Genomic DNA, 121,896 nt, shown 5'->3' with positions numbered 1-121,896 from the left:
TGTGGGATCTTCCCGGACCAGGGCATGAACCTGCGTCCCCTGCATCGGCAGGCATTCTCTCAACCACTGCGCCACCAGGGAAGCCTGACATGTGGATTCTTAACCACTGCACCACCAGGGAAGCCCGACTGAGACATTTTAATGGTCTATCATAGTGAATGTTCTTGTGCACTAACAAAAAAATACATGTATTCTGCTCCATTTGGTTGGAGTATTCTATAACAGTTTACCCTATTTCTGTCTTTCTATTTAAAGTGGATTTCTTGTAGGCAGCATATATTTGGGTCTTGCTTTTTTTACACAATATGACAATCTCTGCCTTTAATTGGGTTGTTCAGACCATTTACATTTTAGGTGGTTATTGAGATTGTTGATTTTCAAACAACACTCTTACTATTCTTCTATCATTTGTTCTTTGCTCTCCTTTCCCCTTTTTCTTTGTTTTGGATTATTTTTTAGGATTCCATTTTTTTTCACTGATAACAATTTATTATAATCCATTGGCAGCACACAGATAGATATTAATGAAACCAGAACTATGTCTACATAGAAGTGGGCAATGATATGTAGCCATTTTATGGGGAACTGTGTGTACTTAATCATCATCACATTTTATTAATTTCTTGATCCCTTGCTTGTGCTGCTCAGTATCTTTCCACAGGGGCTAAATCTCCTTTATGTGATGAGTGATCTCATCTTCATGGTGTTTCTTCAAAGTTGTCAATTGTTCTCTAGTCTGTGCTTGGAGTTATCCTTCCTCTTCAGCCTGTTCTCTCTTTCCAAAGGCCCCAAGGGTCTCCTGGATGGCATCTGCACCAGGATGGAAATTTTCTGACCCTTTGGGGCTGAGACCATTGAGAGTTGAAGCCTAGGGCTTGCATAGTTCTGACGTTCCACATGCCAAGCAGCATCTGCGTCCATATCGCCATGACTGACCTTGTTGTCAGCGCAGCCCCTCTCCAGTCACGCTATGATTTCGTTTTTATGTCCTTTGTTTTGTTTTGTTTCTTGGCGGTTGCTTTAGGGCTTACAGTATACAACTTTAACTTATCGTGTACTTCTTTCATATATTATACTGATTCACGATAGTATAAGAATCTTCCTTCCATTTCTTCTCTCTCAGCCTTTGTGCTATTGTTGTCATACATTTTACTTCTACATATTTTATACACCCCACAATTCATTGTTATAAAATTGTAAAGAGATTTAAAGAATAAGAAAAACAACCTTTCAAATTTACCCACATAGTTACCATTTCTAGTGCTCTTCACTTTCCCTTCCTTGTACAGCTAATGGAATTTGTATTTCTGTACTGCAGGTTTGCTGGTGATAAGTTCTTTCAGATTGTGCATGTTTGAGAAAAGTCTCTATTTTGCCTTTGTTTTGAAAGGTATTTTCACCAGGTATAGAATTCTAGGTTGACAGTTTTTTCCTCAGTACTCTAAAGCTATCACTCCACTGTCTTCAGGATTGTATTGTTATCAAAGAGAATTCTGCTGTAATTCTTATCCTTGTTCATCTGTATAGAATATGGTCTCTTCCCTCTGCTTGTTTTGAAGGTTTTCTCTTTATCACTGATTTTGAACAATTTGATTATGATATTCCTTGGTGTACTTTCCTTCGTGTTTCCTGTGCTTGGCGTTCTCATTTTCATGAAATTTGGAAAAATTTGGCCATTATTTGTTCAAATATTTTCCTTCAGGGACTTCAGTTATATTATGTGACTTGAATTTGTCCCAAAGCTCACTGATGTTCTGTTCACTGTTAAAAATCTTTATGTTCTATGTTTCATTATGAATGGTTTTTATTGGTATTTTTTCAACTATTCCTTCCATACTGTGTAATCTGCTATTAATACCATCCAATGTTTTTTTCCATCTCAGATAGTGTGCTTTTCATTTCTAGAAGTTTGAGCTATGTCTTTGCTTTATCTTTCATGTCTCAAATTAACAAACTCAATCTTTCCTCTATCTCCTTGAACATAAGGAATACAGTTATAATAGCTGTTTTAATATAACTATATACTAATTCTACTATTATGTCATTTTTTGTTAGTTTTCAATTGATTGCTTTTTCTCCTATTTATGGGCCCAATTTTTCTGCTTCTTTGTGTGCCTGGTAATTTTTGATTAGATGCTAGATATTGTGATTTGAACTTTTTTTAATAGAATTTTTTAAAAATTTTATTTATTTTTGGCTGTGTTGGGTCTTCGTTGCTGTGCGGGCTTTCTCTAGCTGTGGCAAGTGGGGGCTGCTCTTCGTTGCGGTGTGTACTCTTCTCATCACGGTGGCTTCTCTTGTTGTGGAGCACAGGCCCTAGGCGTGTGGGCTTCAGTAGGTGTGGCTTGCAGGCTCTAGCGCACAGGCTCAGTGGTTGTGGCACATGGGCTTAGTTGCTCCTCGGTATGTGGGATCTTCCTGGACTAGGGCTTGAACCTGTTTCCCCTGCATTGGCAGGTGATTCTTAACCACTGTGCCACCAGGGAAATCCCTTTTTATTTTTTTTTGTAGCCATGCTGTGTGGCATGTGGAACCTTATTTCCCTGACCAGGGATCGAACCCATGCTCCTTGTAGTGGAAGCATGGAGTCTTAACCACCGGACCACCAGGGAATTCCCTGATTTTAGCTTTTTGGGTACAGATATTTTTGTTTTCCTATACAAATTCTTGAGCTTTGTTCTGGGATGCAGTCATTTGCAAATAGTTTGACCCTTTTTAGTTTTTCTTTTAAACTATTTTTTTAAGGTGGGAGCAGAGCTGCACTTAGGCTAATTTTGGCCCACGATAGAGACAAAGCCTTCCGAATGAATACTCTATCCCGTGTTCTGTGAATTATGAGAACTGTCATTCTGGTTAGTGAGAATGAAAACTACACATAGTCCCAGGAGAGCTCTGAGTATTGTTCCCTCTAATCCTTTCAGGTGGCTCTCATTGGCTTTTGGGCATTTCCTCACATGCATATGTTGATTAGGACTTAGTTGAAGACCCCAGAGGAATCCTTTGAGGATCTCAGGACCTCTCTCTCATTGCATCTCCCTTGTCTACAATACTCTTCTCTTCCAACTCTCAGCTTTATCTCCTGTACTTAGGGAGATTGCCAGGCCTACCTTGGTTCCCCTTTCACTGCTGGGTCAATCATAGGACTCACTTCATTTGTTTTCCATCTCTATCCTTTGTTGCCTGATGTCCAATCTCTTGAAAATTGTTGTTTAATATATTCTGCTCAGTGTTTAGTTGTTTTAGATGGGAGAACAAATCCAGTCCCTATTATTCCATCTTGGTCAGAAGCAGAATTCTCTAAAATTTTAAAAAACATATCTTTTGATTCCCTACTCTAATCTTTGTATTTATGATGCATTTATAATTGTGTATACTGCATTATTGAATATTTTCCTGACAAGAGAGAAATTTTGTTTTGACTAGCATTGATGAGAAATTAATTGCCCACTTATAGTTTTACATATCTAATAATTGGAAGAATCTTCTAGAGACCAGCTTCTGGCTTCATACATTTAAAACATTGTTTGTCCTCCATTTCCCATTTTACTTTTAGGGCCAGGTTCTATAAGGTATATTTATATCAATACAACCTTTGGTGCTTCTCCTTCACATTATTATGCAAGGTGAGGCAGCACAACGCTCGATAGGACCACTCCTGGAAGGCATTTCTACACTGGGATGGCTAGTAAAAACTCAACTATACACGAAAGTGACTGCAAACCACATAAGTATATTTTACTCAAAAAATAACCCCTTATTCAATTTACCTTTAGCTAAATTCCCAAAATGCTGTGGCCACCACTCCAAGGTCACCCAACATGGGGGAAAGTGTGATATAGATGCCACCGTGAAAAGAGACAGCCGTCTTAACTGACTACAGTTAAAATACTTACTTTTGCAAATTTTATAAAAACATATGACCATATGAACACATTGCTTGGGCCCTTCATGTTTGGAAGGGGCTGTGCCAATCATGGTCCTTGAAGCTTAACTTCATGGTAAATCTGCCTCTGCTCATGATGCCTCTTTGGTTCAGGCTCCCAGTGATCCACCAAATAGAGTCCAAATTCTTCTCCTGGGCAGACTGGGTCCTTTTCTGAACCCATTTACTTCTCCAGATCCACACTCCCACCCAGACTTCTCACTATGCTGGTTGGCAACTCGGTGCATTGCATACATTTTTCTCATTACCTGGAATACCCTTCATTGCCTTCTTTTCCTGGGAGCATCTACCCCTCCTTCGAGAGCAGGTTGAGTGTCATTTCCTCTGTGAGACCATTCCTGACTCCACTGGGGATTGTGTCACCACAGCTTATTCCTATTTTTATCTTTTTGATTTTTCACTCTTTTCAGAAGCAGAGGAAAGCTTCATTGTTTGATCAAAGAATGGAGAGGTGTGAGTTAGTGCTCCTGAGTACAAGATCTCCCTGAAAGGCCTTCAGCGGGGCTGTTTTATAAGGATCTTGCCAGAGGCAGGAGGATGGAATTCTGGCCAGTCTGGCACGCTGCCCCTGGCACTCACTCCAGATCACAGTGCCAGGTGTGTGTCCCTGCACACAGCCTGCCGCCGCCATCTTGAATCATAGTGTGTGCGGGGCATCTCTGCACACGACCTGCCGAGCTGAAGTGTCGGGCACAGCCATTTTGCTGAAGTGCTGGGGGACAAGGCCTCTGCACTTGGCACCCTATGAGCAAGTGAAACTGGTGTCAGGACTTACTGAAGCTTGGGTTCTTTATGTCTCATGAAGAAGGAATTCGGTGAGAGGTAAGAAGTAGATTTACTAAGGGGACACACACTCCATAGAGTGTAGGCCATCTCAGAAGGCAAGAGGCCCTGGGAGATACACATTCCATAGAATGTGGTCTGTCTCAAAAGGCTTGAGAGCGGCCTCCTATTTTTATTATAGTACGCATAATACCGTGTTTCGCATTGTCTCTCCCACCAGCATTTAAAGCCCCTAAGGCCCTGTAACTTATTTATTTCTCTATCCCGGTGCCTAAGTCAGTGAGTTGCACCTAGTAGGAGCTAATGTATGCATGTTTGAACGAATGAAATCTCTTTGTTTTCCTCCCACAGAGTGCTGGCTCTTGCTCACTTATTTGTCTTCTTAAGGTTTTTGTTTGTTTCAGCATAAACAGTATAGGAGGAGCAAGACATTTTTGAAGCATACTTAAATGAACGAATGAATATATAAATAAATGTTGATAGAGTCATCCTGACCACTGTGTGACAAATAGTTATGGATCACCTACTATTAGGAGCTACATAATACTAGTAGCTGCCGCTTTCTGAGTGCTTACTTATGCCCTAACTAGTTTGGAGTCTTAGATTTGCTCAGTTAAGGGTCACAATACTATGAAGCGGTTTCTGGTATGCTCTGCCCTTCTACTAGTTTGGGCTTCCATCCGTGCCTAAGGCAGGGACTGTGGCTGAGCTCCCCACTAGGCCATCAGGGAGGTGGCAGAGCGCGGATGTGGGGAGGGGACGCACCCCGCCCGCGCCAGCCGGTCTGAAGCGGGTCCATTCCAGACCGCTGACCCGTCCTTTTCTAAGGAGGTGGGTGTGCGGCCACACCTCGGTGTAGAGAGAATCTTAGCGACTGAAACACCAGGGGGCGCTAGCAATTCAGCTTTCCGATGAAGGGCGGGGCTGCCCGTGGCAACCTCTCAGCTTCCCCTCCGGACTCTCAGCCCTGGAGCCGCCCTTTCGCCCGCTGCTTCTTTTCACAAAGGCTGCACATCTGCAGACTACTCACCCTGTCCTACGTACTTGCCTGCTTTATCTCATTTAATTCTCACAAAACCCTAAGAGGAAGGTTCTCATATCTTCATTACATTGATGCTGAAATGAAGGCTAGCGAGGTTAATTGACTTGCTCAAGGTTACACAGAGGATGGCAGAGCCCTTGTTCTGAACTTTTCTTGCTCCTCCTACTTTTGCATCCCCACGTCCTACATACATAGATTATACACATACCCCTATCAACGCAAACCACGATCCTTCTCCCTTCTGTTTATTTAAATCCGATGTCTCTAGACCCACAGATTTCCCTGCTCTACTGAACTTCATAGGCACTTGGGGCCTCATCACCCACTTGGGGCACCTGCTGCCCAGCACTGCCCTGAGATGTCACATCTGCAAGGCTTGTTCCCCCATCAGTGTGTAAATTCCAGTCTTTAGCATGAGGCTTCACACAGAGTCAGTGCTTAATAAACATAACCTGAATACGTGACAGGCAGGCACAGCAAATGTGTGTGTGTGTATGTGTGTCCTTCTCAGTACAGCTCAGGGTCTGCAAAGAGACAGCAACAACAAACACCAGTTGAAAATATGTGAATGAGGATTTAATAGTTTAACACGACTGTTTTGCTCTACCTCCTTTATGTTTGTATCCAGCTGGGACTGAAAACTCCCAGAAGGTAAGGATGAGGAACGTTGGCAGGCACGCGCGCGCGCGCGCGCGCGTGTGTGTGTGTAGGGGGGATACTGGCAGGGAGCAGAGCTTTCCCATGGTGAGAATAAGGCTCACATAGAGTATGTGTGTGTGTGTGTGTGTGTGTGTGAGAGAGAGATGCCAAGATCTGAGTTAGAGCAGAAGGAAAATGAGCCCTGAATAGGAGCCTTGTGTGTGGCCCTGTGGTGCTGACTCACCAAGACTCAGGAGAGAAAAACACACTAGGGATGAAGAAGGGCCCTGTATGTTGTGGCCACCACCGTACCACCCTGAGGACACCCTGTCTGCTCTGAGGCCCAAATGGTCTTGAAAGGCTTTGATTTGGGTTAGGTGGGCTGGGAGTGGGGAGTGGGCACTACAGAGAACAGAGATGGGTAAGTCTTTTGAGAATGCAAAAGACCCTTCCTGGGAGAGCTATGGGTTTGCGTTCAGGTGGAAAAGGAGAAGCATGATGAGGGGGTGTCTCTCCCCATGTATTCAGTCGCCCTCTCCTACACAGGCAGGTGTGGCAGGTCAGATTCACAAGCGGGGAGGGATAGATGCTCATGGCTTCAGTGGCTTCTTGTCTGCACCTGAGGGACAAGACATGCCTTATGAGTGCTTCCCAGAGCTGATGCTACAGATGGAGGCATGGCCTGGGAGAAGAAGCTCCACAATCCTCCCCACTCCCAGCCTCACCTCAGCTGTCAAACTGGTTGAGAGACAGGAGGACAGGATTTTTGTGGCAACCAGGATGGCAAGCAGCCCTAGGCCAGAAGGCAGAGGACAAAGCCCAGGTGAACAGGATCAATGGTCAGACATTGTAGAGCAACAGGTGAGAGGAGGAAGGAGTGCCCGAGGGAGCAACTAGGGCTGGGCTAGGAATTCTGATCCCAGGTCTGCTAGGGAAGGAGTGGGTAGCTGAAGCAGAAAGAGGGAGCCAGACTGACTTTTCAACCCAGGCCTCGTTCTCCTCATCTGTAGTACGAGGGAGCTAGAATCAAGGGTCTCTAAGCTTCCTTCTCGCTCTAACATTTGATGACTCCATGTGTGTAGGCGATCATCCCCCTTTCTCCCTACCAAAGCCCCCACTCCTTCAGTGTCCTCGCTCAAAGTCTCCAAAGAAAGCTAGTGAACCAGTGGATTCATACTTAGGTGTATGACTGACCATAAGCTAATATTCTGAACTCCCCAAATGTATTACATAGTTTTCACTATAGTATGGCCACTGGAAGGAGAGTGGACTTGAAGGCCAAATGGGTGAAGGTTTGAATCCCAGCTGTGCCGCTGAGTCTCAGCCCTGCTCTGCTGTAGGACCTTGAACAATGTACTGTGCCTCAGTAGGTATTCATTACTTTATGGGTCAAGCAGGGATAACCTGCCTCTTTTAGTAGTTGAGTTGATTAAATGAAGTAACATATGTAATATACCTGATTGAGAGCTTGGCACCAAATAAAATACTCAGAAAATGTGTCCACCCACCTTTAGAGGACTTAACCATGGCTAGAGAGAACAGAGTCTGAGAGATTAAGGTGCAAGAGGCTTACCAGAGAGAACCCTTGGGATCCACAGGAAGAGAGGGGAGGGGAGGAAAATGAAGGGGCAGGAAAGTTGAGCTGCAACACAGTCTCAGTGGAGGGTTCAGCCAACCCTACAGGGGGTTTTGAAGCTGAGATGTCCCTTCAGAGCTCCCTTGATTTGGGACAAGGAGGCCAGGTCTTTATATTCCATATCAAACAATCTTTAGATATGAACTGCCCATGGATGGAGATGTGACCTTGGTCAAATTGCTTTCTTTCAGTTAAGGCAATTCCTATAAGGGGCTTATAGCCAAGGGCTGTTTCCTGTCAGCATTTTCTGCAGCTAGGAAAATAAATCTTTCATTCCTGAAGGGAGACCTGAGTGTCTGCCATGTTGAATTAGTGAGCAGGACTCTTGTTGGGGATAAGGCCTGTTGCAACACTTCCCAGTAATTTCTCCAAGCCAACCATTTCACAGTGGTGTGCAGAGCCACGAGACCTTCCCTGTGCCCCTCCAGTCTAACAGCAGCACAAGTAGTCACACCATTGGGAGAAAAGGAAAAGTTGCTTTCACATCCCTCCAAGGGAATCACTTGTAGGTGTCCCAGAAGTACCCATTGGATTCTTCTCGAAGCTCATCTTTTCCCTTTTGCTTATAGAGATTTAGAAGGTAGGAGGGGGATATTTATGTGTAACGCAGCAAGGTCCTTTCTCAACTTGCCTTTTGCCTGTTCCTAGGTCTTCCCTACAAGTTATTTGAGAATGTTTTGCAGAGTGCTGTGGCCTGGGAGGTCCTTCTTATACCAGCCCAAGCCCTTGCAGAGAGCACACCACATTGCTGTCTCCCTGAAACAGGACTCAGCTCTTGGGGCCCTCTTGTGCCTCTCTCTGACCTCATCCTAAGACCAAGACAAGCCAACTGAAACAATGCAAACACAGGGAGACAGTGCAGAACTCCAGGTAAGTAATGCTTTGGTGAGAGAAAAGACATTTGCTTCTTTTCTAGTTAACTTTTTCCTGCCCACAAAGATCTGTTTTTGCTAGGACCGCCTTTAATGACCCTATATGGCATTTAAACCCCACTTGCATTATTCAGTTGTCTCTGGTAACTTTTTGTATTGTTGTGCAACCCGCAACCAGAGCGTGAGTACCTTGAGGTTTTCTACGGTAGCTACTTTGGTTTCTGTCTCATCTTAAATATCGAAGAAACATGAGTTGCTTGAGGGGAATTAAGACGTTGTTTTTGTTCCATTTACTTGACCTGATAAAGGTCTCTAGGTTAGGGTGGTGGAGGAGTAGCATGGTGTCCTGCAAGGTTTAAACCTGCCTCATGCTAAGAAGCAGCCCAGACACTTAACCTTGAGCTCCACCTTGGTCTACTCATCAGAATCTCCAGGGGGAAGGGTCTGGAACTGGCGTTAAGAGTGACTCAGGAGATTCTCATTTGGGAAACAGGTAGTGGAAAGAGCAAAGTACTGGGTTTTCAATTCAGGCCCTGTCACTTACTAAGGTCTCTAGTACAAATCTCTGGTCTTCAACTACCTCATGTGCACACTGGGGATGATAACACCTCACAGCACCCTTGGGCAAATTAGTAAGGGAATATGTGTGTGGAATCATTAACATGGTGCTTAGAATCCAAGTAGGCACTTGACTCCGAGTATCATTGACATTCTAGCAAAACAGATTCCAGAGCTCAAGACATCTCCTTAGGTTAGAGGCAAGTAAGTTCTTGTGAAAGAACAGGTATGGGCTATGAGGCACTATTTCTCAAAATGTGATCCTCAGATCACCTGCATCACCTGGCCCCTAGGCCCAATCCCCAGGAATCCTTATTGTTAGCAGGATTCCCTTAAGCACAATAAAGTTTGAGAATCACTACCCCAGTCTCCTTTCTCCTTCTTTACTTGCACCAATGAACTGGCCACTGATATGTGAGCATATGGGTGGACAGGCTCTCAAGTTTTCTCAACTAGTTTTACAGCAATTAAATTAAAATTACTCCTGTGGAACAAACAATGCTCATTGCCTACCTCTGACACATTATGAAAACACAAACTATTTTGAAGCAGCATTTCTCAAAAGACATTTGAAGTTGTTTCAAGGGCTAAGCATCAGAAGCGCTCTTTATAAATTACACACAAACACACACACACACACACACACACAAATCGACAAGGCAGCATTGCTGAAGTGAGGCTGTTATGAAAAAATGGATATACCCTGTGTTTGTTGTAATGATCATTAATTGGCTTAAATGCTGGGAACTTAGATATGTAAACATCCACACTGTTTGAACATCTTTTGTACATCAAAGGATTTTCAAGTGCTTTTGTCTGGCTACACTAGCATTTGCTAACGGTGTAGCGGCAACAGCACTGGACTAGGAGACGAGAGATGCATTAGTCATTTGTAAAATGAGAGGGCTGGAAAAGATGAGGCATTCTTTTTTTTTTTTGCGGTACGCGGGCCTCTCACTGCCGTGGCCTCTCCCGTTGCGCAGCACAGGCTCCGGACGCGCAGGCTCAGCGGCCATGGCTCACGGGCCCAGCCGCTCCGCGGCATGTGGGATCTTCCTGGACCGGGGCATGAACCCGTGTCCCCTGCATCAGCAAGCGGACTCTCAACCACTGCGCCACCAGGGAAGCCCAAGATCAGGCATTTTTAGAGTACATGACTCATGGATGGCTTCAGGGTCTCTGGATACCGTGAAGCCATCAACCAAATTTTGCACATAAGCATATACATTTTTCTGGGGATAGGTCTAGTCTAGCTATTTTTAGATTCTCAAAAGGTCCAGAATCCCCAGATGGTTTAAAAATTACAGACTGGATTATTGTGAAGACTTCTCCCAGCTCTAAGATTCTAAGGAAAACAAATGTCCCAGCTCCTTTTGGGGTCTAACCTGGATGGGTCACTGGCTTTGTTTTTTTAAAGCCAGGAGTGAGTGCTCCCTCTTCACCAATCTGCTCCTTCCCCAACAAAATCGGCCCTGTTGTGCAACATTCTTCATTTCGTACAAACAAGACTATTTTTTTGCCCAGACAGTAGGATTTAACTTGTTTTAATGAAGTCTGCTATAAAAACAGGTGAAGACTTCTGCATGGTACATTTGGCTTTACACATGTTAAGGACTAGTTAATGCTTGTGCTATGCACTGCACAGCATTATCATCTGTTGACCAGTAACATAGCTTTTGCAACATGGGTTAAGACCAAAATTGTGAATCACAGAACTTTTACTTAGCACACACACAATCTACAGCAAACTTAAATACTAATCTATAATACCTAACTGGATTATTGGATCCATTGCAGTATTGTGCTTATTTATCTCAGAAGATAGGCAACTAGCAAAAATACACATTTCTTTTGCATTTCCCCACCCCCATATTACACTGTAAAAGAAATACATTATTCAGTGCACTTCCTAAGAAATAAACTTCCTTATAGTATCTCTCTCTATATATATCTATGCCAAAACAAAAGAAGAGCACAATGCAATTTGTAAGATTACCATTTAAAGCAAGAGGTAATAACACTCTGGGAGTATAGCCCCCTCTTCTGCTTAGAAAGTTCAGCTATTTTATCATCCAGTTCATATGACTATGCACGGGAATAAAATTTAATGCATGATTGCTCTGGGAAGTTTAAGATAACCCCTTTATCATTTGGTAGACATGATGGGGCATTAATAGTATTTTAATTTTTTGATGTATTGTCTTTAGTCAAACCATAAGCTGTGCAGACACCAATATACTCCATAGTGATTTATCTTGATTTCCATCAGTTGCTTTTCCCCCATCAACTCATGTTGGATTAAGAGGAAATAGATTTAAATTATAGCAGGTCAGTGGCTGCTGGATAGATGTTGGCTAGAAAAATGTATGTGAGGACACCAAGGCCTCTTCATCCTTGTGGACACAAAACCATGTACCCACCATGTCTGAGCTGGGCTGCAGACAGTCCTGTTTGGAAGAGGAGAATAGTCATTATACTCTGCGGAGTTTGTTGGCTGTGCTAGCCAACAGGTTGGAAAGTCTGGAGGCTTCTGTCCTCACAAACTTGCTGTGACGGAAATGACCGAAGTTTCTAGAATGAAAGAGGCTGCAGCTTGGCAGCTTGCGGGCTAAATCCAGCTGCAGAAGTGTGTAACTAGCAGTATTTAAATATTTTTGGATCAGTTCTTGATATTTAAAAATGAGAATGTTTCTCATGAAAATTTGGATTTCATAAAAATTTTAGGAGCTGGTAACCCGGGTCTAGCATTCCTGCATGGCAACAAGCAGCTGAAACTGAACAGGGGGTGCCCTTTGTAACGGTGCTTGGGCACTTCAGTTTGCTACAGCTCCCACTGCTCCCAGCTGTCATACATCACTTGAGTGACCGACCTGTTTCACTCATTTATATGACCAGTTGAGTTTTGTGACACTGGGTTCGTCTGGCCTTGTCTTCTTATGATGCTAAAGACCTGATTTCATTTGAAATTTTCCCCTCCTGGTGGACAAGAGTCCTCCTGTGATTGACTGGGTCCCAGCTATATCTAGTTGCTTTGGTAGGTAATCTTAACATGCATTTCTACTCGTCCTTTATGCTATATTGCAAACTCCAAAGATATAATCACACTATTATTTATGTGTTTAAGTGTGTGTATGTTAAACACGTAAAAGGGGTGTTTCTCTATACAGATATATGTATACTTCCATTTAGGCAAAAGTTAATTTGGTTCCACAGATAGACACAGAATGCTGGCAGCTTGGAGAAACGTGTAACAATTTGCTAAAACCTGTATAATTCTGACTTATAATATTACAAAGACAGTGAACTTTAAGTTATTGCTTTTTCATTACAGAATAAAGATCTCATTCTGTTTCAAAACTTTTATACAGAATGAGTAACCATTTCCTATTCAAGTAACAGCAATCGGAATCAGAAGTTCCTTACACAACAGTAGACGCCTGTAGATATTTTTGAAGGAGATGTGATTTCACTGTATTCAAAAACTTACGCAGGAAACTGGGAGCGATGTAATCTTTCAAAAGTACAAGAAAATCAGCACCCCAACTGCTTAATGTTCAGGAGGGTTTCTCAATGGCTCTATAAAGCTCAGCTTTGTGGCGAGTTCACACCCACCTTTAGGATTCCCATTCTACTTATGCAGCCTTGTTTCTGAACACAAAGCTTGTATTAAAAAACAGTAAAAGAGGATTAAAAGCAGTGTTGGTTTTTAACATTCAGAATTCACAGAGGATCTCATTTTTTGCAGTTAGACGATCCATTTTGTGTTACTGCTGCAGAATCACATTCATATGGCAGTCTAATTTCAGGCACTTTTAAAACATGTTCATCTGGAATAAAAAGTCTGCATGAGCCACTTCCACATAATTCAAAATGAGTGTTGAGTGATTCTAGTCCCCAGATAGACAGGAAATCACCACCTGGTACTCAATTAGCTTTCTCCATCATAACACGATGGTGACTGCAAAGCTTAGACATCTTTGAGGTGCCCTTCTAGCTTTAGCACAAAGATGTGAATCATAAAAACCTAAACTACTTAGTTTCTACCTAAAAAATACAAAAAGGTGAAATACACTAAATGTATTATACAGATAGTTTTAGCTACTATCAAAATAAATAACATGATCTGACTCAATGGTTTGACTCTGAGCTCTTGGATGAAATCTGATGGAATGTCAAATGTGGAGACTCCCTCCTAGGGACTAGCTACTGGTAGGCAAAAGTATCTCAACGTCCTTGCCATTGGCTACAACAGCATTAGAAGAGCAGCTGCTGGCAAGGTCTTCTGTGGTGGTCAAAGAGGATGCCTGGGGATGAGGTTTGGTCAGTGGAGTGGCAGCAGATGGAGAAGGAGTGAGGCCAGGTTTCTTGGGTGGAATGGGCGGAGGGTTTCCTCTCTCAGCTCTGGGGATGGTAGGGGACTTGATCCCTGGAGACAGGGGGCTCAGAGGACCAGACACTTTCCCTGGAGTAGGTGAATGGCTGGTGTCACCTCTTGGGCTGGCAGTGTTGGCCAGATTTCGATAGTCTGTGCCAAAGGGAGAGCTGTTGGGAGACACGGGCTTGATTGGTCCTTGCTGGCTAGTGAATCTGGAGAGCACCTGGGTGACTGTGTTTCGGGCCAGCTGCTTGGCGGCAGAGTTGTCTATGAGGGTTGGGGACAGATCCCTGGATGGAGGGCTCTGTAGACCACTAGCTTGTTGGTCCTGATCTGCTTGGGACTGAAATTTGTGCCGAGCTGCATGGAACCGCTGGTTGACCCCTACTTGGTAGGATGACTGGTAGCCAGGGCTGCTAGCTGATGACCCCAATAAGCGCTTAGTTAGCACTGGTGAAGAGCAAGGAGAGGATGTGAGAGAGGAAGAGGCAGTGCTGCTGGGAGACAGTGAGCTCCCACCGGAAGGGAGGTGACCAGGCGCTGAGACTGGAGTCTCTATTCCCACAGGACACCCACCATTCTCTACTGCTTTCTCTTGGGCCAATCCCACAGGCTTCTCTTGTGGAGGCGCTTGGTTTTCTACACTGCTGCCTGTAATCAGCTCCTTGGTAGTTTGCATTTCTGGGTCAAAATGTCCATTGGTTTTTGCATAAGAGTAAGCAGGAGTGGTGGGACCAGGCAGCCCTGTGGCTGTTACCTTGGCTGTGCTGCTCCCATGGGTTCTTTCTGCCTGAAAACTCTCCGTTTGGCAAAATACGGACACTAGAATGGGTGGCTCAGTTGCCGTGCCTTTAGACAGGGTTACTGGTTTCTTCACTTGCTCGCTAGGGCTACTTTGCTGGTGCAAAGCCTCTAGGTCCTTCACTATCTTCTTCAAACTCTCCATCTCTTCTTTCAGAGTTCTGGTCCGGTTCTCTTCTCGGTTCAGCTTTGCTCTCAGTTGTTCCCTTTCAATGTCAAACTCAGACAACTGTTTCTCCACCTGGGCCTCCGTCTGCAAGCCCCGCTTCCTCTCAGCAGCGAGCTCTTCCTCCAGCTTGCTCACCCGGCTCTTCTCCTTCTCTAGTTTCAGGCTCAGCTCTCCTGCCTTCTGGCCCTCCTCGGCGGCCTTGTTGGTGGCCTTCTTGCACTCGCGCACCAGCATGGAGGAGAGCTGCTTGTGGCGGGAGCGCTCCTCTTCCAGCTGACTGGAGAGCTTCTTCTGCTCTTTTTCAAACTTTTTCACTTGGGACTTTTCAAATTCCAACTACAAAAGAATGCCACCACACATCTTGGTTAGAGTAAGGAAACAAAGAGATACTGAAAAACTGTTATCAAGTAGAGTGTATCAAGCTAGCTGTTCTCTGGCACATGGGATTACCATGTATGCCATGTGCTTACCTCAAATATTTAAGTATCATAACACCTAACATAAAAATGTACACACTACGACTTAATCTTTCTTTGATGATTCAGGAGGCACTTCTAGTTCTTATTGTCTCAGAGTTATTAGTGGGAATCTGAATCATCGTGTTTTATGTTATGGAAAGTTCAGGGGATTAAAGCCAATCAAAACAGCAGAAAGCCATATCAACCAGATTTTGTGATGAATGCTGCTGAAAACTTTTAAAGCTTCAGTAATAATTCTTTCTGGTCTTAAAAACAAACAAACGTAAGTAGTTGCATTTGAATCATTCTTTTTATACAAATGCCATCTGCTTTAATCATCATCCCAACCTTATTTAAGGCACAGAGTGAGAGGGAAAGGGTTGAAGGAACCCTTTTAGTCAGTGTTTTTCAAACTCTGAGACATATTCATGGACGGCAAAACCATTTAGTGAGCCGCGATCAGAAATAAAAAAAGACGAAATAGAAGCGAAAATATCAATGTGTATTATAAGCAGTAAGGGTTATGTATGATTTCATGAGATTTTTGTTTCAGGCATATGTATATATGTGTATACATACTGGGTTGTGATGTAAAATGTATTTCTTACTAGGAGTCCTAAGTCAAAAAAAGTTGGAGAGTTCAAAGTTAGTGTTCCCCAAAGTGTGTTCTATGGAACGACAGTCCCATAGTGAATGATCTATGTTAAAAGATTTTATGAAAACATAAATTTGCTAAACACAGAACACCCTATCTTCTTGAAGACTCACAGCGTGCTTCTGCATACTAAAGGGTCTAACAAATTGAAGTTAGAAACCTCTTTAACTTTGTTTAATCCAGTAATTCCCAGACTTATTTGACCACAAAACCCCCCTTTTTTGAGCAACACCAATTTACACCCTGCAGAATAATCTTCAAGAAATGCTACTCTAGGCAAATGCTGCTCTGAGCCCCTCCACCTTAATTACCTGTTGAGTCAGCCGCTCTCTTTCCTTCTCCAGCATATAGGTGACATCATCTCCTTCAGCTGTGTCCTGTGCATGCCTTTGCCTTTCTTCCTCAAGGTCTAGGATTACCTTTAAGGAATTAAAAAAAAATAATAATTTTCAAATATCAAGGAGTCACACTTAGAGTACAATTAAATACTAAGTGTCTTTCTAAGCACCCAAGATCATTCCATAGATAAATAAATAAGTAAATCCCAGTCAGGGCCATCAAGGAGCGCACTGTCTAGAAGGGTGAAAGATATGCAAGCTATGTGCTAGCAAACAATACAGTACATACTTATCCGAGGTAACACGAAGTGGCATGTAAATAGAAGAGGGCAACTCATTAGCTGTAGGGGCTGAGAAGGTTTCAGAGAATTAATAAAAGTTTGGTGGGACTAGGGGACAGTTGTAGGTGATGAAGCAAGGCAGGACCATGGAAAGCTGAAAGCTGAAAGCTGAGGCTCTCCCTTGATGTTCAAATCACTGGAGGTACCAGGGAGTGAAGCCTAAAATTAAACATTTCAAATAGGTGACATCCTAACTGTGCCTTGCTTAATTAATATATGCATTTCATGTACAGTAGATAAGAGGTGAAAGGACTCTCTTAACTTTATCCTGCATATGAAAAGGCTCAATTATTGAGATCTTAAGTGGAGATTTTTCACAAGGCATTTTTTTTTTTTTTGCGGTACGCGGGCCTTTCACTGTTGTGGCCTCTCCCGTTGCGGAGCACAGGCTCCGGATGCGCAGGCTCAGCGGCCATGGCTCACGGGCCCAGCCGCTCCACAGCATGTGGGATCTTCCCAGACCAGGGCACGAACCCGTGTCCCCTGCATCGGCAGGTGGACTCTCAACCACTGCACCACCAGGGAAGCCCCACAAGGCTTTTTAATTAACCTGCCTACCCCATTCCACTTATCCTTGTGCCAAGGGATTAAGCCCAATTTTAAGAATACAAATTTAAAGGGACATTTCCCCACATAATCCTGCCTACAACTGCATAATATTCCAGTGGCTATGGATTTCTTCGTAGCTTCTGCTCATGCTTCAGAGATGCCTTGGCCTAGACCTCCCTAGGCCAGAGCACTGTCATCCCAATGGCCATTTCCTATTGTTTCTCCTCACTAACAACTGTTATTAAAGGAGAGAGAAAACTTTCTGGGACTCCTTTTTAAATACAAAAATGAAAACATTTTGGTGTATTTCCTTCTGGTTAAAAAAAAAAGAAAACTTTTGCAGCTTAATAGAAAGAACAGCTTTTGGCTAAAGGTGGTAGATCATCTCCTCTCCCTTCGGAGAGCTGTCTAAAATGATAGAAATGGGATGAAAAGAATAAAAACCCACAAAGTCAAGAAGAGAGACTCTGGCAGACAAGAAATTTTAACAACATTCTGAAGAAAGAAAGTGGCTGGAGCAGTGGTAACTACTTTGGTATGGGGGAGGACGCTGCTTTGTGCTGCAGGACCCCAAGGACCTATGGAACCTGCAGGTGGCAGACACTGCACCGGAGAGGTGAGATGTAGGAGAGAAGACAAGGGCACTGGCTCCAAGTTTGTATTTTCAGAAGAGTTATTCGTCCCTGCAACCTGATTCCTGTACACAGAATGCTAAGCCAGGCATCTACTGCCCAGGAATACACCAGATGTTTATCCTCTGAAGAAACAGAATGTGACAGGCTCCAGATCTAGTAATAACAGATATGACAGAGAATGAGGGTGAGGAAAGGGTATTATGTTTGTTTTGGGAAGATGGCAGGGGTGGAGAGAAGGGAGGTGGGGTGTAAGATAATGAAATCCACATCTATAATAAAAGAAAGTAAATATGTGTCTAAAATTGATAAAGCAAGAGAGAGCAGTGTATCAGTTAGAAATATGGAAGTTAGCTGCCAAAACAAACAGTTAAAAGAAAAAAGTGGTTGTCTCTAATATTGAGGAGGAGAGAGAATGGGAAGGGGTGGACTAGGGAACCCTATTTTTTGTAATAAGCGGAGTAACCACATAATTGACTGTTCAAACCACTAACATGTCTGAGAGCCAAAGCGGGTATTGTTAACAACTATGCCAAGGCAACAGGCTTAAACTGGAATTCTCTCAGGCAAACTGGGACTATATGCACCCTAATTATAAGCCTCTAGTTTGATGTCTAACAAAGTCAGTGTTCTACTTTGATAAAACACATAAGATCAGATAGGCAGCTGTTTTAAAATATTTAATACTATCTTACATTGAAATACAGTGTTAGGGAATTTTGAATTTTTTAACTCTTCCTCTCCCCAATCACCTATAACCATAAATTATCCCAACACTACACCTTCAAAGGGCATGACAGCCAGCCAGCCCTTCAGTACAACTCAGTTACTTCATGTATGAAATAGAAAACAGGCCTGCCTATCAAACAAGGATGTTGTGAAGATTTTCTTATAATATTATGGAAAAGCCCCCAAATTTAGGCAACTACCTCAAACTCATTGACACCTTTTAAATTGGGGCATAAATGTCTTCAGATTACTTCAGTCTAGTCCAGAGGTTAAACTTTTCTGGGTCTTGGAGATACCTCTGAGAATTCAAGTAAGGATATGGGGAAAAAATTCATTTTCTACAAAATGCATAAACTTTTGGCATTCTGTATATTTTCTGGGGGATCATGGAACATCTGAGACCCATTTGTGGTTAAGAACCCCCACTGTGGCCTTTTGTTTGGACTCTGTGAAGGGAAAGAAAAATCATGGGCAAGACCTAAGCCCTTAAGCACTTTGTCAGATGCATTTTAAGCAGATGGCTCTCTAAAGCAGGTAACCATAAAAGTAAACGAAGGTCCATCAAACTGCAGCTGCTAACCCAATTTTTTCAGAATAAAATGCTTCCTAGTAAATGCACTGATGTCCCCCCTTGTTGATATAAATCTACACCAATAGTTCTTAAAAATGCAGACTCTAGCCAAGCATTTTTTCCAGGCCAAATCTGAGCCATAAATGATAAGTCGTGGAATGAAATCACAAGCACTAGAAGAATTCCAAGGAGATGAGGTAGAGGAAAGCACAGGTTTGCCGAGGAAAGCACAGGTTTGCCTTCCTATCTCAGGGGCTGTAAGACCCAGAGAAAACACACACACACAGACACACAGACACAGACACACACACACACAGACACAGACACACACAGACACACAGACACACACAGACACAGACACACACACACACACACACACACACACACTCTTTCCTAACAGGGTAGAACAGCTTTAAGGTAAACAACCCTAGGGACTGTTTATGGTTTCATGAGAAGTAAAATGCAATGAAACTCAAAACTAGAAATAAATGAAAATAATCTATTGGCTTGTATGTTTATAGTCAGGTAAATTCTCTAATCCTTTCTCTCTCTCTGATATAGCATTCCCCAAATACCTGTTAATCTTTCTATTTATCACTTAAGTAAGCAAATAGGGAACACTCCGTTCAGCTACAAGGCTTGGTCAAGCCCCAGTTTGTTGCCAAAGTTAGGATGACCAAGAGTTGAAAAAACATACCAAGTGTTTTGGAGTGTCATATCAAGAAGAAATGCCATCTGAAATAATGCGTCTGGCACACTGCCTAAATTTAACATTTGGAATAACCTGCATTTTCTATCTCCTGGCTCTTAGGTAAGCTCAGGGGCTTTTTTACACCTGTGAGACTTCCCAGTTAAGTTACTGTGAGAGCTGGCAGCTGACAAGAAAGTGTCAGGCATTTCAGGAGTTTACAGGCGCATGTCAGCGGTGAACCCACCTTGCGGTGCCTGCTCTCAGCGGCAGCCAGCTGCGATAGCATGCGCTCCTGCATGTTCTTGCACTGCTTCATCACCACCTTAAGAATCGAGAGCGGGTTTGTGCAGACTGGCTGCTTCTCGCCATCGTTCTTCTCCTTCAGTGTTTCAAAGTCTCTCTGGAGTGCCATTAAAGGATCACTGATGTTATATTTTCCATAGCGTTCTTCAATGAAAGTATCTCTGTGTTGGGCCTGGGAAAGAAAGGAAAATAAGCATTTTGCTTTCAAACACTGCTGAGCAGGGGATCTGCTAGTAGTTAGACATCAAAGGTAGTGGTGTGAGTATGAAGTAACCTTTTGACTACAAATCAGACAGGGTCATCTAAGTATAGAAACAACATCAGAAGAGGGGCATAGCATATTAATGGGAACAAATACTTATGTAAAGCTAAGTACCAGTCAGACATTGATCTAAGTGTTTAGGTTCAGGTTATTTAAATTTTACAACCCTATAGGTAGTGCTATCATCTCCATTTTGCAGATGAGAAAATTACCACGGAGAGGTCAAGTGACTTGTTTCAGGTTACTCATCTAGCAAGCTGTCAGAATTGGGATTTAAACCCAGGCAGCCTGGCTCTAGAGTCTCTGACCTTAACCACCACACTTACTGCCTCAGCTTATGAATGCTTCTATTACCAACAGGTATATCTTATCTTTTCTGTGTTATGGCATTTACATTTTTAAAATACGGTAAGCATAATACCTTTAAGAGTTTATATGTTTAGAGACCTAACCAGCTGGCTGTAGACAGGTAAAGGACGCTAAAGATATTTTTACATTATAATCGAGGACTGTTTCTGATTTGTCCGCATAGAACTTCACTCAATTTTTGGCCGGTCAAGAGGGTGGTGGAGGCACTCACCACTAGAGGTGCAGACAAAGTCCTTCTACCTGCTGCCAAATTCCACTCCCCTCTTCTAACCTCTGTTCAGCTGTCTTCCATCCTCCTTTCTGTCCCCTTCAGGGCTTGGTGAGCTTTGGGGATGAAAGGGAACTTGAGCAGGGAATGTGGGCTGGTGCTTGGAGTCTGGCCTACGGCTTTGGGCCTGGGCGCCAAGTCAGGTCGAATGATCAGGAAGGGAGTGAAAGGAGATTCTTAGGCTTCCCTCTTATATCTGCTAGGAAAGACTTGAAGTACTATTTCATATAAGCATCATATATTACGGGCAGGTGAACAGAGTGAAATTAACAATTACTTTACTAAACAGACATTTAAATGTTTCCTGAGACATTTTACAAAAAAAAAAAATGAAGTGTTAATAGAGGGTTGAGGAAACTTTCTCAAAAATCATAGCAAAGTACTATATAATTTAAGCTTTCAAACGAAATCTAGTTACGAAAACTACTGTTATTTCTCAATTTTTAAAAATTATTTCATCAGGAGCTACCACCACCCACAAATGGGAACCCATTTGAAAAGAAAAATACACAATTCAGTGACCATGCTTAAAAAACAAAAACCCTCAAGAAAATAAAGCAAACATGGGGTTTCTCTGACATGTTTCAGTGCTGAAAATTTGATGCCTCCTTCTTCATTAGAGACTGTCCAAGTTCAAGACTCAGGAATCAGCCTTGTGTTACAAATTTGTGTTGACAAATTTGTGTTGGTATCAGTTGGCAGATGTTCAAAGCAGAGTTAGAAGCCCTGGTGGTTTTACTTCTGGCTGGACTACAACTGTCTTAAGTGATGACATTATTGGAGTATTTGGATAACATTTGTACACTAAATATTTGAAGAGTGAAATTCGTTTGTTCCTTTAAGTTACTGATAACCATCCTCCTAACCTTATTACAAGTGTGCGTGTGTGTGTGGGTGTGCACATGTGAGCATGTGAATTGAAGGGGGGAGGGATTTGAAAGACAGAATCCTATTTTTTTTTTAGGTCCAAATTAAAAGGAGATTTTCAAAATAATCTTGTCTATTTAGGATAGAGGAAGACAAGACCAATTCCAAAATTGGCTATTTTTATTACTGTTTTTTAAGAATCATGGCAAGAATAGACAAAAAAGCTAATTTTTAGTTACATATTTAAGAGCATTAATGTCAAAGAACATGGGACTCATCAATGTTTTCTTTTCATTAAGAACATCTCTTTCTTTAAGTTCAGGTATAAAAACACAAGACTGATAACCCAGGATTCACTGAAAGTATCTATCTGTAGCTATTAATGTCCTAAGGCAAATCCGCGTTTAGAAAAACACAGACAAAGGAAGCAAGAGAAAAAAAAAACTCTTTAAGAAGTTGAAATTCCACTTTTCTGTCACATCTTTTATTCATGATTACTGTTTCTGTATGATTAGCTATGGAAAAGAAACAATTATTGGTACTAAAAGTGGTTTAGTAGGGCAAAAAGGAAAAAGTGAACCTGAGTACTTTTATGACCTTTTCCTTTTCAGAACACCATGGAGAAAGTGGGATGGGAGAGCAGAGCTGGGAGTACAATTCATGATCTTGATGATGCTAAGAAGCTGCATCTGCTAAGAAGCTCTCTCTCTTAACTAATCCTTAAAAATATGACTTTTTAAAACCCACACTGTTATTATCCTGTAGAATTAATAAGCATCACAGAGTTACAAGTAATGGATGAGGAGCTTCTTTGGTGAGGTCTCAGACTTCTCTGAGAATAGTTGTTAAGCTGTCTGTTTTCTCTTGAAGTATTTCACAGTAATTCTATAATCACTTGCATAGTAATTACAAGTTATACAAAATTGGTAGCTTCACACATAAATGATAAGAATCTGTGGAATAATCTAAAAAAGGCTCCTTGTAACAAAACAATTATTTTAAGTACATTCTAATATGGGACCCGAACATGGGAAAAGTGAGTTCTGTATTTATTACACCAAACACTGGATTGGAAAATGGGAGATGGAATACAGTATTTTCCATCCAACTTAACGCTTCAGTCAGGTGAATTGTACGTATTACACATTTAACGGCACAAATAATAACAACAATTACTAAAAATAGATGTTAAGATTTGACAAATGAAAGAAGAGCTTTAGTGGAGGTGTGCACTGGTTATCTATTCCTGCATAACAAATTACTCCCAAATTTAAATGCTTAGTAAACATTTTTTATCTCATACAGTTACTGAGGGTCAAGAATCTGGGAGGGGCTGAGGGCTGAGCTGGGTGCTTCTGGCTCAGTGTCTCATGAGGTTGCGGTCAAGCTGCTGGCCAAGGATGCAGCCATCTGAAGGCACGACTAGGGCTGGAGGATCCATTTCCAAGCTTAGTTGTTGGGCTAGGCCTTGGTTCCTTGCACGTACTGGCTTCCAACAGAGCAAGTGATGTGAGAGAGTGAGAGACAGACAGACATAGACACATCCAGATGGAAGTCCCACTGTCTTGTAACCTAATCTCAGAAGTGACTTACCATCATTTCTGGTGTATTCTAGCAATCACACAGACCAACCCTGGTAAATGCGGGTTGGGGGGGACTACTTAAGGGTGTGAATATCAGGAGGGAGGACAACTGGGGGCCATCGTGGAGGCTGGTTATCAACGTGAATGACTAGACATGCTACCACTACCGTTTATGTTTCAGGTCAAAATTTAGAGGCTAAGTACCTATACTAAAAACTATCAAGGCTGAGTTTTAATATTTTAATGAAATTCCAGCTATTTTATAAGAACTTTAAAATGATCTGGATTTCACTTTGGGGGAGAGGGGTTCAGGAGTACAGCTAAGATCAATCAATTTCTTGCAATTTCATTATTTTTACTTCAATGACAACATATATTTTAACTGAACAGAAATTCCTACATTGTCAGAAAACACAATGATCTTTATTTCAGACAACAGTAAAGTAACTGGCTGGTTAGACAGATTCAATGATAGAAGATATTACTATAGCAGACAAAACATACGAGTCATCTATTACTCATTTATTTTTACTGTTACAGGCTGAATGAAACACACCACTACTGAAAGCTTAAAATAAAACCACATAATATCCTTGGATATGCCATGTTTGCTCTCCAAAAATTTCAGCTTTGCTATGATAAACTACAAAAAGAAATATGAAGCAATCACCATCTCTCTATAATAAATAGTTTATTAATTATAATAAATAACATACATATATATCATATATACATAAATAATAGTTCAATAATATTATATGTAGATAATAGTGTATATATATATATATATATTTTTTTTTTTTGACTGCATTGGGTCTTCGTTGCTGTGTGCGGGCTTTCTGTAGTTGCAGCAAGCCGGGGCTACTCTTTTTTTTTTTTTTTTTTTTTTTTGCGGTACGCGGGCCTCTCACCGCTGCGGCCCCTCCCGCTGCAGAGCACAGGCTCCAGACGCGCAGGCCCAGCCGCTCCGCAGCACGCGGGACCCTCCCGGACCGGGGCACGAACCCACGCCCCCCGCATTGGCAGGCAGACCCCCAACCACTGCGCCACCAGGGGAGCCCCCCGGGGCTACTCTTCATTGTGGTGCTCGGCCTTCTCATTGCAGTGGCTTCACTTGTTGCAGAGCCTGGGCTCTGGCGCCCGGGCTTCAGTAGTTGTGGTGCATGGGCTCAGCAGTTGTGGCGCACGGGCTTAGTTGCTCCGCGGCATGTGGGATCTTCCCGGACAAGGGATCGAACCTATGTCCCCTGCATTGGCAGGCAGATTCTTAACCACTGTGCCACCATGGAAGTCCCAATAATGGTATAAATTATATATATATTTCAATCTTAAAATAGGAAATCAATCTCTTGATTCTTTGGATGATAATCACCAACATGAAAGGTGGTTCCAAATGTAAAGGTGAAGAATTTGGCCCATTTAAATGGGGGCTTATATTTAAGTACAAGGTTTTATTTTCAAGACTCAGGCTGATACCAGAACTGTATTAGGATATGCAATTTTGCATTTATTGCCAATTCTGAAGTGATGCTTATAAAAGTAAACAGCAATATAAACATTATGCCTTAAAAAATATCTAAATACTTCTATGTCAGGGATCAGAAAGACAAAAAACATGATTCCAAAATGGTTTTTATTAATGTTACCAAAAGCATGTTAAAAGGAATCCTTTTTACACACAATTTAAATCTATTAATCTTCAAATCACTTATACTCTGGAGTCCCTAATAAACTATAAATAGCTGCCTGAACAACTGGAAATAAAGCAACCATTCTGGATAAAGATGATAACAACATTACAAGTATAACCTTTGTTCTGGAAGTTCCTTTTCACTTGCTGAAAGAAAACCAGATTTTACTGTTTGATAATATTGATAAAAGAGGATTTAGCCTCATTGGAATTAAACTAATTTCTGGAAAATGGCACAAAATTTATCATGGGAGGGCTTCCCTGGTGGCGCAGTGGTTGAGAGTCTGCCTGCCGATGCAGGGGACACGGGTTCGAGCCCCGGTCCGGGAAGATCCCACATGCCGCGGAGTGGCTGGGCCTGTGAGCCATGGCCACTGAGCCTGCGCATCCGGAGCCTGTGCTCCGCAATGGGAGAGGCCACAACAGTGAGAGGTTCACGTACCGCAAAAAAAAAAAAAAAAAAAAATTAACATGGGAGCAAAAAGAGAAAATTTTCATCATTTAAAAAATATGTCTAATATATTATTGAAAACCGAGTGCTCCTTCCACTTAGCCATAAATGCTGTATTCTCAAATCTGGTCTTTTCTATATGTTTATTTTCTTTAATACTTTTGGGCCCTAGAGTCTAACAGAACTGGGATTATATCCTGTCACTACCACTTTCTGTATTACCTTTAGTAACAACCTTAACTTCTCTGTGCCTCAGATTCCTCATCTGTAGAATAAGAGTAACAATCTACCTATAGGTTTGTTATAAAAATTAAATGAGTAATGTAAAATGCTTCCTATAGTACCTGACACAAAGTACTATAAATATGAATTAATTTTTTCAATAACCAAATTTAGAATATAGATTTTCCTGTTTTAGAGTCAATGACTTAAACTCAACCCTACAGACTTAAGATTCTGTAAAACTGGATCAGGCTAGTAAATCTCCATTAAAAGCAAAACGAAATTCACCAATCCCAGATAACTTAGAAGTAACACATCACTAAAAATGTATCAGGAACCTGGATAACCAATAACATTCTATTTACTTAGCAATCAATCCTGAACTGGCATGTGACATATTATATAATGTGGTCAATTGATATTTATCTCTTGCATTGTTATTAAACACTTCTCACTTTTCTGTCTTTTCTTTCAACCTACTTAGATTGCAAGTGATCTGAAGGAAAAAGCACTTAATACATCTTTCTTCTTCCTATATCCTATATTTTGCCTTAAGCCCAAGACATGTAACAGATATTTATTTTCCAGCCTCTTTCCTGATGTCTTAGCCTCTCCTTACTCTCATCATTTTAGTGAGGTCAATATTTTATTTTGCTGTTAGTAAAATCTAGGATTTACTTAGTATAATCACTTAAGGTAATATCGATATATATATTTAGCAAACTGACTTTGAAGCAGATGAGCTTCAAAGATTCCCCTTGTATTTTTAATAAAACGTTCATCATCCTGGTTTAAAAAAAAAAGATTCCCCTTGGGGTCAGTTTGCAACCACATATATTTATAAAAGCAATTATTTACATAAGTTCAGAGGATCATGTTACAATATTATTTGACTACAGTGTAATAAATTCTTTTGAAGACTAAAAATGGTAAGTTTAGTACAAATAGCTACAAGTGTAGTACTTCTAGCTAGTCGACTGCTTATTGATAGAATAAGAATATGGGTAAACAGAACAATGTAGCTGCTTCAACATTCAGATTTGAGAGAGTCCTGAGAAAACTCCTAATGAAATTGAAATAGGTGTGTTGAGTTTTTTTTGTCTTTGTTCTGTTTTATTATTTTAGTCTATGTATGTGATTGAAACAAGTTACATATACATTTTGGACTGGGTCTAAATAAAAAACTTTTTGAGGTGGAGAAGAAAATGTGTAAGGGATTCTATAAGACCTGAACAAATTAATGCTCTGAATATAAATTAAGAATTTGAAAGTATAATTTTTTTTTTTTTTGAGAAAGAGCACACTTTATTGGGAAGAGAGCACTGCACGTGACAAACATATGAAGAGAGCCAGATGGGCGTCCTACACATCATGCTCAAAAGGTACTCAGGATGCTGTGCTAAAGAAGATCAGCTGGAACATGGACTCCTGGGAAACTTCCCCAGCCTCACACCTCTGAGGGATCGACACACTTCCAACCTTTTCCTGGAAGGCAACTGTGGTCCAATAGAGATAGAGTCCCTCGGGGGTGCCTTGTTGTTTTTTATAAAGAACATTTTCTTTAAACTTTTTTTTTTGAAGTCTTCATTTGTTACTTTTATTCTACGTTCTCTCAAGGCCATCAGACCAGCTTCTGTACAGATTGCCTTGATGTTGGCATCAGAGAGGTCATCTTTAGCCATGATCAAGTCATCCAGGGTTAGTGTCATCCTGCTCGTGTGGATGTGAAAGATGCGCTTCTTCGTCTTTTCATCTGGCAAGGGGAACTCGATCTTCCTGTCAATGCGGCCTGGTCTGATAAGTGCTGGGTCCAAAGTATCTATTTGGTTTGTGGCCCTGATAACTTTCATGTCTCCCCTTGAATCAAACCCATTCAACTGGTTCAACAGCTCCAACACTGTTTGCTGAATTTCTCTCTCACCACCAGAATTTGAGTCATACCTTTCCGACCCAATAGCATCAATTTCATCAATAAACACGATGGATGGTGTGTGTTCTTCAGCAACTCAGAGCAGCTCCTGAACAAGTTTGGGCCCATCACCTAGATACTTCTAAATAAGTTCAGAGCAAACCACTCTCAAGAAAGTGGCCGAGTTTTGGTTTGCTACTGCTTTGGCTAGGAAGGTTTACCTGTGCCAGGTGGACCATACAGAATGACCCCCTTAGGGGGCTTTATACCCATCTCTTCATAATATTTAGGATGAGTGAGTGGAAGTTCCACAGATTCCTTAATTTCCTGGATTTGGTTGTCCAATGCTCCAATATCAGCATACGTCTCCTGGAGGGCCTTTTCCACCTTCATCACTGTGATCAAGGGATCCGTGTCATCCATCAGCACCCCATCACAGCATGCACCTGTGGCTGAGCAGGACCAAGCAGGACTGAGCAGCCCGGTTCCAGCAGATCCTTGTCTACAAATGAAAGAATGCTGACGTAGTGTTCTGAGCCCACAGACGTAGACACGATGGCATGATTGTCATCAATGATCTCTTCCAAGGTTCCTACCGACACTGGGGTGCCCCTCAGATCAGCCATCTTTGATCTTTCCTCCTCTTGCTTTTCTTCTAAAGGCCTCATTTGTTCCTGATTTCTAATGAATTCTTCCTCCATGAGAAGACAGTCTTCAATTCTCTCTAACTTCAATAATATTAACCAGCACTGAGTGTGAGATGTCACCAGGGGCAGTATGCTGGCAGCATCTGGTCCCTTTGTTTTCTTCTTCTTTTGCCCCACTCTAGCTGGCATAGGAGATTCATAGTTCTTTTTCTTATCCTTGTCATCCTTCTTCCCACCTCCAGGACCATGACCACCACTCTGACTTTGACGCATCTTGCTTCGGCCACTCGAGCCGCTGCTGCCACAAGTCGAAAGTATAATTTTTAATGCTGTATTAGATCTTAATCTCTTTTATTCAGGAGACCATACATCTCTTAAAATATGAGAGGGAGGACTGTCAAAATGGTGGAGGAGTAAGACGTGGAGATCAACTTGCTCCCCACAAATACACCAAAAATACATCTACATGTGGAACAACTCCTACAGAACACCTACTGAACATTGGCAGAAGACCTCAGACTTCCCCAAAGTCAAGAAACTCCCCATGTACCTGGCTGTGTGGCTGACAGGATCTTGGTGCTCTGGCCGGGTGTCAGGCCTGAGCCTCTGAGTGGGAGAGCCAAGTTCAGGGCACTGGACCACCAGAGACCTCCTGGCCCCATATAATATCAATCAGCGAGAGCTCTGCCAGAGATCTCTGTCTCAGCGCTAAGACCCAGCTCCATTCAACGACCAGCAAGCTCCAGTGCTGGATACCCCATGTCAAACAAATAGCACGACAGGAACACAACCCCACCCATTAGCAGAGAGGCTGCCTAAAATCATACTAAGTTCACAGACACGCCAAAACATACCACTAGATGTAGTCCTGCTCACGAGAAAGACAAGATCCAGCCTCATCCAAAAACAACGGGAACTATGAACCTGCAGCATGTGAAAAGGAGACCCCCAAAAGTAAGTTAATCAAAATGAGAAGACAGAGAAATATACAGCAGATGAAGAAGCAAGGTAAAAACCCACCAGACCAAACAAATGAAGAGTAAATAGGCAGTCTACCTGAAAAAGAATTCAGAATAATGATAGTAAAGATATCCAAAATCTTGGAAATAGAATGGAGAAAATATAAGAAACGTTTAACAAGAACCTAGAAGAACTAAAGAGCAAACAAACAATGATGCAAAACACAATAAATGAAATTAAAAATTCTCTAGGAGGAATCAATAGCAGAATAACCGAGGCAGAAGAACGGATAAGTGACCTGGAAGATAAAATAGGGAAAAAACTACCACAGAGCAGAATAAAAAAAAAATAATGATAAGAATTAAGGACAGTCTCAGAGACCTCTGGGACAACATTAAACGCACAAACATTCGAATTATAGGGGTCCCAGAAGAAGAAGAGAAAAAGAAAGGGACTGAGAAAATACTGGGAGAGATTATAGTTGAAAACTTCCCTAACATGGGAAAGGAAAAAGTCAAGTCCAGGAAGCGCAGAGAGTCCCATACAGGATAAATCCAAGGAGAAACATGCCAAGACACATACTATCAAAAAATAAATACAAAGTAAAAATATTAAAAGCAGCAAGGGAAAAGCAACAAATAACATACAAGGGAATCCCCATAAGGTTAACAGCTAATCTTTCAGCAGAAACTCTGCAAGCCAGAAGGAAGTGACAGGACATATTTAAAGGGATGAAGGAGAAAAACCTACAACTAAGATTACTCTACCCAGCAAGGATCTCAATCAGATTCAACAGAGAAACTAAAACCTTTACAGACAAGCAAAAGCTGTGAGAATTCAGGACCACCAAACCACCTTTACAACAAATGCTAAAGGAACTTCTCTAGGCAGGAAACATAAGAGAAGGAAAAGACCTACAATAACAAACCCCAAACAAGAAAATGGTAATAGGAACATACATAGCGATGACTCACTTAAATGAAAATGGATTAAATGCTCCAACCAGAAGACAAAGACTGGCTGAATGGATACAAAAAGAAGACCCGTATATATGCCATCTACAAGAGATCAACTTCAGACCTAGGGATACAGACAGACTGAAAGTGAGGGGATGAAAAACATATTCCATGCAATGGAAATCAAAAGAAAGTTGGAGTAGCAATTCTCACATCAGACAAAATAGACTTTAAAATAAAGACTCTTACAAGAGACAAAGAAGGACACTACATAATGATCAAGGGATAAATCCAAGAAGAAAATATAACAATTGGAAATATTTATGCACCCAACATAGGAGTACCTCAATACATAAGGCAAATGTAACAGCCATAAATGGGGAAATCGACAGTTAACACAATCACAGTAGGGGACTTTAACACCCCACTTTCACCAATGGACAGATCATCCAAAATGAAAATAAATAAGGAAACACAAACTTTAAATGATACATTAAACAAGATGGACTTAATTGATATTTATAGGACATTCCATCCAAAACCAACAGAATACACTTTCTTCTCAAGTGCCCATGGAACATTCTCCAGGATAGATCATATCTTGGGCCACAAATCAAGGCTTGGTAAATTTAAGAAAATTGAAATCATATCAAGTATCTTTTCCGACCACTATGTTATGAGACTAGATATCAATTACAGGAACAAATCTGTAAAAAATACAAATGCACGGAGGCTAAACAATATGCTACTAAATCACCAAGAGATCACTGAAGAAATCAAAGAGGAAATCAAAAAATACCTAGAGACAAATGACAATGAAAACACGACAACCCCAAACCTATGGGATACAGCAAAAGCAGTTCTAAGAGGGAAGTTTATAGCAATACAATCCTACCTCATGAAACAAGAAACACCTCAAATCAACAACCTAACCTTACACCTAAAGCAATTAGAGAAAGAGGAACAAAAAACCTCAACGTTAGCAGAAGGAAAGAAATCATAAAGATCAGATCAGAAATAAATGAAAAAGAAATGAAGGAAATGACAGCAAAGATCAATAAAACTAAAAGCTGGTTCTTTGAGAAGATAAACAAAATAGATAAACCACTAGCCAGACTCATCAAGAAAAAAACGGAGAAGACTCAAATCAACAGAAGTAGAAATGAAAAAGGAGAAGTAACAACTGACACTGCAGAAATACAAGGATCATGAGAGATTACTACAAGCAGGTATATGCCAATAAAATGGACAACCTGGAAGAAATGGAAAAACTCTTAGAAAAGCACAACCTTCCAAGACTGAACCAGGAAGAAATAGAAAATATAAACAGACCAATCACAAGTACTGAAATTGAAACTGTGATTAAAAATCTTCCAACAAACAAAAGCCCAGGACCAGATATGGCTTCACAGGCGAATTCTATCAAAGATTTAGAGAAGAGCTAACACCTATCCTCCTCAAACTCTTCCAAAATATAGCAGAGGGAGGAACACTCCCAAACTCATTCTAGGAGGCCACCATCACCCTGCTACCAAAACCAGACAAAGATGTCACAAAGAAAGAAAACTACAGGCCAATATCACTGATGAACATAGATGCAAAAATCCTCAACAAAATACTAGCAAACACAATCCAGCAGCACATTAAAAGGATCATACACCATGATCAAGTGGGTTTTATCCCAGGAATGCAAGAATTCTTCAATGTATGCAAATCAATCAATGTGATACACCATATTAAAAAATTGAAGGAAAGAAACCATATGATCATCTCAATAGATGCAGAAAAAGCTTTTGACAAAATTCAACCTATATTTATGATAAAAACTCTCCAGAAAGTAGGCATAGAGGGAACTTAACTCAACATAATAAAGGCCATATATGACAAACCCACAGCCAACATCATTCTCAATGGTGAAAAACGGAAACCATTTCCACTAAGATCAGGAACAAGACAAGGTCGCCCACTCTCACCACTACTATTCAACATAGTTTTGGAAGTTTTAGCCTCAGGAATCAGAGATTAAAAAGAAATATAAGGAATCCAAATTGAAAATGAAGTAAAACTGTCACTGTTTGCAGATGACGTGACACTATACATAGAGAATCCTGAAGATGCTACTAGAAAACTACTAGAGCTAATCAATGAATTTGGTAAAGTATCAGGATACAAGATCAATGCACAAATATCTCTTGCATTCCTATACACTAATGATGAAAAATCTGAAAGAGAAATTAAGGAAACACTCCCATTTACCATTGCAACAAAAAGAATAAAATACTTAGGAATATACCTACCTAGGTTTGTAGGAGACAAAAGACCTACATGCAGAAAGCTGTAAGACACTGATGAAAGAAATTAAAGATGATACAAACAGATGGAGAGATATACCATGTTCTTGGATTGTAAGAATCAACATTGTGAAAATGACTACACTACCCAAAGCAATCTACAGATTCAGTGCAATCCCTATTAAACCACCAATGGCACTTTTCACAGAACTAGAACACAAAGGTTCACAATTTGTATGGAAACAAAAAAGACCCCGAATAGCCAAAGCAATCTTGAGAAAGAAAAACGGAGCTGGAGGAATCTGGCTCCTTGACTTCAGACTATACTACAAAGCTACAGTAATCAAGGCAGTATGGTACTGGCACAAAAACAGAAATATAGATCAATGGAACAGGATAAAAGCCAGAGATAAACCCATGCACATATGGTCACCTTTTCTTTTTCTTTTTTTGGTCACCTTATCTTTGATAAAGGAGGCAAGAATATACAATGGAGAAAAGACAGCCTCTTCAATAAGTGGTGGTGGGAAAACTGGACAGCTACATGTAAAAGAATGAAATTAGAACACTCCCTAACACCACACACAAAAATAAACTCAAAATGAATTAAAGATCTAAACGTAAGACCAGACACTATAAATCTCTTAGAGGAAAACAAAGGCAAAATACTCTGTGACATAAATCACAGCAAGATCCTTTTTGACCCACCTCCTAGAGAAATGGAAATAAAAACAAAAATAAACAGATGGGACCTAGTGAAACTTAAAAGCTTTTGCACAGCAAAGGAAACCATAAACAAGATGAAAAGACAACCCTCAGAATGGGAGAAAACATTTGCAAACATAGCAACTGACAAAGGATTAATCTCCAAAATTTACAAGCAGCTCTTGCAGCTCAATATCAAAAAAACAAACAATCCAATCCAATCCACAAATGGGCAGAAGACCGAAACAGACATTTCTCCAAAGAAGATATACAGATTGCCAACAAATACATGAAAGGATGCTCAACATCACTAATCATTAGAGAAATGCAAGTCGAAACTACAATGAGGTATCACTTCACACTAGTCAGAATGACCACCATCCAAAAATCTACAAACAATAAATGCTGGAGAGGGTGTGGAGAAAAGGGAACCCTCTTGCACTGTTGGTGGGAATGTAAACTGATACAGCCACTGTGGAGAACAGTATGGAGGTTCCTTAAAAAACTAAAAACAGAACTACCATACGACCCAGCAATCCCAATACTGGGCATATGCCCTGAGAAAACCATAATTCAAAAAGAGTCATGTACCACAATGTTCACTGCAGCTCTATTTACAATAGCCAGGACATGGAAGCAACCTAAGTGTCCATCAACAGATGAATGGATAAAGAAGATGTGGCACATATGTACAATGGAATATTACTCAGCCATAAAGAGAAATGAAACTGAGTTACTTGTAGTGAGGTGGATGGGCCTAGAGTCTGTCATACAGAGTGAAGTAAGTCAGAAAGAGAAAAACAAATACCGTATGCTAACGCATATATATGGAATCTAAAAAAAAAAAAAAAGGTTCTGAAGAACCTAGGGGCAGGACAGGAATAAAGACGCAGACGTAGACAATGGACTTGAGGACACAGAGAGGGGGAAGGGTAAGCTGGGATGAAGTGAGAGAGTGGCATGGACATATATACACTACCAAATGTAAAACAGACAGCTACTGGGAAGCAGCCGCATAGCACAGGGAGATCAGCTAGGTGCTTTGTGACCACCTAGAGGGGTGGGATAGGGAGGGTGGGAGGGAGATACAAGAGGGAGGGGACATGGGGACATATGTATACATATAGCTGATTCACTTTGTTATACAGCAGCAACTAACACAACAATGTAAAGCAATTATACTCCAGTAAAGATGTTAAAAAATGTGAGTCAACACCTACTTAATACCATACACAAAAAGGATGGATCACAGACCTAAAAATATATATGAATGGCCAATAAGTACATGAAAAAGTGATCACTCATTAGTGATCAGGGAGATCACATGAAAAAGTGATCACTCATTAGTGATCAGGGAGATGTAAATTAAAATAATAAGATAGTACTATATAGCCATTAAAAATGCTAAAATTTAAGACTGACAACATCAAATGTTATAAAGGATATGTGGAGTAACTTAGAATGCTCACATTGCTGGTGGAAGTATAAACGGTAGAACTATTTTGGAAATTAATCTGGAAGTTTCTCATAGAAGTTAGAAAATGCCTACCTGCTATTCCACTTCTAAGTATTTGTCTAAAAGAAATGAAAACATATATCCACAAAGACTTTTACACAATATCCAGAGTAGCTTTATTCATAATGGCCCCATACTGGAAACAATCAAATATCAATCACTAGAAGAACAGATAAGTAAAATGTGATGCATTCATGAAACGGAATACTATTCAGCAATAAAAAGGGACAAATTACTGATACATACAATGACACTGATGAACCTGAAAATCATTATATTGGACAATAAAGTGCCAAACATAAAAGAATATATTCTCTGTGACTCTGTTCTAATGGGCAAAACTAATCTATGGTGAAGAAAATCAGAACAGTGGTTACATCTGGATATAAGGGGGGACAAATGACCAGGGAGGGGCATAAGATAACTTTTTGGTGTGATGAGAATGTTTATGTCTTGATAGGAGTGTAGGTCAAATGGAGTGGCATTTGTCAAAACTTATTGAACTGAACACTTAAGATCTGTGCATTTCACTATATCTAAAATATATCTCTAGTTTAAAAACATAAATATATATAGTGAGAGTTAAAGGAAAATTGAGTTATATGTAACATATGCTTTATATATTGTGTTTCAGAAACATGGGAAGTTCAAACCAAAGTAATTTTAATAGTAATAACAACAGGAGAAGCAACAAGGGAGGAGCTCACACTGGCGTGCTCATTACCCACTGAGCAGTGTGCTCAGTGCTTTACATAGCTCATCTCATCCTAGCAGCATTCCTCTGCAGGTAGACAGCACTGTATCTCCATTTTACAGAAGAAACTGAACATTAACATGTGACTTTCCGAAGGTCACAAAGCCAGTTAAGAAGTGGAGAAGAACAGTAAATGGTATATAGTAAGTACTGAATATGTTAACTGAATGAGTAATACACATAAACAGATATTCCCCAGGACTTCACAGCAATGAATTTCAATTTAGTAGGTCTCGATCACTAGCTTAAAAATGAAATAGAACAGGATTGAAAACATTGTAGAGCACTGAATGCTGTGAGTACTATTTCAAGAAACTTTTCTTCTTGCATAAGAATATAGGTGTGTGTATATCTGTGTGTGTATGTGCACATGTTGGTGTGTCCCTTGGGTCACAACGCAAAGTCTAGTTTTTACTATGTGGCCCTGCCAAAAACGTTTGAAAAACAGTAGAATAGAATGAAGAACCTAAGAAGTATGACCCTGAATCTATAATTTTAAACAGTTTAAGCTATAATAAACATGTGAATTCTTATAGAAGTAATAAGGAATCAGGATTAGTATTTTAAACTAATGAATTTTAAACTAATATAGAAGTCTACAGACCAGGAGAAGTTTGGCCTAACATCAAATATACAAAATGTAAAAAAAAAAGTCTGTGTTACCAGGGTTAGACAATCAAAAATAGCACTGGAGAAGCCTGAGAAGATTTTCTGGATGTATGGTTGATTCACAGGGGCACATGCTTTGAATGCTTATATTGAATACTTAATGTTTGCTGGGTACTATACATGCTAAGTGATGTGGGTAATATTAGGGGGATATAGATTTGACTAAACTGCTGCTCTCAAGGAGCTTAAAATTTGCCAGACAAGTTTAAGGCCTAAGAGCAGAAAAAAACAAGCTGCTTCTGAGTATTTAAATGTATTCTAAACAATACCATTAATGTTTAGAGGAACACCAAGTACAATTTGTTTGATCAGAACTTTCTAAGACTCAGCCCTTACACTCATAAGGAATAGGAAGGAAAAGGCCAACCCTGGAAGTGGGTGGGTTCTGGCAGATAAATGGGACTATTAGCAATTTAATGAATCACAGGAAACACCATGAGGTTGAGGGGGCACAACCCAAAAACTGTCTCTGAAGTGTTACAGAAGGAGACCCAGACCGCAGACTGTAACTGTGTGATACTTTAAGTGACTATGAACTTGAAAATCATCTTTATTAGAGATGTGCTCTGGCTCTTTTACTCACTATGTATTAACAGACAGTGTAGAAACTAACTTCAGTGTTAAAATAGTAAAAAAGAGCTTACTAAATAAGATGAGAAAGGGTGTCTTCTTCCTCTAGTTAGGGGATTCTGAGGAGGGAGGATTTGAAGCTGTATAATTGTGGGATATAGGTCTTAACTCTAAAAATTTGTTTGAAGCAAGATTCTTAAATTACAAACACAGACTGATACTACAAGGAAAAATGGCAAGAAACAAGCTGCTTAAATGTAAGGCCTTGGGAAAAGGGTTCTTACTCGGCTGAGAAGTAAAAGTGTTCACAATTAAAAGTGTACCAAGTGAACAGGAATAAGAAGCTTGTGGGGGAGAGGAGGGTCAAGGGGAGTGTAGAGACAGGGAAGAATGAAAAAAGGGGACCAGTATGGTTTGAGAACCACAACGCAGTGAGAACAAGACATCAGGGCAGGCAAACGGAAGCAAGGACAATGCTAATTATACATCCTAACAAGCTCCATGTCACAAGTCAGAGGATGGGAAGATGGCAATTTCTATTGTCACTGCAGCCTTATGCAGAGGGAGGTAGCTAGCTATTCAGTTTCAACCAGCAGTCATACAGGTGGCTTGGGACTCCAGTCAGGGAAGGATCCCTTTTCTTTAGAGAACAGAATGGGGAGAGGGGTAAAAAAGCCAAGACTGAAAAGTAAAAGGTGGGCTGTAAGTACATTGTAGGGTGTTTAATGATAATTTAAAATGTGAACTGGTAATGTTCATCACTACAGTAAAGCACTGAATACATGGTGAAACTGAGCATGTGAAGGTTGATCACTGCTACTATTAATTCCAAGTTATTCCAACCCAAGAATGCCTTCATCTTCACGATACAAGTCCACTGAGGGGATCAGAACATGCCTGGATCAGAACAGGAGATCTTTGTTTGGAGATATATGAGCCCTTCCTTTTTATTTTAAAAAGGGGTGATACCATTAGGAAACTTTAAATGTCACCAAAGACAAGAATGGGATAACCTAGACCCTTTCCCCATTTTAATCCCATAAGGAACAGGAAAACTGGCTCTATTTTAAACCTCTAAGACTTTTTTTTTAGCGCTCTTTTCCTTTAATGATTTCTAGGTCTGCTGTGTAGATGACAGTCATTCGTCCCACTGACGAAAGATACTGTCAGGAAGGGAAGGACAAGAGACTGAAAGGAAGATTTTAAAGAGAAAAGAACTCAGAGCTATCAATTTGGAAAGCAGAGAAATGGGGGATAATGAAGATTTTGGGAAAGCCAAAAACAAAAACAAAAACACTGGAGAAAGGGGGGATAAAGAAATATATTCTGAAAGAAAGAGAAAGGACGTGTAATGTAGACAGATGCCCACAGGGGTCCTTAGCTGAAAAGTGTGGGGAACAATATTTTTTGTAAATATATCTAGATAGATGAAGAAAGATAAGCAACACTGTACTCTTAAAAAGTACTAACTATTTTCTCTGATGCTCTCAAAACTCTCCTTACTAACCTCTTAGGGAATGCAGATTTCAATTTGATAGGAAAGGACACTGAGGTAAAATGTCAGTTGATTTTTTTGTTTTTTAGTTGAATACAGATACATAGTGAAAAAAAGGTGCATATCCTAATTATTTGTTATCCATTACTAAAAATATGGAAACAAACACAAAGCAATAATTTCCTGTCTGAAGAACAAATTGTTCTTTCTTAGTACAGGGGTGAGATATAAATAATGTCACTGAGTGGGAATTATCAGCAACAGTAAAATTATGAAACTTATCAACCAAAAAAAATGCACAATGTGAGAGCTGTGAGTTAAGTTTTATTTGGGGCAAACTGAAGACTATAGCCTGGGAGACAGCCTCTCAGATAGCTCTGAAGAAATGCTCCGAAGAGGTAAGTGGGAAGGTCATATATATATTTTGGTGAAGGGGAATACGTGCATCAAGCACACATTTTGGCAGAAGGTTGCTGCTAGTCACAGAGGAGCAGATGTCTCCGCTACTGATTTCAGTGCTTTTCTAGATATGAGAAAATGCAAGAAATTGGGCTTGTAAAATTTTCTCCTGAAAATATCTACCTGAAGGCCTGTTCTGACAGTTTCTTCCAGGGCAGAGTGCCTCATTCCTGAGCTCTGCCCTGAACTCCTTTCAGGGTGTGTTGAAGGTCAGCAACTGCAGTGGCTAGTGACTCTATTCTTGTAGAACCAGATGGCAAGTGACAAGTTTTAGTTGGCAAAATATATTACTATAGGTAAGCCTCTCTTCTCAAAAATATGAATTAATAAATGGCAACCTATTTTTTTGGCCTTTGTTCTTGCATTTATTTTTTTTAAAACATCTTTATTGGAGTATAATTGCTTTACAGTGTTGTGTTAGTTTCTGCTGTATAGCAAACTGAATCAGCTATATGTATACACATATCCCCATATTCCCTCCCTCTTGCATCTCCCTCTCACCCTCCCTATCCCACCCCTCTAGGTGGTCACAAAGCACTGAGCTGATCTCCCTGTGCTGTGTGGCTGCTTCCCAGTAGCTGTCTGTTTTACACTTGGTAGTATATATAAGTCCATGGCAATCTCTCACTTCGTCCTAGCTTGCCCTTCCCCCTCCCCGTGTCCTCAAATCCGTTCTCTACGTCTGTGTCTTTATTCCTGTTCTGCCCCTAGGTTCTTCAGAACCTTTCTTTTTCCTTAAGATTCCATATATATGTGTTAGCATACGGTACTTGTTTTTCTCTTTCTGACTTACTTCACTCTGTATGACAGACTCTAGGTCCATCCACCTCACTACAAATAACTCAATTTCATTTCTTGTTATGGCTGAGTAATATTCCATTGAATATATGTGCCACATTTTCTTTATCCATTCATCTTTCGATGGACACTTAGGCTGCTTCCATGTGCTGGCTATTGTAAACAGTGCTGCAATGAACATTGTGGTACATGTCTCTTTTTGAATTATGGTTTTCTCATGGTATAATGGCAACCTATTTTTTGAGGCTTGAATACATTCAAGTTAAACTTAAAGGGACTTAACTTACTCTCTCGGATGACAAATATTTCTGAAGAACTTACTAGGTTCTAGATATCTGGGATGCAATGCAGCAAGATAAACAAAGTACCTGCCCCTCATGAAGCTTATATTTACTGAAAAAAGAAATATGAAATATAAAGAAATGAGAGATGAAAATATATAATCTGTGAAGTGTATCAGCACAATAGACAAATTATTACTAATCTAGTACAAAGAAAAAGATAAATCACGTTAAGTATGATTCAACTGTACAAAAATTTATTAGGTATGCTTATATGAGAAGTTCTATACATGAAGTTTCAAATCAGTAAGAAGAGACTTCTGAATTAAATAGTAACACTATCTCTTACTCATTTCTACCAATGAATTCAGTCTTTTTTTTTTTTTTTTTTTTTTTGGTTTGTTTTTTTGCTGTACGCGGGCCTCTCACTGCTGTGGCCTCTCCCGTTGTGGAGCACAGGCTCCGGACACACAGGCTCCGCGGCCATGGCTCGCGGGCCCAGCCGCTCCGCGGCATGTGGGATCTTCCAGGATAGGGGCACGAACCCGTGTCCCCTGCATCGGCAGGCGGACTCCCAACCACTGCGCCACCAGGGAAGCCCGAATTCAGTCTTTTGTTGAACAGACAACACGTTAGGTAGTGAATTAAATTAAAAAAATTTTTTGGAACTTATGCATATCTTAGCACTCATTGGGTGAAGTTGATTTTTGAGGCAGAAAATACTTTTTGTTGTTGTTGTTTTTCTTTTAATAAATTTATTTATTTCTGGCTGCGTTGGGTCTTTGTTGATGCGTGTGGGCTTTCTCTAGTTGCATCAAGCAGGGGCTACTCTTCGTTGCAGTGCACGGGCTTCTCATTGCGGTGGCTTCTCTTGTTGTGGAGCATGGGCTCTAGGCGCGTGGGCTTCCGTAGTTGTGGCGCGTAGGCTCAGCAGTTTTGGCTCGCAAGCTCTAGAGTGTAGGCTCAGTAGTTGTGGCGCACGGACTTAGATGCTCCGCAGCACGTGGGATCTTCCTGGACCAGGGCTCGAACCCCAGTCCCCTGCATGGGCAGGCAGATTCTTAACCACTACGCCACCAGGGAAGTCCCTTGTTGTTGTTAAATGATGAAATATTATGAACTACATACATGAAACTGAAGACAAGAAAAGTACTTTGAAGGGCTGTAGGTCTCTTGCTATGATATTAAAATCTCCTAAAATTTTAATCATGTGGCTTCTCATACATATGTTGTCAGCTTTACTTAATTTGAGTCCATGACCTGTGAAAGAATCTACTCTGGACGAATAACTTTTAGGTATCCTGCACAAAGGCAGAATTTGAAAATTAGGCAGAAATTTAGTCTGCTTTTCTGGGGAGAAAATCAGGGATACAGAGGTACCAAGCTCATGCTTTCCCTAGGCATGCTATACTTGTCTCTACTCCCTTAACTATATATTCGAATTAACACAGACTTCTGTGAGAAGTATAAACTATCTACAAGATCGGTAAAAAGTAAATGTTGTTCTTAACTCCTTGCCATCCCATTGCTGGCACTATATTTCTTACAAATATAATTTTTATTTTAATTTCATCATTAGTGAATGACTATTTTCTCAAAGAATTTTAATTCCATAGATAAAGCTGAAGTCCTTCCTAAACATAACCCAATCTCTCTTTCTTTTCCAAAGGTTCTTAGTATGATGGGCATCCTTCCAGACCTTTTCCAAGCACAGATGTGTGTGTAGGGGTGTGTATGTGTGTGTGTAATTACAGAGATATTATTTTCTATAAAACTGTTTTGCAACTTGTTTTCACTTATTGTGTCTTAGAGAACTTTCTAAGTCAGTAAGTACATAGCTTTTTTTCCTCTTCAAAAAAAAAAAGCAATTACATAATATTCCATAATAAGGATGTACCAGTTACACACCTATACTTTACTGATGGATATTTTAGGCTGTTTATAGTTTTCAAATACTGTATTAAACAATACTGCAATGAGCATCCTTGTGCAGATACAAGAATAGTTTGGTGGAATAGATTTACTGCTGCGCTTTTCTAAGGAAATAATTTCCTATATAATAAAATTCTCAGCTTGATTCTATAAATGCTCCTCTTCCATAAAGATTTTCAGTGAACACACAAGATGGTTTCCTCCTATTTTTTCAAGTTACTCTGACAACTAGCTGAACTGAAATACTAAATGATGGACCACAGGATTTAACTTTAGAAGCAACCTCTTTGTCTTTGTTTCTTTTCTCTTTATGGGGGCAACTAGAAATAACCTCTGATTAATCCCAAATCACAAGGCTAACACATGCAAGGAAGACACAATAAGAGGAAGTCAAAATAACAGGAATAAGCTGTTTCCCTTTTTTATTTGTTTTAGTTTCAGGCTGAAAATGCAATGAAATTCCCCACTGCTGTACTCTTTTCTGAAGCTTTCCCCAACTGCTAGAGAACTGTATATTCTCTAAATAGGTAGCATTTTACAATCTGAATTCCCCCTTTCTTTCCTCAAAGACATAAGAAAAACAGCCCATAGGAAGATGCCAGTTAAATGATAAATGTGCTTATTTTTCTGGCACCTTTACTCTTAAACCTCCTAAATGCCACAATTTGTAATGTAAATGATGACATGTGATAAAAAGCTATGTCTTATTTTTTCATTTACTATTATCTTAGAGAATAGCAAATAGCTGATCAGACAATTACTGAGTTCATTGTTGTTTGAGGCCCAATGTTTTTTTGAATGCAACAAAGATACTTAATTACTTAAGAATGTAGTCTTCTTTTTTACAGATACCCAATTTATAAACATCCCATACATATGACCAGCCTTTCCTGCTTCTTTTGGCTCTTTTGTGCCAGAGTACCCTACTACCAAACCTGGTACTTTCCTTTCACTAATTTCATTCCCTTCCCAGGGCAGACCATTTTGGGAGCTCCTACCATTGTCAAGGGAACCAAGTCAAGGGGAAGGAAGGAAGAGGCTTTGTGAGATGTATTTCTGGCTTCACCAGGTACAACTTAATACTGTTTCTTTTTTCTTTTACTGTGCACACTGTTCTGTGCCTTATTTTTTAACTTACTATACGTTGGAGAATGTTATAATAAGATCTAGCTCTCATAAAGATCTTCTCTTTAAGGGTTGCATAGTATTCTACTGTACAATATACCATAATTTACTGACCAGAACCCTAATACGTAAGTTGTTTTCAGCATTTTGCTGCTATGACAATGCTGCAATAAATATCCTTACACTTACACTTTATTGTATAGGTCTAAGTATATCTACAGCAAAAATTTCTAGATGTGGATCATGAAAATAGGTTACTCGGGGTCACAGCATTCAAAGAAAAATAAAGTACAAAAGAAAATAGTGTAGTATAGCATGGTATAGTGTAAATATTATACAGAGTATAATAAAACATACACTGTACATTTTAGTGAAATTTTTGTTTTAGTTAATATATGTATGTGGGTGTGTTTGTGTGTCCTGGATTGTGGCAAAATGATGAAATGTATTTAATAAAAGGTTTGGAGGATGTGGGGAAGGCGCCCCTGCTAACCTAACAGTCGAGTCACGGAACTGCCTGGGTGTGCCTCTCCGTTCAACCAGCCGTTTGGTCCTCTCCATGACCTCCTACAGCTGGATTTAAGCTTGGAAAAACCACTCTCCCTGCCCCACTGTTGGTCCAACACTAGAAAGAATAATTACCGTGTGGCTGACAGAGTCTTCGTGCTCCGGCCAGGTGTCAGGCCTGTGCCTCTGAGGTGGGAGAGCTGAGTTCAGGACACTGGTCCATCAGAGACCTCCTGGCTCCATGTAATATCAAATGGCGAAAGCTCTCCCAGAGATCTCCATCTCAACGCTAAGACCCATCTCCACTCAACAACAGGCAAGCTCCACTGCTGGACACCCTATGCCAAACAACTAGCAAGACAGGAACAAAACCCCACCCATTAGCAGAGAGGCTGCCTACAATCATCATAAGGTCACAGACACCCCAAAACACACCACTGGACACAGTCCTGCACACCAGAAAGACAAGATCCAGCCTCATCCACCAGAACACAGGCACTAGTCCCCTCCACCAGGAAGCCTACACAGCCCACTGAACCAACCTTACCCACTGGGGGCAGACACCAAAAACAATGGGAACTACGAACCTGCAGCCTGTGAAAAGGAGACCCCAAACACAGTAAGTTAAGCAAAATGAGAACACAGAGAAACACAGAGCAGTTGAAGGAGCAAGGTAAAAACCCACCAGACCAAAAAAATGAAGAGGAAAGAGGCAGTCTACCTGAAAAAGAATTGAGAGTAATGATAGTAAAGATGATCCAAAATCCAGGAAAGAGAGTGGAGAAAATACATGAAACATTTAACAAGGACCTAGAAGAACTAAAGAGCAAACCATCAATGATGAACACAATAAATGAAATTAAAAATTCTCTAGAAGGAATCAATAGCAGAATAACTGAGGCAGAAGAACGAATAAGTGACCTGGAAGATAAAATAATGGGAATAACTACTGCAGAGCAGAATAAAGAAAAAAGAATGATAAGAATTGAGGACAGTTTCAGAGACCTCTGGAACAACATTAAATGCACCAGCATTCAAATTATAGGGGTCCTAGAAGAAGAAGAGAAAAAGAAAGGGACTGAGAAAATATTTGAAGAGATTATAGTTGAAAACTTCCCTAATATGGGAAAGGAAATAGTCAATCAAGTCCAGGAAGCTCAGAGAGTCCCATACAGGATAAATCCAAGGAGAAACACGCCAAAACATATATTAATCAAACTACCAAAAATTAAATACAAAGAAAGAGTATTAAAAGCAGCAAGGGAAAAGCAACAAATAACACACAAGGGAATCCCCATAAGGTTAACAGCTGATCTTTCAGCAGAAACTCTGCAAGCCAGAAGGGAGCGGCAGGACATATTTAAAGGGATGAAAGGGAAAAACCTATAACCAAGACTACTCTACCCACAAGGATCTCATTCAGATTCAACAGAGAAATTAAAACCTTTACAGACAAGCAAAAGCTAAAAGAATTCAGCACCACCAAACCAGCTTTACAACAAATGCTAAAGGAACTTCTCTAGGCAGGAAACATAAGAGAAGGAAAAGGCCTACAATAACAACCCAAAGAAAATGGGAATAGGAACATACATATCGATAATTACCTTAAATGTAAATGGATTAAATGCTCCCACCAAAAGACATAGACTGGTTGAATGGATACAAAAACAAGACCCATATATATGCTGTCTATAAGAGACCCACTTGAGACCTAGGGACACATACAGATGGAAAGTGAGGGGACGGAAAAAGATATTCCATGCAATGGAAATCAAAAGAAAGCTGGAGTAGCAATTCTCATATCAGACAAAATAGACTTTAAAATAAAAACTATTACAAGAGACAAAGAAGGAAACTACATAATGATCAAGGGATCAATCCAAGGAAAAGATATAACAATTGTAAATATTTATACACCCAACATAGGAGCACCTGACTACATGAGGCAAATGCTAACAGCCATAAAAGGGGAAATAGACAGTAACACAATCATAGAAGGGGACTTTAACACCTCACTTTCACCAATGGAGATCATCCAAAATGAAACTATATAAGGAAACACAAGCTTTATATGATACATTAATCAAGATGGACTTAATTGATTAAATTTAGAGGACATTCCATCCAAAACCAACAGAATACACTTTCTTCTCAAGTGCTCATGGAACATGCTACAGAATAGATCATATCTTGGGTCACAAATCAAGCCTTGGTAAATTTAAGGAAATTGAAATCGTATCAAGTATTTTTCCGACCACAACGCTATGAGACTAGGTATCAATTACAGGAAAAAAAAAAGTGTAAAAAATACAAACACATGGAGGCTAAACAATGCACTACTTAATAACCAAGAGATCACTGAAGAAATCAAAGAGGAAATCAAAAAGTACCTAGAAACAAATGACAATGAAAACACAACGACCCAAAACCTATGGGATACAGCAAAAGCAGGTCTAAGACAGAAGTTTATAGCAATATAATCCTACCTCAAGAAACAAGAAACACCTCAAATCAACAACCTAACCTTACAGCTAAAGCAATTAGAGAAAGGAGAACAAAAAAACCCCAAAGTTAGCAGAAGGAAAGAAATCATAAAGATCAGATCAGAAATAAATGAAAAAGAAATGAAGGAAATGACAGCAACGATCAATGAAACTAAAAGCTGGTTCTTTGAGAAGATAAACAAAATTGATAAACCATTAGCCAGACTCATCAAGAGAAAAAGGGAGAAGACTCAAATCAACAGAAGTAGAAATGAAAAAGAAGTAACAATTGGCACTGCAGAAATACAAGGATCATGGGAGATTACTACAAGCAGGTATATGCCAATAAAAGGGACAACCTGGAAGAAATGGAAAAATTCTAAGAAAAGCATAACCTTCCAAAACTGAACCAGGAAGAAATAGAAAATACCAACAGACCAATCAAAAGCACTGAAATTGAGACTGTGATTAAAAATCTCCCAACAAACAAAAGCCCAGGACCAGATGGCTTCACAGGCGAATTCTATCAAAGATTTAGAGAAGAGCTAACACCTATCCTCCTCAAACTCTTCCAAAATATAGCAGAGGGAGGAACACTCCCAAACTCATTCTACGAGGCCACTGTCACCCTGATACCAAAACCAGACAAAGATGTCACAGAGAAAGAAAACTACAGGCCAATATCACTGATGAACATAGATGCAAAAATCCTCAACAAAATACTAGCAAACAATCCAACAGCACATTAAAAGGATCATACACCATGATCAAGTGGGGTTTATTCCAGGAATGCAAGGATTCTTCAATATACGCAAATCAATCAACGTGATACACCATATTAACAAATTGAAGGAGAAAAACCATATGATCATCTCAATAGATGCAGAGAAAGCTTTTGACAAAATTCAACACCCGTTTATGATAAAAACCCTGCCGAAAGGCATAGAGGGAACTTTCTTCAACATAATAAAGGCCATATATGACAAACCCACAGCCAACATTGTTCTCAATGGTGGAAAACTGAAACCATTTCCTCTAAATTCAGGAATAAGACAAGGGTGTAAACTCTCACCACTGTTATTCAACGTAGTTTTGGAAGTTTTAGACACAGCAATCAAAGAAAAAGAAATAAAAGGGATCCAAATTGGAACAGAGTAAAGCTGTCACTGTTTGCAGATGACATGATACTATACAAAGAGAATCCTAAAGATGCTAACAGAAGAGTACTAGAGCTAATCGATACAAAATTAATGCACAGAAATCTCTTGCATTCCTATACACTAATGATGAAAAATCTGAAAGAGAAATTAAGGAAACACTCCCATTTATCACTGCAACAAAAAGAATAAAATACCTAGGAATAAACCTACCTAAGGAGACAAAAGACCTACATGCAGAAAACTATAAGACACTGATGAAAGAAATTAAAGATGATACAAACAGATGGAGACATGTACCATGTTCTTGGATTGGAAGAATCAACATTGTGAAAATGACTATACTACCCAAAGCAATCTATAGATTCAATGCAATCCCTAGGCATTTTTCACAGAACTAGAACAAAAAATTTCACAATTTGTATGGAAACACGAAAGACCCCAAATAGCCACAGCAATCTTCAGAAAGAAAAACAGAGCTGGAGGAATCTGACTCCCTGACTTCAGACTATACTACAAAGCTACAGTAATCAAGACAGTATGGTACTGGCACAAAAACAGAAATACAGATCAATGGAACAGGATAGAAAGCCCAGAGATAAACCCACGTACATATGGTCACCTTATCTTTGATAAAGGAGGCAAGAATATACAATGGAGAAAAGACAGCCTCTTCAATAAGTGGTGCTCAGAAAACTGGACAGCTACATGTAAAAGAATGAAATTAGAACACTCCCTAACACCACACACAAAATTAAACTCAAAAGGGATTAAAGACCTAAGTGTAAGGCCAGACACTATAAAACTCTTAGAGGAACACATAGACAGAACACTCTATGACATAAATCACAGCAAGATCCTTTTTGACCCACCTCCTAGAGGAATGGAAATAAAGACAAAAATAAACACATGGGACCTAATGAAACTTAAAAGCTTTTGCACAGCAAAGGAAACCATAAACAAGACGAAAAGACAGCCCTCAGAATGGGAGAAATTATTTGCAAATGAAGCAACTGACAAAGGATTAATCTCCAAAATTAACAAGCAGCTCATGCAGGTCAATATAAAAAAAAAAACCAACAAACAATCCAATCCAAAAATGGGCAGAAGACCTAAATAGACATTTCTCCAAAGAAGATACACAGATTGCCAACAAACACATGAAAGGATGCTCAACATCACTAATCAGTAGAGAAATGCAAATCAAAACTACAATGAGGTATCACCTCACACCAGTCAGAATGCCCATCACCCAAAAATCTACAAACAATAAATGCTGGAGAGGGTGTGGAGAAAAGGGAACCCTCTTGCACTGTTGGTGGGAATGTAAACTGATACAACCACTATGGAGAACAGTATGGAGGTACCTTAGAAAACTAAAAATAGAACTACCATACGACCCAGCCATCCCACTACTGGGCATATACCCTGAGAAAACCATAATTCAAAAACAGTCATGGGGGCTTCCCTGGTGGAGCAGTGGTTGAGAGTCCACCTGCCGATGCAAGGGACACAGGTTCGTGTCCCGGTCCGGGAAGATCCCACATGCCGCGGAGTGGCTGGGCCCGTGAGCCATGGCTGCTGAGCCTGTGCGTCCGGAGCCTGTGCTCCGCAATGGGAGAGGCCACAACAGTGAGAGACCCACGTACAATTAAAAAAAAAAAAAAAAAAAAAAAGACATGTACCACAATGTTCACTGCAGCTCTATTTACAATAGCCAGGACATGGAAGCAACCTAAGTGTTCATTGAAAGATGAATGTATAGAGAAGATGTGGCACATATATACAATGGAACATTACTCAGCCATAAAAAGAAATGAAATTGAGTTATCTGTAGTGAGGTGGATGGACCTAGAGACTGTCATACAGATTGAAGTAAGTCAGAAGGAGAAAAACAAATACCATATGCTACAACATATATATGGAACCTTAAAAAAAAGTTTCTGAAGAACCTAGGGGCAGGACAGGAATAAAGATGCAGACATAGACAATGGACTTGAGGACACGGGGAGGGGGAAGGGTAAGCTGGGACGAAGTGAGAGATTGCCATGGACTTATATATACTACCAAGTGTAAAACAGACAGCTACTGGGAAGCAGCCACACAGCACAGGGAGATCAGCTCAGTGCTTTGTGGCCATGCACAGGGGTGGGATAGGGAGGGAGACGCAAGAGAGAGGAGATATGGGGGTATATGTATAGCTGATTCACTTTGTTATAAAGCAGAAACTAACATACCATTGTAAAGCAATTATACTCCAATAAAGATGTTAAAAAAATGTTTGAAAGACTCCAATAAAGATGTTAAAAAAAAAGTTTGAAAGACAGCTCTTTAGACTCTGGTATGATATCTTTATCGCAGCCTTCTTTTTTCTCCCCCTAAACTTTGTGATCTCTTTATTGGATAACTTGGTAACTTAGGTTTTTCAGACAGAGAAAATTCAGTCATTTAGACTGGGTTGGAAAAGAATAATATTAACAATATCAGGAACAACAAAAAAGGAAGAATTCAACTGTGGTTCTATATAGCTCTAATATCTTTTCCTAAGAAAGTAAATAATATATGGTTAAGTTACCTTCTTAGAGTGAGTTTTACTAAACAGATATTGAGCAAGAAGTTGTACAGGATTTCTGCTATTTAAAAACAAATGTTTCTGATTTTAAATTATTTATATATAATACAGAAGTTTTAATGAAAAAAATTAAAATGTAATATGATTCCATGCCCAGGGACAACCACACTCAAACTACAAATGTCAATCTATTCGCTTGAGTCATTTATATACACACACACACACACACACACACACACACACAAATGTTATATAATTATATATACGATAATAAATGTTATTCTTTATAATTGAGATTAAAGGATATATATATATTATTAAAAAAAAACTTTTTCTGACAATGATTGATTACTGAAGTATAGTTGATTTACAATGTTTCAGGTGTACAGCAAAGTAATTCAGTATATATATATACTTTTTCAGATTCTTTTCCATTATAGGTTATTACAAGATACCGAATATAGTTCCCTGTGCTATACAGTAGGTCCTTGTTTTTTTTCTATTTTATATATAATAGTGTGTATATGTTAATCCCAAATTCTCAATTTTTTCCTCCCTTCTTCTTTCCCCATTGCTAACCATAAATTTGTTTCCTATGTCTGCAAGTCTACTTCTGTTTTGTAAATAAGTTCATCTGTATCATTTTTTAGATTCCACATATAAGTGATATCATATATTTGGCTTTCTCTGTCTGACTTACTTCACTTAGTATGACAATCTCTAGGTCCATCCAGGTTGTTGCAAATGGCATTATTTCGTTCTTTTTCATGGCTGAGTATATATCTAGTGGAGATATATATATATACACATACATATATCTCACATCTTCTTTATCCATTCATCTGCTGATGGACATTTGGGTTGTTTCCATGTCTTGGCTATTGTGAATAGTGCTGCTGTGAACACAGGGGTGCATGTATCCTGTTTTTTTGGCTTCGTTGGGTCTTTGTTGCTGCGCACAGGCTTTCTCTAGTTGCGGTGAGTGGGGCTACTTTTCGTTGCAGTGTGTAGGCTTCACATTGCAGTGGCTTCTCTTGTTGTGGTGCAAGGGCTCTAGGAGCATGGACTTCAGTAGCTGTGGCACGTGGGCTCAGTAGCATGGGCTCAGTAGTTGTAGCTCGTGGGCTCTAGAGCGCAGGCTCAGTAGTCGTGGCGCACGGGCTTAGCTGCTCCACAGCGTGTGGGACCTTCCCGGACCAAGGATCGAACCCATGTACCCTGCATTGGCAGGCAGATTCTTAACCACTGCGCCACAACGAAAATTCCTCATGTACCATTTTGAATTATAATTTTGTCTGGATATATGCCCAGAACTGGGATTACTGGATCATATGGTAATTCAATTTTTAGATTTTTTGAGAAACCTCTATACGGTTCTCTACAGTGGCTGCACCAATTTACATTCCCACCAACAGTGTAGGAGGGTTCCCTTTTATCCACACCTTTTCCAGCATTTATAATTTGTAGACTTCTTCACGATGGCCATTCTGACCAGTGTGGGGTGGTACTTCATTGTAGTTTTGATTTGCATTTCTCTAATAATTAGCGATGTTGAGCATCTTTTCACATGGCTATTGGTCATCTGCATGTCTTCTTTGGAGAAATGTCTATTTAGGTCTTCTGCCGATTTTTTTTTTTTTTTTTTTACGTTGGGGGTAGGAGTTTTTATTAATTAATTAATTTATTTTTGCTGTATTGGGTCTTCGTTTCTGTGCGAGGGCTTTCTCTAGTTGTGGCAAGTGGGAGCCACTCTTCATCGCAGTGCGTGGGCCTCTCACTATCACGGCCTCTCTTGTTGCGGAGCACAGGCTCCAGACGTGCAGGCTCAGCAGTTGTGGCTCACGGGCCTAGTTGCTCTGCAGCATGTGGGATCTTCCCAGACCAGGGCTTGAACCCGTGTCCCCTGCATTGGCAGGCAGATTCTCAACCACTGTGCCACCAGGGAAGCCCTCTGCCGATTTTTTGATTGGGTTGTTTGTTTTTTTCATATTGAGCTGTATAAGCTGTTTGTATATTTTGGAGATAAAGCCCTTGTTGGTTGTATTGTTTGCAAATATTTTCTCCCATTCCATAGACTGCCTTTTCATTCTGTTTATGGTTTCCTTTGTTGTGCAAAAGGTTTTAAGTTAAACTAGGTCACACTTGTTTATTTTTGCTGTTTCTGTTACTCTAGGAGACCTATCCAAAAAAATATTGCTGCAATTTATGTCAAAGAGTGTTCTGCCTATATTTTCCTCTAATAGTTTTAGAGTATCGGTCTTACATTTAGGTCTTTAATCCATTCTGAGTTTATTTTTGTGTACGGTGATAGAGGATGTTCTAATGTCATTCTTTTACATGTAGCTGTCCAGTTTTTCCAGCACCACTTATTGAAGAGACTGTCTTTTCTCCACTGTATATTCTTGCCTCCTTTGTTGTAGAGTAACTGACCATAAGTGCATGGGCTTATTTCTGGGCTTTCTATCCCATTCCACTGATCTATGTGTCTGTTTTTAAGCCAGTACCACACTGTTTTTTTTTGTTTTTTTTTGCGGTATGCAGGCCTCTCACTGTTGTGGCCTCTCCCATTGTGGAGCACAGGCTCTGGACGCGCAGGCTCAGTGGCCATGGCTCACGGGCCTAGCCACTCCGCGGCATGTGGGATCTTCCTGGACCGGGGCACGAACCCATGTCCCCTGCATCAGCAGGCAGACTCTCAACCACTGTACCACCAGGGAAGCCAGACCACACTGTTTTGACTGCTGTAGCTTTATCATATAGTCTGAAGTCAGGGAGTGTGATTCCTCCAGCCCTGTTCTTCTTTCTCAAGATTGTTTTGGCTATTTGGGGTCTTTTGTGTTTCCATAAAAATTTAAAAAATTTTTGTTTCAGTTCTGTGAAAAATGCCATTGGTAATTTGATAGTGATTGTATTGAATCCGTAGATTGCCTTGGGTAGTGTGGTCATCTTAACAAGGCAGATTCTTCCAATCCAAGAACACAATATATCTTTCCATCTGTTTGTGTGGTCTTCAATTTCTTTTATCAGTGTCTTATAGTTTTCAGAATACAGGTCTTCTGCCTCTTTAGGTAGGTTTATTTCCTAGGTATTTTATTCTATTCGATTCTAAAGGATATATTTAATGTTATGATCTGCTTCATAAATTTAGCATTACACTGTAGGAACACTACATGTCATTAGAAGTTCCTCATATGCATCATATATATATATATTTTTAAATAAATTTATTTATTTATTTTTGGCTGCATCGCGTCTTCGCTACTGTGTGCTGGCTTTTCTCTGGTTGCAGCGAGCAGGGGCTACTCTTTGTTGAGGTGCACGGGCTTCTCATTGCTGTGGCTTCTCCTGTTGCAGAGCATGGGCTCTAGGCGTGCAGGCTTCAGCAGTTGCAGCACATGGGCTCAGTAGTTGTGGCTCACGGGCTCTTCAGTGCAGGCTCAGTAGTTGTAGTACACGGGCTTAGTTGCTCGTGGCATGTGGGATCTTCCCAGACTAGGGCTCGAACCCATGTCCCCTGCTTTGGCAGGCGGATTCTTAACCACTGTACCACCAGGGAAGCCCTGCATCATATTTTAAAATAGCCACATAATAGTCCACCATGTGGGTACCACCCAATTCATATAGCCATTAACCAAGAGTTTACTTTTTATAAAGAATTTATTGGAGCTAGATCAATATAACTATGTTATCATGGGATGTTTGGTGGGTAATCTGAAGTAACTTACAGAAAATGTTTTTTTCTAAATATACTTTCACATAAAACCATATAGACTGCAGCAACTCACCTCAATAAACAGGTGTCCTGAGATCAATAAATTCAATAAAAGAAACCAATGTTGAATTTTTTTATTCAAAAGCACAAAACAGAAATAACAGTATTTCTACCTATTCTTCAATAACTGGCTCTGGAGCTGCATTCAGATATAGGGGATGTCAGTAATAAATACAGCCTCCTTTAAAATAAATTTTCTTCCTGTGGTCCAAATTAACACTGAGAAAAATAATGTCTTCTGGGAGATAATAAAGGAATAGTACATTTTGATGTCTATTTCCTGACTATTGATATGATATACTAAAACACAATTTAAATGATTTAACTTAAAAAGATAATAGTTAAGCTTGTTTCAAATATATAAACTGCTTTTGTTACTCCTAGGAAAGTGGTAATAATATTCTGTCAGAAGGTGAAAAAAATGTACATATTGTTTTTCTTCTTTGGAAAAATTATTTATCATAAGAAGCCAATAAACTATCAAAACTATTAAAGTCAAAGGATAAAAGTTGCTTTAAAGGAGAGCAGTTCATTAAAGCAGCAGAGGTTTTTTTTCAAGTTTCTCTTTTGGAAATGTTTATGATTTTTAAGTTACAATTAACCTTTGCCACTGGGAAAATAATTTAATTACTAAACTCTACTCCACAAAATTATAAAGTTAGAGAATTCTAGTTTCTAAAAAGCCATAGGACAAAGCTGAAAAAGTTACTCCACATCAACGTACTTGATCTAAGAGAAGGTGAATAAGAAAGGGGATGAAGTTCTTTTTCAGACAATATTTCAGAAAAACAACAAGGACATAAAAACCAATTAAGTTCTCGGATGAGGCCTGAGGGCAGAAGCAGCAGGCACCTAGGCCCCAGCAGTGCCACCTCATTATGATGACCAGAGCGGTTAAGACAGTGTACACCCTGCGGCCCTCCTCTGTGCTATCAGCAGTGGCCTGTCCACAGATGCACAAACTCGAGCCACTTCTAAGAACCTATTTCCTGTTAAGTCCAAAGAAGTTGATGTTTCCAGACCTCATTCAGGAGGTTCAGATAACAATGTTACAAAAATCATCAAACCAAGATGAGAGAATGGGCAGGTTAAAGCTATAGATACTGCCACCAGGAAGAGCTACAAACTATTGAGTAAACTGAAATCAGAGGAAGAGCTCAAGGATAAGAACCAGCTCTTAGAGGCCATCAACAAGCAGTTGCACCAAAAGTTGACTGAAACTCAGGGAGAGCTAAAGGACCTGACCTAAAAGGTGGAGCTGCTGGGGAAGTTTCAGGACAACTGTTTGGCAATTTTGGAGAGCAAGGGCCTCAACCCAGGATAGGTCTTAATGCTAAAGCTGAAGACGAAAGAAGAAAGGGCCCAGTTCCTGAAACAACAGACCTTATGTAACAGTAAAGTAAATGATTTTACAATAGCCCTTGAGGAAATGGAGCAGCTATTAGAAATGTGACAAAAAGCAGGTGGCCACATGGCTCCCTCTTGGGGAAAAACTCTCAGAGGAAGCCCCTTAGGACATCTGCTTCTTGGTCATGATCTTCTAGGACTCACCATTCCCAGAATGAACAGAGTTTCTGCTGTAGGATTAAGGACAGTTTATGCTGTAATGGCAGTTCCTCCTTTAAGCAAGCATTCCCAGTCTTCAGATTGGCCAGCTATCCTGAACCTCACAGTACATAATTGAGGCCTAAGAAAAGAGGGGGCCTGGAAGCTCGGATCAACCTTCTAGGCAACAAAGCAGCACAGCATTAGAATCAGGAGACTAAATCAGCCACAGCCAGAGAATCCAAAAGGTCACATTCAGATGTGCAGGAAGAAACAGTGGAGCACAGGTGTATCACTGAAGAGATATAACTGAGGAGCCCTGTGGTCCCCCCGTAACTTGGAACACACTCTGTCCCATCCTGGTTGGGCTCTATAACCTCATTGTAAATTTATGAACTTGAAGTTACCTGAAATGGCTTAATAAATGGGGTGAAGGTATAGATAGTAATAACACCTATGAAACAATACACCTTGGAGCTTTTAATCTTAAAAAAAAATTAAGTTCTCAATAAATACAGAAAAAGCACATGACAAAATCTAATATCCATTCCTGATAAAAACTCTCAGCAAACTAGGGATAGGAGGACATTTCCTCAAACTAATAAAGAACATCTATGAAAACCACAGCCAGCATATTTAATGATGAAAGACTGAGTGTTTCCTCCCTAAGATCAGGAATAAGACAAAGATATCCACATTACTTCTACTTGACATTGTACTAGAGGTTCTAGCCAATGCAATAAGGCAAGAAAAAGAAATGAAAGGAAATCAGATGAGAAAGAAATAAGTAAAATTGTCTTTATTTGCAAACATGATTGTAGAAAATTCAATGAAGTTTATAAAAAAGCTATTAGAATGAGTAAGTGAGATTAGGAAGGTTGCAGGATAAAGGATCAATATACAAAATCAATTTCATGACTATAACAGCAATAAACAATCAGAAATTTACATTTAAAACAATGTCATTTATAATAATCATAAAAATATGAAATAGTGATAAATCTGACAAAAGATGTTAAAGACCTATACAATCAGAACTATAAAGCACTGCTGAGAGATCTAAGTAAATGGAGAGAAGTAACCATGTTCACAGATCAGCAAATACAATATTGTTAAGATGTGAATTTTCTCCAAACTGATCTATAGAGTCAATGCAATTCCAATTAAAATTCGAATAGGATTTTTGGAAAAATTGATAAGCTGATTCTAAAATTTATATGGAAATGCCAAGAACCATGAATAACCAAAACAACTTTCAAAAAGAACACAAGTTGGAGGATTAACACTACCTCATTCTAAGACTTTCATAAAAGGCCACAGTAATCAAGACAATGTAGTATGGGCATCAAGGTAGACAAATAGAGCAATGAAACAGAACAGGGTGTCCAGAAATAAACCCCAAAATATAGAGAAAATGGATTGTGACAAATGTGCCAAGGCCATCTACAGAGGAAGGACAGTCTTTTTAACAAATGGGGCTAGAACAACTGAATATCCATATGCAAAAAAATTTTTATTTGATCCATATATTGTACCATATAACAAAATTAACTGAAGTTGAATCACAGACCCAAGTGTAAAACTTAAAACTATAAAATTATAGAAATATAGGAGAAAACCTTTCTGACCTTGGTTTAGGCAGATTTCTTATATGACACTAAATCTTAGTTATGTGATACTAAAAGCAAAATCCATAAAAGAAACGTTGATAAATTGGACTTCATCAAAATGAAAAATTTATGCTCTTCAAAAGACACAGTTAAGAGTATGAAATGACAAGCCACAGACCGGGAGAATATATTTGCAAGGCGTATTAAAGTACTTGAATCCCAATATATAAGGAATGCTCAAAACTCAGTAATGAGAAAACAGCTCAATTTAAAAAATGGACAGGAGATCTGAACAAATATTTTATGAAGAAAACAACACAGATGGCAAATAATCACACGGAAAGATGCTCAACATCATTAGTCAATAGCGAAATGCAAACTAAAACTGTAATGAGATATTACATACCTATTAGAACGCTAAAATTAAAATGACTGGCCATATCAAGTGTTGGTAAAGATGTAGAGCAAATGAAACTCTTATACATGCTGGCGGGATGTAAATGGTAAAACTACTTTGGAAAACAGTTTGGCAGTTTCCTAAAAAGTTAAACATATTCCATTCCATTTCTAGGTATTCATCCAAAAGAAATAAAAGCACATGTCCATACAAAGCCTTATATATGAGTGTTCATAGCAGCTTTATTTGCAATAGTCCAGGACTGGAAACAATGTAAGTGTTCACTAACAGATGAACAGACAAAAAATGTGGTACATACATACAATGGTCACTACTTGGTAATAAAAGGAATGAACTATCAATACAACGTCAACATGGATCTCAAGATAATTATGCTGAGTCAAAGAACCAGGCCCCCCCCCCCACAAAAAAAGGTTACGTTCTGTATGATTCTACTTGTATAAAATTCCAGAAAATGTAAACTAATCTCTAGAGGATTAGTGGTTTTGGGGTGTGGGGGGGATGTGGGGAAGGTTAGCTAAAGGGGTTGCAAAGGGGCACAAGGAAAATTTGAGGGGTGATGAATATGTGTACCATCTTTTTTTTTTTTTTTTTTTTTTTTTTGTGGTACGCGGGCCTCTCACTGTTGTGGCCTCTCCCGTTGTGGAGCACAGGCTCCAGACACACAGGCTCAGCGGCCATGGCTCACGGGCCCAGCCGCTCCGCGGCATGTGGGATCTTCCTGGACCAGGGCACGAACCCGTGTCCCCTGCATCAGCAGGTGGACTCTCAACCACTGCACCACCAGGGAAACCCCATGTGTACTATCTTGATTGTAGTAATGGTTTAATGTGGGATACATATATCAAAACATCAATTTGTATACATTAGATATATGCAGCTTATTATATGTCAATTTTACCTCAGTAAAGTGAAATAAAAAAACCAAAATATAACAAATATGTCAAATCGAGCAAATAGAGAAGCAAAGAAATCAATGGAAAAAAATCAATTTGAAAAAATTTTCCACAATGTCTGTTATTTCCTGTTTTCATTATAAAGAGAGAAGGGAATGCAGTATGACATCTGTTCCATGCCCCACAGTACACCCTTAACCCTTGCCAGCTGTCTCAAAATACATGCTTTTGGTTGTGAGTGGGGATGGATCAACTCAAAACCATCAATTCCCATAAGAAAAACAAGCTACAGTGCAAGCCCTTCTGATAACAAAGATTTAATTTAAAATGCTCATCTTTCTTATGAAGGACAGCATATTATCAGTACATCTTGCTTTATGGAATATACCTTTGTTCCTAAATGGATGAACTTTAAAACTTATGTTCTAATAATAATAACTAACAGTAAATGAGCACTGAGTATGTCAATTAGCATTTGCTACCTCATTTAATTCTTGTGATAACCGTACCATTCTACCATATAGCTTAACAGGGTAAGTAGTTGGTCTATGATCACACAGCAATTAAATGGCAGAGCTCAAACCTAGGTATGTCTGATATGAAAGCTCATGCTCTTAACAGCTACACTTAACTGAATGTTCTAGTTGACAGTTTTGTAGAGTGCCTAGTAATTATCTTTATGCTTCTTTTTTGAAAAGCTAGGATTTCATGTATGCACATTACTCAGAGTAGGAATAAAAAGTATCAGCAATTCCAACTACATAAAACACATAAAAACTTGGCCCCAAATGGCCACTGATTAATTCCCTTCTAAAACATGTTTCATAGTAAAGGTTATGAATGTAAATCTAAAAACTCCATAATTCAATTCCCTAAATAAAGTTCTACTTGCTTCTTAATATCCCAGTACTTATCCATGCAGAAACTGGACTTCTTTCGGTTATAAGCTTATGTTCATGTGATGTTTATTAAAGATTTAAACTACCTATTCCAATCCTAAAAGCTCTTCCTAAAAACATCTATCAAAATGGGATCATTTTCGGTCAAAGAATTGTTAGGTCCAGGCTTATGGGTGACAAAGAATGCTTCAACTTTGAGTACATTTAAGTATATTCATGGATCTCTTATTTTTTTTTAATGCAAACACACTTGACAAGCTTACTAGTATAGGACAATGCATGTTTTTTGCTAAATTCAATTTTACTTTCCTCATCTCAGACCAGCCTTTATAATAATCTGCTTCCATAATAAGCACAAGGCCATGACCAAAAGCAGATGTCAGATTCAACCTACAGTGAACTTGTATTTGTAATTTTCTTGAGCCACAGCACCTTCCATAACTTTTGTTTGTTCTATATTTTTGGTACTGCCACAAGATCCTTATAATTATTATTATTTTAAGAATATTTTTGGCAAGCATAAATCATTTATTGTTAACACAGACACATATGTAACATTTAGATTTTTTATTTTTAATTCTGGCTGTTTAAAAAACTCACAATAGTTAAATATTACAGTCTCATACTCTAAATATATTTCTTTTTTTTTTTTATGTTTTTATTTTCTTCTGATTGTTACAGAGCATGTTTTATTTCTCAGGCATTGAAAGTATTTACTTCTGCAATACTGTTATACTCTGCATATTTTATTTTATTTTATTTTATTTTATTTTTTTTGCGGTATGCAGGCCTCTCACTGCTGTGGCCTCCCCCACTGCGGAGCACAGGCTCCGGACGCGCAGGCCCAGCGGCCATGGCTCACGGGCCCAGCCGCTCCGCGGCATATGGGATCCTCCCAGACCGGGGCACGAACCCGTATCCCCTGCATCGGCAGGCGGACTCTCAACCACTGCGCCACCAGGGAGGCCCTAAATATATTTCTAACTTTGTCCTGTCTACAACATTTTTGTCTGTAAATTTTCTTGCATGGGGAATTCTCCAATGGCCTTTGGCCAAAACAAACAAAGTTATATCCTAGACGTTAAAAGAGTTTTATACCTGTTTTATGACTGAAGTATCAGTGGAAAGGAATTCAAGACTCTTTAAGCTAATTCTATGTGAAACTTGTAATACTTTACCATTTATTATTGCAGAAGCAATTTAAAGAATGCTTTAAAATAAAATGATACTAATAAGGGTAGATCCTACTTAGTCATAGCTAAGTGTAGTCTGCATCAGATCTGAGACATGCAGATATAATATACCCAATGTGGAAGACTCAAACTATTTAATTGGACTTTTTATTGGCAGTCAAATCTATTTTCCAAATTTTAAAAATTAAGGTTCCCTCATCTTCTTCTAGAGTAGTCAGACACTGCTGGGAAGCTTTTCCTAGATTTTCTTAGAATTAATGAACTGGGCCTCTCTTGCTGAACTGTGTGGTTCCACCCCAAACTCCCCTGGACAGTTCATGAGCAATGTAATCTGTTTTCACTGTGGAAGGGATTCCCATAGTGTTCTGATTCATGAAAATAAAGTGGTCAGGTCAAAGGGAGACACTTTTATGAAGAAGGCTTTTCTCTGATGTAATCCCTCCTAAAATAGAAAATCACTTTATATAAAGTTCAATTAGGACCAAATACTGTATAAATGGCCTCTGTAACAATTAGACTTCAGATACAGAAGAGGCTGAATATTACATTATTTTCTATTGACTTCTCTGGTTCTATGCCAAACATGTCTAGGCTGCAACAGAAGAGTGAGGAGGCTCACTCTTCTGTAAAATTTCGGGGAGAAAAAGAATTACGGGGGCTCTACAAGGGTGTAGTTGCAATCTGAAACTTTGCAGAAATTTTGGAAAATGAATGAAGCTCTTTTACAATTATAACTTTATAGGTAGGATTTACTTACAAACTACAGGAACTTTTATAATACATCCTTATATAAATCTAACCCTTGCCAATGTGACCTACTATTTATTTAACAGCAACAGTGAACCATATGGTTTTGTTCAGAGATGCAAGATTAAAGAATAGATTTTATGTCCAAGAAAAATCTCTTTTAAAGGTAAGGAGAAAAAAAATATAAGCTTTTTTTACTTAAACATAAAGGAAAAACCAATCATAGCTATTTAGGACAAAGACCAAAACCTTTTCAATCAACTAAGCATGAATTAAGAAAGAATACTAAAAGGAAGAAAATTAGTGAGCTGTCATATTAGTCCAAGAAGAGCAAGTGTTTGTTGTTAAGCAAGAGCTATATAGAAAGAATGCAGTGAAATCTTGACATACTACAGAACCAAAAACAAAAATAACAAAAAACCCAAGCCAAAACAAAAACCTACTGCACAAATAAAACAAGATTTCATTTTAACTTTAAGAATCTGGTATGGCAGTTGCTTTTCTCAAAGGACTGAGACAATTTTGACCCCCAGCTGCTACTTATTTTATCTAGCAATAGACTATTTAAAGATGTATTACTTCTGGTGAAGCTATTCATTTCACCTAAACTGCCTATAGTTTAAGCCTCAGAAGAGAACTTTACCACTTACAGGCTGTATGCACAGACTAAATACAACACTTGTGCCTGGTTCTGAATGGTATCTTATATCAAAATGCTCTCTTAATTATAGCTCTTGCTTCTCAAGCTGCTCTTTCAACTTGTCAGAAGCTTGCCTAAAGTATCTAAAATTGGATTCACGCAGAAAAAAATTTTTTTAGGAAAACATATGCAACAAGCACCTTAGCATCTGTTAACATTAAAACCAGAAGGCAGTCTGTTTAAGCACACATAAGGCAGGCTGTAAAATTTAATAATTCACAACATTCATTTTGAAATATTATGGCAATCTTTTAAAACAATGGCATACATTTCATCTGTTCAACAACTATTTATTGAGCATCTATATGCTCAATAAAACAAACATAAAGCTCCACAGGTTTGTATCATTTCTAAAGCTAAAAAGCAAAGAGAAAATAAGGTCATCCTCTAATTTTTCTGTTAGAGGCAGCCATTCCCCAACCCCTACCCCAATTATGAGAGGGGTGAGGCCCAGAAGTTCTTGTGTAAGTCAACTGCGATATTTACAGGAAACTTCTTCCTGGAGTCCCAGTGCAAACAGGGACAGATCCTCAGGTGAGGCTATTTATTTAACACATGCTACCAAGCTATTGTAGTTTTCTAAAATCTGATTGCTATTTATAATAATGCTGCTCCTGGAAAATGCTTTCTGAGTTCTAAAAGGACACGAACAATGCACTTTCTAGTTCAGCCTAGGCAGTGGAACTCTTCCAGGTCTAGGCTGATAATTCCTGTGGAGAGGAGAGCCAGAGGTCTCAGAAGAGAAGAAGGGAAGGAAGTAGGAAAAACAACAGGCATTAGGAGTGAGGATTAGGAATTAACTCAAACTTTCCTCAATCCTTCTTTTTCTTTTCTCTTGATCGATCAGATAAACATGTGAAAATAAATGGGAGGGTGTCCTGGGTTTAATCAGGTTAGGACTACTGGTAATAGTGGGATGGGGTTATGAGAAATAGAATAGTTTTCAGGGACGTACAGGGAAAGGATGAGAAATCCCCAATAGTGACAAAAGGGGAAGACCTGTGGATGTGGCAGAAATGAGTCACCAAGCAGAGGGAACGTTTTTATGTAATATATGTTGGCAGGGGAGTCATTAAAAAGTCAGGCACTGTTGAGGGCACACTAGAGACATCAATTCAAATGATTAGCTACCACTGACTGTTCCTTGGATATGGGGTACATGATATGTACTGAGAGAATATAAATAAAGGGAGAAGAAGAAATGAATCCTACACTGTTGGGGTATTTGTAATGCCATGCAAATTATAATGTTACACAGAAATACTAGTTATTAATCATTTCTTTTTAATACAGACAAGGAAGCTTTGTTTCAGACAGACTGAATGACTTTACCAAGGTCACACAGTCATGCTTAGTGGCATGACAGGCAAAGACTTGGGCAATGAACTTTATCACGTGACTAGACATGTGTCAAAGCCATAAACAGATGATCTCCAGGAACACCGTGCAAAACAAGACTGAAGTAAGTGTGAAAAGGAAAATAAGTCAGACTCTACCCCATACCAGAAGGGAACTGCCTCATGCACTCCGGAGAAATGAAACCACTGGAAATCACTTATCACACATTACAAAGCTCTAAGGGAAAACAAAAAAGCAATAGTTTTCAGAAGAGACTATGCTTTCTTCAGCATGCCCAAGTCTCATCTTCTTTGGCCATTTCTCCTCACCTACGGGGGTATCATCTTCCTACTACTCACACAGATAGCCTTAAGCTCTTTTCTTCCCCTCTCCAAATCTGATTTCAAGACAGATTGGGAAACATCCTTACCAAGGTGTAAAAGATTCAAGACCCTTTAAAGGAGTTATGCCCTCTTGATTTTTTTTTTTATGTAGACTTTTTTAGAGTAGTTTTGGGTTCACAGCAAAATTGAGTGGGAAGTAGAGTTGCCGTCTACCACCCCCCAGCCCCTTGTATTTTAACAGATACCAAATACTGAAAAAAAAGTAAGGATTCTTAATCTGGGATCTAGGGAATCTATTCATGGTCTTAATGGGGTCCTTGATCTATCAGATATTATATCCTGAATTATGGTATATGCGTGTATATAGATTTTTTAGGAAACAGGTCTCATCAAGTTCTCAAGGGGTTGGCATTCAGAAACAGCTAACGCTACTAAGCTAAAGAATGAAGTTCAAAGTCTAGACATCAGGTAGAGAGACTAAAGGAACTATTTGGAGGCAGAAAGGCTTCATCAGTGTCCCAAAATCATACCATACAGGTGGCTGCTATAGCAAGTATTGATATATATACCCAGGCCTCTCAACTTCAACTGGGGCTATAGAAATATCCTAGTTAACCAATGATATGGCTTTCAAACATATGATGACCACTCTCTCTCTCTCTCTCTTTTTTTAAACATACCTTTAAAGCTTCTATAACAAGGTCCCTTGCTTCAAGCTCTCCTTCAAGAATACTGAATAGTGTTAGGAGTTCTGGCTTGCTGAGTTTTTCCAGATTCATCCTGAAAGCCTAAAACAAGGACAATAATCAGACAATCTCCAGAAGACAGAGTTAATTTGATACTATTAAAGAAAAAATAAAGTGAGACAGATAAGAAAAGAGCAACAATTAGAGTAGAAAATACTTGAAGAAAGGAAATGGTTATAATTAAATGGAAAAATAAGAACTTTCTGATGTTAATCATAAATTAAGCAGCAAAATAAAATAAAATTCATTTTAATTATTGATTTCATCACCATTCACAAAGATCAAATTTTCATCGTTTTTCCTCCAGGCATATATACAAACATCCTAGAAGGTCTCAGAAAGAATTAGTCACTAATTTTGTTCACTAGAAGTTCAGGTAAAATTTTGTTACGATGAATACTATTTCAATGAAAAACTGTTTGACCACAAAAAGATATCCCAGTTTTATATAAGTAAATTCCAAAATTGTATATAAAACATTGTGGGATCCCTCTGAAACTGGCTGAAATGAATTTGAGCAAAGATAATGTTTGGTGGGAGTATGGGAGAGAATTTTCTTTTGAATTGTCTACTTTCACAGAGAACATCTATCACAATATTTATATTTCATATAGTAAAATAAGACTTAAATGCAACCATGTACAAATGTACTTTTAAATGACTGCTTAAAATATATTGTTTAAACATCTTAATTGGCCAGGCTACTATAAACTGAATTTATTTGACTTAACAAGTTCACATTTCTATGAAATCTTGCATCTTTTAAAATATGTTAAATGGCAAATTACATGGCATAAACTCAGTCCTTTCCATAAGATTAATTTCTCACAAACCACACATAGATAGAAGCTAGACGGCGTACAATCTTGGAAGGATCTTCTGACCATTGTGTATGGTAAGATACATTTCATAACTTCTAAAGTACAGCAAGTACTATTTTCCCTCTCCCACTCTTTACTTCTAAATTGCCACTCTCATATAGTTTTTTTTTTAAAGTGAATCACAACATGACTAGTTCACACACCCTCCAGTAACTCCCAACTCCTATGAGCACATTAAATTTTAGGAGGCACACAAAAGAGGCATTGATTCCTTCCAGAGCTACTGCCTTTAAGCGAATGAGAGCATGTAGAAAATGCATACTTCACTGTGTTCTTAGATGTTGCTCCAGGACACACTGTACAAATCTTTTGCCACATGGTAAAACATGTTCAATGTAACTTCAGCTCTAACTGCTAACTTTCTAACTGGTGAGGGTTAGCGACTAGTAAGTGATTCTCACATTCTCACTTCAGTATTAGAGAGCCCTTACAACAGTTACTTTAAAAATAAGAGCTCAAAAATAATTTAAAAAACAAAAAAACAACAAACCTAATAAAGCTACACTTAACATAAGATGGTATGCTGGAAAAAACACATGGCTTTGCAGTCAGATAGATGCCAGGTCAACATCTTCCTAGTTGTGTGACTGGGCAAGTTTTCTGATTCTCAGTTTTCTTACCTGTGAAAGTGAAATGATGATATCTAACTCATAGGACTGTTGTAAAGATTGAGTTAATAAATATAAAACATCTTGCCAAGTTCCTGATAGAAGCTGATCAATGGTTTAATTATTAAGAACTACTATCCTCTCTCACTTTCCAAAAGAATTCCAAGAAAGGCATTACCAAAATTGGGGGCAGCCAAGATCAATTACTTCAGAAATAAGTGACTTTGGCTGCCCTTTTGTAGTTGGGAACCACAAATGAAGAAGGATGATAGCATCCTGGAGTGAATAATGATGAGGAATTTAAACTACCATTTGAGTCACACTGGTTTCTTAGATGAAACCCTTCCCCCAATTCCTGATGGTTTCATGTTTTAGTCTCTCTCAAGGAGATTATAAGGCAGAGAAAAAATCCTATCATTTTATTCCTTTTTTCACCCCTCCCTGGTGTTAAGCAGAATAATGGGCACTTGGTAAAGGTGCTCCATAAATACCAACTGCACTGAGTAAATCAACTAGGAATAGAGCTAAAAATGATAGTGTTTACACATATTACTCTTTTTTCCTTCAATATCTTTATACTCCTTAAATATTCTCATTTAGAAATCTAAAAACTGTGGCTTAAGGATGCAGTGTGATATAATAAAATATAACAGACCGGGAGTGAAGAGTATAGAATTTTAGTCTCAGCTCTGCTACTAAATAGCTATAGGGCTTTGAGAAAAAAAAATTACCTAGTTGCTCTGGCATTGAGTTTCCTCACAGGTAAAATAAAACAGACTAGATAATCTCTAAAGTCCTTCATGGTTCCATTCTAAGCTTTCATGAGTGAAAATCAAGAATTATTTGTTAGAGAAATCAATTAAATAAAAATTACAGGTAAATATACAAAGAACTAAAACAGATTGTACCTAAATCACAGTTTTTATCTGTTGTGATAAATATACATCCTCATAAAAGAGTGAAATTGAAACAACCTTAAGTCACTTTAATTATAAAACAGTCTAGCCCAGGCAAGAAAAAATTCTATTCTTTGTCAATGGCATAAAGGACAATATTCATGTTACCTCTACATTTGTAAATAACTTCTGCACACAAATTTTAATATTTGGAACATTTTGCTAATGTATCAACTTATTTAGCTTGGTGTCTACATGAAATAAATATAATACAAATACGACACAGGAGGGGAAAAAAAAGGGCCACAGCTGTGTAATTCAAACCCAAGAGGTCTGTTTTCACATATTCCTATAACCATTCTTTATAAATATTAAAATGTAGTTCTTTGCTGTCCTTTACATTTGAATCTAATTTTAACACACATTGCAGTAACATTTTGTCTGAAATATAAATGAATGATAGTAAAACTGCATTATGTTTTAGTATGGCAGTGATATTCCTGGGGGTGGTATGAGGGTGGGGATGGGGGTGATACTGACCTGATAACTGGCAGTCACACTTTAGTCCTCAAGTATAAATTCTTAAGGTTTTCTTCAGTTAAAATTTGGGAAAATTGACAAATACATTTAAAATGTCATCAGCATGGTGGAAAAATGTCCAATGCTGCAAAATAATAAGAAATTTATTGTCTATGTGACCATACTATAAACAATTGGTAAATCCCAAGAATGTCAACTGTCATTATAGCTGATGAGGCCTGACAGCTGTTGGTTGATACAGACAAAAAGAAGAAAATAACCACTTCTTCAAGTTGAAGCTGAGTAATATAGGAAAAAATATCAGGAATCTGACTTCCCTTTTGCAATCATACTTAGGGAAGGTGAGGTCGTTCAAAATCTTTTCACTGTCATTTCAAGGACTATTTTATGAATGTCACCAGAAGAAACTGACTTTCTCTCCCTCAATTGATAAAAGCCTATTTGCTTGAAACACCATTACTTATGCACAATGCACTCAGATAAAAAAATAACATAATTACAACTGAACTTTTCAAACTGCCAAATTCTTGTAAGGAAAATTCTCATCCCCTCATCTCTTGCCCATCAATAAACAAACAAATCAATCTGTCACCACCTCAACTTTGTAGGGCTTATTACTCATCCCAGATTCTACTTTTTCCCATTTATTTTCAAATATTAAGTGTTGAATTATATGTAATTTTTGGTTTATGTTTTTCTAATAGTGTATTAGACCCTACAAACTTAAAAAAAAAGATAGGCCCTAATTTTTATTTGATAAAACATAAATTTTGTCTTGTATTTACGGTATTTAAAGTACCAAGTCCATTCGACTCCAATTTCTGCCAATATATAAATTATACGGTCTAAGATTTTCAGAAAAAGGCTGTTTCTAACTTCATATTCATTATCAGAAATATGACTGCCAGATTTTTGGCATGTCATATTGTAGTCTACAGACTCATTCTCCACTTATTTTCTAAATGAGCTGTTACTTGTCATTGTCCATTAAGTAACTGTGAAAGACAAGATCATTTCAACCAGATGCTCAGCTCATTCCTTCCGGTAGAATCTCTCCAAGACCCAACTTTCCTTAGAGTTTATATGTAGATATTTCTGCCTAAGGAATGCTACAGTCTATAAATTTGAAATAAAAACCACCTGTGGACAAATTGTCTGTATATATTATCATACACTGTGGTACAGCTAGCTGTAGCTATATTAAGCTTTATAGTTTTCTCAATTAAAAAAATATATAAACATATATAATAAAAAGTTACACATATTTTAATACCCTGGAAAACTGAGCCTATTTATAGACTACATATGAAACTTGTTTTTAAGTTATTAATAAATGATTTCAAACATGAGTTTGCCCAGCTTACAATATGGTCTATTCACATGCTACTTCCCACCAAGTCAGGGCCAACAGTCAGGAGAGCATGAATCTCTTCTTTTTTTAAAAAATAAATTTATTTATTTATTTATGGCTGCATTGGGTCGTCGTTGCTGCGTGGGTTTTCTCTAGTTGCAGCCAGCGGGGGCTACTCTTCGTTGTGGTGCGCGGGCTTCTCATTGCGGTGGCTTCTCTTGTGGAGCTCGGGCTCTAGGCAGGCGGGCTTCAGTAGTTGTGGCGTGTGAGCTCAGTAGTTGTGGCTCACGGTATCTGGAGCACAGGCTCGGTAGCTGTGGCGCACAGGCTTAGTTGCTCCGTGGCATGTGGGATCTTCCCGGACCAGGGCTTGAACCCGTGTCTCCTGCGTTGGCAGAAGGATTCTTAACCCCTGTGCCACCAGGGAAGTCCATGAATCTCTTCTGTATGAACTTTCATGTGCCAACAGCCACAAGAATTATGGGTATCAAGGAGGACACTGGCTCTGCACCTCCACTGTACCTCCTGAACAGCATTGGTCATTTTGCCATGGAGGTATGCTGCTCTGGCTTGGGCTCTGTTCATTTTATTCTAGCCTTTTCCCTTGACCCAACATCTACTCATTCTGGTTCTGGTTGTGCCTCTTCCTTCTTGAGGAAGTCTCAGCTTTTGCTCTGGAACTCATTCTTTGATAGAAGGCATTGTTACCTTTTTACCACATGGAGATTGGGTGGCAGAAAAAGAAACACCCCAGTTTCTACAGCTATGTAAGGAGTAAGGCAGGGCAGGGTGGAGTACACGTAGATGTTTATCTAGTATCTGGGTTTGTGTATGTCTTTATGTGGAACTGAAGGCCTTATTTCTATGTGGTGGGTGATGTGGGACAGGAAAGAGAAAAAACATTTTTAAGGTGAGTCTCAGATATTTCTGGACATAGAAGCACCTCAAAAAAAAACTACATAAATCTTTTTTTTTAAATCCATTTGGCTAGCACCAAAAAAAAAAAAAAAAAAGAAAAGAAATCAGTTATTTTACCCAGGAGACCACTCTTGCAAAACTGGATAAAAATCAATTCTTTACTATATACTCAGATATCAGACTAAAGAAATTTATACTTGGGCTACAATTGACTAAGATTCAGGCCATTCAGTAAGTTTTTAGTATCAGTGATAAGGTATTATTAGCACGGATGTAAAGCAAACTTGCTCCAATTATGTAAAGACTCTTTCCAGTACACATAAGCAAAACCAAAATTTGGGAGGCCAGTTAATTCTAAAAATTCAAAGAGTCAACACTGACATACAAAGTGGCTGTTCTGACAGCTTTCCATTAGATAATGTACTTCCTTAAAAATCCAGTATATATGAAATTAAAAAAAATAAACATGTCACATTTATAAATACCAAATCTAAAATGGACAAAAGTGCACTGCTATTTTTAAAAAAATGTATCCAAAGCAACCTCCTATCTGAGGGCGGAAGGTGTTGACACATTACCTTGACTATCTCAAGATTTAAGCCTTCCCACCCTCTGGCACTTTTGGTTTTTCATAAAAGTTATTTATGCGTTTGGGGGTAAGAGAGTGACAACATTCCAAATTGTACCTCTCATTCCACTTTTGGCATTTTAGGATTAGGCTAGTAAAGAAAAACATGTCAAAATATTATCAGAAAATAAATTTTCTGATCATGAAAGCAGATCTTTTGTACATTTACTAAAGAGAGTTGTTTCTGCTATTATTATTTACAGATTCTAAAACCAAGATAGAAAAACAAACCTTTTTACTGAATTCTACAATACTATGCAATAAAAGCTTTACTACAAATGTCAAATCAAGCTTCTTTCAGTTGAAGGTAAAAGATATTATCTGAGTATTTGTATTCTTATGTGTCTATGTGTTATAACGTGTTATGGGCTAAATTGTGTCCTCTAACCCCAAAATTATATGTTGTAGTCCTAATCCCCAGTACCCCCATGATGTTACTGTATTTGAAGACAGGGTCTTTAAAGAGGTAATTAAGTGAAAAATGAGGTCATGGGGGACTTCCCTGGTGGCGCAGTGGTTAAGAATCTGCCTGCCAATGCAAGGGACACGGGACGAGCCCTGGTCCGGGAAGATCCCACATGCCGCGGAGCAACTAAGCCCGTGCGCCACAACTACTGAGCCTGTGCTCTAGAGCCTGCGAGCCACAACTACTGAAGCCCAACACCTAGAGCCCGTGCTTCACAACATGAGAAGCCACCACAATGAGAAGCCCGCGCACTGCAACGAAGAGTAGCCCCTGCTCACTGCAACTAGAGAAAGCCCACGTGCAGCAATGAAGACCCAATGCAGCCACTAATAAATAAATTAATTGATTAAAAAAAATGAGGTCATGGGATTCCCTGGTGGTCCAGTGGTTAAGACTCTGTGCTTCCACTGCAGGGGGGCATGGGTTCGATCCCTGGTCAGGGAACAAAGATTCTGCATGCTGTGTGGTGCAGTCAAAGAAAAGAAAAGAAAAAAAAAAAGAGGTCATTAGGGTAGTCCCTAATCTAATATGCCTGGTGTCCTTATAAGAAGAGAATTTTGGACAAAAACGCAGGACAGGGAGAGACCATGTGAAGACACAGGGAGAAGATGGCCATTTAACAAGCCAAAGAGAGAGGCCTCAGAAGAAACCAATCCTGCTGACACATTGATTTCTGACTTCTAGCCTACAGGATTGTGAGAAAATAAATTTCTGTTGTTTAAGCCACCCAGTCTGTGGTACTTGTTATGGCAGCTCTAGCAAACTAATACAACATGATAACCGTTTACTACTTTTAAAGACTATTACAGAAACTAGATCAAAGCCTTCCCCTTACCATGAGAATGCCTGAACAAAGAATGCCCTGCTTTGTCTTATCAGTTTGCTTTTTCCAGCAACACTATGTATAGGATTATATAAAACAGAATGGTTTTGAAACAGTTTTGGAGATTGTAAATTTCAGGATCCTGAAATATAATATGAATAATGCACTTACAAAGAAATTACAACAGTGCTAAGGGATTGAGGTGCTTGTTTATCCAATACTGTCAATATGGACTTTGAAGGAGGCCTCAAGAAACCAGTTCTGTAATAAAGCTGATTATTCTTTAAGATCAATACTTAAAATGCTTTCAGTACTCTACTCAAAGCTGATTCTAGGATACCAGATATTCTAGATTTATACTTAGTACAGAAATTAGTAATATAATTGAGCTTACCAATGTTAATCACCACTTCCTCAGAGTTTTATTTGATTATTTTTTTCCCCAGACTTTTCTAGAGTAGTTTTCTAAGAAGAATTCAAGCCTTAATAGCAATAATAAAAAGACACACACTTTTTGAGCTAAACATAACATGTTCCAGGCAGTGTTCTAAGTACTTGACATGTATTAATTCCGTCCTTACAACCTTAGGTGATAGATGCTATAACCATTATCAACAAGTTCATCATCATCATCATCATCATCCCCATTTTACAGATGGGAAAACTGAGGTACAAAGGCTCAATAACTTAAAGTCTCACATCTAGTATGTGGCAGAAATAGAATTTGAACCTAAGTAATTTGACTCCAGAGGCTTCCTTAGAAACCACTGCTACTTGGTAACCACTGTTCACATCTGATTTTCTCATTTTATCAGCTAAAATATGATTCACAGAGCTGGAAGGGATCTCAGAAATAATCTAATTTAGTACTCTCATTTTACAGATGAAAATTGAGGCCAGAGTTGTTAAGTGAATTACTGAAGATTATAGTTAAATAGTAAAATTATTAAGATCCAGTCTAATCCACTTTCTGGGACACCATGATGGATATCAGGGTTTTGTTTTGGTTAGCTCTGTTTTAAGACTCATACATCTCTAGTGTATCTGTGTGTGTGTGTGTGAATGTCTGTCTCACTTACTATGTGTGTACATCTGTTTCTATCATTGTCTCTCCTACATGTTGCCAACAACATTTATATGCATCCTGAAGAAAGGGAGGAAGTGGCCTCATGCCCATAAACAAGCATTCAAACATCTCTCCCCCAAAATGAGGACATCTGGCACAACGCTATTAAAAAACAGGTCTGTCTACCTGGATATCCGTTTACACCTTTTCAAGTATTCTCATCTGAGACAAGACCAAACCAGAAGAGCTACATTAGTTAAGCTACTGGAATGTACGTTAATGAAAATGAAGAATAGTTTTTATATGAACACATTTTTTCATTAAAATTAAAAATATGTCTTCTAATATCAGAAAGTTACCAGCAGTATTTACCATTTCAGGTATATTTGTCAGTGGCTTTATTTATTTCAATGAAATTATAACATGATTTCATTGAAATACGTATATCTGTCTATATCATCTATCTGTCCATCATTCCCCTAAATTTTTGCTTTTCTGAAATAATGCCACCATGATTTGTAAAATACCACAATGAGGGAACAATAATATGTAGATTGATCTTATTTCCAGTAAAATGATTCATGGGCCTCAATTCTACAGGCAGCCTGGAATACAAGAACCCTTCAAATATTCAACATTAATGTTGGATGAAGTTGTTGACTCCATCAGGATTTCAAACCAGGAAGAAACAGAGCATATGGTGTGGAGGATGAACTGTAACACAGTCAAGGTATCTGTGTTTTAGCTATGCCCATAACCTGACTCTCCCTGAACTGTAAAAAAATTTCACAAAAGCCTGTAACAGAATATTATAACTGATGATGTTGTTTTGCCTTTTAACTTCTGTCTTCTAAATCAGACCACTGATTTTTTAAAAAGTTTAACAATTTGATATCAGTTGAAAATGACCAACAGACCTAGCAATTGTTTTTGCTCCAAGGTTTTTTGGGGACAGTAACTCTTCTGGGAGGCAGTGTGTTGCAGTGGAAAGTGCTTGACTTTGGAGCCCTACAGACCTAAGTTTGCATCCTGGCTCTACCACTTCATACTTCCTTGATCCACGTAACCTCTGAGCTTTCAGTTCTTCATCTATAAAATGGCGATGACAATACATACTCTAACAGGATACTGAATGGTTTAAATGAGTTAGTGACTGGTCAGTTCTCTCATTTCTCATCCCTGGAGAGTATATATTTGGTTTCATCTGTACGGATAACGAAGTTTTCCTTTTTCCAATGAGTTCTCACTTTCTACCACTCATGTGTCTAATTTAGAAATCAAAACAAGTTTACTCCTTCTAACCTGGTAGGTTGATCTGCTCCAAGAAGGAGATGGCCTGGCCAGTTCCTGGGAAAGGCAGCTTAGGAACACACACAACACATATTCAGGCCAATGGTTATCTGCACACTACGTGGGAAAGAAAAAGGACAATCTTCTGGCTTTTTGTGACTTTAGGATATAAGTGAAAAGATTGCCTTTCCTTCCACTGAATTTCTACAGCTTTTAATCAAGTTATAATTTTAACTCATAATACTGATAAACGCGTTTTCTAAAAATATCACAGCTATTTTGAAATCATATTAAATGCATAATGGATATGTATCTTATTCATAACCCAAGAGCAGTTTTCACATTTTATTACATCAATTCATCTATTTACATAGCTGTCTTTTGTCTCATAAGATTCTGCTCTTCTAGACAAATACTCTGTCTTATTCAGCTTGATAAACTTAGCACCCAGCAGTCTCTGGTTCAAAGGGGTAATCAAAACATGCTGGCTGGAAAGAAATGTACAGTGCAGTACCTTGAATTACAGTGTACAAAACTGCACTTTATCTTCTGGGAAATAAGAAGCCACTAAACATTTTTAACTAGGTGAATCTCACAATAAAAATATAGTTTCAGGAAGGTTAAAGCTTGACATACAGAGTTGATTTGACTGAAGAGAAACTGGAAGCAGAAAAAGCAGTTGGGAGAAAACTTAACAGTACAGGTATGAGGTTAAAGTGTGTGAACTAGGATCATGGCAGTAAGAATAGTAAAAAAAAAAAAAAAAAAAAAAAAAAAAAAAAAGACCGATGCAAGAGACTTTATAAAGAATGTATAGTAACTTGGTACTGGTTTTTTTAAGGAGGTAAGAAGGGAAATAATCCCAGATCAGCTGAGGTTTTTAAGGCTGGGTGACTATAATGATGATGCCATTAACAGAAACAGGGATGTTAGAAAAGGAACGGGTTTTGGGGGGGAAATAATGACTGTGATGCGAGACATGCTGAATGAATGAGAAGTAACTAGACCCCCAAGAAGAACGTGTTCAGACTCAGTGAGTGTGGCGAAGGCTAAAGGTTTAGAAGCAGAGAAGTCTTTAGGGGTGGAGCCTTTTCAGAAAATTTCTTCTGTGTCTTCAATTTAAAACAAGAGGCAATAAGAAGAAGCTGATACATAGGACTAGACCAGATCTTGTTTGTACCATCAAATATTAAACCAGTTAAGAACCAGATTGTTTCTGTTCTCACTCCTGTTCAACCCACTACAACAGAAAGGACTACTTAGCAGAAACCAAGGAATGGGGAACACCTTCCTTCAAAAAACCCCAAACTTAGTGCTCCTTTTTTCTACAACGTACCCGTCAGTTCATTCGCCTCTGTTATAATTTATAGATCTTATTTCTCATTAAAACAACTCATCCCTGCTTGCTTCTCCCTCTGCACTCCTTCCTCCCTGGCTCACCTTTCTAGGCGAGCAGACCCACAGCACACTGCAGCCTCTCCTTCCCTAGCAGCTCTGCACAAAGGATCCATGCAGATGCTCCCAAGGCCCAGGGTCAGGAATCTTTTTTGTCTGTAAACCCCGTCGTCCTGTGCTCTCCTATTTTCCTTCCTAGCTTCTATTTGAACTCAGTAACAGTTAAGGATTATATTCTTTAAACTCAGTAACAATTAAGGATTACATTCTTTGTGGCTCCAAAAGGCAGAAACGATTCATTTAGCAGCAAAGCACACATTTAGAGTGGAAGCTCTGGCTTTGGACTTGAAATACAGAGTTTGGAAATAGTCGAGAAACCATATTACTACATTCTTTACTTCAATGCCTGCTTGTAGTCCTGTTTTCCTCAGCCCACAAACCCCTGTCCTCCACTCCCCCACCTCCACTCTTAACTTCCCTTTCCATAGTTTCTTCATACCCATTTGAGTTTTTCTTATGATTGCTCCTTACTTTGGGGGTAGTAGAAGAGTTGTTCAAAAGGCAAAAATCACTGTCACTCAAAATTACCATTGAAAATCCCTTAAATCTCACAGAAGGTACAACCCTGCACCATAATCACGGCATCCACAAAACCATTTATATGACACTGAGGGTGAAGGTACTTAAGACAGTGTGGAGTGAAACAACTGACAATTCAGAGAGAAGACATCAGATGGTTGAATCCCTTGCCTTTCCTTTTCCAGGGCCAAAACGTTTAAGGAAGATAAGGTACATGACATAATTATGAAACACACACACCGTAAGACACATGCGCTGCCCTAAAAACTCTTCGGTTGGATGTCTGAGATCATGACATATACAAGCTTTGTTTCCCTCTAATTAGGAAGCTTAGCTATATATTCAAATATTTAAAACAAAACCAACCAATAACTAAACTCAGACACTAATTCTTCACCTCTGTTTAAATGCTAAACAGGAAGAATATTTAATATTAAATTCTTTATGGACTGTTTATACTAACAAGATGTGCCATATCTTATCAGTAAATTATCTTTCTAGTCTACCTGAAGGGGTCAGCTTCAAACTAAGTTCAACAAACGCTCACGAAGTCAAACTATATACTAGGCATTGTGAAAGGTACAAAGATGAAACAAAACATACTAATATCTCTCAAAGAATTTATAATTTAATGAGGCAGATTACAAATATACCTTAAAAGATCTCTGCATACAATGTTTTCCTTCATCTGACATAACCAAACAGGTGTTGAAAAAGTTAAAGGAAAGATTTCCAAGACCCAAATGTGTATCAAACAGATCCTGCTTATTGTGCCAAGTAATCAAAGAGCATTATTTGCTTTTTCCTCTCTGCTCATTAAGGCCCTGGCAATCACCACAACTTTGGCTTCCTTAGTCTCTAACCTCAGTTTGTTTTCTGTTCTCTGCTCATGTAATAAGATATATCTTTTTGGGAATTCCTGTTCTGCTTTTAGTTCTTTTCTGCTGCTATTGCTAAGGGCCCTTATCCACCTATCGCAGTACACTTTGTGTTTGCTGGAGAGACCCTCCACAGTTTCTTCTTTGTGCCTTTTTATCGGAGATCTGGAAACAATCACTGAGCAGATCTGTGAGCACTGAGACTGGCTCTGAAAACTTCAAACCTAACTATTCAAAATTAATTACCTTCAGAAAGTCTACCTTCAGAGACTCTAATCAGGAAGGTAAAAGACAGCTGTTATAATTGCCCCCATGATTCCAACTCCTTGCATCCCATGGTTATTATCTTTGGCTATAAATAACAGTAGTAAGACAGACTTCAGACCGAAAGCAAAAGAAACAATGCTAAAAAAAATATGGCAAATTTTAATATATGAAAGTGCTAGCAATAGATGATTACTAGGGATTCAATGGCATTAACATTAGGCCAAAAGCATCAATATTTTGCACCTGCTGAAATGAAGGCCTTTATGAGCACACTATAGGGACACTCTCTGGTAGTCACATGTGTGTGAATAGCTGGAGTTTACCTTGCTTTTATTTATCCTTATCGCTGAGATTTAAAATGTGCTTTTAATTTTCATCCTCTGAATTTTGGTAGATGATAGTGGTCTTGTAAAACCAATCAACAACATCATATATATATATATCAGTTTCACCTGGAGGGAAAAACCCACCATAAAATAGGGGCTACAGAGTAACCAAAGGCCACCAGACCAGATTAATCATAAACCTAGACCACTGAACCTGAATTTTCTTCAAACACTTCCTGCCTTTTGTTTCAACAGAACTATACCTTCCAGGTTAACTGCAGTCTCCCTGAGCAACAGACCAGCCCACCCGAGACTAGGAGATACTCATTCCTAATCTAAAGCTCTTTATTTACTTATCTGTACTGTTTCACTTGAAAGCATGCTGTTATTCACTGCCAGTCCAACAATATACACTGCATTCCTACCCACACAAAACCAACTCTGTAGATATCCAACACGCCCACCTCACTATGAAATACAAAAGGGTGGTTTTTCATCCAGTTTTCAGGGAAGAAACAGGGTGGAAAGCAAAAATGAAACGCAACTCAAACCAAAAAAACCCTTAGAGGTTGGGTTCTCCCTCAAGGAATAAAGGTACAAAGGGGGGCAGGGAAGGTTACTATTTCTCCTTCCTCCAGAGACTAAAAAGGTCCCGAAGCAGGTGAGCCCTCGATGCCCCACAGGAGAAAAGAGGATCCTAGGGGCTTCAGGCGGAAGGTTGAGGATCAGAGAATGGGGGATGGGAAGAACCCAAGTCGGGGAAGGCCGTTTCGTCCGTGGAGCTGGCAGTCTAGGTCGGGTCTCTGATTTTTGCATCGCCCCATCTCTCTCTCTCTCTCTTTTTTTTTTTTTTTGAAAACACTTGATTTTTATCTTACGGATGAAACTAGCTCTGGTCCCACCCTAGCGAGCAGGACAGGTGTAGGAAGGGATGTCTGGCCTCCCGGGGGCGGCCAGACAAATGGGGGTGGGGACGGCAGTCTACAGAATGGGAACCCGTACGCCTTCTCCCAAGGTTAAGGGGCTGGGCGAGGGGGCCCTTTAAACGGAGGGTGTCAGGAGGGCAGCCCCTTCTGGGGAGCCGGGGTTGACGGGGGACAATAAGTGGCTGCGAGCACCCTCGAAGGTTGAGGAGCCGCCTCCTCAGGGAATACCGGGAGGTAGAGGAGACGGCTCCGCCCCCTCAAGGGATGGGCGCGACCGGCAGTTGGGACGGCGGCGGGTGGACACCGGTGGTCCTACCCCTGCTTTTCTCTCGAGAACCCGGCCTCCCAGCCGCCACCAAGCCCGGGCGCCAACAACTCCTACCTTTTCCCAGCACTCGGGGCTCCGCTCCCTGCCGCCTCCGCCAGCCGCTCCATCCACAGCCCCCCGAGGCCCCGCCCCTCGACCGCCTGGCGAGAGCCCTGGCATTCGGCAGGGCCAATCCCCTTCTCGCCTCTCCAGCCCCGACACCAATCCGCTCCGGCTGGAGGAGGGGCTTCTCCAATGTCTTTTAGGCTCCTCCCGGGGCCCCAAAATCCCTTTTGTTTGGGGAGAGCCTAGCTGGGATTGAGCTCGCGTCACTTCCGGGAGGAAGCGTAGTCCTCCGGCCCGGGCTCGGGGGTGGGCTTACGACCCTCACGGCCCGGCTTCTGCAACTTTCCACCTTCTAAGTGATTTCTGGACCGGACGGTGGCGAGTGCTTCGTGTTTACCCTCATGCTACGGGCAGCTTAGGAACGGCGGGTTTCGGGTGCCCTGATTGATCGGGCACATTAACGTTTCATTTCATCCAAAATGTTAATAAATGAAGTGCGCTTTGGGTCTGCTTTAGAAAACCGGTTGTTGAAAACGTGGTAACGTGGCTTGCCTGCTCTCTTTTTTTTCTCGTACGAAGCCTGTGCTAGAAACAAGGGCGCAAAGATGAAAAACCCGGAGACCCCCCCCTTCTCTTTTCACATTACATTTGGAAGAGAATAGTAGCTCTGGAGCCCCTGGAGCGGGGACACCGGGTAGCCCAAACCCAGCCAGACCTGCCTTCCAGGTAGAAGTCGAATGAATAAAATTTGTGTGTCATGGTTTTCTACGCTATGTTTTCCAAATGAGGGGACTTTTTTTTGTGTCCTTGGCCCCATTATGCTGTGGGTTACCACGTTTGCAGTGACGCTGGGACACAGGACAGTAGAGGATGCAAGGAATGCCTGTCCCTCGTGAACACAGGAATGCAGATCTTGCTGGTGGTCGCAGCAAGCCTTACCAGCACCAAATAACCCAGAAACGGGAGAGGATGCACCCCTTCCTTAGGTCAAGGTTTCTGGATCCTTTTCCAGTTCACAGATTGATTCAACTGGTTAAGAGAATAATAACCACATTGTTTTAAATATAATAAATACAATTAAATATTTATAATGCATAAATAATTTAAATTAATTTTAATATGTTATTTCTAATATTAACAATTATTATTAAGCAAGACAGTATTAGGGGCCTAGTACTCACCTAGGCAGACTATCTCAGGACAGATGCAGCCCTGTCCTCATGCAGTTTAGAGTCTGGTGGAAGGATGTGGTCAGTCTGCAATCATTGATACGTTTGAAGGAAGTAAACTGTTATTAATGTCATCACTGTGCCAGGTACTTTCATATAATGATATTTAATCTTCACTACCAAATGAAAAATCTTTCCTAACCTATAAGATAGACATCATTGGTTCCCATTTTACAGATGAGAAGATAGAGATTCAGAGAAATCAAGTAAAGCTATAGAGCTAGTAAATGGTAAATAAAGAACTTCCAACAAGATGTGTGATTTCAAACCTGTGCTATATTCTGCTCACCATACACTTGGCTCTCACAGGAGGGCTGGTCCAGAGTGGGTCTGGATGACTGTAAATCCAGCATTAGAGACAGAAACAAGCTCCATGCCTCCCCCTATTGACTGCTGGCTGGAGAAGGTCATCTCTATATATGAAGGACAAGAAGACTGTACTGAGGTGCTCAACAGCAGCCCAAGTGCTTCTGAAGTAACAAATAGGAAATACAGAACTTCAGAAAGACATCATTCCCTGTATTCAGGAGACCGACGATCTGAAAGGCGAGATGAAGGGCCAGGCACATAGTAGGTGCTCAAATACTAACGTCACTTGAAACAAAATGTCTGAAACAGTTAAAAACACAGAGTTTAAGTGCTGGACTAGGCCCATGAATTTGAAAAATTCTGTTTCCTCCTCCTCCCTTTTGCCCTGCCTTACGGGTGTGCAATGAGGAAGTGCCTCATTGCCCGACGATGAGGCAGATGTGGGAGAACAGGCTATTTTCTGCTGGCTTCTGAGTCACTCTAAGAGTTGTCCCAGTGAATCAGCTCATCCCTCCTCCCCTCCTTCCCTTTGTTAACCCACCACCACCCATTCTATGCCCAGGCTGACCTGGTGCTTTCTTCCTTTACAGCAACCGGCAGCTCCCCTGATTCCCTGAGCTCCCACTTGTCCACTCCTCAGTGAGTGTGGGAGGACCCAGCAAGAATGAGATCATCCCCACCGTGTAGGATTGAGTCCTGAGGGTATTCAGATTACTCTCTTTTTAATTCATCACCCCAGGAGCTAGTGCATGGGCAGGACTTGTGAACCTGAAGTTTTGTGATTCTTCAAATATATAAAATGTGTAAATTAGAGTCTGGCACACTGATGTACATACACAGAGGTAGAAAGTGGGTTTGTACTAATTTCTTAAATTTGTATAAAACAACATATCATTTTTATATCTATTATTTTATCAACTTGCCAGTAAGTATTTATTAAATGCCTACTGTGTGTCAGGTAACAGTAAGAAGTGCTAAAGATTATAGTGTGTGTTAATTTTTCTCCAAATAAGTAAACTTCCTAGGTAGATGTACCATAAATGTTTATTGCTGGTTTGGGGGAGGCAATGATGGAGTAAAAGAGGGCTAGACTGGAAGTAAAAAAAACAAAACAAAAAACTGTGAGTTCTGCTGGAGTTCTCCCTCTGTCACAAACTCTAGTTTTCTGGGGCTGCTGTAACAAATTACCACAAACTGGGTGGCTTAAAACAGCAGAAATGTATTCTCTCTCAGTCAGGAGGCTAGGAGTCTGAAATCAGGGTGTTGACCAGGTCGGTTCCTGGGTGAGGGGTGTTGGTAGGGGTGGGTTTATGGGACTTAAACTGCTCTCCTAGTTTATGGGGTTTCCTGGCAAACCTTGGCATTCCTTGGCTTGTAGCTGAATTGCACTAGTCTCTGCCTCTGTCTTCACATGGCTTTCTTCCCTCTGTGACTTGATGTCTCTATATGTCCTCTCCTCTTCTTATAAGGACAGCAGTCATAATGGATTTAGAATTCATCTTAATCTAGTATGACCTCATCTTAACTCAGTATATCTGCAAAGATCCCATTTCCAAAAAAGTTCACATTCTGAGGTTCCAGATGGACATGGATTCTGGGGGGTGGGGATGGGAACCATTCAAACCAGTATGCAAAACTACTTCGCACAGTAACACCCCCACTTAACTCCATTTAGCTTCATTGGTAATGGCATGAAAGTAGTGAACTAATTCCTAACAATCATTTCAGTTCTATAATTGTATGATAATTATATATGCTAGAAGCATTTCTCAAGCCTTTACTATATACCAGGCACTATGAAATTGCTTCACAGTACATCTGATTTAACCCTTAAAAGAATTCCAGGAGATAGATGTGAATATTCCCATTTTGCAGGTGAGGAAATTGAGGTACAAAGAAGTCCATAGTCATGGAATTCATAAGTGATGAAGATGGAATATATTCACTCAGGTCTGACTCCAAAGTCCACCCTCACAATTACTATGCTCTGTCATCTCTCCATCATACTAGATGGGTTAGAAAGATGGGGAATGCAATAAATCTTTAAAATTTTGATTTATGTAATACCTGGAGCTGGGTAGCAATCTTCCTGGGGAAAGCAAGAGAGAAGGGAACAGTGGGTGGCAATGAAAACTTAGTAGGGAAGAGGAGAGCTATGGGCACTTACCTGAACCTCAGTTTCCTCATTTGTAAAATGGAATAATAGTTCCTCCAGGTGGTTGTGAATATGCAAGCGAGATAATGAAAGTATTTGATAAACCCTATGAGGAGTGATGATAAACTACCTACCTGGGAGATCTTGCTCAAACTCCTTCTCCTCTCTGGGTCCTTGCCCTCCAGCTGAACATCTGAGGGTTGAGCATCTGGGGCTCTATAGGACTCCTTCTAGCTGTGACCCACTGAGACTTACTAAGATGCTTGGTGAGCTAGATGTAAAAGTTGGAGTGACTGGGAAAAGTGACCTGGCCTGGCTCCCTTACCTCTTCTTCCTCAAGCCCCCACCTGGCTCCTCCAGGAGGGGATCCTGAGGTTGCAGTCTAGCAGCGGCAGAGAGCTCTCGAGGCCGGGACCAGGCTGAAGTGGGAAGGACAGTGTGCTCTCCGCGGCTCCCTACATTTTCTCTCATTATTTGCTCCCACAAAGGCCTTTCTGAGTAGTCCTTAAGGTTCTCTTCTAGCTTGGATCAGCCCGACCTGGGAGACTGGGGCACAGGAGAAGTTGAGATTTCTGGGCGTGGCCCTCACTGTGTTCTCGATCATATTGCTCCCCCTAGTGCTCAGCGACGAGTCCTGCAGCTGTCAGCTTCCCTCTTGGCCGTCGCCGCGCGTTCCTCGGAGGCTTCTCTGCAGACAATGTTTTCTTTTAAGGGTGTGGGCTGAGAGCGCAGCAGGTAGGGTGCTCCAAGGACCAGAAGTTCGGAAAAACCACCTTCAGGGACAGATTCTTCTGGTTGTAAGCTAAGTGTTGGGGCCAGCTTGACCATGAGGGAGCCAGGAATCTCTTATCCTGGATTTCACAGAGGGAGGTTGGGAAGGAAAGGGAAAGAAATCTAACATTGCGTGTCTACTATGTATCAGGCACTGTGCCAGGTGCTTTACATATATTACATGTATTGCCCTTGTAATCCTTACATATATAATCTATACATTCCTTTACATATATAATTCTTGCGATCATTCTAAGAGATAATTCTTTTTTTTTTTTTTTTTTTTTTTTTTGCGGTACGCGGGCCTCTCACTGTTGTGGTCTCCCCCGTTGCGGAGCACAGGCTCCGGACGCGCAGGCTCCGGACGCGCAGGCTCAGCGGCCATGGCTCACGGGCCCAGCCGCTCCGCGGCATGTGGGATCCTCCCAGACCGGGGCACGAACCCGTATCCCCTGCATCGGCAGGCGGACTCTCAACCACTTGCGCCACCAGGGAGGCCCATAAGAGATAATTCTTATTACTTCTAGGTTTCGCATAAGAAATCAGGTTCAGAGAGGTTAAGTGTCTTGCCAAAGGTCACATAATAGTAACAATGGGGCTTCCCTGGTGGCGCAGTGGTTGAGAGTCCGACTGCCGATGCAGGTGACATGGGTTCGTGCCCCGGTCTGGGAAGATCCCACGTGCCGCGGAGCGGCTGGGCCCGTGAGCCATGGCCGCTGAGCCTGTGCGTCTGGAGCCTGTGCTCCGCAACGGGAGAGGCCACAACAGTTAGAGGCCCGCGTACCGCAAAAAAAAAAAAAAAAAAAAAAAAATAGTAACAATGATAACGACATCAACCAGTTATTTAGTGCCTACTTCACACCAGGCACATTATTTCTTTTCATCCTCCTAGCAAATCTTTAAAATAATTACGATAACCTCCATTTTACTGATGAGATCACTGAGATTTAGATAGTTTAAGAAAGGGGTAACTGAGAAGCTTGCCTGAGATCAAAGAGGTAGGTCTTTCTGTCTCTGTTTCCATTCCACCACTGCCTCATGGAGCTGTGGGTGGTAGAGGTGGGCTGAGCCTAGGACTGTGTGATTCACTGTTCTTGCCATTACTGGCATTGCCTGGCAGCCCTTCCCCAGGACCAGGAAACTAAGGCCATGTGGTGTTTTGGATCTTCAGATCCAAAGATAGGCTCCTGAGATACAATGGCAATGAAAAAGCCAAGGCTGAAGGCCATGGGATCCTGGGACAGTTTGCTTGGGGAGATGCATACCAGGGCAGCACCCTGGGAACTGCACAACAATATTGCTGTTAGGGTCCTTGGGGAGAGCACCCAGAGGACCCTGAGTCCTGTCTCCCTCCATCCTGTGTGGAATACACATGCTCCCCTGAAGTTGGTGGGCCAGGATGGTGTACACAAAGCTCACTGAGGGGCAAAAAGGAAAGGTAAGTGGGGTACAGTCTAGCCCAGGTAGAAAATTCCTGGAAGTAGATGAGAAAAATCATGGAGTTCCCAAATCACCCAGCAAAGTTCCCAAGGATTTGGGTCATTTTAAACTCCTCCTCTCTCCCCAAAATACAGATTAGTCATAGGTCCCTGGAAGAATACTCTATGTCCCTTTGGATGAGTCTCAAGTTTTCATTTTCATTCTAATCTTTGAAATTATTAAATTATAATTGAAAAACACACACCAGATGATGAGTTGATGAACTGACTGACGTTATGTTTGTTATTTCCAAGGGTTCGTGCAGGCCACTGGGGGCGGGGAAGCTATCAGTTAGCTACTGTTTTTTATTTGTAAATTGACTTATTTCATTAAAGGTTAACTTTTTCCCTCTCTTCCAAACCCTCCCTTTTCTGTCTCTCTTCCTGTTCCTCCTCTGCCCCAGGTGCCTTCTTCCCTAAAAGTTTGGAGCCAGACCCCCTTCTGTCTCTCTCTTCAGACAAAGCTCTAGGCTGAGTAGCCTTGCCAGAAGGGCTGAAGCTAGCTGGAAGGCTAGTCTTCTTTCCTTTCCCCTTCTATTCCCTCTTCTTGTTCACACATGGCCTGACATTAAGCAGTAAATAATTTCTGTGCTACGGCCAGAGACAGAGCTTCGGCTTGTCCAGGCTGCCCTATGGTTTCAATCTGATGAAAGCCAATTACACATTCCCTTTGGTCTGTTGTTTCAGCTGAGGCACTACCTAGTGGGCTGAATGGGTCGTTGTTGTTCACAAAAGGGAGAAGTATTTGTAGGGAAAGTAATGACCCTACAAATGATGTGCCATCATTTCTAGGCAACTTCCTGGTAAGTGGTCCTTTGGAGGAGCCTGATGATAGAAGCTTCTATGCCCTCATTTCCCGCTTCATGGCTTCTGCTGGGCCCCTGCAGGGTCTAGTCTACCCTGAGCAAAGTGACCAGGAGACTGAGGGTTCCTGCACCATTGGGAGAAATCTATACATTTCTCATCCCCTTTTCTTTCTGCCACCCTGCCTTCCTCTTGTCCCCCACTTTATTCCTAAAACAATCATTGAGTGTCTATTATCATTACCACAAGAAATAACACACAGTTCCAGACCTCAGGATACTCATAGTCTTGAGGGGAGGTAGATTTGTGTAACTGGTTGACCCAAGTTCTCCTGCTTTCTGTAGCCACAGTTTCCAAATAAAATAACTCAACCCACTGTATTACACCACAATCAGGACTCCTCCAGATGTAAAGCACAGAAAACTCCATCCAGACTAGCCAAAGCTAGTTTTTATTGGCTCATGCAATAAAAAAGTCCAGGAGTAGACTGCCTTCAGATGAAGCTTGATCTGGCTTCTCAAAAATGTTACCAGCACCAGGTTGCTCTCTCTGTATTTTTCAACTCTACTTTTGTAGAGTTTGTCCTGTTTTCAGACATGCTTTCTTCCTCAACTGGCAATAAACATAGGAGTTCCGGCTTCATATCCAGTCATATTCAATAGGAAGGAGAACCTCCCTTTTTCCCAGATGTCTGAGAAAAATCCCACTCTGTCTTCTTGGCTCTGCTTAGACTGTGTGTTCAACCATGAACTCAATCATTGTGGCCAGGGCATGTGCTGCTTTGATTGGCTAGATCTAGGTCATGTGCTCTATCTAGAGCTATGCATTAAGTGTGGGGAAAAGCTATAACCACAGATGAAAATTCATTCATTCATTCATTTATTTATTCATTTATTACCGAAAAAAAAGGGGATGGGTATTTGGGAAGCAAATAGTGAATGTTTACTACATATTTGAGGGTTTGTCTCACAATTGCTCTTGGGACCACTTGAGCTGCAGCTGCTTCTGTAACCTGGCCCCAACTCTGCCTTGGCGTGGACTTGCCTTGCTGCTGGTCATTGTCAGAAACTCTGGAATGGCTGGTCTTTGTCCTTTGTAATGCTTGGGCCCAAAGCATTACTAACAAAAGACTGTTGTGTATAACAGCTGTTCACTGAGGATTTGGGGGCCTGGTATGTTATGGGCAGTGTTAAAAAGGTTTTTTAAAGATTTGAGGTTCTCAGATTTGAGGGTGTGTCAGAATCACCTGAAGGTCTTGATAAATCACAGATTGCTGGGCCCTACCTCCAGAGTTTCAACAAAAATACACACTGGCTCTTGTGTGCCAGGTGCTAAGATTACAATGATGGCCATTGTACCTGCTGCAAAATTCCTCTTTGTCATGCCGAACGACTTAATTCCTTATTGCCAAACTTTTCTCATCTCAGTTCTCTCCGGGGACCCTCACTCTTCATAGCCAGATAAGCCCATGAAGATACTTTCTCCAACAGAGGAATCTATTTATACTGTCCTTGGAGGTCAACTGACTCAAACTGCAGCAGCTTCTGTGATAAAATATTTTATTTATTATGCTATTGCATAAGCAAACAGGGAATGTTGAGGGTGAAGTACAAATGCTTGAGGTATTGACTAGGTGTAGCTTTCAGAGGCACAAAAGGGAGTGGAATCTTCCACAAGGAACAGATTGTTGACTCCTGTGTAGCATCATGGAAAGGGAGTAACTTGAGAGCCAGACCTACTAACTGCGTGACCCCGGCATGTCATTAACTACTTTGAGTTTCAAATCCCTTATCATAAATTGAGAAAATAATAATGTGTTTCACAGGGTTGTAGTAAAGAGGAAGCAAGATAACGGGAGACTTATTGATGCTTTTTCTCCTTGCCACCACTGTATCACCCAGGCCTGTCAGTTTCACCTCCTGAATACCTCAACTCCGTAACTTCTATTCCTACCTCCATCACCACCTTGGTCTGCCCATTACCTTGTTTCTCCAGGGCAGTGGCAGCCTTCTAAGTGGTCTTCTAGCCTTCTTCTTTCCCCCTCCATTCCATCCTCCACACAGCAGGCTGAGTAGATCTTAAGAAAACACAATCCAATCATGTCACAACCCTTCCTCCCCACTGAAACTTTTCAAGGGTCTTAGGATAATCCTATTCACAAAGCCCTCATTATCTGGCTCCTGCTTCTCTCTCCAGAATCATCTACAACCCCTCTTCCCGTTGCTTTCTCTGCCCTAGACAACTGGGGATAAAGACTCTCTCCTTCACCAAGTTAGGTTTGGTTAGTTTAGGTCTTGACATTGGTCCCTCATCCTCACCCCCTGGCCTTTCTGGGCCTGCATAGCCCAGTTTTAGCAATAATCCTGCTAAGTCAGTTCACACCCATCATATCTGATGAAGTGCTTCATCCCTCACCTTTGATGTCTAAGTCCTTGGCCTGCCTTCAGCAGGAATCCTGTTAAGTCGGTTTAACAGGAATCTCCCGGCCCTTGATATCTCCTCTTAGTGATTTTCCATCCACTGAGTTCCTCGCTCTGCTTTTGGGCTATAAATTCCCATTCGTCCGTTTGCATTTGGAGTTGAACCTGATCTCTCTCCCCTACTGCCATAGTCTTGACACTATTCCAGTAGTCCTGAGGGAAGTCCTCCTTACCATTTTAACAAGCGTCAGAATAATTTTTTTCTCCAATGGCTGCTTTTCTGTTCCTCAACGTCTTTGCTAATGTTGTTCTGTGTTCTTGGGCTGTTCTTGGGCTGTTCTTCCTACCCTCTTCTTACCCTCTGAAGGATGCCCATGCATCCTTCAGACATCATCTCAATGTTACCTTCTCAGAAAAGTTTCCTTAGCCCAACAGAGTGAGTAGGTGCCAATATTTTGCTTTTGTAGCATGTGTCATGATTTGTAATTATACATTTGTACAGTTATTTTGATTAATGTGGCTTTTCATAACTCTTTTGTATGCTCCACGAGGACAGAGATCATGTCTATTTCACTCATGATTCTTATCTCCAGTATCTTAACACAGTACCTGGTACACAGTAGTTGTTCTATGAATGTTTATGGATTGATTGCATGCATGAATGAATGAATGAATGAAAGTGCAGTATTTATAAAAGTGCTCTATAAATAATTTCTCCTAGTGTCCAACTGTGGTGATAATCCTGAGTTCTGTGGTGGGACATATAACATTTTATGACCTATTTCAACCTACTGCAAACCCTTCTAGGGGAAACCTAGGGGCATACCCTTGGAGGTGCCTGGAAAGCTCAGAGATTTCAGGTGCCCCTCCTGAAAAATCCCCTTAGGATGATCCTCCAGGACCATGATTTACTCCTCACTTTTTAATCCTCAGTTCCTGGAAGAGTGCCTGGGCTCTGGTAGTTACTCAAATAAATGATCTTGGGATTGAGGTATCCACTGGATGGATCCACTGACCCATTTGGGTGGTTCTCAGGAATACAGATAATCCCCTTGAGACAGATGGTCTCCTGGATGGATGCTAATGGAGATGAATGCTAGTTCTGCCCTGATGGCTGCCAGCCTAGCAGAAGATGCCATCAGGAATAAAGTCCATGAGGGGCTTCTCTAGGTGACTAGTACTATAAAACATGGAAATGGCAATACGAACTTAGTGAGATTTCTTAACTATTTCTATTACGGCCATCTGTTCTCCTACAGTATTTATCAGCAGAACTGGTGGGCAGGATTAGGGAGGGAGAGGACACAGTAAGAAAGCAGGGAGCTGGGTGTCTGTTCCAGGACCTGACCCCACTTCCACCTCCCCCACTCTCTCCCTTCCCTTAATGCCAAGCTTTCTGAGACTCATCCACACCTTCCATCCTGTCCTCATCCCTTTGTAGCCTCACTCCTGCTTGCACTGTGCAAGTGCTCCCCTAAGATTTCCAATGACCATCTTGTTGATAAACCATGCGGATGTGTCTGGGCCCTAACTTGTGCTCCCTGCAGCCTTAGACACTGCTCTCCTTTTCCTTCTTCTCTTGGTGGCTATGATGACATCATCCTCTCTTAGTTGGTCTCCTGCCTCTCCTTCCCATTCTTCTTATGGCCATTTCTTTCTCTTCCCACTTTACACTATTCCCTGGGTGAACCACCTAATCCAATGGCTCAGTTACCACCTCTGCTCAGATGATTCTCAAATAAATCTATGACTCGAGCTCCAGACTCCGATAGGATAGGACAGCTGCATGGCATCCATGACTCTCCTTTCCTCCCACTCACCACATCGTGCCAGTCACCAAGTCCTGCCTGTTCTACCTTCCTAATCTACCCCATCTCTCCACATTTCCTATCACTACCTTAGTGCAAGCCACTTTCCCCTCTCCTATGGATCCTGACAACAGCCTTCTGTCTGGGTTTCCTGTGTCTACTCCAGCTCTTCCCTCTTCAATTCGTTTCTACACAGAAACCACAGTGATTTTTCTAAAGTGAAAATTTGATCAGGTCACTTCTCTGCTTAAGTTCCTAGAGAGTCATGGGTTTCCCATTAACTTCAGGATAAAGTGTAACGTGAGGATATCAGCGACATCCCTTCTTGGTCCGGCCTCTGCTTACTTGAATTTTCAGCTCTAACTTTTGCAACTGCCCTGGACCCAGGCAGTACCAGAGCTTTACCGAACTACTTGAATTCCCTTACTTCATCATGATCTCTTGGGCCTCAGGACCTTCTGATGTGCTGTTCTGCCTGCACGGCCTTTTCTTCATTCTTCCAGCCCAGCTAACTACTCTTTCTTTAGGACTCTCCTCAGATGTCACTTCCTCCAGGAAGCTTTCTGTGATCTTTTAAGGCCAGATTAGATGCCGCTTGACCCCCCTGCCCTGCCCCATTCTATTTGTTCTCAATGCACCCTGTACTTCCTGTCCTTTTACTTGTGTCTGTGTCTCCCCCGACTAAAAGCTCCTTGAGAACAGGGACTCTGCCTGGTTCATGGTTGTGTTCATAATTTGTAGCATAGTGTCTGCATATAGAAGGCATGAACAATATTTATTAAATGAAAGAGCAAGTGATTTCTTAAAGCTTTGTCATAGCTAGCCTACCATCGTGGTTAAGAACAAGGACATTGAAGCCAGACTGCCTTGATTGAAATCCTGGCTCAGACACTGACTCTCTGTGTAACCTTGGGTAAGCTAATCAACCTCTCTATGCCTTGGCTTCATTATTTTAAAAATGTTTTTTTACCTCATAGAACTGCTTTCAGGGTTAAATAAGTTAATGTTTATATGCTTGACATAAAGTAAGTGAGTGCCATGTAAATAGAAATACTTATTCTACTCTATGACCACACATGGATAATTTTGAGAGTAAAAGGGATGCTATTAATCATGACATCAGTACAACAGGTGTAAAACAGGACTGTCCTGTGCAAACAGGGACATTTGGTCACCTTACATTCAAGGGCTCATTAGGTAAATAAACGTCTTTATTTATTTATTTATTTATTTGCGGTACACGGGCCTCTCACTGCTGTGGCCTCACCCGTTGCGGAGCACAGGCTCCGGACGCACAGGCTCAGTGGCCATGGCTCACGGGCCCAGCTGCTCCGTGGCATGTGGGATCCTCCCAGAGTGGGGCATGAACCTGTGTCCCCTGCATCGGCAGGCGGACTCTCAACCACTGCGCCACCAGGGAAGCCCAGCTCCAGCTTTTTAAGAAATGTTCTTGGCTATTCTAGGTCCTTTGAACTTCCACGTAAATTATAAATTCAGTTTGTTAATTTCTACAAAATAGAGACTGCTGGGATTTTTATTGGAATTATGTTGAATCTATTGATCATTTTGGAGAGAGTTGACAATGATATTGTGCCTTTCAATCCATTTATTTAGGTATTTAGTTTCTCTCAGTAATGTTTTGTAGTTTTCCATATATGAATTTTGTATATATTTTGTTAAATTTATCCCTAAGCACTTTATGTTTTGATGTAATTTTATGAGGCCTTTTGGCTTTTCATGTGTCTTGTGCTTGAGGTTCATTGAGATTTTTGTATCTGTGCACTTATGATTTTCATAAATTTTTGAAAAATTTTGGTTATTATTTCTTTGCATATTTTTTCTGACTTCTTCTCTGTCTTTTTTCCTTTGGGGTCCAATTCCATATATAATAGGTCATTTGAAGTTGTCTCATTAATGCTCTGGTAATTTTTTTTTTTTTAGTCCTTTTTCTTTTTGTGTTTTATTTTGTATAATTTTCTGTTGCTATGTCTTGAACTTCACTAATCTTTTATTTTTTAGTATCTAATATGCTGTTATTCACCTCAAATATTTTCATTTTTATCTTTATGAGTTCTATTTGAGTCTTTTATGTCTTTCATGTTTTCACTTAACATGCTTAATCTTTCCTTTACCTTCTTGACGTACAGAATATGGTTTTAGTAACTGTTATCATGTCTTTGTCTACTAATTCTATTATCTATGTCATTTCTAGGTCAGTTTTCATTGGTGAATTTTTCTCTTCATTATGGATTGAATTTTCCTGCTTATTTGTATCATAATTTTTGATTGGATTCCAGACATTATGTATTTTACCTTGTTGGGTGCTGGATGTTTTTGTATTCCTATAAGTATAACTTGAGCTTTATTCTGTAATGTAGTTAAGTTATTTGGAAACTATTTTGTCCTTTTGAGGCTTGCTTTGTTAGGCATGACCAGAACTGTTTTTAATCTATGACTAATATTGCCCACTACTGAAGCAATACCCTTCTGAATATTCTACCTGATGACTGTAAATTAGGAAGTTTTCCTCTCTTGTTGGGAGATGAACCCTGAGGATTTCCCCCCCTACTCCTTTCAGGTGTTTTCTTTTCCTTAAGTTCGGGCAGCTCAGATCCAGGCTGTCGATTGTGTTCAGGTTTACTCCATGTGTTTCTCATTCTGGACTCAGCTTGATGAAGTGGCTGGCTTGGGCATTTGCTTTGTATGGCTGAGGGCTGGAGTGCAAGAGTGCAAGGAGAAAAGTCTCTGTTTGGAACTGACCAATTTTCAGTTCAATTTACATGTCATTGGCCAATGCAAGTCCCATAGCCAAGCCGAAAATAAATAGGGGCGGGGAAGTACGCTCTGCCCACAGTGAACCATGGCAAAACTGGAAGAGGAGAAAATTTTGAGCAAATAATGCAATCGACTACAAGGAATGTCACAGAATCCAAGGAAAGAGAGAGAAGTTGTCAACAGCCTAAAGTGCTTAGATGTTAAATAAAAAAGATAAGGTTAGGGCTTCCCTGGTAGTGCAGTGGTTGAGAGTCCGCCTGCTGATGCAGGGGACACGGGTTCGTGCCCCGGTCTGGAAAGATCCCACATGCTGCGGAACGGCTGGGCCCATGAGCCATGGCCACTGAGCCTGCACGTCCGGAGCCTGTGCTCTGCAACGGGAGAGGCCACAACAGTGAGAGGCCCGCATACCGCAAAAAAAAAAAAAAAAAAAAAAAAAAAGGTAAGGTTCAAAATTATGTTCTGAGTTTCACTGATGAGATGGTCTCTAGAAATTTATGTGGAGAGTGGTAGATGGAGCCAGGTTAAAGTAGAAAAAGGAGTGACAGGAATATGGTAGAGAGAAAACAACAAGTGAGGACTATATTTTCCAGAAGCTTCACTTAAAAGGAAATGAGAAAGATTGTCATAACTAATGGGGAGCATAGGGACTGGAGATGTGTGTGTGTGTGTGTGTGTGTGTGTTTAATTGGTAATACTTGCACATATTTGTAGGCTGAGTGAAAGAAGCTGGTAAAGAAAGGGAAGTGGAAGATACTAAGTCAGTTTTCAATGTATTGCCTCTCTGCTCCAAATACACTCTTCATTCCCTGTTCTGTGGAAATGGAGCTGGACCCTGTTTACATTTTTCCTTTGCCAGCTGGCACAAGGTTAAGCTTTTTCAGTGGAGGGCACTGAAGAGATACTGGGAGGAAAGAGCTTCTCTTCCTGGTTCCTGTGTGTTCCTCTTGGCAGGCTCTTGCATCAGAGCACCAGCAGCTCATGGTGGCCCACTGCAAGTGTGGTAACCAGCAACACACATGGTGGCCAGCAGCAGATGGCTTCTCCCTGTGGGCACCTTCTCCCAGCATACCAGAGTGTGGCTTTCTAATCCACCATCCTAACCGGTATTTTCCCAGCAAGCTCTGCAGGGCAGCACCTCCTCAAGGAGGTCCTTTGGCACTCCAGATGGCTTCCTGGGCAGTGTATGGTGGCCTTTCAAGCTCTACAGCACAGACCTTCCATGCAGATGGCTTTTTCATGTACCTTAGAGGGTGGCTTCCTGGTGAGTTCTGTTGGCACAACATCTCTGCTGTCCAGTGGGTCAAGGTCTCACCCTTTCCAACACAGGCTAGATATCAGCCGAGGGGGTGGGGCCTCTTCTGTCTCAGTCCTAGAGGTATTGGCTGCTCCCTATATTGGGTATTTGTGTATCTCATTGAGTTCTTTCTTTCTCCTTGGAGGGTAATCCTCTGTTATAGTTAATAATTATTTATATTAAAATCCCTCCGGTTTGTTCCCATTCCGGTTTGTATTCTGTCTCCTGAGTGGACCCTGACTGATACACTGATAAAAGAGGGGAATAGAAATTTCAGAGGTGGGGAGGACACAGAAGATAATTTAGGCCCAGGTGGAAAGGCTGACTCTGAACAAGGAGAGGAGTATCCTTTGAGCCTGGAGACCATAAGGAAGGATATGTGGTGGGTAGTCAGAATGTGTTTATGAGAGAAGGAGGATGAGAAGCTGAGGGAGTTCTTGGCTTTACTTTTCTCAGTGAAGTACGAGGACAGGTTATCTGCTGAGGCCTTGGGGAGAGTGAGGCAGATTTGTAATAGCCCTTGAAGAACCTTTCAGAAGACCAAAGTGTGCCAGAGTAGACAATTTTCTCCAGCAGGACCCAGAAGTCCAGGCTTAAGGGCAGAGCATGCAGTTGTAGGACTGACTTGGGGTCAGGGCTTTCCAGAGCTCGGGAGTAGAAGGAAAAGGGAGCAAGGGTGCTGACGAGGCTGACAAGAAGTCATTCAGCTTGTTGACCAGAGGTCTAGCTTGGTTTTCCAAGGACTGAGCCCTGGGGTTGAGGGAGGAAGGAAGATAAACTGTGAGGCAATAAAGAGGTTAAGTTGCTGGAACTCAGTGAGGTTAGGGAGTGGTGAAGTGGGAAGAATAGAATAGAGCTGGAGGGATTGTGGTCCAAGTGGGATGTTGAAGTTTAATTTTTGAGAGATAGAGCAATGCTAGTAATGGTCCAAGTGTGGCCTTGAAAAGTGTGGCTGAAAGCAGCATAGAAGGTTATTTGAAGTAATCAGGATAAAATTAAGGGGAGGTTAGCATGTCAGATGGGTTGGTGTCAGCAGGTTGTCTCAGAACCATGGTGGGAGTTAATGTGTAAGGGTAAGTGGAGACAGTCCTCAGCTGGTGTGGGCCAGGGTCAGTGACAGCAAAGGAAGAGGTAGAGAGCAATGAACCATTCCATTTGAGGAGGGCTTTAAATGAGGGTAGAAAAGCCATAGTGTGAAACTGCCAGCGAGGGTGGGGGGCAGGAGGGGAGAGTGCTGACCCCAAGTGTACCCTTCTTGGCTAGAAAATGGAACTCATGTGGGAGGGAGAGCGGCCTCCACACAAGAGGGCTGCAAGGGAACCTGTGTCCTTGGGGCAAGGCCAGGTTTTAGTTACAGTGAGGGGGAGGATATAGTGAAAGTTCTTGGAGGGTGTTGTGGATGTAGAATTTGTTTTTAGTGGAATGAGGGTTACCAAGAGCACAGGGAAAAACATTCAGAAGGAAAACTGTGACAAGGAGTTGGAGAGGAGAAAGGTAATGAGTGGCCCAGCAAAGGGACTTAAAGTCCAACAACGGAGTTCTCATCCATATATCAGAGTACCAGGCACACTGTAGGGGCTCAACTAATGTATCTGACTGAGTAATTGAATAAATGAATGAAAAAATAAAGTCTGTTCCCTGCAGCTGCTTACTTTGATTCTCTGGGACTTAGTTTCTTCATTTGTTTACTGAGAATGCTGCTGCTTTTATCCCCCTAGTTCTCAAATTTATAGCAGTTTCCTCTCCAAAGCCCCAGTTCTTTCCATCTGGCAGAGTGGCTGTCTTATTCTAGTCCATTTCATGCTAGGAAGGCAGGAAACTCAGGGCTGAATCTTCCTCTGGTTACAACCTGGGAGAGACTGAAGTTTAGAGAGAGTAAAGAGTTCACGCAATATCATAGATTAAGATTTACAGTAAGACTGGGAAAGATATAGACGTTCTTCCCCCATTTCAGCCTGTTCTGTGGCTCCCAAAGCAGCCCTGGTGAGGGGTGGGTGGCGTAGGGGATTCACAGAAAACAGTAGTACAGCCCAGATAGTCAGGATCCGCGCAAGGCAGCGTCCAGCAGGTGGGAGTGTGGAGTTGCAGAAGGCTGGCAGCCTTGAGTAGAACCGGAAGACAGACGCTAGCCAACCTCTGATATGGATGGGAGAGGCTCTTCAAGACCGTCCTTGCAGTCTGTGCAGCCAAGCTAGGAGAGCAACACTGGCTGCCCTCTCATTCTCCAACCAGTACTCCAGAGGGGAGGGGAAGGAAGCAGGAGGCACAGGAAGCAACAGGAGAGAGATACTCCCTGCCTCTTTTTCCTCTTTGCCCTCAAAGGTAGGAGGTCTTGATGATGGTGAATGTAGCCTAGAGGAGAGTGCACAGCGGTGGGGAGTTCTAAGTCCAAGCACACCCACGTCCTAGACATGCACACAGGCCACTTGCCAGACGTCTGTGGGTGAGTGATCATGGGGTCTGTTCCACGTCCTTCTCAAGCTTTTGTCCTGAAATATATGTGACAGCCTTGGTAGAGTGAAGACTAAAAATAAGGATTATTAATGGTTAATGGGTAAAAGCAAAAATATGCTCCTTGAGCTATGCTAGAGGAGGGAAGAAGAATTCTAGGGAAGGTATGGGCTGAAGACTTTGCTGTATGCAGAAGAACTGGGACTTTTTTTTTGAGGTACGCGGGCCTCTCACTGTTGTGGCCTCTCCCATTGCGGAGCACAGGCTCCGGACGTGCAGGCTCAGCGGCCATGGCTCACGGGCCCAGCTGCTCCGCGGCATGTGGGATCTTCCCGGACCGGGGCACAAACCCGTGTCCCCTGCATCGGCAGGCAGACTCTCAACCACTGCGCCACCAGGGAAGCCCTGGGCCTTTTGACTATATGTTTTCACCTCTGTGAGGTCACGTAGTAGAGGGGCAAAAATGTCAGTACAACATTGTAGGGAGGTTGTAAGCACTCAGAAAACAGAGGCCATAAAAAACAACAGTAATAAACTACTACCTATTAAGTATCTACTATGTTCCAAGCACATTACATGTGTTGAGATTTAATCATCACAACAGTGCAATAGGATAGATGTCATTATCGACTCTAACTAGAAATGGGATCTGAGACGTTAAATAATGGCAGAGGGTTACACAGATGATAAGTAGTGATGGCAGCATTTGAACCCAGGTCTATCTGGCTGTGATGGCCCATGCCTTTCTCATGTAATGTATGGCCTTATACTTTACTAAATCTCTAAAAGCCTTTCTAAGGACCTGTCTTAAGCTGGTTACTTAAGAATCACTCAGGGGACTTATTAAATGCATATTCTTGAGTCCTGCCCCAGGGAGAACATCAACAATGATTCAGATTTTTCCTTCTCTTTCTCTTTTCAGTCTCTGTCCCCCTCCATTACTTTAGTTGTTAATGGGTCACGATAATCTGTACTTCTGTCTCTTTAACACCTTATACTTCATATCTTTTCTTGAAAACACCAGCAAAGGTGAATTCATTTTGTCAAGCCAGAGACCCCTGAGTCTCCGCACCAACGAGCAGCTCCCTCTCGTTCCAATAATACACTCGAATATACCTTATTCTCCTGGGGGTGCAGGAACCGTCTTTGGACACAGACAGCCCAATACAGGGAGAAGCTTCCAGGTGGGGAGAACCCAGCCCTGGGAGGGAAACAGAAGCTGAAAGCAGATGGATTCCTGGGGTTTTCTTCACCTAATAGTCAGGAAGTATTTATTGAGTACTATGTGCTAGGCACCCGACAAGGTGTTGGGGATAGAGAAATGCATCAAACAGACAAAGTCCCCGCTCTCATGTGTTTTAGACAGGTCGACAAAGAAGGCCCCTCTGAGGAGGTGGCATTTGAACTGAGGCCTAAATGAAGTGATAGAGTGAACGATGAGTTGCTGGGGAAAATCATACCAGGCAGAGGGAACAGAGAGTGCAAAGACCGCAAGCAGGTGTCTTCTGGGTGTGTTTGAAGGACTGCCAGAAGGTCAGTATCCGGCAAGAAACCTGGAGTGGAGTGTGCAGAGAGGAGCAAGGTAGGAGATGAGACAGGAGAGAGCACAGGTTGGAGCATGTAGGGCCTTATAGGCCATTGTGATATTTTTGGGTTTTATTCCAAATAAGATGAGGCACCATTGGAGGGTTTTGTACAGGCATATGTCATGATTTAATTTAGGTTTTAATAGGGTCACTTGGGGTGCTGGGTTGAGAATAAACTCTAGGGGGGCAAGGGTGCCAGCTGAATCCCAAGGCAGCTCTGCTCTAGTTGACTTTTGTCTGATTCTAGGTGTCATCTTTCTACCATGATTGTCAAATGGGAAACAGCTATGATCCTCCACCAACCTTTCTTTTCCTCTTGCCCCTTCCCAGTCACAGCACCATGATTCTCATAGTTACAGATTGATAGCAAAGGAGAAAGTGACAGTGGTGGGGACGTTGACCACATTAGTGCTGTCTGGATACCAGATAAGCCAAGCCAAATGCCTCCGTTACACCAGACAGAATTTTGGCTTTAGGAACAAAGTGGCAGAGCCATAACTCATTCACTTGCTGAGTCATTCACTCATTCTTTTAACTCTTATTGAGCACACACCATGTGCCAGGAACTATATGAGCCACTGGAGAACTAGAAAATTTTGAAAAGGTCCCTAATAAACTCTGCCCCAGAGGAAATCCTCAGACTAACTACTAACATTTATTGAGCACTTTTTGATGGGCCAGACACTGACTTAAGTGCTTTTTATGTATTGCCATATTGAATCATTTAAATCAACTCTATTAGGCAGGTACTATTTTACTTGCCATTTTAAAGATGATGAAATCCAGGTACCCAGAGGTTGAGCAACCTGTTCAACGTCACCCACCCTGCTATGAAGTGAACTGATATTTGAGCCCAGAAAATATAGCTCTAGAGTCTAGACTCATGATTATAATGCAATGTGATGAGTACTCACTAGAGCTACTGGGAGGTTTTGACATTATTGTGGGGCAAGGCCCAAAGCCTTTTCAAATTTCCAATCCTGTTAATGCCACTGTAGTGTATAACTTCTCCCCATAAAATGCTGTAAAGTATAACTAAGATTTTATTTTTTAACATCTTTATTGGAGTATAATTGCTTTACAATGGTGTGTTAGTTTCTGCTGTATAACAAAGTGAATCAGCTATACATATACATATATCTCTAAATCTCCTCCCTCTTGCGTTTCCCTCCCACCCTCCTAATCCAACCCCTCTAGGTGGACAAAAAACACTGAGCTGATTTCCCTGTGCTATGCGGCTGCTTCCCACTAGCTATCTATTTTACATTTGGTAGTGTATATATGTCCATGCCACTCTCTCACTTCGTCCCAACTTACCCTTCCTCCTCCCGGTGTTTTCAAGTCCATTCTCTACATCTGCATCTTTATTCCTGTCCTGTCCCTAGATTCTTCAGAACCCATCTTTTTTTTTTTCTTTCAGATTCCATATATATGTATTAGCATATGGTATTTGTTTTACTCTTTCTGACTTACTTCACTCTGTATGACAGTCTCTAGGTCCATCCACCTCACTACAAATAACTCAATTTCGTTTCTTTTGATGGCTGAGTAATATACCATTGTATATATGTGCCACATCTTCTTTATCCATTCATCTGTTCATGGACACTTAGGTTGCTTCCATGTCCTGGCTATTGTAAATAGAGCTGCGGTGAACATTGTGGTACATGACTCTTTTTGAATTATGGTTTTCTCAGGGCATATGCCCAGTAGTGGGATTGCTGGGTCATATGGTAGTTCTATTTTTAGTTTTTTAAGGAACCTCCATACTGTTCTCCATAGTGGCTGTATCAATTTACATTCCCACCAACAGTGCAAGAGGGTTCCCTTTTCTCCACACCCTCTCCAGCATTTATTGTTTGTGGATTTTTTCATGATGGCCATTCTGACTGGTGTGAGGTGATACCTCATTGTAGTTTTGACTTGCATTTCTCTAATAATTAGTGATGTTGAGCATCCTTTCATATGTTTGTTGGCAATCTGTATATCTTCTTTGGAGAAATGTCTATTTAGGTCTTCTGCCCATTTTTGGATTAGATTGTTTTTTTTGATATTGAGCTGCATGAGCTTCTTATATATTTTGGAGATTAATCCTTTGTCAGTTGCTTTGTTTGCAAATATTTTCTCCCATTCTGAGGGTTGTCTTTTCATCTTGTTTATGTTTTCCTTTGCTGTGCAAAAGCTTTTGCTTCATTAGGCCCCATTTGTTTATTTTTGTTTTTTATTTCCATTACTCTAGGAGGTGGGTCAAAAGGATCTTGCTGTGATTTATGTCATAGAATGTTCTGCCTATGTTTTCCTCTAAGAGTTTTATAGTGTCTGGCCTTACACTTAGGTCTTTAATCCATTTTGAGTTTATTTTTGTGTATGGTGTTAGGGAGTGTTCTAATTTCATTCTTTTACATGTAGCTATCCAGTTTTCCCAGCACCACTTATTGAAGAGGTTGTCTTTTCTCCATTGTATATTCTTGCCTCCTTTGTCAAAGATAAGATGACCATATGTGTGTGGGCTTATCTCTGGGCTGTTCCATTGATCTATATTTCTGTTTTTGTGCCAGTACCATACTATCTTGATTACTGTAGCTTTGTAGTATAGTCTGAAGTCAGGGAGTCAGATTCCTCCAGCTCCGTTTTTCTTTCTCAAGATTGCTTTGGCTATTCGGGGTCTTTTGTGTTTCCATACAAATAGTGAAATTTTTTGTTCTAGTTCTGTGAAAAAAGCCATTGGTAGTTTGATAGGGATTACACTGAATCTGTAGATTGCTTTGGGTAGTGTAGTCATTTTCACAATGTTGATTCTTACAATCCAAGAACATGGTATATCTCTCCATTTGTTTGTATCATCTTTAATTTCTTTCATCATTGTCTTATAGTTTTCTGCATACAGGTCTTTTGTCTCCTTAGGTAGGTTTATTCCTAGGTATTTTATTCTTTTTGTTGCAGTGGTAAAAGGGAGAATTTCCTTAATTTCTGTTTCAGATTTTTCATCATTAGTATATAAGAATGCAAGAGATTTCTGTGCATTAATTTTGTATCCTGCTACTTTACTAAATTCATTGATTAGTTCTAGTAGTTTTCTGGTAGCATCTTTAGGATTCTCTATGTATAGTATCATGTCATCTGCAAACAGTGACAGTTTTACTTCTTTTCCAATTTGATTCCTTTTATTTCTTTTTCTTCTCTGATTGTTGTGGCTAAAACTCCCAAAACTATGTTGAATAATAGTGGTGAGAGTGGGCAACCTTACTTGTTCCTGATCTTAGTGGAAATGGTTTCAGTTTTTCACCATTGAGAACAATGTGGGTTTGTCATATATGGCTTTTATTATGTTAAAATAAGTCTCCTCTATGCCTACTTTCTGGAGGGTTTTTATCATAAATGAGTGTTGAATTTTGTCAAAAGCTTTTTCTGCATCTACTGAGATGATCATAAGGTTTTTATCCTTCAATTAGGTAATATGGTTTATTACATTGATTGATTTGCATATATTGAAGAATCCTGGCGTTCCTGGGATAAACGCCACTTGATCATGGTGTATGATCCTTTTAATGTGCTACTGGATTCTGTTTGCTAGTATTTTGTTGAGGACTTTTGCATCTATGTTCATCAGTGATATTAGCCTGTAGTTTTCTTTCTTTGTGACATCTTTGTCTGGTTTTGGTATCAGGGTGATGGTGGGCTCATAGAATGAGTTTGGGAGTTTTCCTCCCTCTGCTATATTTTTGAAGAATTTTAGAAGGATAGGTGTTAGCTTTTCTCTAAATGTTTGAAAGAATTCGCCTGTGAAGCCATCTGGTCCTGTGCTTTTGTTTGTTGGAAGATTTTTAATCATAGTCTCAATTTAAGTGCTTGTAGTTGGTCTGTTTGTATTTTCTATTTCTTCCTCGTTTAGTCTCAGAAGTTGTGCTTTTCTAAGAATTTTTCCATTTCTTCCAGGTTGTCCATTTTATTGGCATATAGCTGCTTGTAGTAATCTCTCATGATCCGTATATTTCTGCAGTGCCAGTTGTTACTTCTTCTTTTTCATTTCTACTTCTATTGATTTGAGTCCTCTCCCTTTTTCTCTTGATGAGTCTGGTTAATGGTTAATCAATGTTGTTTATCTTCTCAAAAAACCAGTCTTTAGTTTTATTGATCTTTGCTGTCATTTCCTTCATTTCTTTTTCATTTATTTCTGATCTGATCTTTATGATGTCTTTCCTTCTGCTAACTTTGGGATTTTTTTGTTCTTCTTTCTCTAATTGCTTTAGGTGTAATTTAGGTTGTTGATTTGAGATTTTTCTTATTTCTTGAGGTAGAATTGTATTGCTATAAACTTCTCTCTTAGAACTGCTTTTGTTTCATCCCAAGGTTTTGGGTCGTTGTGTTTTCATTGTCATTTGTTTTTAGGTATTTTTAGATTTCCTCTTTGATTTCTTCAGTGATCTCTTGGTTATTAAGTAGTGTATAGTTTAGCCTCCACGTGTTTGTATTTTTTACAGTTTTTTTTTTCCTGTAATTGATATCTAGTCTCATAGCGTTGTGGTTGGAAAAGATACTTGATACAATTTCAATTTTCTTAAATTTACCAAGGCTTGATTTGTGACCCAAGATATGATCTATCCTGGTGAATGTTCCATGAGCACTTGAGAAGAAAGTGTATTCTGCTGGTTTTGGATGGAATGTCCTCTAAATATCAATTAAGTCCATCTTGATTAATGTGTCATTTAAAGTTTGTGTTTCCTTATTTATTTTCATTTTGAATGATCTGTCCATTGGTGGAAGTGGGGTATTAAAGTCCCCTACTATGATTGTGTTTCTGTCTATTTCCCCTTTTACGGCGGTTAGCATTTGCCTTATGTATTGAGGTGCTTCTATGTTGGGTGCATAAATATTTACAATTGTTATATCTTCTTCTTGGATTGATCCCTTTATCATTATGCAGTGTCCTTCTTTGTCGCTTGTAATAGTCTTTATTTTAAAGTCTATTTTGTCTGATATGAGAATTGCTACTCCAGCTTTCTTTTGATTTCCATTTGCATGGAATATCTTTTTCCATCCCCTCACTTTCAGTCTGTATGTGCCCCTAGGTCTGAAATGGGTCTCTTGTAGGCAGCATATATACGGGTCCTGTTTTTGTATCTATTCAGCCAGTCTATGTCTTTTGGTTGGAGCATTTAATCCATTTACATTTAAGGTAGTTATCGATATGTATGTTCCTATTCCCATTTTCTTAACTGTTTTGGGCTTGTTATTGTAGGTCTTTTCTTTCTTTTGTGTTTCCTGCCTAGCAAAGTTCCTTTAGCATCTGTTGTAAAGCTGGTTTGGTGGTGCTGAATTCTCTTAGTTTTTGCTTGTCTATAAAGCTTTTAATTTCTCCATTGAATCTGAACGAGATCCTTGCTGGGTAGAGTAATCTTGGTTGAAGGTTTTTCCTTTTCATCCCATTAAATATGTCCTGCCACTCCCTTCTGGCTTGCAGAGTTTCTGCTGAAAGATCAACTGTTAACCTTATGGGGATTCCCTTGTAAGTTATTTGTTGCTTTTGCCTTGCTGCTTTTAATATTTTTTCTTTGTATTTAATTTTTGGTAGTTTGATTAATGTTTCTTGGCATGTTTCTCCTTGGATTTATCCTGTATGTTACTCTCTGTGCTTCCTGGACTTGATTGACTATTTCCTTTCCCATATTAGGGAAATTTTTAACTATAATCTCTTCAAATATTTTCTCAGTCCCTTTTCTTTTCTCTTCTCCTTCTGGGGCCCCTGTAATTCGAATGTTTGTGCATTTAATGTTTTCCCGGAGGTCTCTGAGATTGTCCTCAGTTCTTTTCATTCTTTTTTCTTTATTCTGCTCTGCAGTAGTTATTTCCACTTTTTTATCTTCTAGGTCACTTATCTGTTCTTCTGCCTCAGTTATTCTGCTATTGATTCTTTCTAGAGAATTTAAAATTTCATTTATTGTGTTTCTCGTCATTCTTTGTTTGTTCTTTAGTTTTTCTACTTCCTTGTTAAAACTTTCTTGTATTTTCTCCATTCTATTTCCAAGATTTTGGATCATCTTTACTATCATTACTCTGAATTCTTTTTCAGGTAGACTGCTCTTTCCTCTTCATTTGTTTGGTCTGGTGGGTTTTTACCTTGATCCTTCAGCTGCAGCATATTTCTCTGTCTTCTCATTTTGCTTAACTTACTGTGTTTGGGGTCGCCTTTTCGCAGGCTGCAGGTTCGTTGTTCCCATTGCTTTTGGTGTCTGCCCCCAGTGGGTAAGTTTGGTTCAGTGGGTTGTGTAGGCTTCCTGGTGGAGGGGACTGGTGCCTGTGTTCTGGTCGATGAACCTGGATCTTGTCTTTTTGATGGGCAGGACCGTGTCCGGTGGTGTGTTTTGGGGTGTCTGTGCACTTATTATGATTTTAGGCAGCCTCTCTGCTAATGCGTGTTGTTGTGTTCCTGTCTTGCTAGTTGTTTGGCATAGGGTGTCCAGCAGTGTAGCTTGGTGGTCATTGAGTGGAGCTGGGTCTTAGCGTTGAGACAGAGATCTCTGGGAGAGCTCTAGCCAATTGATATTACATGGGGCCAGGAGGTCTCTGGTGGACCAGTGTCCTGAACTCGGTTCTCCCACCTCAGAGGCTCAGGCCTGACACCTGGCCGGAGCATCAAGACCCTGTCAGCCACACAGCTCAGAAGAAAAGGGAGAAAAAAAAAAAAAAAGAAAGGAAGAAATAAAAAATAAAATAAAAAAATTAAAATAAATAAAGAAAGAAGAGAGCAACCCAGCCAATAAACAAATCCACCAATGATAACAAGTGCTAAAAACTTTACCAACCCCCTCCCAAAACCCAACAAAAAACCCCCAGAGAGACAGAACCCTAGGACAAATGGTAAAAGCAAATCTATACAGACAAAATCATACAAAAAGAATACACATACACACTCACAAAAAGAGAAAAAGGAAAAAAATATAAAAACAGAAGAGAGCAACCAAATCAATAAATAAATCTACCAATGATAATAAGCTCTAAATACTAAACTAAGATAAACATAAAACCAGAAACTAATTAGATGCAGATAGCAAACCCCAAGTCTACAGTTGCTCGCAAAGTCCACTGCCTCAGTTTTGGGATGATTTGTTGTCTATTCAGGTATTCCACAGATGCAGGGTACATCCAGTTGATTGTGGAGAATTATTCCACTGCTTCTGAGGCTGCAAGGAGAGATTTCCCTTTCTCTTCTTTGTTCGCACAGCTCCCGGGGTTCAGCTTTGAATTTGGCCCTGCCTCTGCATGTAGGTTGCCCTCTGGCATCTGTTCTTTGCCCACACAAGATGGGGTTAAAGGAGCCACTGATTAGGGGGCTCTGGATCACTCAGGCCAGGGGCAGGGAGGGGTACAGAATGTGGGGCGAGCCTGTGGTGGCAGAGGCCGGCATTATGTTGCAACAGCCTGAGGTGTGCTGTGTGTTCTCCTGGGGAAGTTGTCCCTGAATCACAGGACCCTGGCCTATTGCACAGCCTCCCAGGAGGGGAGGTGTGGATAGTGACCTGTGCTTGCCCACAGGAGTTTTGGTGGCTGCAGCAGCCGCCTTAGCGTTTCATGCCCGTCTCTGGTGTCCACGCTGATAGCCGAGGCTCACGCCCATCTCTGAAGTTCGTTTTAGGCAGTGCTCTGAATCCCCTCTCCTTGCGCACCCTGAAACAATGGTCTCTTGACTCATAGCCAGTTCCAGACATTTTCTCGGATTCCCTCCCGACTAGCTGTGGTACACTAGCCCCCTTCAGGCTGTGTTCATGCAGCCAACCCCAGTCCTCTCCCTGGGTTCTCATCTCTGAAGCCTGAGCCTCAGCTTCCAGCCCCCACCCATCCTGGCGGGTGAGCAGACAATCCTCTCAGGTTGGTGAGTGCTGGTCGGCACCGATCCTCTGTGTGGGAATCTCTCCGTTTTGCCCTCTGCACCCCTGTTGCTGCGCTCTCCTCCATGGCGTTGAAGCTTCCCCCCTGCCCACTCACCGTCCCCGCCAGTGAAGGGGCTTCTAGTGTGTGGAAACCTTTCATCCTTCACAGCTCCCTCCCAGAGGTGCAGGTCCCATCCCTATTCTTTTGTCTCTGTTTTTTCTTTTTTCTTTTGCCCTACCAAGGTATGTGTGGAGTTTCTTGCCTTTTGGGAAGTCTGAAGTCTTCTGCCAGGGTTCAGTAGGTGTTCTGTAGGGGTTGTTCCACATGTAGATGTATTTTTGATGTATTTGTGGGGAGGAAGGTGATCTCCACATCTTACTCCTCCACCATCTTGAAGGTCCCCCAATGTTGTCATTTTTAAAAAATAAATTTATTTATTTTTGACTGTGTTGGGTCTTTGTTGCTATGCGGGGGCTTTCTCTAGTTGCAGCAAGTGGGGGCTACTCTTCATTGTGGTGCATGGGCTTCTCATTGCGGTGGCTTCTCTAGTTGTGGAGCATGGGCTCTAGGTACGCGGGCTTCAGTAGTTGTGGTACTCAGACTCAGTAGTTGTAGCTCTCAGGCTCTAGGGTGCAGGCTCAGTAGTTGTGGTGCACAGGCTTAGTTGCTCCATGGCATGTGGGATCCTCACAGGCCAGGGCTCAAACCTGTGTACCCTGCATTGGCAGGCGAATTCTTAACAACTGTGCCACCAAGGAAGTCCCAATGCTGTCATTTTAAAATGCAAAACCAAACTTCTTTTTCAAATAAAACTCCAATGTTTAAAAACAAAGTATTGAAGGAAGGTGAAGGGACTGGATGCGGCCTCCACTCACCTCCTTCTGCTGTCCCAGCCACATTCACGAAACACCAGGCGCACAGTCTTAAACCCAGATTCTTAATAAAGATTAATTTATAAAGCTATTTTCTGGCTAAGAACGCTTTTTTGGACTGCTTCACTCACTCATCATTTCCACCACAAGCTGATAGCTTTTTATCGGGCAGTCAATTCTTCTTAAAGGGAAAAAAAAAGCTTTTATAACAAGTAGAGACCAAGCAAGCTGAGTTGGGCTATGAAGGCTGAGATGATGAGTTCGCCTAGCCCCTACCTACCTCCAGTCCCTCCTCTGTAGGGACTTCATAACTGGCTGGAATCAAATTTGTGTCTCAGTAAAATGAGAAGTCAGTGCAAGTGGTGGACCTTTAGGATTTGGGGGGAACAACTGAAACCATGAATCTTATCTCCTAGGATGTCAAGGGGATATATTACTGGATTCTCAGGTGCTAGGAGAGCACAGACTGAGCCACAAACCTTGCCTGGAGAAGTCAAGGAAAGTTTCAAGGAGTAGATTAGATTTGAGCTGGGCTTGAAAGATGTGAGGGAAGGGAATAGGGAAAAATTTAATAAGGGAAAAATTTGTGTAAAAGATAAAGGAAAAATTTGTATAAAAGATCTGGGGAAGGGTCAGCTTTCTGGGCCTTCTGGGATCATTCCATCCTAAGGCACTAAAAGTCTTGGGAGCAGAATCTAAGTGGGACTTTTCCCACCTTGTAGGATATTGTACAATATGTTATATCTTCACTCATGAATGCTCTTTCTTTCTCTAGCTTTACTGAGTTATAACTGACATACAATAAACTGCACATATTTGAAATTTACAATTTTATAAGTTAAAAAATTAATTGTTTTATTGAAGTATAGTTGATTTACAATGTTGTATTAGTTTCAGGTGTACACCAAAGTGATTCAGTTATACATACGTATATATCTATTTTTTCCAGATTCTTTTCCCGTATAGGTTATTACAAAATATTGAGTATAGTTCCCTGTGCTATACAGTAGGTTCTAGTTGGTTATCTATTTTATATATAGTAGTGTGTATATGTTAATCCCAAACTCCTAATTTATCCCTCCCACAACTTTATAAGTTTTAACATACCTATGAAACCATTACCACAGTCAAGACAGTGAACACATCCATCACTGAAAGTTCCCTTGTGCCCTTTGTATTCTCTTTTCCACCCTCTCTTTTTTTTTTTTTTTTTTTGCTGTACGCGGGCCTCTCACTGCTGTGGCCTCTCCCGTTGCGGAGCACAGGCTCCGGACACACAGGCTCCGCGGCCATGGCTCGCGGGCCCAGCCGCTCCGCGGCATGTGGGATCTTCCGGGATCGGGGCACGAACCCGTGTCCCCTGCATCGGCAGGCGGACTCTCAACCACTGCGCCACCAGGGAAGCCCTTCCACCCTCTCTTGCCTCTTCCCCTTCTTGCTTCTGGTAACCACTACTCTGCTTTCTGTAACTATATGTTAGTTTGCATTTTCTAAAATTTTATATAAATGGAATCATACAATATGTACTCCTTTTTTGTCTGGCTGGGCATAAGTATTTTGAGATTCGTCCGTATTGTTGTGTGTATCAATAGTTCATGCTTTTTCATTGCCGAGTAGTACTCAGTTGTATGAATAGACCACAATTTGTTTCTCCATTCTACTGATGATAGGCATATGTGTTGTTTCCAGTTTTTGGCTATTACAAATAAAGTTGTTATGAACATTTTTATACAAGTCTTTTATGCACTTGTTTTGTCTTTTCTTTTGGGTCAATATCTTGGAGTATGGTGGGAATATGTTTAACTTAAAAATAAGAAAAACCTGCCAGACAGTCTTCTAAAATGGTTGAACCATGAAAGTTTCAGCTGTTACATATTCTGCCAACACTTGTATGGCCATCTCTTTAATTTTAGCCATGCCAATAGATACACAGCAGTACCTCTTATGGTTTTAAATTTGCATTTCCCTAGTGACTAATTATGCTGAGCATGTTTTCATATACTTATTTTCCATCTGCCAATTTTTTGTTGTTGTTGAAGTGTCTGTTCAAATCTTCAGCCCATTTAAAAAACTGGTTGTTTGCTTTCTTATTATTGAGTTTTTAGAGTTTGTTATATATTCTGGACATGAGTCCTTTATCAGATACATGTTCTACAAAGAGATTCTCCAAGTATATGGCTTGTTATCTTATTCTCTTAGCGGTGTCTTTCATAGATCAAAAATTTTATTTTGATGAAGTCCAATTTATCAATTTTTTTCTTTTATAGATTGTGCTTTTGGTACCATTTCTAAAAAATCTTTTCCTAACCCAAGTTCACAAAAGTTTTTTTCTTTTCTTTCTTTTTTTTTAAAATAAATTTTACAGTTTTAGGGTTTTTTTGTGGAGCTATAATTCACATACCACAAAGCTTACTCGTTAAAGTACACATTTCAGTGGTTTTTAGTATATTTACAAAGTTATGCCACCACCACCACTATCTAACTCCAGAACATTTTCGTTACCCCAAAAAGAAACCCTGTACTCATTAAACAGTCACTCCCATTTCTCTCTCATCCCAGCCCCCGACAAACACTAATCTACTTTCTGTCTCTATAAATTTGCCTATTCTGAACATATAATATAAATTGAATTATACAATATATTGCCTTCTGTTTATAACTTCTTCACATAACATAATGTTTTCAAGGTTCATCCATGTGGTAGCATATATCAATACTTCAATCATTTTCGTGGCTGAATAATATTCCATTGTATGAATGTACTACAGTTTATCCATTCATCAATTGATGTGCATTTGGGTTCTTTTCACTTTTTCGTCTATGATGAATAATGCTGCTATGAACATTCGTGTATGAGTTTTGTCTTTGTTTTTTTTTTTGTTTTGGCTACACCACACAGAATGCGGGATCTTAGTTTCCCTACCAGGGATTGAACCCGCAGCCCCTGCTGTGGAAGTATGGTGTCTTAACCACTGGACTGCCTGGGAAGCCCCAAGTTTTGTTTTGTTTTGTTTTGTTTTTGACCACACTGCATGACATGTGGGATCTTAGTTCCCCAACCAGGGATCAAACCCCTGCAGTGCAAGGGTGGAGTCTTAACTGCTGGACGACCAGGGAAGTCCCTCAAGTTTTTGTATAAATATATGTTTTCATTTCTCTTAGGTATATACTGAAGAGGTCAATTGCTCGGTCATATTGTAATTCTATGTATAACTTTCTAAGAAACTGACAAACATTTTCTGAAGTGGCTGTACTATTTTACACTCTTAGCAGCAATGCATAAGAGTTCCAATTTCTCCACATCCTCTCCAATGCTTGTTATTGTTCTTTCTTTTCTTTTCTTTCTTTCTTTTTTTTAAAAAAATTATAGCCATTCTTGTGGGTGTGAAGTAGTATGCTATTGTGGTTTTGGTTTGCATTTTCTTAATGACTAATGATGTTGAACATTTTCATGTATTTATTGACTATTTGTATATTTTTGTTGAGAAATATCTACTCACATTCTTTGCCCATTTTAATTGGGTTATCTGTCTTTTTATTGCTGAGTTGTAAGATTTCTTTATATATTCTGGATACTAGTTTCTTATCAGATATATGTTTGCAAATATCTCTCCCATTTTGTGGGTTTTATTTTCACTTATGATAGTGTCCTTTGAAGCACAAAAATTTTAAATTTTTAAAAAAAGTCTTCGGGCTTCCCTGGTGGCGCAGTGGTTGAGAGTCCGCCTGCCAATGCAGGGGACATGGGTTCGTGCCCCAGTCCAGGAAGATCCCACATGCCGCGGAGCGGCTGGGCCCGTGAGCCATGGCTGCTGAGCCTGCGCGTCCGGAGCCTGTGCTCTGCAATGGGAGAGGCCACAACAGTGAGAGGCCCGCGTACCGCAAAAAAAAGACTTCATTTTTATTCAGAGCAGTTTTAGGTTCACAGCAAAATAGAGAGGAAGGTACAGAGTTCTCATATATTCCCTGCCCCTCCAAAAGTGCATTATGCCCCCATGATCAACATCCCCCACCAGAGTGGTACTTTTGTTACAATTGAGGAACCTACACTGACACATCATGATCACCCAAAGTCCACAGTTTACATTAGGGTTCACTGTTGGTATTGTACAGTCTATGGTTTTGGACAAATGTATAATGACATGTATCCATCATAATAGTATCATACAGAGTATTTTTGCTGCCCTAAAAATTGACTATGCTCTATTCATCCTTCCCCACCTCTTGCCCCTGGCAACCACTGATCTTTTTACTGTCTCCATAGTTTTACCTTTTCTGTGATGTCATATTGTTGGAAGCATATAGCTTTTTCATATTGTTGGAAGTATGTAGCTTTTTCATTATGGCTTCTTTCACTTAGTAATATGCATTTAAGGTTTCTCCATGTCTTTTCATGGTTTGATAGCTCAGTTTTTTTTTTTTTTTTTTTTAGCACTGAATGATATTTCATTGTCTGGATGTACTACAGTTTATTTATCCATTCACCTACTAAAGACATCTTGGTTGCTTCCAAGTGTTGACAATTATGGATAAAGATACTATAAACATCTGTGTGCAGTTTTTTTGTGTGGATATAAGTTTTCAACTCCTTTGAGTAAATACCAAGGAGCATGATTGCTGAATTGTATGGTAGGAGTATGGTTAGTTTTGTAAGAAACCACCAAACTGTCTTCCAAAGCTGCTGTACCATTTTGCATCTCCACCGGCAATGAATGAGGGTTCCTGTTGTCCCACATCCTTGACAGCATTTGGTTTGTCAGTGTTTTGGATTTTGGCAATTCTAGATGTGTGGTGTTATCTTTTAGTTGTTTTAATTTACAATTTCCTGGTGACGTATGATGTGGAGCATCTTTACATATGCTTATTTTCCATCTGTATATCTTCTTTGTAGGGTGTTTGTTCAGGTCCTTGGCCCATTTCATAATTGTTTGTTTTCTTATTGAGTTTTAAGAGTCCTTTGTACTATTGGATAACAGTTCTTTATAAGATATGTTTTTTTGCAAGCATTTTCTCCTAGGCTGTGACTTGTCTTCTCATTCTCTTGACATTGTCTTTCAGAGAACAGATATTTTCAATTTGAATGAAGTCCAGCTTATAAATTTTATCTTTCATGGATCATGCCTTTCATGTTGTTATCTAAAAAGTCATTGCCATATCCAAGGTCGTCTAAGTTTTCTCCTGTGTTATCTTCCAGGAGTTCCTATAGTTTTTTGTTTTACATGTAGGTCTATGATCAATTTTTGTTAATTTTTGTGAAGGGTACAAAGTCTATGTCTAAATTATTATTATTTTTTTGCCTGTAGATATTTATTGTCGCAGCATCATTTGTTGAAAAGACTTTATTTGCTCCATTGTATTGTGTCTGCTCCTCTATGATAGATCAGTTGACTATATTTATGTGGGTCTATTTCTGGCCTTTCTTTTGTCTTTTGTGTTCAATTGACTTGTTTGCATATATATATTTTTGCCAATACCACACTGTCTTGATTAATGTAGCTTTAAGAAGTCCTGAAGTCAGATAATATTAGTCCTTTGATTTTGTTCTTCTCCTTCACTGTTGTGTTGGCTATTCTGAGTCTTTTGTCTCTCCATATAACTTTTGCAATCAGTTTATCAACACCACAAGATAATTTTCTAGGATTTTGATTGGGATCACATTGAATCTATAGATCAAGTTGGAAAGAACTATTGGAAAGAACAATAATATCTTGACAATATTGTCTTCCTACTCATGAATATGGAATTTATTGAATAAATGGAACTCTCTGTTTATTTAATTCTTTGATTTTTTTTCATCAGGGTTTTGTAGTTTTCCTTATATAGATCTTGTACATATTTTGTTGGAGTTATACTTAAGTATTTCATTTTTGGGTCGTGCTTATGTAAATGACATCATGCTTTTAATTTCAAATTCCACATGTTCATTGCTGGTATATAGGAAGGTGACTGACTTTTATATATTAACCTTATATCCTGCAACCTTGCTATAATTACTAATTAGTTCCAGGAAGTTTTTTTCTTTTTTTTGGGTCAGTTCTTTCAGATTTTCTACACACTGATAGATGATCATGCCGTCTGTGGACAAGGATAGTTTTATTTCTTCCTTTCCAAAATGTATACCTTTTCTTGTCTTATTGCATTAAGTAGTACTTTCTGTACAATGTTGAAAAGCACTGGTGAGAGGGGAATTCTTACCTTCTGATCTTAGTGGGGAAGATTCAAGTTTCTCACAATTAAGTATGATATTAGATGTAGGTTTTTATAGATATTCTTTATCAGGTTAAGTTTCCTTCTATTCCTATCTTACAGAGTATTCTCATCATGAATTGCTGTTGAATTTTGTCGAATGCTTTTTCTGCCTCTATTGATATCATCATGTGAGTTTTCTTTTTTAGCCTGTTGATGTGATGATTACATTAATAGATTTTCAAATGTTGAACTAGCCTTGCATACCTGGGATAAATCCCATGTGGTTGTGGTGTATTATATATTCGTCTGTAGGTTTTTTGGTTTTTGTTTGGGTAATGTCTTTATCTGTTTTGGTATTAGGGTAATGTTGACCTCATAGAATGAATTAGGAAGTATTCTCTTTGCTTCACAGTTTTAATTTTTTCTTTTAAATTAATTAATTAATTTATTTTTGACTCTGTTGGGTCTCCATTTCTGTGCGAGGGCTTTCTCTAGTTATGGCAAGCGGGAGCCACTCTTTATCGCAGTGCATGGGCCTCTCACTATTGCAGCCTCTCTTGTTGTGGAGCACAGGCTCCAGATGCGCAGGCTCAGTAGTTGTGGCTCACAGGCCTAGTTGCTCTGCGGCATATTGGATCTTCCCAGACCAGGGCTCGAACCTGTGTCCCCTGCATTAGCAGGCAGATTCTCAACCACTGCACCACCAGGGAAGCCCCACAATTTTAAATTTTGATGAAGTACAATTTATACATTTTTTTGTTTGTTTGTGCTCATCTGCTTTTATATGAAAGACAGGAATCATAAAGCATTCTCATTAAGCACAGCATACAATAAAACTATATCTCAACCCCAGTTTATGGCAAGGAAAGGGGTGGAACTGACATGGGAGAAATGGAGAAAGTGAGGGCAATTGTTTACTTGGACTTAGAGTTCAAAGTACGGTTGAATGCTAGCCACTGACTTTGAGCATTGAGCAACTAATAGTCAAGGATAAGTAACTGTTGGGGTGAAGCTAAGGCTACCAATAAGAAGCCATTCTCTGGGCTGCAGCAATGTTGCTTCAAGGGTGAGTGAAAGTGAGGATAAAGTGTCGAATGAGTAGGAGCTTAGGAGTCAGACCTTTGGGAGTTCCAGCTGGGTTCTCTGGGAACCAGATGCTAAAATGGAGTTAAGTGTACAAAAGAGGAGCAACACCTGTTAAAGGAAAAGGCAGGAAGCAGGATTGTCCAGGAGGAGGTCTCAGCCTGCGAAGCAGAACTGACGAAGCCTCTGCCAGTCCAATGGGGGCACTCTGGGGCAAAATTCTTCTTAGAGGAGTTCCATGTTAGTAGAAAAGGGCTGGGCTTGTGTATCACGGTCTTGCTCATCCATTGTCTGGCAGCCACCCCTGAGAAGAGCATGACTGTATCTCAAAAGCTGACGGGTCCCTGAAGAAACTAACTGCTGGGGGCAACTAGAACCAACACTCTTGGCAGCAGGGCAGCAAGTCCTTTACTGAAGGGGCAATAGTAGTGAATCTCCATGTATGCTATACAGACAGACCTGAGGTTCATATCCCAGCAACGTGTAACCTTAGGCAACCACTCTGACTCAGTTTCCTCAGCTGTAAAATGGAGAGAACGCCTTCCTTACAGGGTTGTGGGAGGATTAAACAAGGTGAGGATGAACCTGGTGCCTGATACAGTCCAGGCATTCAGTAATGTTCCTCCCTTTCCCCTAGGTGGAAATTAGCCAAGGGAACACCCTGTTCTATGAACCAGTTCCCACCCTGCTCTTTAGAAACTTTGTTTCCTCTCATTTTCCACTAGGGGATCAAGCCCCTCCAGCAGTCTTCTGACCCTCTGGATGTGCTGCCTCTGTGTCCCAGGGCCGGTAGTGTCCCCTGACTTGTTCCTCTCCTGCCTTTTGCAGCCTGGAAACTCAAAAGACCTCTGCGGTTGTTGGTTGTTCCAGGCGGGGACTACTGGAGGATGTTAGTATGAAGCAGAGGTAATGCTTCCTGGAATGCACCAGAAGTAAGCAAATTGCACCATCTCTTTCAGCTGCCTGCAAGCACATCCATTGATGATTCCTGTAAGAAGAAACGGTCGTGTTCCTCTTTCTAAGTGCCTCGTTAAAAGCCTGAGGACAGATTTCCCCTCCTTCACTTAAGGTCTCTACCGTGGGATGCGAGACAGCACCTGAACGGGAAAGAGCAGGATGTGTTCTGTGCGAGTCATTATCCTTCCTCAGGGTGCTCTGACCACAGGGACACACGTCTCCAAGGTCCTCTTACTTCCTGTGTGCATGTAATTGGGCCTGATTTACTGGGGAGTCTCAACTTGTTGGAATATAAGCACAAAACAATTTTATTTCTTCCAGTAACTTCCCCTGGCTATACGGAGCCAAATCTCTCTTTCCTGCTGGGAGCAGTTCCCTTAACGATGTCTTGGTCCGGTTCCATAACTTTCCAGCCACTTTCGGTTACTACAACAGTTTCATTCCGGTAATTAAGACTCAGTCTTTTACATTTTAAAAACTTTCACTGCAAACTTGATTCAAAGCTCTTCTTTTCCCTCCTTTCCAGCATAAGCTAGAGCTGGGCCCTTGTTGTTTGGGGCAGTGGAAGGGAAGTGGGGACTGGCTTGAAGGCACCCATCCTCCTCCATTTCAAGGCCTTAGCATCTCTGTTTGAGGTTGGAAGGAGGTATGGGGAGTCAGAGGCCTCTTGACATGACCTGTGAGGGCAAGGGAGGTGTCATGCATCCTTTATCCCTTCTTGGTTCTTTCTGGTTCTGTTAGAAGCTGAAGATTTCACCACAGCCCTCCTCAATCACTGAGGACCATCCTTTCCTCTTACCTCCAGGCCCCTCAGCTATACCTACCTTTGGCCTCACCAGTGATATAGGCTCCCAACTACTCCATTCTCTGGCTTAGGTATCCAACTTTTGATTCAGCAGCAACTTGGGCAAACCTTTGGCTTCTGCCCTGGAGCTGACTTTTGTGCATCTCCACATGGAGCTACAGGGCTTGCTGGAGTGATTGTGGCCTTCAAGGGCCACCTGGATCTAGGATGGGAGAGCTGCCTCCCATCTTCTTCCCACTCATGCTATACCAAGTCCCTTCAAGCTCTGCTGGGTAGGCTATTGCCGTGGGCCTCCCAATTTCAGAATCTCCAGGCCTGAAGTGGGTATCAGTCTTTATATTCAAGTATAATCCTAGACCTCAGGCTATGAATGTCAAGAGCTCTGCTCTTCTTTCTTACAGTGGAGAAGTGGAACAGACAGAGCACTGGGCTGCAGCCCTTGGCTCCCGGAATCAAAGGACTCTTTGGCAATGCTCTAAGCCTCTGAGGCATGGTGGGGTCTGTGCATCCTCTTTCCCTTTGTATTGGGGCAGGAAAGCACTCCCATCTCTTCTCCACAGGGGAGAAGAAGGCCTAACCTGTCCCCACAGGCCTGGGGACTCTCTCCTTGTCTCTCGGTCCTTTTCTATTCTGACTGGAGGTGGGCTGGATGCTTGTTGATTTCAGGGGCTCTGGTGCCTCCATCAGCTCCTTGTGGAGGAGGCTGGCCCCATCTGCTGGCGGCTTGCTAGTACTTCTCTGTGGGTTACTTGGCTCTCGTGTCCTTGGCTGCAATTCTAGCATTAATGGGAAAACACGTGAGGATCTGCCCAGCAGTACACAAAAATATCCTGTCTCTTCTCCTTTTAACTGTGTTGAAGTTGCTCTTCTTCCTGGAAGCATTCCTTGATTAAATCCCATCAGACTGAACTTGTTTACTGTGCACTCAGGCTCTCAATGGGTAGTAAGTTCATACATGTGTGAGTTATTTATCCGCATCCTGCCTAGTTTTTATGTGTTATAAGGATAGCTAGTGTTTATTGAACTCTTGCCATGTGCCATATACTGTCCTAAGCATGTCACCTACTTCATCTCATTCAGTCCTCACACCACAATCCAAGGAGCTAGGTGCCATTATTATGCCCATTTTATAGATGAGAAAACTAAAAGGAGGTAAAAATGTTAAATAGCTTCTCTAAGGTTTATAGTCATAAAGTGATATAAACAGGTGATTTAAATACCAAGCTCATACCCTCTACCAATATTTTGTTCTGCCTCTTTGGTTTTATGCTGTGGTCCTTCTGCACCCTTCCCCCTCCCCCTCTATCATACCTAAAGCCCTAAGTAACTACTTGTAGATCAGTGTGAAATACTTCCCATAATAATTTTTGTTTGGATTAACAGAATCTGCCCTTTTGGGGCTTGTGCAAGAGCTGAACTAGCCATGGTGAGATTGTGGTCAACTTGTAAATGGGCCAAACTCTGTGATCATGTTGAAGTCATCAGTACAGACCCTCTGGACAGAAGGCTGATGCTTCCTCATCAAATCCCTTCTCTAACATTTTCAGATTAATTTGTTCCTGGGGTGGCCTAGGGTCCTGACCACACACTCCAGGATCGTCTACCTGAGCAATTCTTTGCATCTGAAAGAGGAGAATCTCTTTTGTTTGTGTAGCATATTTATTTCCATTGTCTCCTATGTATTTGTAACCACTTTGAGTAGAGAGTGATTATTATCCTTCTCATTATAAGAGTGAGGAAACTGAATCATGGAGGTTAGACACTTCCCTGAGATCACACAGCATTGGGGCCTGGAACCAAATCTTCTGCCTTCACTCTATCATGAGGCAGGCCCACCCTCAATGCTTTTATGCGAGACCCTCAGGCCCCTGCCCCCTTGCTGTGGGCTCTGCTCACCAGCGGGTATTTCTTCTTCACTTGTAGCCATGTCCACACACCTTGGTCCTGCCTCTTCCTCTAGCCTCCTCTCACTGGCCTCACCTACATCCTCCCTGCCTCTCCAAGGGCCTGGAAACACCTCTTGGGGTAGGAGGACTGGGCCTCAAAGTCTTCTGACCATGGCCCCCCCAAACCCTTGGAGGGGCTGCTCACTGCTTTTATTGGCCTTAGTCATGGTGGATGTTATTTATTGTCAGATGAATGTATTTCCAAATAAAACAGAAAACGAAAAATAACCGCAGTGACAGAGCTGTAAAAAACCCTGCCGGCTCGCTCACTTGAAGAAAAGCCTGCACAACTAATTAACCCGGACAGGCCTCCTTGGTGTTTGGAAACAAGCTTGGAATTAATATCACCCTTCTCAGCTGCTGGAGCCAGCCTCTAAATCTTCACTGGGCAATAGCAGTAGAGACACACAGAATTATAGAGACAGTGAGAGGACAAGATGGGAGAAGACAGAGAGACCGAGTGAGATAAACAGTTAGCCATCTGCCTCCGTACCCATACATAGCATTTTAGCTAGTCTCTGGATTCTAGAAAGGCAGACAGACAGACAGATTGCGTATCTTCTCAAAGCGAGTGGTAAGGGGAGAAAATGGAGACTGTCTAGCTTGGAGTACATCTTGTTTTTATACCACTGAAGTCAGAGAATCAGGATCAAGCTTCTGGGCTGGAAGGGGCTTATGAGAGGTCATCTAATTTGGTGGTTTAAAATTATTTTTAGCAGCAAAATCCTTTCCTGAAATGAAATCACACGTAGAAGCGTAATGTATGAAGCAAATAAAACAGGGCTCCAGTTGGAGCTTGCTGCTCCTTGCATGCCCCCTCCACCCCCAGGGTGGCTGCGTCCTCAGGATCCTCAGGGTTCTGGAGAACTCACTTGGGAAACTAAAGCTGCCTAGTTTCTGTGTGACAGGGTTATGGGAGTGTCCCTGGTTTTCACTGGATTCAGGCTTAGCCTAATTTGGGAGTCACCAGATGCGGGAGTGAGGTGGAGAGGATCCACCAGCTGAAGGGTGCGGGCTCCCTGAGGGAACGCCTACTCTCTTGTCCCTGGACTGTTGGGTTCTTGAATTCTGGTTACTTCCCCAGGGACCTTTGTTGGTAGGAACTGGGGAACTGGCTTGTTAACCTTCAATGATGGAGTCTCAGTGGGTGAGCTTAGCAAGTCATTACCTGACCCTGACTTTGCCTCAAGGAGGTTCTGTACAGCTCTGCATCAAGTTCAGGAGGGGGACCCAAGAGTACAAGAGGATACCTCCTTCTGGAAGAATATGGAGGATGGCTGGAAGGGGACTTCCCTAAGGGCCATCTAGATATGCCCTGTAGGGACACTGGCGATCTACAGGAAAATTGTATTTCCTATATATATATATATATATATATATATATATTTTTTTTTTTTTTTTTTTTTTTCTAACAGGAAGAAGAGACAGTGGCCTGAGCCTGGACACGATCCAGCCAAGTGGCCCTGTGGGGATTTGTCTGGTTTTCTCTGAGGAGGTTGTCGCTTGCTTCTGGAGGCCCTGTTCTCAGCATGAAGAGCAAAGCCTCAAGCCTGGGTGAAGGGCCTCTTTTGGAGTCAGTTGTGGGTAGGGGTGAAGGATGGAGACCAGGCACTGTGTTTGGAGCCTTCCCATCTTCCATTAATCCTGAGCGCCCTCCGCTCAGGCCTAAACAATAAAGGGGCGCAGTAAAGTCAAGAAGTAATGCTGGGCGTCCCTGATGGCGCAGTGGTTGAGAGTCCGCCTGCCGATGCTAGAGGACAGGGGTTCGTGCCCCAGTCCGGGAAGATCCCACATGCCATGGAGTGGTTGGGCCTGTGAGCCATGGCCACTGAGCCTGCACGTCTGGAGACTGTGCTCCGCAATGGGAGAGGCCACAATGGTGAGAGGCCCGCGTACCACAAAAAAAAAAAAAGAAAGAAGTAATGCTTTTTTTGAAGGAGAAATTATAAATTGCAATTTAATCATATAATCACTTTGACACTCTCAAGCAAGCTAATTTCTTCCCTTGCCTCATTTCATCCACTCAGTGAGATGAATCTTAATGAATAGTGTCCTATGAATATTTAATTTTTGATCAATTTGAATTTTCTCTGGCGCACCTGCTGGAGACATGAATCAGCTCCTCTTCTGCCCGGCAGAGTGAATTTAGAGTGCGGCCTGGGTGTATCTCTGCCCCTGACTGCAGAAGTGGTCTGCCTTAAGGTCTTGGGGTTCTGGTTTGCCACCATCTCAGCATTGTGACTTGCACCTCCCTGGATGCCTTCCTTAAGCTTCTCTAATCCGCCCCACTAGTGGATGCCTGAAGCCAGTGGTTGTCCAGGCAGATGAGATGCATCTGAAAATGACTTTCCACACGTGCCCCCGCTTTCTTCATCCTTTCTCATCAGTGATTTAAAGAAGCCTCCCTCCTGATACTGACCTGATCCTTCCTGGCCCCTGGGGACAAGTGTCATCATTCAAAAGACAAGTATCTAGAGAGACAACATTAGTAGAAGTACTCTTCTCAGCTGTTTGAGAAGTCTTCTTTCATGAGATAATATTTGATATTTTTACAGTGCTTTACAGTTTGCAAAATGACTTCACATACAGCTTTTCTTTTCATGTCTTAAAACATCCTTGTGTTTGATCTCTATTTCCTAACTGTGAGGTGAGACAATGGGGCTGGAGAGAGCTCTTTCTTATTCTGGATCAAAGGGGTAAGTATAGGAACTCACACCCTGGAAGGACTGCTAAGTTCAAAATCAGCAAAATGGTTCCAAACTGAGCTGCCTATTAAGGGGGAAGATTGAGTGTTTGGGACAGGATGTGGAGGAAGAAAGAAGAGTATCTTTTTTTTTCCTCAAATATTCTTTTTCATAATTTTTTCCATTATAGTTTATTACAAGGTATTGAATATAGTTCCCTGTGCTATACAGTAGGTCCTTGTTGTTTATCTATTTTATATATAGTAGTTTGTATCTGCTAACTCCAAGTTCCTAATTTATCCCTCCACCACTTCCCCTTTAGTAACCATAAGTTTGTTTTCAATGTCTGTGAGTATGTTCTGTAAATAAGTTCATTTGTATCATTTCTTTAGATTCCACATATAAGTGGTACCATATGGTATTTGTCTTTGTCTGCATTACTTCACTTAGTACGATAATCTCTAGTTCCATCCATGTTGCTGCAAATGGCATTATTTCATTCTTTTTTATGGCTGTGTAGTATTCCATTGTGTATATATACACCACATCTTCTTTATCCATTCATCTTTAACCATTCATGGACATTTAGGTTGCTTCCATGTCCTGGCTATTGTAAATAGTGCTGTTATGAACATTGGGGTTCAGGTATCTTTGCAAATTATGGTTTTCTCTGGATATATGCCTAGGAGTGGGATTGCAGAATCATATGGTAACTCTATCTTTAGTTTTTTGAGCAACCTCCATACTGTTTTCCATAGTGGCTGCACCAATTTACATTCCCACTAACAGTGTAGGAGGGTTCCCTTTTCTCCACACCCTCTCCAGCATTCATTATTTGTAGATATTTTTAAATGATGGCCATTCTGACCAGTGTGAGGTGATACCTCACTGTAGTTTTGATTTGCATTTCCCTAATAATTAGTGATGTTGAGCATTTTTCATGTACCTCTTGGCCATCTGTATGTCCTCTTTGGTGAAATGTCTATGTAGGTCTTCTGCCCATTTTTAATTGGGTTTTTTTTTGATATTGAGCTCCACGAGCTGTTTGTATATTTTGAAGATTAATCAGTTGTCTGTTGCTTCATATGCAACTATCTTCTCCCATTCTGAGGGTTGTGTTTTCATCTTGTTTATGGTTTCCTTTGCTCTGCAAAAGCTTTTCAGTTTCATTAGGTCCCATTTGTTTATTTTTGTTTTTATTTCCATTTCTCTAGGAGGTGGGTCAAAAAAAGATCTTGCTGTGGTTTACGTCAAAGAGTGTTTTTCCTCTAAAAGTTTTATAGTGTCCAGTGTTACATTTAGGTCTTTAATCTATTTTGAGTTTATTTTTGTGTATGGTGTTAGGGAGTGTTCTAATTTCATTCTTTTACATGTAGCTATCCAGTTTTCCCAGCACCACTTATTGAAGAGGCTGTCTTTTCTCCATTGTATGTTCTTGCCTCCTTTGTTATAAATTAGGTGACTATATGTGTGTGGGTTTATCTCTGGGCTTTCTATCCTGTACCGTTGATTTGTACTTCTGTTTTTGTGCCAGTACCATACTGTCTTGATTACTGTAGCTTTGTAGTATAGTTTGAAGTTGGGGAGCCTGACTCCTCCCGCTCCATTTTTCTTTCTCAAGATTGCTTTTTGCTATTCAGGGTCTTTTGTGTTTCCATACAAATTGTAAAATTTTTTATTCTAATTTTGTGAAGAATGCCACTGGTAGTTTGAAAGGGATTGCACTGAATCTGTAGATTGCTTTGGGTAGTATGGTCATTTTCACAATATTAATTCTTCCAATCCAAGAACATGGACTATTTCTCCATCTGTTTATGTCATCTTTGATTTCTTTCAGCAGTGCTTTATAGTTTTCTGAGTACAAGTCTTTTGCTTCCTTAGGGAGGTTTCTTAGGTATTTTATTCTTTTTGTTGCAACGGTAAATGGGATTGTTTCCTTAATTTCTCTTTCTGATTTTTCATTGTTAGTGCATAGGAATGCAAAAGATTTCTGTGCATTAATTTTGTATTCTGCAACCTTACCAAATTCATTGATTAGTTCTAGTAGTTTTCTGGTGGCATCTTTAGGATTTTCTATGTATAGTATCATGTCATCTGCAAACAGTGACATTTTTACTTCTTCTTTTCCAATTTGTATTCCTTTTATTTCTTTTTCTTCTCTGAATGCTGTGGCTAGGACTTCCAAAACTATGTTGAAAAAGAGTGGCGAGAGTGGACATCCTTGTCTTGTTCCTGATCTTAGTGGAAATGGTTTCAGTTTTTCACCATTGAGAATGAAGTTGCCTGTGGGTTCGTCATATATGGCATTTATTATGTTGAAGTAGGTTCCCTCTATGCCCATTTTCTGGAGAATTTTTATCATAAGTGGGTGTTGAATTTTGTCAAAAGCTTTTTTTGCATCTATTG

At 40.5% G+C, this 121,896-nt stretch overlaps 1 protein-coding gene and 2 pseudogenes across 2 annotated transcripts; 1 reads left to right on the top strand and 2 right to left on the bottom strand.

Moving 5' to 3' along the window:
• Window positions 1-11,011: 11,011 nt before the first annotated feature.
• CTTNBP2NL (CTTNBP2 N-terminal like) lies at window positions 11,012-78,105 on the bottom strand. 2 transcript variants are annotated; one of them, XM_060090260.1, is made up of 6 exons: window positions 78,012-78,077; window positions 66,717-66,840; window positions 63,726-63,833; window positions 20,027-20,257; window positions 16,243-16,350; window positions 11,012-15,154 (listed from the first exon to the last, which is right to left on the bottom strand). In XM_060090260.1, the coding sequence occupies exons 3-6, from the start codon at window positions 63,822-63,824 to the stop codon at window positions 13,673-13,675; spliced, it is 1,920 nt and encodes a 639-aa protein (XP_059946243.1). In that variant the 5' UTR covers window positions 63,825-63,833; window positions 66,717-66,840; window positions 78,012-78,077; the 3' UTR covers window positions 11,012-13,672. The 2 variants fall into 2 exon arrangements, with proteins under 2 accessions (XP_059946243.1, XP_059946244.1); XM_060090261.1 differs by lacking the exon at window positions 66,717-66,840 and having other exon boundaries at window positions 78,012-78,105.
• LOC132483650 (26S proteasome regulatory subunit 4-like) lies at window positions 27,184-28,626 on the bottom strand (annotated as a pseudogene).
• On the top strand, window positions 54,180-54,808 carry LOC132481685 (small kinetochore-associated protein-like; annotated as a pseudogene).
• Window positions 78,106-121,896: the final 43,791 nt, after the last annotated feature.

This window comes from Mesoplodon densirostris, chromosome 2 (genome assembly GCF_025265405.1).
Source record: "Mesoplodon densirostris isolate mMesDen1 chromosome 2, mMesDen1 primary haplotype, whole genome shotgun sequence".
Lineage (NCBI taxonomy): Eukaryota > Metazoa > Chordata > Mammalia > Artiodactyla > Ziphiidae > Mesoplodon > Mesoplodon densirostris.
The sequence above is the reverse complement of the archived record's forward strand: the minus strand, read 5'-3'. Positions and strand labels throughout refer to the sequence as shown.

Bases quoted from the DNA above. Each gene is read 5' to 3' on its own strand.
- CTTNBP2NL (XM_060090261.1), bottom strand. From the start codon at position 63,824: ATGAATCTGGAAAAACTCAGCAAGCCAGAACTCCTAACACTATTCAGT. The intron at 16,351-20,026 runs GTGGGTTCACCG...AATTCCTTAAAG, and splicing joins CTGAGAGCAGGCACCGCAAG to GTAATCCTAGACCTTGAGGA. The intron at 15,155-16,242 runs GTAATTAAGGTG...ATTCTTTTGTAG, and splicing joins GAGAGCGGCTGACTCAACAG to TTGGAATTTGAAAAGTCCCA.